The sequence below is a fragment of the Dermacentor albipictus genome, chromosome 2, assembly GCF_038994185.2.
Source record: "Dermacentor albipictus isolate Rhodes 1998 colony chromosome 2, USDA_Dalb.pri_finalv2, whole genome shotgun sequence".
Classification (NCBI taxonomy): domain Eukaryota; kingdom Metazoa; phylum Arthropoda; class Arachnida; order Ixodida; family Ixodidae; genus Dermacentor; species Dermacentor albipictus.
In genome coordinates, this window is record NC_091822.1 from 58,709,980 (window position 1) to 58,854,158 (window position 144,179).

The 144,179-nt window shown below is 45.3% G+C and overlaps 1 protein-coding gene and 1 pseudogene across 4 annotated transcripts; both read right to left on the minus strand.

Moving 5' to 3' along the window:
• Positions 1-13,045: 13,045 nt before the first annotated feature.
• Positions 13,046-76,480, minus strand: LOC139055939 (chymotrypsinogen A-like). Of its 4 annotated transcripts, XM_070533610.1 has the most exons (9): positions 76,034-76,461; positions 51,262-51,448; positions 50,488-50,623; positions 49,465-49,609; positions 28,667-28,865; positions 19,826-19,955; positions 17,681-17,819; positions 15,929-16,068; positions 13,046-13,682 (listed from the first exon to the last, which is right to left on the minus strand). In XM_070533610.1, the coding sequence occupies exons 1-9, from the start codon at positions 76,170-76,172 to the stop codon at positions 13,473-13,475; spliced, it is 1,425 nt and encodes a 474-aa protein (XP_070389711.1). In that variant the 5' UTR covers positions 76,173-76,461; the 3' UTR covers positions 13,046-13,472. The 4 variants fall into 4 exon arrangements, with proteins under 4 accessions (XP_070389711.1, XP_070389712.1, XP_070389714.1 ...); XM_070533611.1 differs by lacking the exons at positions 13,046-13,682; positions 15,929-16,068; positions 17,681-17,819; positions 19,826-19,955; positions 28,667-28,865 and adding exons at positions 38,041-42,342; positions 45,103-45,242 and having other exon boundaries at positions 76,034-76,480; XM_070533613.1 differs by lacking the exons at positions 13,046-13,682; positions 15,929-16,068; positions 17,681-17,819; positions 19,826-19,955; positions 28,667-28,865 and adding exons at positions 38,041-42,342; positions 45,103-45,236 and having other exon boundaries at positions 76,034-76,479.
• On the minus strand, positions 27,699-27,877 carry LOC139056476 (U2 spliceosomal RNA; annotated as a pseudogene).
• Positions 76,481-144,179: the final 67,699 nt, after the last annotated feature.

The following is a 144,179-nucleotide window of genomic DNA, read 5'->3' on the forward strand; positions in this document are numbered from 1 at the left end:
AACAAGATCATGCACACGATACTTATACTCGGAAGTTATTGTGATAGGAACCAACAGACAACCACAAGGGAAGCAGGACCTTCCAGGTTTTAACGAAATGCGTAGAAAATTTCCTTCAAATATGGAACGCTAGATAATGAATTGATTTGATCTTGATTGGGTTACCGCATAGTCATATATTTAAAGATACTCGGCGTAAAAGTTAGACAAGTAAATCGGTAAATTAGGACAAGTAACATTAAAATAAAAAGAAAGTTATGCGAATAACTTCAATGGAAGACTTGAAGCTCTCCCTTTCAGCAGCCCGTGACCGATTCCTCAAATGCAAGAAGTTCGCGTGCTAATTGTTAAGTAATCGATGTTTTCCCAGCTTATAAAATGTGAACAACAGAGTAAACACGTCACTGGTTGCACTGAACGCCAGCGATTATGGCAATAAGTGCAGGTTCCGAAGCTTCGTCCATGGCTTTACAAATCGGAGTGATGGGCTCATCAATCCTGGAAATGCTTAGCATGATGTGCTGGCTGCATGATATTCAGTTCGGTCATCTCCCCAACACCACACCCAACGTCACGTGCTTACACCATCACCTGGTTTCCTGCACCGATCACCAGCGTGGTTCTCTGACGAGTTTGCCGTGGAGACATTAAAGGCGACAGTGGCTGCGGCTCACCTTCACTTAGCAGCAGTGGTTACGCCAGTATGGGCGGGAGCCTAATGATCGTCCTTGGCTTTACAGGCAACGTATTCTGTAAGAGTACACCTAGTGAACATGCCCATTTCCTCTGCTGTTGAAGTTCTGATTGGCTAGGCTGAACTGAGCGTACGCCCAGCGACAGCCAATCAGCACTTCAGCAGCAGACGGAATTAACATCTCTACTAGGTGGAATCGTAGAATACTTGCCCAGGTCCGTGACTCATTACCTTCACTGTGGATGGATTTGTCCTTACATCTGTTGCTAATGACGCACTGTTCATTGCTTGTATCTTTCCCTAAGGATGTCTACGGTGGCGGAGCTTTCTAAACAACTTGCGGAGCTCGAAGCCTGCTCGGAGAACACGATTGCTGAAATTGCAAACCAGCTTTTCGAAAGGTGCCGAACGGAGCTGAATGAAGACTGAGGTCGATAGCTTCGTTGCGGGCCTGAACGGGCTTAACGCTTTTGTAGAAGTGGTCAGGGGTAAAAAGTCACTCTGGTCAATGCGAAGAAGGTGCTCACAAAGCCAAACGATGTTCTAACAGAGCACGTACAGGACGGATGGCAGTACTCGCGTATGAGCAACGTTGAACTGTATGGTAGCGAACTGGACTCAGTCTGGTTAACCTCTCTGCCTTTCCTTCTTCCCTTCTCTCTCTGAGGGCTATCCCGCGCGCAGAAGGCGAAGTTTGTAACAATGCTGCGTGTTGAGAGCATGGCTATCTTAGCTTGGATAACGTAACATAGCACAACGTTCCTTCCAGCGATCAAAATCACCAGTACAACATATCTAAGAGCATAGGTTTCGATAATGAACAGGCTCAAAATAAGTATCCGAACCATCAATATTGCATACCCACCTGGGAAGTACACTACCGGCCGAGGATGCTCGCCAAGCGAGAAGCGATGTGCTACGTCGTAAGCGGCGGCAGCAAGGCGTTCGACCGCGAGTGCTGCTTTCCCCTGTTGAGAGTATGCAGCATGAAGACAAAGAGAAGCGTCGTTGGTGCGATTCTTACAATTTTATACGAGCGCGCGAAGACTCAGCTAAACATCGAAAACGAGCAGAAGAAGCCGAGCTGCCAAAGCAGCAACGCGACAATGCGAGGCGGCAGCTTAGAGAGGAGGCAGAAGCTCGCAGAACAACGGCTTGCCCCACATGTACTTCACACGGCGACTAGTTATGTATAGCAAGAAGTCTGACCCCCTCCGATTGTATAACTTTATGCATTACCAAGTGTGCAGACGGCTTTCGTCTTCGCGTGTTACAGCAGGGTAACATTCTGGCGAACTTTTCTCCAATTTTGTATCACTTGACAACAGCGGTCTTCTTTAACTGAAGATTACAGATCAGTATCCAAATATCTGCTGTTTCCAATATGATGTGGCAAATGAGGTTCGCTCTTTAAAAAAAAAAACGGCACTTAAGAAAGAGGTGTTCGCTGACTCGCTCACTTGGAATGCTCCTCCATAACAAATAAAACAGATGATAAGGGCGCATTTGACACTTTACAACATTAGCTGTAACACACGTAACTAATTGGCAAAACAAGGTGAAATTAAGTATTACGAGTTTCAAATAGGTTATACAGGCATCATATTTAAACAGCAATGGAAAATATTCATTTCTTTTCTAAACAGATTCACTAATAAGACGTACATTGCTGGACTAAGCTATTGCGGCGCTCTGCTCACTAAACCATGAGATATCGCGAATGAATTCAATAAGTTATTCTGTAATAATACTGTTGTCATTATGCCACACTTCAAAGAACTTTCCAGCGTTGCTCACAGCCGTTTTATCTTTTTCCTACAGGGCGAAAAAATGTTTCTTACATTATGTATCTCTTGAGTTAGCCAGTGTAGGTGCTGATGAAATTCATCTCACTAGCATCAAACTAATAACACTCCGAGAGTCGTGTTTAGATGAATGAGACAGTAGCGCATCTCGTTTCCAAGCGCATTTGGCAAAAGTGACGCGGCGCCATTTACATGTGGCGTATTAACTCTCGCGAGAATGTGGTGCCACTTGCGTGAGTCGACTCGCGTCCGTAAATCTATACAGTTGTGGGGCGCGTTAATGCGATGGGCTTTCCAAGCGCGTTACCGCTGTTTACATGAATGTAATGCGCTAAAATAATGTTGCGCCATTGTGTTATTCATCTAAACGGCGCTGCTATTATGTACAGCTATTCCAAGCTTTTCTATTCTATTTCTGCAATCAGCCGACCCCGACTGGCAAAACGTTTTTCGGGCCTTTCCCACTTCGCCTGTCTGTCGCGCGACAGAATGTAAACGGCGAAAAACCCCCTTCTCATATTATGTGTACAAACTGATTATGTATGATTAGACGGAACAAAAGAAAGAAAAAAAACATTATTTCCAATGCTACAGTTTCTTCGCCGGTAGCCCACCGCTATTCTTTAACGTTTTTTCAGGCTGCACCCACTTCACCTGTCTTTTACAGGGCGTCACAAGAGCGGGAACTCACAAAGTCAAAATGACGTGCATGCTTTGAGCATGCTATAATATACGGAATGAAACGGACTTTTTTTCCAGAATAGCCGTAGAGTAACCACCCTGTATCGAAATGAATAGAAGATTGCCTTGCGCCGATTGATATGGCAGTGGGTATACTCGAAGCTGCCGGGGAGAACATATTTATTTATTTATAATATAAATATTTGCGGGCCAGTACAACGTTGTCGAGCTGTTTCGGCCACGTGCACGATATCGCCCTGCCGTCATCTTTGCTCAGTATTCGTTTTAGCCGCATTTTAAAATTGAGTTTCACGCGGCCATGATTTTTGACCTGCCGCCGAAAACAGAGCGAGGGAAATGAGACCAATCGCAGACGCTGACACCAAGCTCCTCATACAGTTATCTGCTTTCACTGCGTTAGCTCGGGCCCCATCAAAGCTCTCTCAACTTCTGCGTTCTTCTCGCAATTTGTTAACCAGTTACGTAAGAAAATAATTGATTGCTCTATCGTAATTGAGAGTACATGTAAGCATGAAATGTCTACCAGCGAAGCAGATTGGTTGGAGATGATACGATCCACAATCTCGGTATTAGTCACCACATCACAACGTACCACGTGTACTCTGCGCTGGTCCGTATGCACGAAATAGTTCCCTGTCCAACACAGAACCTTACTGCAAGTATCGTCTCGGTGAAACAGCCATTCGTGGCACGCCGGACGCTACCAACTAAGACGCTGCCGGTGAGCACCGCGGACAGCTGGCGTTGAAAAGAGCATAGACAACTCTGTCTCAGCGCCAAAAGATGACAATCAAGTATACAGTGCCATGTATTTGCCTTTTGAACGTCGTCATTGGAAATGACAAATAAGACTTCATCCTACTAGAAGTTACAGCTTGAGCGATAGTATGAAAAGACAGTTTGAAATCTCGGAAGTCATATTGTTGTACCTTGTTTGGAAAGTAACTAGCGTACGTAATGCGGTCTTGACTGGTTGCGCCGATGATCAGGTTTAGTTCTCGCAACTTGCCCTGATTTTCTCATTTGAGTGCCCGAGTAGCGGTTCTGGATTTTATCTCAAGGTCACGTGAAGGTCGCCGACAACGGGAACGTGAAGCACTTCATGCTTAAAACAAGTCAAGGTAGACAGAGCTATTTGCTTTTAAAGCGAATAGATAGGACCTCCTATAAACGAGGAGAGCGTTTGATCAGACTGTCCAGACAACGTTGCGGGTCACCGCACGATACTTGCGTCGGCGGTTAGGTAAATTTCACATTAGGTGATCAGAATAACTTGAGGTTATAGGGCCCCTAATATTTGTTCATATTTCGCACATCAATATTTCATATTCGACAGGAACATTCCCACAACAGCTATAAAAGGCAAAGGCAATCCTAAAAACTTAAATACAGGGACGGAATGTGTGGTTCTAACTATCGACTTGCACTACCTTTTTATCAGGGAGGGAATAAAACCAAAAGGGTGCGATATTGGTTAACCATGACCATATAAAGCCAAGAGTCAGTGAAGCCACGGAAATCATAGAGGTGGTTAGCTTTAATTGAAAGTGCAACATAGAACTTAATGAACGAAAGGAAAACGAAAGTGAACTTGCCCCTAGAAGCCAACAAACACTGTCACCAAGGGCAACATAGGCGAAATTACTTGTGCTTAATGAATGAAATAAAGAAACGATAAATTAATGGAAGTGAAAATGGATGAATAAACAACTTGCCGCCGGTGGGGAACGATCCCACAACCTTCGCATTTCGCGTGCGATGCTCTACGAATTGAGCTACCGCGACGCCGTATCCCCGTCCACTTTCTTGGGTATTCATGTTTCCTAGTAGAAACCTGGGAGTGTTAGCCACTCCCAGGGTCCTACTAGGGAGTGGCTAACACTGCCAGGGTTCTATCGTTCCCCACCTGCGGCAAGTTGTTTTTTCATCCACTTTCATTTTCATTAATTTATCGTTTTTTTATTTCATTTATTAAGCACAAGTGATTTCCCCTATCTAGTCCTTAGTGTCACTGTTTGTTGGCTTCTTGTGGTATGACAAATAAAAATCAAGCCCCTCGGGGAACCCCCTTTTCCTACCTTGAAATTTGTAATTTTGCCCTAATAGTCCTGGATACATTGCGGTAGTCACCATTAAACCTTAATTCACCCATGCAGCCTACCGGGGTTGCTTCCTCGGAGTCACACTCAATATCCGCCGTCTATTCGCCCCTCATGTCCTTAACTTCATGTGTAAGACAGCGCATGGAATAAGGATACTCCTCCAAACACGGCATTATTTGAATACTTCTACCTTCCTGATGCTATATTTCGCATTTAATTTTACACACTTTACTTGCGGCATTGAGACATGGTGTACAACTTATCATGCACGTATAAACACTTTGCAACACGGGTAAAATCGGGGAAATATAATTGTCACAATAAGTAGATTTCGTAGCAGCGCAATTGCGTGACTTCGCAATTACCGCATATTAACATTAGACAAGTGCACAATTTCAATCTTTCCATCATCATGTGCAAGTCGCCTAATGCGCTCATACAATGTAATATATTACGCAGAGTTGCACTTCTAAACAATAACAGGAAATGATTTCCATTAAATCATAGTTTGCTTTTATCTTTAATACGCAACAATTCATGGAGATAGGCCACCTACCTTTGAAGCATGAAATTTTGAAATGATCCCTCGGCACATATTGTCACGTAGCAGTAATGGTGAATAATGCCGCAAGGAAATTGTGAAAGACGAAACGAACTTTTTATGGAGCGAACATGTTACACACAAAACACCCCGTAAGCAGCGAAGACGATCGCAGTTGTCGAAACCCGATCTGCGGGTCAACTGCGTCGGTTTTTATACATTGGTTATCGAAGGTACCAGAGTAATCGCTTGTGACCGCTTGTCTTTCAGAAATTACTACACCATATGCATCGCTCATGCAATCAGATTATACAAGCTTCGGTGACAACAGACAACGGATTGTACCATCGATAACATTCGTGAAAGTTCCGATACATGCAGGTGCGTCCTCACTGAGCGATAGCGTTATACATTTGTTATCTGGTAAAAAGCAGTGACCCGAAAAAAATAAACAAGTACACGTGTCAACACCCCCTCTGAAATAAGCACCGTCCCGATAATATAAACATAACAAGACAGCAAAAAACAAAAGCGCCCTTAATAAAGAAAAAGTAACAGAACTACAATGGAATACAGTGGGAAGTTGAGCTTTGCAAGGTCCCAAAGTTCATTAGCGCTGGAAGAACAGCTTAAGTCGCACAACATGGACTTCTTCTGGTCGTGAGTGGCACCGCAGTGACAGCGAAATGCCTTCTGGCACGACCTCATATTCGAGTGCGCCAATGAGTCGGATGATCTTGTAGGGTCCGAAATAGCGGCGTAAAAGCTCCTCGCTAAGTCCTCGTCGGCAACCCAAACACGGTCGCCGGGCTGGTACTCGACGTAGCACCGTCGAAGGTTGCAGTGTCGGCTGTCGATCCTCTACTGATTCTTGGTGCGCAGGCAGGCGAGCTGTCGGGCTTTTTCGGCGTGATACACGGCAACGTCGAGATTATCTTCGTCGGTGACGCGCGGCAGCATGGCGTCGACAGTCGTGGTCGGGTTCCTTCCCTAGACCATCTCGAACGACGACATTTGAGTTGCTTCTTGCACTGTCGTGTTGTAAGCGAAGGTTACGTACGGCAAGACGCCATTTCACGCCGTGTGCTCTACATTTACGTACATTGGTAACATGTAAGCGAGGATCTTGTTCAGCCTCTACAAGACCATTTGTCTGCTGGCCGACGGGTAGGCGGTGTGGCGGCGTCTGGCGATGGAATCGCGGTGTTTAGAGGTGGTGCGGATGGGGAATCTTGCGGCGTGGGACTGCGGCGTATGTCATCGGTTCCGGCTGGGACTGGCGCGAGAGCGGCTGCACTTCATTAACCTCAAGTGATCGCTGAACCTCTTATTTGACAATGTCGGCAATTGAAGCCACTTGAGTGTGCAACCTTGGAAAGAGCATTTTCAGTTCCTCGCGAATGACCGCTGTGATGGTATCTCGCATGCCATCACTGCCGAGTGCTTTAACGTCGGCGTATTTAAGGCGGTTATATAGCCTTGCCCACATATTGGGCGTCTTCTCAGCGGTTGTGGCGTCGGAAGCAAATTCAGCAGCGGTCTTGACCGGGTTGCGTGTAAGTACGACGAAGTGTTCTTGCTTGACACCCCTCATCAAGACAATAACTTTCTTCTCTTCTCGCATGTCGTAGTTGGCGTGTCTGAACAGGCGAGTCATCTCCTCCGTGATAATCCCTATGTTTTCGTTGGGTAATTGGGATTGTTCTCGTGAGGACGTCTAGCAGAGCTTCGGCCCTTTCCTTGTGCAGAACGCTCGTAAAGGTTCGCATGAAGCCGTTACGAAATAGGCCCCATGCTGTCAGGGCAACTTCCGGTTCTCAAACCACTTTCTGGCGGCGTCTTTTAAGGCGAAGCATACGTGGCGCGGCTTGTCCTTGGAGTTCTAATTGTTGAAAGTCGCGATTCGTTCGCAGGTCTCCAGCCAGGTTTCTGGCTCTTCAGCCGATGATACACGGAAGCCGTGTGGCTCCTTGGGCTTTTGAAGCACGTTGGAGGAGGCTGGGGCTTTAATTGGGGTTGTAGACTTGACCACGATCTTCTAGGTTGTCTCAGGTAGAAATACGTGTTGCGGGGGCAGACATTTTAACTTGCGGCTTGCTCCATGGTTCTGGATGACGTTGGTGTTTTCTTTGCGGTCTGGGCCTTGATCACGGCTAGACGGGGGCTTCCGGTACATGAACGCAAATCACCTCCACCAGACGTGACGTAGTAGTGACGGTGAATAATGCAGTAACAAAACTGTAAATGACAAAAGTAACTTTTTATAGGGCGTACTTGTGCCCCGAAAAGCAAGTCACCTTAAAAGAAGAGGGAAAGCAGCGATCTTCGAAATCTGATCTGCGGGTCAAGTGCGTTGGTTTTTATACATCGGTCATCAAAGGTTCCAGAGTAATCGCAGGTGCCCGGGTGTCTTCCAGAGACTACTGCACAATTCGCGTCGCTCATACTGATTAGACATGCTTCGGTGACAACAGACAACCGATAGAACCATCGATAACATCCGAGAAACTTCCGATACGTGCAGGTGCGTCCTGCGCTGAGCCATAACGTTTAACATTTGTTATCCGCTGAAACGTAATCCCGCGAAAACGATAAACAAGTACACGTGTCAATATTATTAAGGGGATGTTGCGAGTATAAAAAGACTACATTTACAATATACATATACAGGCTGAGTCAGGGTATTTACGATGGCTGACCACCAACAACACGTCGCAGCTATCTTCGTCCTCTCTCTTCTTTCATCCTTCCGTAACAGGACCCCCTGGTGGCGAACCGCCGTCTCAGCTCATGGTAGGCGAATAATTGCGAGCGAAGTATGGCTTCAGCCGCGAAACGTGCACGACGTAAACAGGCGTCTGAATTGAGGATGCATCAAAGTGTAGCGGCGAAATCTCGTAATTTACGCCGTTAGCTTGGCGTAGGACTCGATAAGGCCTTGTGTAGCTAGAGAGAAGCTTCTGGGAGAGGCCAACCCGACGTCATGGTGACCTGAGGACAATCCTTTTCATTACGTATCGTTAAAAGAAAAGTATTGTTTTCTTTATTAAATCGGTAACAGTGTTTCGCACGTATGCCAAACAATTCCTATTTCATCTCGCGAAATATGGTTGCAAGATTCTTGGGTGTGCTAGAATATATTTTGCCAGATGGTACCATATTGTGTATAACTATAATATCTTATGGTTTTTTGGACGACTGGCTAGATTATTCTTTAGGATTATGTATGCTGTGTTGGTATTATATTGTACTATTTTCACATTGAAGGTTTTTTTTTGTATTCACTATTTCATGAATTAGTGTTTGTGGTGTTTGACATTCCTATCTGTTGCTTAATAATATTCTTTCTTTTTTCTGCTATCTGACTGGAAGTTTCTTTAGGCCCTTGTGCTCTGGGACATCCTTTTATATCTTCGAGTATGTATTACAATTTATTACTTCAATAAAACATGATTACGGTTGAAGTTTTTATTCTGGCGTGCAGAGCGTTGAATAACTGGGCCCGTGTTCACAAAAAAAAGTTCTTACGCAAAAAGTGTTAACAAAAATGCCTAGCCACAAAAAATGTGCTAGCCAATCCTGATGCTGGACATAGGAAGGTGGCTGGCGAATCGCGAACATCACTTATGAGCCACAAACTTTGTTAATTAGATCACTGAACTTAATTTTCCTGAGCAGAGGCACGAATGCAATTTGTACCATGAAAGCAGGACAAGTGCATAAAGAAAGGGAAGAAAAAGAAAACGAGGCTTATGAGTGCAATCTGTAGAAAACATCCCACCGTACATGTGCTTTATTTCGTGATAAGAAATCGCACTCCCCTATTCACAAGAAGAGCGAGGCCGCGCTTATGTACTTGTTACACTGTTTCAAAATTTGTTGCGCTTCTATATAATGTTTTCGAAATTGTCCAGTTTCCATGAGCAGTTAGACGCGCTTTATCACAGAGAGCGCCCAACATATCCACCAAAATGCACCCTGACATGCCACTAGCGCGCTTGTCTTTAATATGCCTGTATTCTCAGGCACGCTTCTTTAGGTACTGCCGTGTTTTGCCAGCATACTCACGCTTGCACGAAAACCAAATGCAGTAAACTACACCGTTACCACACAGCACAAAAGTGCACAATCTTCTCTGTATACTTAGCGAGGCATCTTTGTCTATAAGGACTTAGATAGCACGGACTTGACGGCAGACTTTTGAAGACTTTCTGAGATGCCGAAAACGAAGCTTTCCAGTCACTTCATCTGCGAAGGCGTGATTAATCCGATGCAGGTACGCGATAAAGCAAAACTTTTGCGTCTTGACCCCGTGCGGCCATACTGAAATCTGCACCTCGAGTGTGCACAAAGAAAGAAGCATAAAGACAAGTTTGTGCCGTGTCATAAAGGCATCGTGTATTTTGGAGCAATCGTACGACAGTTAGTGTTTAGGGCAAATCAGCGTATAGAGCAAATCTGGCTGCGCGTACACGAAAGTCTAGTTTAGAATGTCAACATGGGGTAGTAGAACTTATCTCCCACTGGAGATGAATCTGGGAACATATACGACAACTGAACTACGAAAGCGGGCAATCAGTGCCCTAATATATTGCCTGGAAGCGTCAAGAATTGCAAACCAGTACTAGGGCGCTTAAATACGTTTTACGTCACATATACAATACCAAAGCGCCCTTTCCCGCAGTTTAGAGTTTATGCGCAGTGTGCCTAAAATACTCTTGGTCTGGTTGCAACTTGTCATATAACATTATTGTATATATATATATTGTATCGCACACTGTGTTTACTTGAACTCGATTTGGACAGCAAGTGACTGCCAACCAGCCTATTTTTATTTCGTTTTGTAGGACATGGCAATTAGTCACTGTGCAGAGGATGCGTGTTGAAGCTTGCAAGGTACCACTTCGAACTATCTGTGAGCTATTCTTTAGTGCGCTCGCACTTTTCACACTTACATTGCTATACTTTTGTTTCTTTCAAGCTTACTTCATTGAATGAGCCTCTCTTTGTTATTTATTGTTCGCCTAATCGAGAAGGAGTAGCTGGCCTCACCCATGTTGTCACTCTTTTTTGCGCAGACACATTTATTAAAAAGGCTCATTTATGGTCTGAGATTCTAGCAGGGCTCCGCATGCAGGTGAGTGTACTCAGTGCATATACAGACCCATGGATATTTCCTTGCAAAAATGCTTGACGCCATCCTGATCACGCTGAAATGTAAACTTGCGTGGCATTGCAGGTCAAGCAGCTTCGCGAACACACCTATACTATGTATAATCAGGTTCTTAAGTTCGACCCACTGAGCATCACTAAAACAAAATTTGAGCCCCACAAAAAGTCGAAGTCTATTCGCAGGGTTCTTGTAACAGTGGTGAACGGCATATGAGGTAGGGCCTGCTGTAGTTTTGCTGTTTTCCTGTAGGCGCGTGCGCGCGTGTTAGCAATCGATACAATTGCTTTGTCGGCAAACCAAAGCCGCTGCCGCTGTTTATTCCGTAGAGGGAACGCGAGAAGTAGCAACGCTGTGTTGTCAGCTCTGGTTCCCTCAGAACGACAAAATGCCATGGACACTTGGAACTCGCAGAGCTTTTTGAGCGTGCCTACAGTTGGCCGCCGTGAAGTCTATATCTCTGAAGAAGATTCAGGTTGAAGAAGGAATCCTTCGCATGTGTCGGATAGCAGAGTTGGTGACCTACAGAGCGCGCAAGGAGGAGGCACAGAAGAAAAAAAATTGCACACGCACGCAACGCAGGTAGTGGTTAAAGAGTTCGCTAGAGTGTTGGCTTCAGCGAGTTCGTGGCGCTTGATCTACGTACAGCGCACACACAGATTCACCCAAGCCACCACTATAGCAAGCATTGTGTCCACTACCAGCGTCGCGTGCGCATGCCATTCTTGCTTCCGTGTCTCGTTTTCGCGCGCGCTTTACGCAGAAAAATACGCATCACGACCTCGCCCTAGCCGCCACTCTAGCAAGCCTAATAACTTCTGGCATCACTGTTTTCCCGTTAGACTATGGAGGATAATATTTGAAAAAGTGATAGCCAATATCATCGTCAGGTCTGTGGCTTCGTGTAACTTATTACTAAATAGTTATGGCAAAAATAACTGCATAATTCCACTTTTGTTAAGGTATATTCCGTTAGTGAACACTTTTGGAAGCTAAAGAATCACAATGAGTGGGGTCACCAGTTAAAAATAAAACTGATGTTCTTACGTGTAAACATCTGCCAGCCTGTAAACAGCAATAGGGGCATTTTTTCCTGTGTGGCAGCACGCGCACAATTTTTTTTTTCTCCTGTGACCAAAGACAACGGTGCTCGTATTGTCCCATTACACGGTCGCACTCAGTGTGCGCGATATGCACTGCCCTCCCTTATTATTATGGTGAAGGCATGTGGCAAAGTGAACGGTTAAATGACTCTTCAGTGGCTCTAAAACAAGTTAAACAAACTGAGACACTTCAAATTAGTTCATTTCGTAAATTGAGCAACTGTACACAAAATATTCCCTTATATCTTCAATATACTATCAATGAATGTAACAGAGTTGTATATTAATCGTACCTGCCTACTGTTCAGAAGTTCTTGTGACGTTTACAACACTCGGCATCTTCTGTGATTTTAGGAATGTTGCGCCATGTATAACGAAAAAAACGTTTATGAGAAAAATTTTAAGTGGAGCTAGATTGCAAGAAATGCATGCAGAAAGAAAATGAACTCTCATGATACTTGCGCCGGCTTCTGGAAGCAGTGGAAGAGGCCATATGCCAAGCGGGTAATTGCTTTGAGCCAATTTATTAAGTATAGTTCCTCGCGGAGGCGAACTCATCGTTAAAAAAGCACAGGCGTATGCCACACAACATGTGTGCTGGCAGATACGTTCTTATTTACACGTGTCATCCTTCCTCCATCGACGGCGGTATCTGTACAAGTTTTCGCGCTGATTGCTTGCCAGGTATAATTTGATTAGACTTGTTACATTGCTGCTCGATACGCGCCACTAACATTGTCATGCAACTACTGCCGCATTTTCCACAACTTCGTCGCCAAACATATTTAATGAATTTATTAACGCAGAATTAAATTTCGTTGATTAGAATACGCCACCGTAGTCCAGCAAAAATAATACCCTTCCCATTTTGTTAGTACAAGGATCACTCTGGAATAATAATTTGAGCGGGGTGACTTAGATATTGTAAGTAATATTTTGTTTTCGACAACGTTTTAGGGTGATTTAAAGGACCTCGACGGTAGTTTGTCAGGTTCAAAAAATTTCGTATTATGCCATGCGGAAAAGTTTGTGATGATGACATTTTTATTTCAGAAAGCAGCACATTTAGCTCGCTACACAAGCGCTCGGTGCCCAGTTGCTGACAGGGCGAAGTAAAACAAGATACGTGATTGCAGCTTTTAGGGAGCTTGGATCTACGCATTGGACACATGATGTTTCTGATGTGTCGACGGCAGCCGGGTGTTCATCTTAGGGTAACTGCTTCTAACACCTGACGGCCACGCTGTTGTCGCCAGCAGAAGCCTAGAGTTCACTGCTTGCAACACTCACGCCGAATGTTCGAGCGGACTACTTTCCATAATGTGGGAAACGCCAAATAAGTCAGCACGCACATTTCAACGTCGAGATGCGCATATCCTTTGAACCTGGGACGTGCTCATAGCGTCCATGTAAGGGTAAATGAACGTCTGGGTGTAATGCGAAACCTTGGTAGCGATGAGTGGCAAGTGTTCGAAGCCGTCACGTCGTGGTCCGTCGGACACGATTCCATAGATTACCCAGTGAGTCGGTGCACAATAGCCCACAACTGGACTACCTGTGTCGCCCTGGATGTAGACAAATGAAAACAATACGAAAATGAAACACAAGAAAAATGATAGCAATATGAACGCCATGTGTTTCAGGCTCCGTTATTGGCGCACTGGACTACTACCAGTAAGTAAACCGTAATTTTTTTTACAAAATATCAGAATGGGAGAAATCGGCAGCAAGTACAACAATCCAAGTCATCATCATCAGTCTATTTTCGTCCACTGCAGAACGAATGCCTCTCCCTGCGATTTCCAATTACGCATGTCCTGCGCCAAGCGATTTCTACTAGCGCCTGCGAATTTCCTAATTTCATCACCCCACCTCATCTTCTGTCGCCCTCGACTGCGGTTCCCTTTTCTTGGCACCCATTCTGTAACCCAAATGGTTCACCGGTCATCTAACCAACGCATTACGTAACCTGCCCAGCGCCACTTTTTCTGTTAATGCCAATTACAATATCAGCTATCCCCGTTTACTCACGAATCCACACCGCTCTCTTCCGGTCTCCTAACGTCACGCCTAGTGTTCTCCGTTTGATCACTCTTTGCGCAGTCCTTCGCTTGTTCTCGATCTTTGTCAGTCTTCAAGTTTCTGCTCCACATGTTGACACCGCTAGAACGAAGTGGATGTACACTTTCTTTTCATTGATACTGGTAAGCTTCCAGTCAGCATCAGCAAATGTCTATCGTATGCCCTCCAACTCATTTTTATTCTTCTGTAAATTTCGTTCTCATTATCAGGGTCCCCTGTGAGTAATTGACCTAGGTATACGTATTCCTTCACAGACGCTAGGGGCTTACTGGCAATCCTGAACTCTTGTTCCCTTGGCCGGCAAATGGTCATTATCTTTGTCTTCCACATATTAATCTTCAACTCACTCTTACACTCTCCCTGTTACGGTCCTAAATCATTCGTTGTAACTCGGCCCCAGTGTTGCTGAACAGGACAATGTCATCTGCAAACCGAAAGTTGTTGAGATATTCACTATTGATCCTTACCCCTAAGCCTTCCCAATTCAATAGCTTGAATATTTCTTAGAAGCATGCAGTGAATTGCATTAAAATAATTGCCTCTGTCTGACCCCTTTATTTATAGGTATCTTTCTACTGTCCTTGTGGAGGATTAAGGTAGCTGTGGAATCTCTGTTGTTACTTTCCAAGATATTTACGTAAGCCTCCTACACTCCTTGTTTACGTTATGCCTCTATGGCTACTGGTATGCCTACTGAATGAAATGCCTTTTTGTGATCAATGAAAACCATATAAAGAGGCTGATTGTACTCTGCAGATTTCTTGATTATCTGATTCATGACATCTATGATATTCATTGTGAAATATTCCATCCTGGGGCCAGCCTGTTCTCTTGCTTGGCTAAGGTCTAGTGTTGCCCTTATTCTATTGGAAATTATCTTGGTGAATATTTTATTCAATACTAGAAGTAAGCTAATGGGCCTATATTTTTCAATTTTTTAACGTGTCCCTTTTTGTGAATTAGTATAATGTTAGCATTCTTTCATTTCTCTGGGTGCCTTGAAGCCGTGCGACAGTTCGTATACAGGGCCGCGAGGTTTAGAAGCATCATGTCTCCTCCGTCTTTGATGAATCGACAGATATGCTATCTTCTCTTACCGCTTTTCTCCCTTTTCATGTCTTGTAACGTCCTGCTAACTTTGTCGCTAGTTACAGAAGTAGCCTCTGTCACCTGTTCATTATTACTTGGAATCGAAAATGATGAAAAACCAATGGAATACTAGAACAATGCAAAATAAAACAGGGCAAGTATACAAGGGGCAATATCTGAAAGTGGCTAATGGTGCAATAAAACATATTTTGTTTTTATTATTTCAGTGTCACGACAAAAAAAGCTCCATCAAGGCTGCACATAATAAGTGATAATGTTGTGATGTATCCCTTGTTTCGCATTAAAGAAAACAGTAACAAGCCAGAATAAATAGCAAAGTAACTTCTTGAAATCTGGCGGTGCAAGAACTATATATGCACAAACGAAAATTCTGCCAATGGTATTTATATCTTATTGTAGCTTCCTATTTAAAAATTTGTTGTCGTCTTAGCGATAGTCACTGATCCCGTTAAAATATGCCCAAAGATGATTGAGAATCTGTAGTAAAGTTAGCTGTAAAATTCTCACCCATTGTGCGTGTAACAATTACAGAAAACGGTTTCTGCTTCTTCGAGTCATCCTACATTTCTAGAGGAGTACAACCGAAGCAGGTTTAGATAGGAATAGACGAATGACTTACGAAAATAGATGGCACATTCTTCACGTAGGCGCACATTATGGACGGGTCCGCCGTCTTGTTGAAGTAATCCAAGCACCGGCGATTAGCGATAGAACTTGTAGTCATCTGCTTTAACGTTTTCGCCTGGGAGCAATTTTCACCTGCATTGATGCACATGGTAAAGTTTGACAGCTATTCTTTTGTGCCTATATCAAAAACACTTCGATCGATCCGACAGAAGGCACACTGAATTGAGTAACCGTTGTATAAGGAACTAAACTTTCGTGGGCAGTGCATAAAGTGAGGTGACATCCTTTGCTTTTGATTCATTTCAGCAACATATTCCACGAGTGTTCCAACCCACACCAACTTTTCTACGGTGATGCTATATACGATATTGTTATTTCAGCATGCATCGAATATTAGAAAACAACCATTGTCCAAGAAAAGATTAGGGTTGTAAGCAATGTCTAACAGACCGCACGCGGCCACAGATAGATTCTGCAGTTCAAGACCTGAATCAGTATTTCACGGGCTTGTTATAACAATATCCCCGTATCTACCGCACGGTGCCCTTTGATACACTACTGCCTGAAGCTACTCACGTATCTACAAAATGTTCCCGTGATGCTTCGCCTCGGTCACAAACGGCTGCTCACAGCTGGCGTTACCTTCTCTGCATTTTAACGACGCGTTACAATACCGCCTGAGAACCGTTCGCTTCTGACCAGTACTTTTAGTCTTTCTTTGGATGCCTCACCGCCCCGTCGTCATGTCTTGGAATCTTCTTTCTCGCTACTCTGTGCTTTACAAGCTTTCACACAAATTCACCAAGGTCACATACAAGATCGCCCCTCTTGGTCTGTAGCTCGCAATGTTCGGTGCGCTCTAATGACGTCGTCATTGTTTTTCTTCTGAACCCGTGAGTCTCCGTCACAGCACCTTCCCTTCTCTAAGCACCAAGTTGGCGCTCTGACCACCGGGAGTCATATGTTAGAGGCGATTGCCGCACTCTGGAGAAGGCGCTTAGCTAGACAACGAAAACGACAATGGGCAAGGCACGCGTTTGTGGTTGTTGTTCATCTGTCATCTTGGAAGTGGCTTCGATGTGTCTATATTTTGTAAATATAGCTTTGTCTACTATTTTTCCTAGTCGCCATGCATATGTGGCTAGAAATGGTACTAAAATTATTGACTAAATGGATGTTTTAGAACATTGTCACTTGAACTCTTGAGATATGTTGTAGCATATAGACAACTCGCCAGGATAATCACGTAACAGCAACACAAAATTTACTGTAGACACAAGATCATAGACTAAAAAACATTTCGCGTTTGCCAATTAACGGACATTATTTCAATTATTTGCAGCTTTGCTTCTGGACGTCTTTTACGTGCTCCTATCAGCAGAATATGCACATGCATCAACTACTGTAGTAATAAGATAAATCAAAACCCTTACTAATATATCTCAACATGATGACGTAAAGTAGTTGAAGGGACATTTTATTACTGAACATAAATGAGGCATGCGAAGTTATTTCGATATGCAGAGGAAGAACACTGAAGAAGGCAATATTTGCCGACGTAGAGGCCGAAACTTCAGGAGCAACTTTGTTACAACTTCTTACGCAGGAAATATAGAATGCAAAGGGATGCAGCTGTTTTGTTAAAACAACCCTTTTGTTTAAACTGAACTGCGTGGAAAAACTCTACATTTGATCAAACGTTACAGTTGTTATAACAATATAAAAAAAAGAATCAAGAACTCACATTCCTTCCCGCTTCCCCACCCAGCTGCATACAGCTGCGTGTTATCGGGTAGCTCCGCATGTGTTTCGGGCAAGCATATTGGTTGTACCGTGTGACTGAAGGTAGCAGCTTCCTTCAACTTGATCACAGCGATATCATACTGAAACATTCAGTGAAATGCACAAAAGTTGCGTCATGTGTCCATCACCCAAAGAGAAATTGCTTGTATGCATACCATCGTGTTCCACGTAGCCTCAGCTATTCTTTCAAAAAAAGGTGGTTTAAGTTATGTGACTCAGAGGATGTGCATGCGGGCGGTAGCTGTCTCTAGTTAACAGTTCTTGATGTCCGCGTACTTTGCTAATTGGGCAATTGAAGGTATGCTAACTTTTAAAATTTACTTTCTTGACATAAGTGTGATTGTGAATTTGCCGAGTGTGTTAATGCAGCCAAAATAAAGTTGTTTCCACGACGATATATTTTTTCGTGCCTCCTTTCTCTATACTGTATTTCGTAAGTTATAAAGAAAGCCCTGAAATATAAAAAAAACTAATTCAGAGGTGATTTAACGGCATAACGCGTCTCGTTAAATTTTGGGATATTCCGCGCATGCGCACTAATTACGCGAAAAAATGCTGCGATTTCTTTTGCAGTTTCGCTGAAATCAACTAACACTTTGAAAATATTGAATACGGCATTTCATCGCTTTTGTGTACGTTTGTTGTACATAATAGTACATTTGCTGTACTACCTTGTTTATAACGCTTTACCCCTCTTATTCTATTCCTGAACTAATGCTTTGCAATTTTTTGTGTATACCATGTGATGAGAAATATCTCGTGTGATTTTTATCTACTCCAGCCTCAATGCTGATGTGGCTTTTATTGCGATATGGTGTAATCATTGCCTGCCTTTAATTTGAGACACCATGCACTGTAAATATATTTTCATTCGATCTGTACTCACAATATATCTGAGAGTATTGTTTGCTTCAATAAATAATTTCTCATTTTGTTAGCGTTAAATGTATATTTTCATACCTGTGTTTGCCAATTCGTGCCATCTTTACCGCGCCGTGGTCCTTGTCAAGCCCACGTAGCAGCATTTTGACCACGGCCCTCAAACTCCCGAATGTTGGAGTGAAGGTTCATGTGAAGATTCTAAGTACGAGATAAATGCCTTGGCATTTGGTGGCACATTTTCCTGGTCCAGGATCCACGATTCAAGCTGCGTTAACTGCTTGCAAAGTGCGGGAGCTCAAACGACAAGTATCCTGGTTCAAGGAGTGAAGTGAATGTGGTGTTAATACACGATTGTGTCAGAGACCAGTATACCTAATAGGTGCTAAGTGGGGGTGTTTTTGAAAAGAACTAATTGTAACTGAACAGACATACGAGGCCTACTTGATATTTTTGAATGTATTTTCGAATGTCCATTTCCGAATAATACTCTTGTATAGTTAACGCAAAATGTTGCTTGGGTCAATGATCAACGTAAGTAGTTACCGTCTGTCGGGCGCTTGTCGTACGTACACTTCAATGATGTTTTGCTTGAAATGTGCAGGAATTTATTCTTGTGGCATTCAAGACGAAACAAGGACGCTACACAGTAAGGCAGCACAGAAATAAATAATGTTTGGTTCTTTTCATGTCTGTAGTGTCCTAAAGTTGCCTCAATTTGAGATCACTGACAAATTTACCGTAGTTAATGAGAACAATTGAAATAATATGTAGTGTTCTTGTTGCACGTAACTGGAAACTGCGTCAACGCTATTCCTACATTAGTTGCATTCAGTTTCTCTGCAATCTGGCTGCTATTCAAAGCTTTCCGATCCAACTAAACTCTTGCTTAATTGTCGTTCTTGCTGCACGGGTGACAGAACTGTCACCTGCAAAATTCATTTCGATAAGGGGAGAGAAAAGCACAAGTCTGCATCGAGCACCCTTCTAATCTCTCCTATATTTAACTTATGTTCTACGATGTGCAACCAATGCCATTTATCGAAGTTTTTGCGATATGCGAAGATCTACAGCTAAAGTGTCAGCTCACACAGGTCCCTGATATTGGTACTATTTGACTAATAAAAAGAAAGAAATATCTAATGCACTTGCTCCGTGCTCATGCGGACTTATCTGATAGTTTCACAGAAACATTTTCAGCGTGCACCATTTCCTGTCCACTGCGGAAGCGCTTGTGAACGCATATCTCCTCTGCCTCGATGACCTGCTCTCCGGGCAGCCTGAGGTTTGTGAAATGGGAACCGAGATGGACACGGACTTCGCTCGAAAGCTTGGAGCTGCAAGAGAAATGCCATTGGAATCTTAACTCGACAATATCACGTAGACATGCATTTAGTTTCTAAAGAAGTTAAATATAACAACGCTGTCATGCGAAAACCATTACGGGAGCGATGTTATCACTCGCAAGAATGCTAGCGCCAACATTATTTTCCATGATGGACTTTACTGTTAGCAGAGCAAAGCTTTCTTTGCCTCTTACCACAGCTTTTAGGGTACTGACTGGTGGCACCTTCCTGTTGGCCGCCGTCTTGCACAATTTGACAATGCCGATTATAATGCAAACAAGCACGGGATTTAGTGTCAGCCGAGGTGGCCTGGTGCGGGGCAGGTGATGCGCGTATGCGTGGAGGTAAGCTTCAACACATGTCTGCCGTCGTCGACATGTAGTCTCGTAAATTCAACGTAGTATTTTTATATCATTATAACGTTTATCGTTATATGATTGTTGCCATGGTGTCTTCATAGCTCTGCTTTCTTTACTTCGTCGTCCTCATGACGCCGCTGTCCTCACGTCAATGCTATCCTCATTTGGTCTCTAATTCGCCATCATGCCATCGGCCTTACAACACCGTAATGATACAACTGTCATCATAAGGTGGTCATCATGCCCTCGTAATCATGCCATCGTGGTCATTTGCTCGTCGTTATGCATCCGCCCGTCTGCATTTGATGTCAGCCGTCTTCTAGATGCCCTTGTGTTCGTTTGATAGCTGTCACTTCGTCGTTTTCTGGTCCGCTTCATCATCTCATTGTTGCCATGATGTCACCATGCCGCCGTCGTTATAATACCGTAGTCAGCATTGCTTCATCGGCATGCGCGAAATAAATTTGCTCGAGTGAGAGAGAGAGAGAGAGGGGGGGCAAAGGAAAGACAGGGAGGTTAACCAGAGATTATCTCCGGTTGGCTACCCTGTACTGGGTGAGGGGCAGGGCGATGCAATAGGTGAAAGAAAGAAGGATAAAGAAAGGAAAAAAACGAAGCACACACACGCACGTACGCACGAACTATTTCTGTGGGCACTGTCACGCAGCCCGCAAAGCCGAGAAGTTTACATTAAGCAAGGCGTTCCCACTGAACATGCGCTCGACTTACTCGTGTGTTCTGTACTTGAATATGGCCGCTAAACAAGAATCGGGTTTTCGCCCCCAAAAAATTAAAGCATCATCATCATTTCACAGTAGGAAGGATTGTCAAACACGGATATATAAGATGAAAGGAGGAGGGAAAGTGAGGGGTTCGATTTTGTTGATCATGACTGCATAAAAGCAGTCAAAAAGTATTTAAATTTTGTGGGTTAACGTAACATAACCATGATCTGGTTATGAGGCACACCGTAGTGGGGGACTCCCGAAATTTGGACCACCTAGAGCTCTTTGTCATGCACCTAAATCCAAGTACACAGGTGTTTTCTCATTTCGACCCCATCGAAAAACAACCAACAGACAATAAAGCCAAGGAAAGCATCAAGGAAATTAGTTATGAATCATGTTTATATATCTATATATGAGTGTGTGTGTGTGTGTGTGTGTGTGTGTGTGTGTGTGTGTGTGTGTGTGTGTGTGTGTGTGTGTGTGTGTGCGCCTGTGTGTGTGTGTGCGTGCGTGCGTGCGTGCGTGCGTGTGTAAATGAAGGGGTCAGGACAATTAGTGAAAATCGGCGCCGGGCTTGGTTTTGATGTCCGACGCACAACACGATTAAGACATCTCGCATACTCGGGCGGAAGATTGCCGTCATCGGGAATAAGGGTGGGCGGAGTGGTGTGAATGATCAAGGACCCCAGTTAAAGGCGCCCAGATAGATTCGGATGTTTAGCTGTACAAATATATATATATATATATATATATATATATATATATATATATATATATATATATATATATATATATATATATACACTTAGGCTCCGCCATGTCTCGTTCTATCTGACGGGCGGGTTGCTTTTTCAACCAACCGATTGATTTCTCCGATTGGACCACCTTCAAGTGGCAGTTTCGACAAGTATTTGAAAACGCTGGTGGTTCGCTCCGCCCTTGCGAAGAAAACTCTTGATGCCCACAAACAACACTCCACTGAGACCTACACATCGTACTTTGAGGATGTGCTTGCACACTGTCACCGTGTCAGTGATGCTATGACTGAATAGGAGAGGGTACGTCATGTTCTTAAAGGCATTGGTACTGTGGCCTTCAACGCGCTATCCGTGAGGAAGCCGCCTACAGTCACTGACATCGTCTTGACGTGCCAGCACCTCGACGAGTTTGAGTCCGTACGCGTGCAGCCGGACTGCGAACACTGTCCTACGGCGGACCCTGACGTGCGTGTAATGATTCGAATGATTAGCCGCGAGAAACTTCAAGCACTTGGCTTCTCATCTCCGTTGGTCCTTCCTCCTCAGCGTTCTGGTGCAGCGTTGCGGGACGTGCGAGAGAAAAGTGCGAGATTGTAGCTGGCGCCACATCACCTGCTCTAATTTAGTGAGGGATTTGTGAGGCGGAGGATAGTGGAGTCGTTGCTCTCTAGTGGATAGTGGAGTCGTTGCTCGTTGTCCACAGTGCAATGTCCTCGGCATGGAAGGAGTGCGAGAGATTAGGTACTACGTTTAACGCCTTCGTCATGGGAATGAGTGTTATGTTGAAGAGCAGCGGCAAGAGGACTGACCCTTGCGGGATGCCTCTGCTGCCGAGTGCGAAGGTTGGGGAGGAAAAAACCCGAAGCTGATTTCTGCTGCTGTGCGGTGTCTTAGGAAGGCTGAAATGTATTTGAAGGTGTGCGGGCTGGTTCCTAGTGCCCAGATCGCTTCTAGGATGGTGGAATGGTTGACGTTGTCAAAGGCTTTGGTTAGGTCCAAAGCTAGTATTGCTCGCGTGCGTTTTGTATTTCGGGGGTGGAGGGCCTCTTCCGAAATCTGAAGCATAATGTCCTGTGTGGATAGCTGACTGCGGAAGCCAATCATCGTGTGGGGGAGTCACTCGTGATCAAGAAGGACCTCGCGTGCATGACTTGCTCGGCGCATGTTGATACTCCTGCTCATTGCCCCTTACCAACATAACCCCAGGTTGCTACCGCGCCTCCAACAGGCGTCCATTCAACGTCGTCTCTACCCACATACGCGCAGGTTGGTGTCGCTCCTCCGGCCAATGTCCCCTCGATACCACTTGAGCCTTCATCATACCACCTGACCGCACTATCTCCCAGCGTATCGAGCGGCCCCTACTACCCACCTTGGCGACCATCTCATTCTATATGCTATTACTGTGGTTATCACGGCCACATATAACTTTTTTGCCGAAAGCGCCAACAAGGTGAGCGTCGCGGGTACGACATGACTGAACGTGAAAGTGTGGGGCCAATTTTCAAAACCGGTGTTACGCGTCCCCTCCGCGCCGTTCGACATCTCCGCCCGCAACAACCAATCACATCGAATGGTTACCGCAGCACCAGACGCCGCTCACTTCCAACCGCTCCTCGTCACCACTCCAGCCTGAGTAAGGTAGTTTTCGGAGGAAAAACTGCATTTACCGACAGGACTATAGTTCCTCCAGCGCGCCCTTGTGATATGACGTCTGTGTTCGTTGAGGGTCTGCAAGTTGAACCTTTGATGGACTCTGGAGCCACTTTGTCTGTTATGCATGCTGATTGGTGTAAGCGTCTCAGGGAACTTACAATGCCTAACGATGGATCACTGTGGGTTGCAGCTCAAGGGGACTCTATCCGCCCTTCCGCGTTTTGTACTGTGCGTGTAGTAACCGACGGCATTATCCAACAAATACAGTTTTCTGTGCTGTCGCCATTCTCCCACCAGCTCATCTTAGGATGGTATTTCCTTGGCTCTGCTTCTGCTGCTATATGTTGTGGGCAATGTGTCGTACGTATTACCGACACTGATTATTCGCTTGGCGATGAAAAGTACAAGCCACTTCGGCTGCTCGTTGCAGAAGATAGCGTGCTACCTCAGGCTGTCAGCAAATTCTGACCATCACGTCCGACGTCATCGACCATGGATATGCGTTTGTATTACCTTCTGCGCGTTGTTACAAGAAGGGGATAGCCATTGTATCAGGTCTAGTTCGATTTGACAATGGATCAGCGCTTCTCGCCACAAGAAACGCAACACCCGAGAAAAGTCTCATTCCTAAAGGCGCCGCTTTGGCTAGCGTTGTTGATTCCGAGCCTCTCTGTGTCGTTCCCCTAAAGGCGACTCTCCCGGAAACGACTTATGCTGGACATTCTCCCTCTACTTCTGCTCTTGCAGCCGCAATCAGCCCCGACTTGACCCCTTCGCAGACGCAACAGTTACTTAGTTTGTTGAAGAGGCATGAAACTTCATTCGACGCCCAGCCTTCGACATTTGCTCAGACTTCCGTCACAACGCATAGCATTCAGACTGACGGCAGATCCATCGCTCGTCGGCGGCATTATCGGGTGTGTTTAGCCGGGTGCAAAATTATTGACGGAAACGTCACTGACATGCTTCAATGTCAGATCATCCGCCCCTCTGCTAGCCCTGGCTTGTCTCCCATCATTTTGGCCCGAAAGAAAGATGGCTCCGTGCGATTTTGTGTCGATTACCGAGCGCTCAACAAGATTACTCACATGGATGTATACCCTGTGTCTCGCATTGACGATGCCCTCGATTCTCTGCGAGGTACCGAGTAGTTCTCCAGCCTGGATCTGCGTTCAAGTTACTGGCAAATTCCGATGCGCGAAGACGACAAAGACAGCGTTTGCAACAGCAGATGGTCTTTACGAGTTCAACGTCATGCCCTTCGGCCTCTGCAAGGCTGCTGCAACACTTCAGCGCATGATTGACTCTGTTCTGCGCGGGCTCAAGTGAAAAACATGCTTGTGCTATATAGACGATATCGTTATTTTCTCACCGACATTCACCCAGCACCTGTACCTACCTAACCCAGAAGAGTCAACTCTTCTGTCCCATCTGGAGGAGCTTCTCACATGCCTCGCTAACGCTGCTCTTCAGCTTAACATCAAAAAGTACCGTTTTGCAAGCAAGACGATCAAGCTGTTAGGTCACATTGTGAGCAAGGATGGCATTCGACCTGATCCTGACGAAAGTTCGGCGGTGCTTTGCTTTCCTCGACCAGAAAAGACGAAATAACTGCACAGTTTCCTTGGCATCGCTTCCTATTTTCGCCGACTTATACGCGACTTCGCCTTCATAGCTGCTCTTTTACTCAACCTACTTCGTTCTGGTGCTCCCTTCGTGTGGTCACCAAAATGTCAATTTGCCTTTGACAAGCTGAAGGGCGCCCTCACATCTGAACCGGTCCTTTGTCATTTTGATGGGACTGCACCCACTATCTTGCGCACGTATGGTAGCGGCCATGGAATTCGTGCTGTTGTCCTCCAGGGAGACACCTCTTTGTGTGAGAGAGTCATTGAAAGTGCAAGCCGCGTACTCACACCTGCTGAGAAGAACTATACCATCACCGAGCAGGAATGCCTAGCTGTCGTTTGGTCCGTCTAGAAGTTTAGCCCTTGTCCCCGCATCCGCCATTTAACCATCGTGACACACCATCGCGCCTTATGTGGGCTCTCCGCAGTCAAGAACATGTCAGGATCTCTTGGTCGCTGGATTTTTCGTCTGCAAGAATATCACTTTGAGATCATCTACAAGTATGGTACAAAGCACCATGACGAAGACGCTCTTTCTCACTGCCCGCTTTCTACAGCCGCACTCATCAATGACACCGCAACCACCTCCAGGGACGCAATCCCTGACGTCACTCCTACGGCAACTTTGTCCTTCGCAACTCTTGACCATCTCACTTCTGAAGACCATGAATCATTGTCGTCTCAACAACTTGCCCATTCGTACTGTCGACATATTATAGACCACCTTCGTGGAGCTTCGCGCTCGCCTTGCACCATGCTCCGTCACCAGCTGACACAATTCAAGTTACAAAACTCCGTGCTGTACCACCATATCCATCATGCTGACGGACAACGCTGCGTGCCCGTACCGCCTCGCTGCCTTCGTGCTCGTGTCGTTCAGGCCTCTCATGACAATTTGACTGCTGGCCACATTGGCATCCTGAAAACATACGAGCGCATAAGAAATCGTTTCTACTGGCTTGGCCTGTCTACCAATGTGGCAACATACGTCTCTTCCTGCGCATTTCTCAGCCTCGAAAGCGGCGAACGTCAGCTCTTGCAGGGCAGCTACTACTGGTCTCGTGTTCTGCGGAACCGTTCAAGATTGTTGGCATTGATCTCTATGGGCCACTTCCGATGACTCCAGCTGATAGTCAATGGAAAGTTACAGCCGTCGACCACCTCATGCGCTATGCCGAAACAACTTGTGTCAATTCTGCATCTGCTTTGTAAGTCGCTACCTTCATTCTTCAACCCATATTCCTACGTCACAGTGCCCCTCGTGTCCTTCTTAGCGACCGGGGAAAGACATTTCTTTCAGAACTGGTAGGCGAAGTGCTGAAAGCCTCTGGTACAACTCACAAGGCTACTTCAGCTCACCATCCTCAGAACAACGGCCTGACTGAGCCGGTTTTATCGCAAGCTCTCTGACATGATAGCAGCCTATATTCAACCACATCGCCGAAATTGGGGCGCAATTTTGCCATTCGTCACCTTCGCGTATAACACCGCCGTCCAACGCATAACCGGTTACTCGCCCTTCTACCTTGTTTGTGGCCGTTCGCCCAGTTCCTTTATGACCGTTTCTTTCTTTTCTGCCCCTGTCAGTCCATCTCCATCTTCCTGCAAAGAATATGTTTCCCGCCTTGGCCATTGTCGCCAGCGTGCCCGCTTCAACACCGAAGCTAGACAACAGGACCGCAAGGATCATTATGACGCATTTATTCGCGTAGTTTCCTACCAGCCCCGCGATAAAGTGTTGCTATGGGCAACAGTTCACAGTGCTGGGTTGTGTGGGAAGTTTCAATATCGCTTTATTGGCCCATACATAGAGCTGGAAATGACTTCTCCCGGTAATTTTCGTGTGGCCCCTGTTGTTCCCTCACCTGACTGCAGTTGCCGCTCTACCGAAGTGGTCCACGTTTTTCGTATGAAGCCCTTCACGTGCATTCCCCGTACCTTTAGGCTGAGGCCAGGATGGCCGCTCTCACGCAGGGAAAATTACTGTAAGCATTTATTGTGCACCTTTTCATTATCCGTATATTATCATCATCATGTGTGTGCCCTTCTGCTGCATCGTGCGGGTGGTGGCAACATTCTAATATATCACGTCTGCGGAAGTTGGCACAAGGTTGTTCGCTGCGTTCCTCGCAGTCATGATGCCCACCTTTTATTACAGGCGGAAGGAGTTAAAGGCATTGCATAGAGTAGCTGAACAAGGGGAAACGAGAATACCCGCCTGTTTAAACGCGTAAATAATCTCTTACGCATTTGACACCAATCACACGTCACTGTGACGCGTCATCACGCGTCGCTGGCACAATGCAACAATTGATGCCGCTCTACTGTGCTGTTTATTTAAGGTCTAACACTCATGGTCCAATGATTGCGCAGCCATAACGTTGGCGGAGTGACGCATAGAACACTGACGAAGCGCTAAAAGAAAATTAAATAGGGAATTTGTTATTCAAGTCCAGATTTCTCTTGTTGCATCCAGTTATGTACAACCCGTTTTTAGACCGCCGTACATCATTTTGTATATTACTTCTGTACATTAGAAGTAACAACTTCACACGTTTTTACAGCGAAGCTGTATATGGTAGTTTCCAGCGGATCGATGTCCGCAAAACCATCGCCCGATCCCGAAAATAATGCAATACTTGGCCAACTTGCGACCGAGGTGAAGCAAGCTTCAAGCATTCCGCCAACTTGGACAATAAGTTTGTTGTCTTGGGTCCCTATACAACCCATATCCAGTATTAGCCTGATAAGAACAGATACTACACTTTAACCCGTGTCGGCCAAGCCTATGTTCGCACCGCCGTCTCTTGGTCGGCGTTCCAAGCGCTTCTGTATCTGCTTTCCTTCCGCATTCCCGTGGTGGCGGTCCCGTTGAAACATCACGCGTTTCTAGTTCCCTCCGGCTCCTCGGGACGGTGGTCTCTTGGTGCACGCGAGTGTATATAGCAGTCAAGGTAAATGAGTCTGTACCTATATTCAAAATTCTGCGTCACCTCGCTGTCGTATATGCTAAGCAGCTTCGCTGGCCATCCACCTTCACAGAGTGGAATGGCTCATGATTTTCTAAACTTTATCCTAGACCTTCGAATTGGGGTATGGGCACATTTTGCAGCGTCATGAGGCACCAAGTGGTGGTGCCCCAATATTTACTCGGAAAAATGCACCCAGCAGCTTTGACTGCGACTCAGGCGAGTGTAGGCCTACATTTATCTTCTGCGTGTTGTACCAATACGTCGAGCACTTCTCTCTGTGCCAAGACTAGTTAAAGCTTAATTATGTGAGCACGTACCATTCAATGGGCTAAAACTAATGAATTCTATAGTTTCCCGGGGCACATTTATCTCAACCCAGGGCTGTTTCTAGCTTTGAGCACAAGTGCGCTTTCTCAGCGTAGCACGCGCTGCTTATTGCATCACTATTGTATCGTTTAGAAAAAGGGTGGAAAAACGCTGCCGAATTCGCCATATAAAGAAGCATTGTCAAGAACGGCAACGGACATAAAGTGGAAAGATGAATACGACTGCTATGATGAAAATTATGGCCCCAAAGACGTTCGTTCTTGAGCTTTCTTACTCTATGCAGTGCGCGGCCGTCAATACGTGGTTGTCGCCGATGAGGACACCGTCGCAGAAGTGGCTTTGCGTCGGTGACGGCGCGTTCAAGTGCAGCGCGACCATCCAGGGCCACACGCCGTGGTCCGCATCTTCTGGCACCGCGTTTACTCGGACCCTTGGGGGCTCAGAGATGACGACGGGTCTACCGCACTCGCTGGCTGCAATAACGTGCCAGAAAACAAAGTTCCCTCTTAACGTTCTACCTTTTTCATAATGTGTCAGCGCGGCAGGTTGATGGAGTCCAGCGTAACACCTAAGACATCACTTATCACTTAGATATGGTTGGTTATTACTGCGGACAGTTTTCAGACACCTGAAGCTTTATGAACGGGCACAAAACTCTATTTACAGTGGCGTTTCACGCGTCTGCCTTATTAGCAATGTGACCAGCATGGCTGAGAGGGGCTCATTAGAACTTTATCTGGGCCATAAAATCGTTGAAGCCATTAAGAGGTGTTTACTACAGTGTCGTATCTTTATAACAATTTCGATGTGTCACGAAAAGACGTTGCTGGGGTTTAGACAATCCGCATTTACCATTACTCATGAACGAAGAATTTTACATACCGGTGATGTAACAAAATATAAAACCTTTCTGAATGCGCCTGAACAATGAAGATTGTGGGTCGTTTTCTCAGGGCGTTACTACACGACAAATGCTGCTTTTGTATAGGTACGATCGTGTGCAATTGAAAACAGTAAGAGATGATAACTTCAGGGAAGGTTAGTTAGTGAAGTTGCAGCGCCAGCAGCATTCACGAAGACTCGACATAGCTGGGCCGTTGATATCTCCAAGGCACACGTGCTGGCGCCTCTTATGTTGGTTAATATAATGGACACCTGCCATAAAAGCTGAGGCGTCCCTGACTGCTTTCATGAAAACATGCGAAAATCTACACGTCCGCTTTTCCGCTCACGCCACAAACTAGCATTAACCTATAAAACCAATTTATTCAACACTAAAGTAAATCATCCAAAGCTGTTTTCAAGGTAACGAATTCTATTCAGACACTATCTGTACATAAAAAGACAAGGACCACTCTTAATAGCTCAAAAGCAATAACACATATATGGGTAGAGAAAAAAAGTGACTGCCAAATAGAGACAAAGTTTTCATGATCACCTGCATAAAATAGCGCCAGTGATTGTCCACTGATAGTACTCAGTGAGCCACAAGAAACATTTTTTTTTGTTTCCAAGCTGCAAGGAAATTCTTGGTCGAGGAACGAGTGCAAGAACTTGGTACCAGAGAGCAGAATTATGCAGTGAAAATATGGTTTCATCTGTCCTAAACCTGAAGCTTCCTCGCGGGAATTTTTTAGGAACATTCAATTACATTGTAAAAGTATACACTTACGCCCCAAATTTTTCTCCAACATTGGGTTTGTATAGTCATCGTAATTTGTCATTTTTTTTCGAAATGTGCTGAACGCAATATGCCAGCCTTCGTCTGAAATCCTATTCTTCATTGCATTTTTATTTACAGCGGATGCATTCCTATAGAAACTGTACAAGGCTCCCTAAATGGGTGCGAATTAGATTCTCATACTAATTAGGCTGTGGATATTTCTTTCTTTTTTTTCGACGCGTACAAGTGAATGTAAAATGAAATAGATAATTCTTTTGTGCGAGCTACACACAGAAAACGATGTTAACTTTCGCTCCTGTACCCGAATACCGAATACCTTTCCTGAAGCCTCTTGGCTCACCAGCCTTTGAGTGCTGCCCTCGATTCATGAGGTTGTGAATACCCTTGGCATTCTGAGGCGTATTGCTCATATTCATTAAAACAGCTCTATTTAGGTCTCCCTGAAACGACTACATGCTGCTGCTGCAAGCTTTACCGACATTGCCAATAACCAGCCGCAATGGCGCAGTGAGGGCTATGCTAGCATATGTACAGGTCGCGAATACAAAATGCATAAATACGCACTGCTTGTAATGCGTTGTATCAGTTTCCATGATACATGAAGGAGGCATTCCTGCTCTGATAATATGACAATCTAGTGAACGATTGCGAGCCTGAATTGCTACCTAGGTGATCAGAGATACGTAAGATATGAGTTTGCGGAAAAATTCATTATGCAGCCACAAATCTAGGCTTACATTGGGCACGAACTGGCGTGGGGATACATTTTTGTCTCCTCCTAGCCAGACTGGGATGGCAGAGGTTAACATGTCTTTTGGAGGCTCTCGTTTTTTACCAGCAAAACCACCAGAAGGATTAACATGGTGCACCTCTCCGTTGGGGCAGCTGCAAAAGGCTACAATATTTATAAACCAGGAATGGGTCACGTCGGTTTTGCTACACCCTAAAAAATGTTCATTAGTTTCAAACAAGCGAGATAAAATGAGTGAAACTTGAAGCAGCCCGTTAGGAGATGAAGACACCAATCGAAAACACACACGACAGGACGAGCGCTGCACTGCCAAGTGCAAACTTTTTGAAAGATCACACAGCTTTTATAACACGTCAAAAAACACCAACAGCCAAAATGTTGAAACGCATGTGTACTGCCTACAAGTATAGGTGCTTCCTTAATATTTTTAAAATTTTTTATAAGCACTTATAGTTGTAGGCAGTACGCATGCGTTTAACCTTTCGGTTATCGGTGTTTTTTGACATGGTATACAAGCTGTGTGATCTTTCAATAATTTTTCCATCTTGTAGTACAGCGATCGTCCTGTTGTGTGCGTTTTCGATTCTTGTCTTCATCTCCTTCGCGCCGCTTCAAGTTTTACTCAACATGAAACAACTCGCTCACATCAAGTTGTTACTACTAAATGTAAAATGATAATACACACGGCGATATGTGCATTGAGATGTTGCAATAGGATAGCAAGGTATTTCATGTAGCAAGTGATTAAATTACATCGGTCACTTCGTTAGCTTAAAGCTTTTGTATGTCCCGATGTCGTGTTAGAAGTCTATGAATCCCTCTAGGGTTCAGCGAATAGCGCCTGTAGAGTACAAAAAAAAAACTTCAAGGCATCATGATAGGTTTCTTGTGATCAGCGTAGTGAACATAGAGAGCTAAGTGTATCCCACAAGCTTCTCAGTAGCGCCACAAGAGGTATAGGAAGATAGGCCTAAGCTGCTGAATTGATGAGTTGAACTGTGATGAGTTGGTCATGAGATGACGAGTTTGACTGGTGGTCTTGTTCATAGCATTCCTAGTGGACAGAATGGAACGCTTTCACGTATCTATATTTAGGTATGCGTTGATGAATTGCTGGTTGTAACCTATTCTGAAATCGTGAGGTTTGCGACGACAGACGACGTTGGTGAATCTACTGAGGTCGATGCACCCGCGTAGCACTTGGGTCATTGTCTTTGGTGTGCTAATTATGCGCTGTCACGCAGGTGTTTTTCATTTTTATGAGAGGTGGGTGAGCATCCACTTATCCGAATACGAACCTAAATGAGTAGCAAGTGTCGAATATCGAATCGCATATTCAAATGCAGACGCAGGAAAATTTTTTTGCGGTATAATCAGGTAATGGATTCCTGCTCACAGTAAAAAATACAGAGTGAACTATCACGGACAACTATGATCTGCTTTAAACGTAGCATCACTATAAGCGCCATAAAAGAACTGCGCGAATAGCGGCTCGACAACTTTAGAGCCTGATTGCAAACATGTTTTCCAAGCATGACAGGCTACTGTATGGCTAGCTTTCTAAAACCGCTAATAAATTGTTAAGAAATATCAGAAGTTGTGGACGAAGAAGGCGAAAAAGCTGGTGATGAATTGGGTAGTCGTAGGCACAATAAAGTACCCGTTACAAAAATAAAACATCGCTGGTGTAGCTGCTAAAGGCTGCTAAACATCGCTGTAGCTGATAAAACTGCACATGAAGAACTGCAAGAAAGACTAATTGACAGAGAAGATGCTGGGATGGCCAGTTAATAATTGGGCAAGAAGTACAACCAAGGGGCCTGAGTTTTCTTATTCGCAACCATATAAAGACAAAACATTAGGAAGGAAAGAAAAGCACAGAGCAAATTATTGGGATATTTTGACTGAAGTGTAAAACTTAAAAGCTAAAGGGAAATAACAGAGGAGGACGAAACTACATGCTACCAATGGGAGCCGAAACCACAATCTCCGCAATACGCGCGCTTTGCATTACCGATTGTGCAACGGCGAGGGCTGTTACCAGGTCCAAAGTGTACGGTATTTACACATATAAAAAAGACCAACCCCAACGTGTGTCAGTCAGCGCGATGCCTCCGCCGCGCAACCGAAAACAAAGCTTGTATTACCGAGCTTTCTCTGCAGTGCTCCGAAACTAACACGTTCTTTTGCCTGTGATCATTTGCGATACTTTGTTCAGCAGTCGGGGAAGCGCAACCCAATCTTAACGGTTGGCGTTTGCAAAGTATCTGGTCACTTTCAGTATTCGAAAACACCGAATAGTTCACTTTCGAACAGGAATCCAATACTACAGAGAGTCTATTTGCGTTCCAATAGAACGCTTTTATTATTCGCCCACCCCTAATTTCAACATCTACTGTGTTTAGGAGGTGGTTCTTGCCTATAAAGGCGCCGGCTGCTCTCCTTCCATTACGTGATATTTGCGCTCCATGCATTCGTTACAAAAGCAGGCAAGTATCATTTCAAAAGACCTGCACAAGATATAATTGTTCTTGGGGAAGCACAATAGGGGTGTCCTTTCAGTGACAATTTACAAGTGCGACACTACCGAACACGGCAACAAAAGCCACGGAAACATGAAAACAATTATACTAGCGCTTCTTTTTAGCTATTCGGTGAAGAATATTGACTTTTCAGTCATTAAATAACAAGCCTGTCAGTTGCCGCTCTTATAATGAGTGGTCCGGCAGAGCCAGCATTTAGGCAGTATAAACGACCAAACATCCACTCCGAAGAGTGTTGAAACGTGCGGTTGCTGCAAAAAGGAAGACTCAGTCACCCTTCATCTCGTCACGAACCTCTCGCAGGCTACTCAAAAGAGCAATAGCGCTTACCCGTTCCTTGACAGTCTACACCCCTGATGTCGACGAAGGTAATCAGAAACAACGTTATCTGTGGCAGTAAACAATTGGGACGCATGACGTCGTCGCTAAAACTACTACGACGGGCGCCAACAACTGAACAAATGGCGGGTTTCCGACAGCGTCCGAAAAAGAAGGAAGTTTCAAGTGTTTCCGGTCGTTCACGGTAGGTGGCGCTCGTCTTCCGGTGCGTTGCCTCATTGCTTGCCATATCTGTAGAAGGATAATCGCGTTCCTGGAAGAAAACTGAATCCGGCGCTAAGGCTCTGACGAAAGAGCTCTGAAACCGGACACCGCAAGTGGCTGGACGTGATGAGATTGTGGCAGCAATCAGGGATATCTCGCTTCTTTTGCTGCGTCTCTTGGTACATGCGTTGGAGGCCTGCCGAAGGGAGCGTGCCAGTCGGGCTTCTAGCTTCACGAAAGCGAGAGTAAAAGTGTGGAGACACATAACGGAGAGTTCTTTGCTCCACATGGAATGAGTCAGCTCCTCGACTGTGCTTATACATATAGGACCCAGTCAAGAACGCGAAGCTTACCGACCGCATAGCATTTGTGTGGGTACATCTTGACACTGAAAGCATGCTGGAAACTCATCAGCTTGCAGCTATCACAAAAGCAGTTGTTACGTGTCTGTCCATTTGCAAGTGCGATTTTCGAATCCTGTTCAATGGGCTTAGCGTCACGCCTCAAAGGGCGCGGCAATATTTCTCCTCACACGCATCAATGCATCTATGCGATGACAAATATACTTGACGAAACTCCTAGACCGGTCCCTAAGAAGCAGAACGAAGCTTGGGATAGCGGATGATAATTCAAATGAACCTCAGGTGGGCCGAATTCTAGCAGCTTCTTGCGAAAGGTGACCAGCCACAATCGATAATCATAGAGTCCACTCATAGCAGGCGCACATAAGCACGCTTTCGTTTTCATATAGGTATACAAAAGACAAATATTTTTTTGTGGAATTTTTCACCACTATGGTGTTTCGTTCTCGAGGTCTCCCACAGACTTCTGCATGCAACAGAAATTACGTCAATGCCTTACAAAGTGGCAACAAGCGCGAGCGTCTACAAAATTATACGGCGATTGTCGAAAATTATCGGCTACGTAGGAGACTGGTGCCACCTCCGAGTAAAATTCTAAACAATAGCGAAGCAGTCGCATGGCGGCGCCTGCAAGCTGGGAACTTCGTAAACCTGGTCTGAGCATACCATTTTATACATGATACAGAAAATGGTAAGTGCAAACAGTGTGGGGCGAGAGGAACCCTCGACCACATAATCTGGGTGTGCGCTTGCTCCCCAGGGGCTAAAGCAAACATAAATTGTAGAGAGGCAAAAAAAAAGAACACGACGAAACACGTTGCGCGGCTACAAATTGGCGCATACACCACGATTCGGTTGGAGAGAAATCACCGCCTTTTGAGCGGGAAGCGGACTCGCCATTTCTTTATAATTCCTCGCTTCGGGAAGGGTATGCAAGCCCATGTGCTCCTTCTTGTTCGCACAACAGCGTTTGGATGCGTCGAATCTGTTTTGCTGCAGCAGCAGTTTTTCTCCAGGTCTTCCGCACACATTCGTGTCACAGAAGCTACGTCATCGCCCGACATAGCTCAGCACAGGACAGCACATGCATCTCGAGCCAGTGTGCACGTCGAGCCGGTGCTACATTTGCCGGCAATCGGTGTTGTTATCCACATAATTAAGCAAGGAAACAAGAAATGCTGCCTCAGACTCCTCATCTCAAGAAATATACGCCGCCAAGCGCATCAGTGCTTATTACACGTAATTGATGTTTTCGACTCTTTTTCTCGTTTTGAAGCGACTGCATTTCTTTTGTATTATTTCACGTTATTGTACTCAGAAGTTATGCTCTGTAGTCTAGAGCGTGCCGATCGACGGTTGCACTGATGGCGGTCTTGCTAAGCGCACTCCGTAAGGCACACATCCTTCCATCGTTGTTGTATGTGTCGTTTCTCGTGCGTTTCTGTTGTGTTGGCGCTTTCGTAGTGAAATAATCTTCGCCACTTGCATGTATGCGGTTAATGAACCTCCAAAGCCTTTCGAATAACTATTGTTGTTTGGTGGGATGCTCAAATGCCTACAAAGGCTTGCCAGTGACACGGTTCTACTGATCCCCGTGAGACTTCGTGAGCCTGAACGCCTGCAGCAATGGATCGCGGCCGTTCGGCGGGTAGCTTCTTGTTCTGTCGCTTTCTTTCTGTCAATGCGGCGTTTGTCAGCTCATCATTAGCTATGCACCATGTATCATGGATAAGCAACGACGTTGATCAAGGCGTAGACATGTTTCGGTTAAGTTTTTCTGTAGTGCTGTATGCTGATTAAAGGCATTTTGCTTAGGACTTCAGTGCTGTGGGGCCATTTTACCCTTTGCCGCTTCTTTGGCGTGTTCCTCCAGTCATGGTGCACGAGGGCATCGCGATGTGCGTAAAGGCTGCTCAGGGTTGCCAGCGCTGATTTTGCTATTTCTTGCGGCCCGTTAAGTTGTTGCACCAACGGTCGCGCAGCTCATGCCTTTGGACCTAATTTTCGCATGGCTTCTCGCATGTTTAACAGTTGCTGGTTACTTCATGCAGAACTGTTGATTTTTAGGCACGTGGTTTTCACCTTGCCTGGTTTGTAAAGGGGATAAATAATTCTTTGTCATGTTAACTTGTACAGGTAAGTGCTCCTTTAACAGAATGATTATTTTCATTCGAGAAAATTTTTGATATTGTGGTTCTCTGGAGAGCTTCTTAGAAAAACGTACAATAGTGCGGGGATTGCTGTTAGCTGCGGTATGTAGTATTGCCGCTCAATTGTTGCCAAAAAATTCGCGTCATGTTTGCAGTCGCAACAGCTTACTGCTGTCTCAGTAGCCTTGCCACGGACAGTGCTTTGGGGGGGGGGGGGGGGTAGGGATGGGGGCATCACAGCTGTGTGCCCTTTGGGTGGGTATATTGTACTCATATAATATTTTAATATACATTGTGGTGCAGGAGTGCAGTGTCTACGTCACAAAAAGCTAAATTTGACATTGCCATCGCCAGTGCTCCCCTTTACATTATGCCCTGCGGCTTCTCTGTTCCTGAACATTGGAAAGATTATGCTTAAAAGCTGGTTAAACATGAGCTTTGTACGAAAACGGAGCTTCGAAAACTACATTGGAAAGGGCGGTTATTCGCCGTACGAAGCCGAACTACACCGACGCTCCGCTGCTAGTTTGTGCTTTTATTCTGTCGTCGGTCGCTTTAGCGACTTCATTGAGGAAGGTACGCATCGCCATCGACAATTTCACAATTGCTCTTCTTGAGACGACTTCGAAGACGCGTATTTCGCTATGTCGCGTGTATTCCGTGGTAGCGAGGTGATTACAATGTGTGCTCGCATCGCGGAGTGAACAGTTTTACAGATTTAAGACCGTAGCAACGACGTGTACTCATTACTGATGCACAAAAATAGTAGTGTGACAATAGCAGAATTTAAAACAAAATATCGAGACATCTCATTAGCCCACAATACGTAACCGCTACTGCACGGCAATTGCACGGAAATCTGGCAATTGCACGGGCTGAGTTAAGCCAAACTCCGCTGTCATCGTGCGCCTGTCCCCTCTGACGGAGGCCCACGCCGTCCCTGCAGCTTTCACCACAGAAATAGCGGTCTGACATTCGAACAAAGGGGGAATCGCAGTCACGAACTTCAGCCATCCTTGCTGCAAAGAAGTGCTGTCTGCTATTGCGACCCAAGTGTAGTTTCGAAAGCGCACATGAGATGGCCATTACTTGTGCCTCTACAGGTGTCGGGTACGCGCCCATGCGCACTCAAGTTGCGGAGCGTCTTCTTTGCCGAACGTCAACTACCTCCTTGAGGCACAACGCTTGTCGCGTGCGATTTTGATTCGACCAATAGGAAATCTAATCAATCCATCCAGGATATCCATAAGCGTGAATATCCTGATTTTCAACATTTCAATGGCATATAAAGATTTTGATACTGTTTTCGGTGGTAGCGCTGTTTAGCGTTTCTACGCCGCCTCATCGGGTGCCTGCCGGCCATGTTTGCTGCCGAAATCTGCAGCACGTCACTTGTCACGAATCACCGGAATGTACTTTTCTTTCATGGATAATACACATATTTATGCCGTACAATTACAAGCATGTTTATGATACTTTCACTATTAGTACGGCATTCCGCGGCCGCCGCTTCCCCTGTACCCAATTGTGGTTCCAGTATGAAAACTTTCTAAATTACATTTTATCGTTGAGTCATTGTATCACCGAAGGCCAAAGGAAAAACAGTCTGAGAATAGTGGTTGGTAAGGATGATTTATTTCTGAATGAATACAGCCGAAATTTTATGATATGTGACATGGTGACAAGTGTGATGAAGTATATACAGGGCGTGTCGAATTACTTGTACCAGGCGCCAACGAAATCGGCGGTGAACGTGAGCAACACTTTTGCTGCACTGTAATAATTTACTGTAACTGTGGTCGCAGCATATCTCGGATCAAATGCACAAACCTTTTCGTTTGTAAGTGTTTGTTCTCATTCGCAGAGAACATTCGCCAATTATAAGTCCAGCACAAGGATTGGCACAAATTTTCTCTGAGGAACAGTTCTAACGTAATACATGGGCCCTATAACGCAAAAATATTCCGATATATGTTTATTCCAATCTCCTGACGTCAAATTTGCGTAACCGCTGACGCAAGCATCGGGCACCAATCAAACGCTCTTCTCATCTTTAGGAGGTCACTTTTGTTTGCTTTAAAAACGACTAACATTGCCGACACTGTGGGGATTGTCTTATCTAATTGGTGGACAAGAAGCGAGGAGTACGATCAAGTGGAGACGGATTCCATGGGGCCGAGCTAGCACACTGAAAATCGAAAATCGGATGAAAAGGGTGGTGCCGCATCTGCGATTGCTCCACTTTCCGTTGCATAGCTTGCGGTGGCTGGCCGAAAATCGCGGCGGCATGCAATGGAAGGTTAAGAATGCTGCTGAAACGGATCCTCAGCAAAGAGGAGTTGTAAGAACGATGTCTGAAATGTGCAGAATGTGCTCAAAAACATTACACGGCCACGCAAAAAGTTTCGTTGTACGCAAATAAACCCATGCTTTCCTACAGGCGCGAGTAGGCAGCGCCTGAGCGATCAGCAGCAGCCATCTTTTGTTCCTTTTCGAACGAGGCAGTCTGCGGCTGTTCAAAAAAAGAATTCAGTTTTGTTCAGCATCAATGTTTCGTTCACCCTCAATGCATTTTTAACGCCTACACGTCTCATTGACGCGATGAGTTTTTGCGGTTTTGTGACGTCACGTGACAGACAGGTCAAGTGGGTGCAGGCCTAGAACTTTGGCCAATAGCCGAGGTCTATTGGCGAAAAGGCGTCGAATCAGAAATAACTATTTTTCTTTTGTTCGGTGCAATCATGCATAATTAGCGCGTACATGTCATATTAGATAGGGAGCTATGTGGTTTTGTGACGTCGCATGACAGACAGGCGAAGTGGGGGCCGTTCAAAAATGTTTCTGACCAATCGCGGAGGGCGGATTGCAGAATTGGAAGAGAAAAATTTGCAATAGCTGTACGTTATAGCGCCCATGTTTGTGAATATGAGCCCTAACCGCAAGTGATTATCTAAACAAGCGTGCAACACTGCTAAGTTTTCTTATTAGAAAACTTGTCAATTATCATCGCAGCTGTACATGATACAGTATCTAATTAGGTTCATCTTACCCAAGTCTTTACTTAATGATTTAGGGCCAAAGTAGTGCACTGATTATGGGCCTGTATTTGCAAAAAACAAAAAACACTAACTCTAGAACTTTTCATAGGAGCAGCTGCCTGCCAATCATTATATTTAGTGCATCTGCTGCCAAAGAGACAGACCAAAAGCTAACCGCTGTTGTGAATAAATGTTTCGTGAATTAGTACCCCGCTCTACATCTTTCCTGCCCCGCTTCGCCGCTTCGAAATGCACCTCTGCCTACGTTATGGTAGGGTAAACGTGCCGTGAGAATTGATTATGAAAAAAATATATATATAACCGAACAGCAAACGCATGGCATTGCGGCTGCACTAAATAGGTCATTTTGGAGGATAATTTTCTTGAATAAATACTTTCGTCGTTTTGGAACTTTTCCAGTTTTATTTTCGTTCTGATCCCTTTCATACAACGAGATCACTATTATTACAGAATCTGCCGTCAGTTGGTCTTCTGCGTCAAATATTTAGAGTGCACTCCCGTGATGTTGCTACTCAGCACAGCAACTGAAAAATGTTTGGCCTCAGAGCGACTGGTAATGCCAATATACGCTGAAGGAAACACTACCTCCTAAATTTTGTCCCAGTTAATTTTAGCTGTCAAGCTGGCGTATACTGCCGGCTATGGCGAAGACTCATTCTGAGAAATGAGGATAATTTTACTGTGAAGTAATTGAACGGTTCCGGCATCGACACCCGTTTTCTGTAAACACAGCCGATCTCTGGCGGGAACACCAACGTTTTTCCGAGGCATTACACGCCCCATTTTAGGATTTCAGGTCTTCATCGTACCCTGAGAGTGAACCAGCGCACTAACCAGAATAAAGGCAGAGATGCACCAGGTTACACGAAACTTATGACCCCCCCCCCCTTTGTCCTGTTCACTACGGTGCCTCACCTACACGGTATGATGATTAACAACCAACTCGCCTAACTACCGTATTACTGAAGTTGGGCCTTCTTCAAATGGGCCTGCACTGCGGAACTTCTTGACTCCACCTAGTTTTGTACAGCGCAGGTCCTATACATAACTACCTCTCCTGTGCGTTGCTTGCTACAGATAGCATTGGAATGCTGGCTACCAAATAGCGCTAGAAGCATGCCTTAGAGCAGAAGCTGCAATTTCTTACTTAGGATTTCTTGTTTTTTATTGCAACTGCCCCTCTTACTTGCGCGCGAGACGAACTCAGTACATTCTGACTGACACATAGTAACCATTACAGTCGAACGCAGCACTGCCCTCTAATATACAGCGCAGGGTAGATTAACATTGCTGATATCGCAGCCATTCATTATGTACTACACATTGTAAGATAAACAAAAACTTAGATGCGGAATAAAGATAATGAGCTGAGGGACTTCTACCACGACGGATATCAAGTTGCATGTTCGAAATATGAACTCCTTCGGTAAGTTTTGCGGCACATCATTCTACTTGCCACAATGACTGCGATGAAAAACAAGGAAACTGCAGAGACAGGCAACCGTCAAGGGGTTTACCGTGGGAAAGCCACCCTGGGGTTATGAGATGCGCCACAGTGGGGGGATCCGATTTAGTATGGATCTCGCGGGGTTTTGTCACTAGCAACTAAATCCCTGCACACAAGTGTTTTTACAATTGTCTCTCCTTGTAACCTGACAATCACTAACGGGAGTCTAGCCCTCCATATCGTGCTCAGCAGAAGAACGCAGCACTCATTGATCCGCCAAGCCGGATCCTGAAGACACCGGGTGTGTTGACTTGCTGGCTACTCGTTTACATTTCTGCGACAAATTTCAGCATGACCATGCGATTTTGATTTGACCAATAGGAAATCTAATCAATCCATCCAGGATATCCACAAGCATGAATCACCTGATTTTTCAGCATTTCAATGCCTAATATAAAGCATAAAGGAAAGAGCTTACTTCTATTTCTCCGAAATGCGAAGCAAATCAACTTTTCTTAGTTTCCTGAGCGCGTTGCGAAATCAAACAAAAGGAATAATTTATTGATTTCAAGCTAAGCCATGTCGGCTGAGTTCTCTTTGTTTAATTTACAACTCCGAAAACAACAAAATTACTCCGGGAAAAACAAGCTGATTTATTTTTTTGGGATGACAGGGGGCGACCAGATGATCTACCTAACAATATGCAGGGTCTTGCATTCTGAAGGCGAGAGCCGCTGCAGCATTCAAGAGATCATACCAACTTTAATTCGATTTGGATCTCAAAAAAATAGGGTTCCATAAAAATACAGCCGGAGAAGGAATCATATCACAAAATAAAGATAAATGTGTGTTACACGCGGCTTCGCACTACCGACATGTTTCCTTGTGTGGCACGATTTTTATACATAATCGATTGTCTTAATGACGGCGTAATATATGGCTCAGAGTATCTGCCATTTCAGCGTGTAGAGTTCTGCTACATCATAGTTTCGAGTCTGGTGCAATGATTACAATTGCACCGCACTAATTTGCTTTCAGAATAAGATTACCTCTGCTTGTATTAGGCACTCACCAACAACACTGCGGCAGTACAATACTATTGCAGCCCCTGTCTTTCTTATTTGACGCCTGGTGCGAGTAACGCGAAGAACTCTGCGTATTCACAAGACCTGTATGGAGCACCAGCCGGTCATTGCCGTCTAGCTCATAGAAAGTTGCATATTTTCCTTAATGTCTTTCGACTCGTCTTAGCGTCCACGTAGACATCGATGAAGTTGCGCACGTAGTGTGACACCTTGGCGAAGTAGAGCGGCTCGTCCTCTTCGCCGCACTCCTGGGGACCGCCCACGACGATACCATGCAGCTTCCAGGTGCCGTTGCTTCTGTGCACCACAGGACCTCCACTGTCTCCCTGAGAACATGATTCATCATTACTCATCTTCTTCAAGGACTTCGCAGTTAGAATGTGTTAGAAAGTACTCGACCAATAGCTTTTCGGGAAGCCAAAGTTTAGTTTTTAGCTTGGCTGTTTAGTGCTCAAACTACGTCATGTAGATCCATGTCACTTTAGGTTAAATAACAGGCCAATATATAGGGGAGGGTCGAGAGAAACATGACGTGATCAAAACCTATAGATCTGAACGACGAGATATGTACGCTATACACTGCTCATGATAAATAATCCAAAAAACATTTATAAATAAACATATTTGCAGCAGAAGCAGCTGCTTAATCTACAAAGTTGTTGCAGTGCGACTTAGTAGACAACTTAACAAATAATTCACAGAAATGCTCTCTGTTGCCGCATACAAAACAGCCGAAAGCAAAAATGTAAACTCATCATAGTCAATGCCCAGTGTTTAAGGTCTAGTTTCGTCGTCTACTCAAGTTCGGAAGCTTAATCACGTTTGAACAGATGAACCTATTTATATAGTTACCGCAGCGTTTCCTTCGGAAACGCTGCGGTAAGGTTTTCTTCGCACGGAATTTAGACTTTGTTCGAAACACTGGAATATTACTGTGCCTTAGTTGCTTTCATCTATGTGTATGTTGTAGCTAGCATTACTTTTTGAGTGAATAAATACGAGAAGATAGCCGTCTTTAGATATGGCTATAGAAATCTTTAGAACACTACTGAATAAATAAAAAGATAAGAAAACCAAGTACAAAGCCACAACAAATATTATAGTCACTTTATGTGTCCACGTTTCAAGTGATAAAACGTTGTAGGTAATGAGCAATTTTTAGGTATAATGTTGTTACCCTTCTTTAAGAATAGTTCTGCATGATACTGCACATATGACGCACGTGTTACAGGCATCTGCATGTTCTGAAAGGAAAAGATAATTCGCAGCAGTGACAGCGGGGAAGCTAGGGAGAGAAATATGAACTGTAAGTATTAGGATATATTTAGGGCAATAGTTTAGGCAGCTTCGCATGTGGTGGTTTATCAGCTACAACAGTACGGTACATTGCACACCGCCTCTCGTTCGCACGTTACAAACCCAGCAGTGTGGTTTGTTGTGCCGCGAAGTTTCATTGCCGCATCGTAAAGAAAGTAAACATTCAAACCGATAAATGAAGAGCAATCAGTTTTCCTGACTGCTTTCACTGTAACTGAAGAAAGCATCTGACCGGCTGTATGTCTCTGCTCTTTCGGTTGAAATTGCGATCATCAAACCAGGTAGGCCCTTGCATTATTAAATAGTGTAACGTCCTATGGTTGCACTATGAAGAACAAGAAACAAGCAACACAGAACAATAACTTGAGAGAGGAAGGAGGGAAACGAGGAGGATGTTCAAGTGCACAAGCACGAGGTTCATGTGAACACAAATATTGAAGCGAGATGATTGATAAGCTGCAATACGAATGGGGAAGACAATGCTCATCTTACACGTAAGGACGCTTCTAACTTCCGGCACAACAAAGTCGAACGTAGTAGGCAAAGTCGCATGCTGGCACTACCCCTCCTACAATTCAACCAAAGGTCATTTTCCCCGCACACTACTATGAAAACTAACCCAGAAAACTGCGTTACATGACCACTACAGGGCTACCTTCACGCGATCTCGTGTCCATTAAAGAATTAACTTTAGAGTTTTTATGGTTCTTTGTGCTGGTAGTATGCGTAGCGGCGTTACTATCCACAGCAGGCAAAAAAAGCAAGAGTGACGCAGAACTCTCAAGCCTGGAACACAAGTTAGTGGGCGGCCTAGGAGAAGTGGTACGCCCGCCCGGCTTCCATTGCCGATGCTTGCCTAAGAAAGGTGACTACGGTGGCCTTTAGAGCTGCCCCCTAGAGTGTGGATACATGCCGCTCCACCGGCCTTCTGTCGTAAAAAGAGTTGGAGTTGGAGTTGAGCTTTCGGGAGACCTAATTTTCGACATATCTTACGATTGTTGAAGCACTTTTAAAAAGGCAACAATACATAGTATCGCAAAGCCTCCCATTCATATATTCTGCAATATTGGCAAATTCTTGGCCCATATGAACAGTTTATTACGCTTGCTGATAGCTGATAAAAAGTTTCAATTATTGCATTTAATTTAGGAAGTGATAAGGTGCTACCATAAGTGTTCTATGATTTCCCAATGTCAGTTACCAGTTCCTGCCTTGTAGAGGTTCTCTTTTATTTTTTTTCAGGTGTGCGCTGCGTCATAAGTTTAAAAAAATTTTGCGACTTTACGTTAAATTTGACGCTACGTGACGCTGCTAATGTAGCATAAAGCCAAGGAATATCCAAGAAATGCACGGGAATTCATATTATTATCAACTATACCGTTAAAGGGTTTTCACTGTGATGTCCAATGCAGTCGTTAGCTGCACTGTCCACAATTATTCTGCTGTGATTCAAATGTTCGATGAAACAACTGAGCAGTTCAATTTACTACAAACGGCCATAGAATGGTTTGTGACATTCGTATTTAGATTCTTCCAGTGGCAAGCCTCGGAATAATGTTTTATTACAAGAAGCGGCCATTTGACAAGTTCATAACTTCACTGTCGATAGGTGACATATCTTACTGGTGCATCTATGCTAATTGGTTCGAAGAACAGACCGTGTCGTCGAAATATTTCTGACTGTGTTTTTTAACGAGGAATACATATATCAGCCAACAAAAATGCAGTCAAGGAACAGGTACTATGAAGTTGTCCCAAGCACTACTTACATCACACGACGAACCGTAGTCGTGACCGCCACAGAGTATTGTTGGTGGAACGTTGCGACCACTGTGGTCCCGGCAAGCTTCCGTGCTCATGGACTTCGTCAACGTCTGCTTCAATTCTGCAGCCTCGCTTTTGCCTACTCCTCGAAAACAAAAACAAAAGAATAGCTTAAAATTCATGTCTGAACCCGAATGTTCACGTAACGCACAAGCTCAATCTATGCTAGCAGTCTAGTCTTAATTCTGGGCTGGACGCTTGGCGTCCTTCGAGCTAGTTTAGGGAATTTAGGGCGCGAGTTTTTGTTTTGTACGTCTTTGTAGCAAGGCATTACAACTTCAAAAAATACAAATAATTGGGACTTTCCCAAAATAATGAGCCTTTTTGGCGTTAATATGTTGCTTTACATGCCTGTGTAAATGGTGGATGCGTGAAGAATGTTTTAATACATCGAAGTAGAGTTCGCTTTATAACTGAGGAAAGCATTGGTTTCGGCTACTTGCATGGCAATCGGAAACACTTGGCTGTTTATCGCATAATGCGACTGATGGCAGAACAGTGAATGACAGGCACTAGCGCTAACTTCCGACTGATGTTTAATGCCCAGACACATTCAATCGGCGGGCACCGGAACAAAGAAACAGAATAAAATCAGGGGGGAAACCAACGAAACCACACCAAGCATTCTCTGTGCGTCTGCAATTTGTCATCTGCCTTATTCTGTTCTAAAACATACTTCTCTCCCCCCCCCCCCCCCCCCGCCATTTAGAAATGCGCCTTAACTTGAAGCCCATGCTTCGCTTGATCTAGAGGACGCCTTACTTACACGCCCCGTAACAAACGCAATGCGCGTCTTGGGCACGTTCCAGCCAAAAATCATCTATGTCAAACCCAGCATTGGCTTCAATGAAAGATGTATTTCTGAATACGGAGGCAAATGTTCAAGTTCAGTTTTTCTTGCTGAAAGGAAGCCATTCGTACCATATGTTGGTTACTGCAACGTGACGTATGATGCAGCTATAAGAATAACATGGATATGGCCTCCTGTTAGATTGCTAAGCCCAGATATATTTACAAAATCTTGTTCTGGCATCATTTGCAAAGTTAGAGCCAACTCAGTTCGGTAAGCGATAACTGTGCGCCACTGCAAATGTAAAATTCTAGAAATGGAGGAGGACAAGGTGCAGTTTTTGTCCTCCTGTGTTCTTTTTCTATGCAAGCAATAAACTACAACGTTCATAGTTGCTTCCGTTGGGATGCGCCCAAAAGTAGAGGGACATTCTTGGAAAATTGAAAAATACATCTGGAAACAAGATCGCGCTGTAGGCGGTGAGATGTAATTAATGGAATGTATCTTCAGCGGAAACGTACCGCATTCTTACTTAGAATACTTTCTAATGATAAAATCAGCAGTGTTTGTCTAGATAATTAGGTTACAAAGACGCATTAAGTTCTACTAACTACGAGCACTTTTATGTATAATGCCTTTTAGTGAAGGAAATTTGGTAAGCATAGGATAAACAAGCACATAGAGCTCCGATGGAGGGGCACGGCATTAAAAAAGTCGCAGTTTATTCCGAAAGGCGAAGCGTCGATTGTTATAGCAAATTAGTAGACAACTATGCGAAACGAGGAGAGTAGTTTTATTGGCCCTATAAACTTCTAAACATTCGCTTACTAATCACATCGACAAGCACAGTGTCAAGTACGCGCAAACAAACATGAACACATTTGACTCGATGACCGCGCACACGGGCTGTCAAATGTCATAACGCTGGAGTGAAAAAGCGTGACGGCAGGAGTGACCGAATTTACCTTCGTGCTGCATTTCGCTTCAACGCGAACTAAGCACTGATACCACAGTACAGACGAAGTTATCAGCCCTCGGCGCACTCTGTCCCCATAACAGATCGCTTACAAGATAGGATCCGCGCGCGGTCGCTCCATACAAAGCCGCCGCTTACGTAGGAAGGTTTCCCCCCCCCCCAACTCCTCTAGCCTTGCACGCGATGAAAGAAGACGGCGCGCTGCCTCACCACTTTCATCTCTTGCGCACGCGAGATTTAGCCTTCATCGTCGGCTGCCCTTCGCACGCTATCACTCGCACATGTAGCATTACAGCATACGGCGCGTGTCCACGATGTTATTCCTCTTGGACTTTATACAGACAACCATCGCGACGCCAACGACGGTGGAAATGCGTCGGTAATGCCGGTAATCGGTAATCGGTAGTCGGTAATCTAAATACATGGGTTTGGGGGTGAAGCCGGTGTAGTGGTTCAAGAGCGAAAGCTCCGCGAGAAACCCCGCGATGCGATCCCAGAGTGGCAAGGAGCACAGCTTCAGGCGTGTGATGGGTCGACGCTGGACTGTGGGATATTTTGTGTTCATTCTAAGAAAAAAGGAACCCTACATAGCTAAAGTGTACACATATGAGTGAAAGTACACGGACGACTGGCTCGTTAAAAAAATTCACTGACGATTACGATGCTCACTAATGCGAGTTTTGAGCGAAGTAGCCTAGGTGTTCCAAATTCGCGATATATCGCGGCATCGAATTTGCTACTGAACAAAAAGGCCCTCTCGGTGGTGGCGGTGAGCCAGACGATAATAGTATCATGTAGTGAAGAATATGCGACGACACATTGGCAAGTAGAATTAATGGTTCATCACCGGGGTCAGGAGGGTTGTAATATGTCCCAAGAACGATGTTGCTTCCCTGAGAAAATCGAATGCGGCGCCACAGTGATTCAGCTCCCTTATCAAAAACAACTTCTTGGCCAGGAAGGCTACTTGAGATTAAAAGACACACGCCAACCATGACGATTTCTATCTTTGCGGTGTACTGTAAATACTGGCGGAAATAGTTCTACATCAGATACTGCGTCATCGCGCCATGACTCAGTACCAATGGCAATTTGTGCTTTCACCGTTACAACTAGAATTCTAAATTCACCAACTTAATTTTTTCCTTAACACTAACCACGAACAGAACTGGCGTAAGCGAATACTTGATAGTGTCTTTTGCGTTCCTTGGTGAGCTAGAACCTTCAAGACGTCATTCGCTCTGATGTAACTGACCATGCCCCCGAAGAGGAACAGGCTGACGCATGTCAGAATATCAGGCAATTGCTTGCCCATTGATTTTAAGCTTGTCGTAGTGCTGATGCACTCGAAATACTAAGACATTTGTAGTCACCACTGTCATTCTTTGTACAGGCTTTATATTGTATATATCCTGGTGGTCAAGTAGATTTTTCGTATTACAGAGTGATCATATTTCATGCGTAAACTACGGTGATCTGTTCGCAGGCGATGTGCTCCCGCTCCCGAAGGTAGGAGCAGGGACCTCTGTCAGACAGGCCATGGTTTTTGTCTCTGACTTCACTCGAAATTTAGGGGACTCTATTCAAGGTAAATGATAATTTTATTCACCACATTTTAGTTCGCATTCATAGTCGAGAAAAGAAAGTCGGATTTGTCGTGGAATACTTGGTTCACATACTTTTGTTGACGATGTGCATATGCCTTCACTAAAACCGACGCCTCCAGATGGAGCGCCGGAGCATTGCGTCGCTCGACAAATATTGACGGCCGCCGCCAGCAACCATGCTCGCGCGTATCGGCAATGGCAGAGAGGCAACAGTATCGCCACCTGGTGCGAAGCGCAACGAACTGCCACGCATGATCGCTTTCTGGCCTGTCATTGCCAGTGAAGCCATTGAATCTGCAATCTGTAGTCAACTTTCATTCCTCCATTCCGACAGATGAATATATTGGAAACTGTATCATTACGAGGCGAACTCACGCAAATGAAATGAATAAGTATTACACCTATACCGGAACGACTTACTCATTAAATAAAAGCGATGAATACCATTTAGCGACGGGCAGCAACGGAACCAGAGGGCACTTGTCGGCTGATATTACGTTCTTCCTTCGTGTTAAGAGACATCTAATCAGGTCCCGAGAACGTCAGCCATGTTGCCACAGACGTCGGGGCATTCGTGTCAACGCCTCGTAAACAAGAGAACTTTGTCTTCTTCAGGGGTAGCCTTGTGCGCGTCTGCTTTCAACGGCGGTGTCACATGGCGTCGGTCAGTGTGTGTTCCGTCCTCATTTCATTACTGGGGCACTAGACCAAGGCTAAAGGAACCCTTTCTCTTTGAGCACACGCTTGAAAATGACATCAGACGATGTGTCACTGGATAGGAAAGCAGATAAGACATTTGAGAAGTCGAGTTCCCGTGAGATCACTAGAGATTAGTGTAGACAACAGCAGCTAACACAGGGCAAGCTGAAGCTGGTTTGAATTGACTACGCACTGCTGAATTAAATTGCTTTAGAGAACGCCGCTGCATACTTACGGCCGGTATGTCCCCAACCGGTGACGTATAAGTGTGAACCGTCGCCGAGTTCTTCGTAGCTGACTGGAAGGCACACTGGGTGCACTACGCTCGTGAAGTTTATCTTGTTTTTCAGCTTTAGAATGGCGATGTCCCCGCGCAAACTCTGCACAGAACGGTACAGTATCCGAACAGTGTCGCACCAGCAAACTTAACTACGAAAACAGAAATAAAAAGAAATCTGCGGATCCCACGCACTGTGTAAAGTAATATTACAAGAAAACAAAAACAATTTTCAAAAGAAGAAATACGCCAGCACCTGTTGAAAGTTATTAAGAAGGTACATGAGGGGTGGATGCTGCGAGACAGAAGGAGGAAATAGCAGAGGTGAAAATGCAGGGGGAAGGCGCCACCATGAGCACTAAGACAGCGTTCCTAATCGACTGGGTCTCGCTCATTACAATTATTTGCACCGAAAAATATGAACCACCACTCTGGAGGAAAGAAGTAAAAAAACCTGCGAAACATCTTTTTCATATATAACGGATAACAAATGAAAGAGAAAGCCAAACTTTGTGAGCCAAAGCAGATGACTACAGCTAACACAAATAAAAAGGTAAATGAACTACATGAATATAGTATCTGCTGGACATCGTAGGTGCATGGTATTTAAAAAAAATTCTTTGACTCAAGACTGCCTAAAACAAAGCTTGTTCTTAATAAAAAATCTTAAGTATCGTAACAAATAAGTTCCTAGGTATTCTAATATTTACTCGCGTGGTCGAGCAGATCATATCAGTCTCTTTTCCGAGATAGGTAGAACTAAATATACATATACGGGTGACAAATAATTATTGCTTAGGCTAGTTGGTTCCCATTTCGCTACTAAGATTAGTGAGCGCATTTTCGGGGATGAGCGCTTTGGTAGAATATAAAGCTTTCTCTTTGCACGTTACAATCTCTATCCTCCTCTTGAAGTTCACAGGCTGTGACCTTCAAAAACAACGTAGTTAGTACCACCACGTGGCCCTGCAAAGTACTTACTGTTTTCCTGGGGTGCTTGAAGCTGGTATGGGCGCATATCTCCTCCACCTCTTCCCATATTTCGTTTCCCTGACGCATGTCCCTATGATGGCCACCAAGGTGCACCTTGATGTACTGCTCGCCGGGCTGGTGAGTCCTGGGAGAGAGTGGGTCGAATCAATAATCCTCAAGTATTTTGATGCACGAAGCCACGCGAGAACACCAATCATGTTTACAGTAGGATAGTGTCTCTAAATCAGCTTATTCGCACTGGTGGTATGGCGAAGCGCGGTTACTCCAGCGTAACTAAGTTCAAAAAGGACTAGATGAAGCCGCTATGACATAAGACCGCATCAAATGGTGAGCTTTACAAACACAGCGTGACCGCACCTTGCCCTAGCTGTATTGCTAATGTTGCGTTACGTTTGTTATTTTGTTCACTGGCAAACATTTTATGTCATGTCACTAAAGACTACCGAGACCATGTTTTGTCACTGGCTGAGATTGGTAGTTACGAAATGTTACTTGTGGAATATAAACAATGACTTTGACAAAATCCTCATAGCTGGACTGCGGATTTATTGCAACTACCTCGGACTCTTTACGGTTTGCACAGATGCATTCGCAACTTCGGGTGGTCGTTGCAACACGTATCTGTTCAAGTCAAAGTCAGGGCTTCTTCATACCTATATAAAGACAAACCTCTATAGGTTTGTCTGAATTTCGCACCAGTGCAAGTGCGCCGGAACCTGCCGCTTTTGGGACGGACATGGATGCTGGTCGAGACGCTCTCACCAGACGCAATGCGCTGCCGTGATGACGTGACGGTCCGTAATGAGCGCCCCGCCGCAAGCATGGCCTGTCGCGTGCTTGTGGAGCGCGGCATGCCAAGGCCACGAACCGGGCACCGCCGGCTGTCCACCAACAATACGGTCCTCAAGCTCCAGCTGGGGCTCAACCGAGGGCTGGCCGCAAGCAGCATCTGCGACGAGAGCCGAGAATGACTACTTTTAACAGGTTGTGTAAGGATATAAGATAAGACAAGGTGTTTCCCTGCATGCATATTAAAGCATGAGGCGTAATGTATTGACCGTGTTGTTTCAGCTGTGTTCTCCGGCGTGTTACGGCATCTTCATGAGCTCTTAACTTGGAAGTGATACGCATAAAATGTATTTGTATTTAGTAAAATTAAATGTGTACCCATGTGCGTGAACTTGCGCATAAGCATATTTTCATGTTTATAAATATGAATATGAACAGATGAAAATATGAACCCGGGAACAATAAATGGCAAACTCTAATACTCCTCTAGTACTACTCTCTAGGACACTCTAGTATGTATATATATATATATATATATATATATATATATATATATATATATATATATATATATATATACACATATATATGTTGTGCATTCCTGTGTCTCTAGAGCTGTACACCTTTCCGAACTCTTATGGGTGATGCAAGAACAATGCCAACTTATTAAGGTCAGCGGCGCTTGCATTAGGCAATATGTTTGTACAGGTACACATGAATCATTTAAATGGGTGGCCTAATTACCTTTTATAGTGCAAGCACGGCACGTTTGTTACCCTCTCCGCTACCGTGAAATCTTTCTCAAGATCTCGTAGGAAAGCACATGTGTTCTTCTATGCCTGTTGCTGCACCTGTTTAGTACCTGCTTTACCTTTCTTTTTCTTTCAGCTTTCCTTCCCTTTTTCCTATCTCCCCTTTCTATGTTTCTGTCTCCTCCCTTCTGAAGAGCAGGCAGGCGTTGTGCCCTTCCGGTAACAGTTTGCAGCCTTCTGCTTGCTTTGCCTTTCCTGCCATGTGTATATATGTTTTCGAAACAAATAGAAATATGACACTGTGGCATAGAGTTATATGGAACATACACTTACTACGCCCGCACCTAGTGGTATTACAGCCTGAGGTATAACTGTAGCAGCCCCCCCCCCATGTCTTGCTAGTTCTTCCAACACATTCCAGATGAACCCAGTGCACAAAACTAAACAACATTTTCTTGCACCAAACTTCAACAAGCGTTGAAGTAATCCCTTCCAAGGAGCCCTTTTTCCAGCCCCCATGGGAAGCAAGGCTGCAGTTTTACGTTTTACGCTTCATATAGATGCCCAAATAACTAAATCACTAACGTTCAAAATTTAAAAAAAATACATCAGCGCTGTTTGCTACAAATCCTTATGAGGTCATCTGGAGTGAGGTATTTATATTATTTCTTTATTTGATACTGTCAACCCCGTTCTTGGGGTAATTAGAGGGAGGGCAATGTGACAAGAATACATGATACATAGTTTCATTACATGTGATGTAGAAATTCAGTGACGCTATTGGTAATTGACAACAGAAAAACAAGCAAGAAAGAAGAGTGGCTATAGAAAGCAAAGTAAACTAATAAATAAATGCTCGCAGGAATATTTAGTACACGTGATCGCAAAACAAAGTATTTAACACATTTTCAAAATAGGCCGACCCCTCGTTGCTCACAACTGGGTCAGGCAAACTGTTCCACGCTTCAATTGTGTCCGGAAAAACATAAGAAACGAAAAGCGCCAGTACGCGTTAAATAAGGTTGGTTAGCTCTGGTATTGTTTAGACGATCGCATCTTCTTCATGGAGGTTGTACTTAAAAATTCTCGTTTATTTTTGTTCGCCCACTCATAATGTTGAAAACCTATTGAAGCCTATGTTTACGTTTGTGTTCCTCCAGAGACTCTAGGTCGCACGATTTTAACAAAGCGGTAATGGACTCCATGCATCGGCATTTACCGCATATAAAACGGGCCGCCAGTCTTTCTATTCTTCTTATTTTGCCTTCTGGACTTTCTTATGAGGGGACCATACAACTCAAGCGTACGCCAAGACTGGTCGCACAAATGTTTTGTGGGTTTAGCAGGGAAGAAGTTTGGGCGTGTTGGTTGCTAATTTTACAACACGTGTGGCACATTCCAGCTTTTTCTTTGAAAAGTATAGTTTTTGGCTTGCCTTGGAACACATATTATACATATGTGAGTGCCATTGCAATGTGAGCATGATACTTACTCCTAAGTATTTGAAACAAGCTGCATTATTTAAAGGATGGTTTCCGATGTGGTACATGATAGCAATTTTGCTCTTACTTGAGCAAAAATGCGTAGATGTTTTCTTGCTATAGCTTTTCTCTATGTCTCATTTTAAACACCCCCCATTAATTGCCTGTAAGCGCCTGTTCAGATTAATTTGGTCACCTTCGCAGGCTATTGGGGAATGAATCAAAAGGTTTCATTTAGCAAAAAAAGTTTAATTTTAACAGGCGGTTCAACTAGTGCACTGATATCATTAACAAACAACAAAAACAGTAGTGATCTTAAAACAGAACCTTGGGGAACCCCCGAGTACATACGCAATGGACTTGAAGTGCAATTCTCAATCCTTACAGACTGTTGACACATAGATACATACGCCTCTATCCATTTCCATACCTTTTGCGTATTCCTGTTCTATCAAGCTTATAAAGCAGAGTGAAGAACCTTGTCGAAAACTTTCCTAAGATCAACACTAATTACCTCTGTTTGCAGGTGTGCATCCATGTTCAAGTAGAAATCGTGGAGTGTTTCTGTTATCTGTATCACTGTATAAAGACTGCGCCTAAATCCTTGTTGCTTTGTGCAAAGTAACTGGTTAGTGTTAAGAAAACTAAAACCAAGTTTAACACTAACGTTGTTCTAGGACATTACAGTAAACAGACGTCAAAGATATGGGGCGGTAATTGTTTACTTGCGTAGGGTTGCCATTTTTTTTTTAATGGGCATCACTATTGTATTGTGTCAGTCTTGTAGAAGTGAATGCTTTCCAAGTGAGTCCGCAAATATTACCTCTAAGTAAAAGGAAACCCATTCAGCATACCGCTTTGGAAATTCAGTTGATAGATCATCCGGTCCGCTTCCCTTCGCGTCTAATTCAAGCAACAATTGTAAAACACCTTCACGGCTTATAATAAGTGGTTCCAGTGTGTTCCTCATATCGCCGTTGATGAATTCGCCCATATTATCGCCTTTGTCCATTCTATAAACAGACTGAAAGAAGCAATTGAAAGTGTCAGCTAAGTCTTTAACTCGTGTAAGGAGTTTTCCTTTATGTTCGATCTGTTTAGTTTTTTCCCTTTTTTTCACTGAAGTAACGCCAGAATTTGCATGGTGAACTTTTAAGAACGTTGTTAAGTGTTTGATCAAAAAATGTTTTTTTAATTCACCAAGAGCATCTTTCACCTCAATTTTTATAGCCGCATCTTTCGTCACTCTTCCTTTTTATTTTCGTAATCTTTTATTTTTTTTCATATGGATAATGCTGCGTGCTATCCAGGGGTTTTCTTTGCGAGTTTTCTTAGTACGAGAAGGAACAAAGTGCTCAACGCAAGTTGTGATGCTGCTCTGAAATCTTTGCCACAGCTGCTCCACAGACTCGCACTGTGATGCCTGCTCGAGGTCATTAAACTGTAATTCTAAAAAAAATATGATGGAAATGTCATCGGCCGTTTTAAAGTCTCTACCGGAAAGAACGGTCTCTCCACACTGCACACACTGTGCTATTGTAGCGTGTTTCCTACTGTCAACTTTGATAATAATTTTTTCTGAGAACTTTATTGAGATTTGAAGCACGAAAGGAAGGGAATGGGCTGACGCAGCTTTCTAGAGTCGAAACTCGTGTGCCGCACCAAAAAACCTGCAATTATTTCGCTTTGTGTCGCAGAAAGTAAAGCATAAGCGAACACACAAAGGCATAGCAGAAGCACAGCAGATGTGCGGCGTTCTTCAAAAACCTTCAAGCTGCAGTTGTGCTACTATGTATTAGTCACTTCTTTCCTTCGTTATTGTCTGTTTCATTCTGTGCTTGTGACCCTTAAGCCCAAATCCACGCCCACTCCAGCGAGCCCATGGAGTTGTTTCAACTGCAAGAATACTAAAGAAAATTATTGTGTGCAATGTGCCAGGGCAGCCTATATAGCGTCAGTGTCACATAGTCAGCATACATTTTTGTACTATTGCTTTCTGTTCATACACTGAACGGTTTCATTCTATTACGCATAGTTTCGAGTTCGCAAAGTGCCATGTATCGCAAGGCTAAATTGAGTAGTGACGCACTGGTGATCGGTTTCGTAAACGTAACATCTGCAATGCCAATAATAATAAAGCACAGAAGCTGGCAGGAGAAAACGTCTTCAATATTTGATAGTTCTCACTGGTAGTGCCGCACTATGCTAAAGAACGTCTCGCAAGCTCAGTATTGAAAAGCGAATGGTAAAAATTGTGTTTCCAGCAAACATATAGATGACTATAATGGACTTATCATACGTAAGGTATTGTAAACCTGGACATACGGTCACATCAGAGTGGCACCTCGCAATTTGCGAGATGGAATCACTTACCTTCCGGCGTCATAATAAGCGCTCGTTAATGTACACAGGTTGTTCAACGTTAAACCAACAATATTCTTACACGCGTGTGGCATTTGCCTGTTTGAACGAGGGGCGTGGACGCCATCACCCGAGAAAAGCGAAGGAAGAACGAACTGGGCTCGCGTGGTGAATCGAACCGGTCGGCGCTGCAACCGCTTTTGTAAATTTAACCCGTAAATAGTTGCTCGTCTTATTGACTCGTCCTTCGCGTAACATTCTGGTGGAGGTGGAACGTTCCCCCTCCTCGCCAGGGAGCTCCAAAGCGGCCGCACCCTCGTCTTCGCAGCCATGACTTCCGATAGAACCATCCCGTCGCCACCTACACATACGGTGCCAACCACAACGTACGTTATGTTTCCTAGTCTCCGTAATCATGGGACGTTCTGCACCCAAAATGGCGTTGACGCCGAAGACTGGCTCAGCATGTATGAGCGTGTTAGCCAAAGCCACCACTGCGACCCTACCATCATGCTTGCCAATGTGAGTTTTATCTGGACGGGACACCGCGTGTCTGGTGTCACACCCATGAGGTCGAGTTCTCCAGCTAGGACATCTTCAAAGAGAAACTTCGCGACTTATTTGGCAACCCGTCAGGTAGCCAACAGGCTGCGCGAAAAGAGATTGCCACCCGTGTCCAGTCGTCAACAGAATCGTATGTCACCTACATACAGGAAGTGCTTGCACTTTGCCGGAAATTCGACGTGCACATTACCGAGGTTGACAAGGTGGGCCACATCCTAAAAGGCATCGCGGACGACGCTTTCAATTTGCTGGTCTATAACGACGTTCCTACCGTCGACGCCATCGTCAAAGAATGCCGCCGTTTCGAGGTAGCCAAAAGCCGCCGCGTCGTCCCACAGTTGTACCGGCTCCCAAACACCCCTGCCACGTCCTCTAAATCTGTTCTTACCGCCACACAACCAGTTGAAGAGAACGTCACACGTATCGTTCGCCGTGAGATTGAAGCGGCGAGTCCAGCCCCCCTTCATCTACGACCCCTTGACGGTACCTTCGAGCAAGTGGTCCCCATTGTTTCCGGTATTAAAGCAGTTGTGCGGCAAGAAATTGCAAAGCTTAGCATCCCTACCGCCTGCTTTGTCTCCCAACTTGATTGAGTACCCCTTCCCATGTCAACAACCTGTGATGACGATTATTTCGCTCCCAGACCACGCAATCCTGCTGAATGCTGTTTTTTATTGTTTAAAAAAATGATTTTAACGGCGGTAAATGCTGCGCGGTTGGCAGCATCAATAAATGCATTTACCTGAGGGACCTCCGCAAGTGTAGCAGTGAATTAATATATCTATGCCGAATTGGTATAAATTTCATGTTCGGCCTTGAAGAAGAGCAGGCGAATGAGACAGGTCGACTGTGCAAAAAGGCCTAGGTATTGGAGCGGCTGAGCTCGTTCGCGTGAGTTGGAACGAATCACTTTACGATTTTCAAGTCAATGATTCTTCCCGACAGATTTCAGGCAGAACATCAACAGAAGCAATGTATTTGACCCGCAAAATGCTCGGGTAATCGTCATCGCTAGTTAAGAGCCTGCGTCGAACAATGAAAAAAATTTGTTCTCCGGTAGCGAACAAAGAGAATAAGAAAAAAAGAGGGATGATATAGACTTAGTGCCTTTTCGTGCAAGGAAAACTTTCCTATTTCTTTTTCATTTGAATCGTGATGCATTTGCAACAAAAAACCTGAACATAAACGCAGCATTTCAGCTGTCATCATCCGTCATGCAAATATATTAGTAAGATATACCAATACGGGTTTAGGAAATGCGGTTCTACATATATTCAGTTAGTTGAAAGAGTTCATAATTTCGCAGTAACACATAATGGCAACCAAACTCACACAATTTTTATGGATTTCAGAAAAGCATTCAACAATGTTTCCAACAAAAAGTTGCTTTACAAATTAAATAAAGTCCTCAAATATCTATAATTGATAACGTTCCTGTCAGCCTATCTTGGAAACCAGCAGCAATACGTTAATTATTAAGAAGCCTCCTTAGAACGACTGTGTAGGCTCTGGCGTCCCACAGGGGATCCATGCGTCGGCTATTTTTATTCCCCGTATTCATTATTGGCATAGCAATACATATTTCAGTTAAAAATAAATTCTACCTGATGATTGTGTTATTTACTCGATCAAAAGTGGTTCTGAGCAACACGAGGTGTAACAGGACCTCGAGGTCATTGCTGATCGGGCTCAATTACTGCAAATGAAAACCAATTTTGAAAATACCGTTTATATTGTTACGGTGAAGTGAAGGAAGACGTTGAGATGGACTAGAGAAAGACGAAGTCTGGCGGTTGCCTGAACGCCATATCCATCATTTGTAAATATAAGTTATTTTACACTCGTGGGCCTGCTTTCTTCCCGCAACATTTTGGTGGAGGTGCGGGGTACCACCACGGAACTTCGCAGCGGACGTCATCTACCTGCTGCCACAATGGCAAATCAACCGACACAAGCGACAACGCCTCGGCAGCCCGTGCCCACGGTCATCCTCACTCACCCACGGGACCCGGGAACATTTTGTGGCACGGACAACGTCGACGTCGAGGACTGGCTTACGATGTACGAGCGAGTGCGACAACAACAGGTGGGATCCTACAATGATGCTTGCAAACGTAATATTTTATCTGAAGGGAACTGCGAAGCAATGGTATGACACACATGAAGCTGACCTAACGAGCTGGGATGTTTGCAAAGAAAAAATGCGAGACCTGTTCGGCAGACCTGTCGGTCGTCAGCTGGCAGCTAAAAAAGAACTTGCGTGCCGCGCTCAGACGTCCACAGAATCCTATGTCGTGTACATACAGGATGTGCTGGCCCTCTGTCGCAAGGCTGATGACAACATGACCGAGGCAGACAAGATTGGCCATATATTGAAAGGTATTGCAGACGATGCCTTCAATCTCTTGATGTGTAAGGATTGTGCCACTGTGGATGCAATTATTAAGGAGTGCCGGCGCTTCGAACAAGCGAAGGGCCGCCGCGTCACTCAAACTTTCGACCGGTTGCCCAATACCGCCGCGACATCTTCTTGCGAAGACCCGCCGCGGTTCGTTCAGCCCGCAGGACCGGAAGAAATAACGCGCATCGTTCGCCGTGAGCTTGAGGCCATGGCCCCGGCTCCCGTTCGTTCAGACTGTCGGGAAAGCGTACCCGCTATCTCCCTTATACAAGCGGTCGTTCGGGAGGAAATAGCAAGTTTGGGCATTCCATCTCTCTGCTCAGTCCGCCATACCAACACCTACCAAATTTCTCCGACCGCTCGCTCCCGGACGCAAAGCTTTCCACCACTCCGCCGCAACCCAGCTGAATGGCGCACAGCGGATGATAAACCCATCTGTTTTAATTGTTCCGGTATTGGACACATCGCCCGTCATTGCCGCAACCACTGGTCGTCGCCTCCTCGGTGGTCGTCTCCGAGTCACTACAGCCAAGTACCCGACAATCGCACTTTCTCGCCCTATACGCCGACTAGGAACATCAACGCCGACAGTGCTCCACCAAGATCCAGCCGATCCCCGTCTCCGCAAGGTCGTAGGTCCCGTTCGCCTCTCGTTCACCGCTCTTCGTCCCCTTCTGCAACCGGTCGCTTCGCTTCGGGAAACTAGGCGGTGCAGCTCCCGGAGGTGAAGCTGCAACTCCGACCCGGCCCACAAATCCTCTATTGACCCTGCCTACATGTGGAAACCTGCTGGACATTGAAGTTGATGGCGTTCCTGTTAGATCTCTCGTTGATACAGGAGCGCAGCTTTCAGTTATGAGCGCTGCTCTCCGCCGCCGGCTCAAAAAGGTTCTGACCCCCGCCGTACCGTGCACCGTGCGAGTCGCCGATGGGAGTACGTCACCTGTCCTTGGAATGTGCACAGCACGTGTGACCATTGGGGGCCATTATACCGTTGTTCTATTTATCGTCCTTGAACACTGCCCACACGACCTAATTCTCGGCCTCGACTTCCTTTCGAAACACTCTGCCCAAATTGACTGCTCCGCAGGTGTTGTACAGTTGGACCTGCCGCTTCCTGCCGACGCAACCACTTGTGCTCCACACCGCTTATGTGCTGCTGAATTTGCAAGGCTGTCTCCACAGGCTGCTACAAATGTCCTGCTGACGCCCTGTCCTCCCGTACCTGATGGCGAGTACGTCCTGTCGCCGCTTACTGACGTGGTTTTGTCGCGTAATATTGCCCTACCGAGCACCTTAATTCGGATCCGCGAAAACTGCGCTCGCGTGCCCATCCTCAATTTTGGGTTCTCGTCACATGTTTTGCCACACGGTATCGCCATAGCGCATATCACTCCTTTGGAAGAATTTCAGATTTCTTTTTTGACCTCTGAATCCTTCCTCAGTACGAACGGACCTTTGTCATCCACTCCTTCGTACTCGACGCCTGCGGACGATGTTTCTAAGATGATCGCCCCCGACCTTCCTTCCGAGCAAACAACAGCTCTTCGTCATCTCCTGTCATCTTATCGGGACATCTTTGATTTGGACGACCGTCCACTTGGCCAGACATCTGTTGTCACGCATCGCATCAACACCGGTGACGCCAGCCCCATTCATAGGCGGCCATATCGTGTCTCGGCAACAGAAAGGGCCATCATACAGAAAGAAGTAGACAGGATGATGGACAAGGACATCATTGAACCCTCCAGTAGCCCGTGGGCATCACCGGTTGTCTTAGTAAAGAAAAAAGATAACTCGTGGCGCTTCTGCGTTGACTACCGTCACCTCAACCGGATAACAAAGAAGGATGTTTATCCCTTGCCTGCATAAAGACGCTGACTGCCTGTCCCGCAATCCCGTGGATCAACCGGACGATACCGATGCAGACTCGGACATCAGTATTCTGTCCCTCTCCGGCTTCCTCCACATTGGCGACGAGCAGCGCAAGGATCCTGTTCTTCGAACACTTATGGACCGCCTAAGCTCCTCGCCCAATGACCCGTCCCTTCGGATGTTCACCTTGCGCGATGGAACTTTATACCGTCGTAGCGTTCGTCCTGACGGCCCGGAGCTCCTCCTAGTCGTCCCCAAGCACCTTCGACTCACCGTGCTCCAGCAACTTCATGACGCTCCTACTGCTGGACATCTGGGCGTCACTCGTACTTACGACCACCTGCGGCGCCGCTTCTTCTGGCCTGGCATTTATCGCTCTGTGCGCCGTTATGTCGCTTCTTGCGACCTGTGTCAGCGCCGGAAGACGCCTGCTATGCCTCCCGCTGGTTTGCTTCAACCCATTGATATACCTACAGAGCCCTTCTTCCGTGTGGGCCTCGACCTCCTTGGTCCGTTTCCAATTTCCATCAAAGGAAACAAATGGATTGCTGTAGCAACCGATTATGCCACTAGATATGCCATCGCACGAGCCCTGCCAACCAGCTGCGCTACAGATGTCGCCGACTTCTTACTAAAAGACGTCATCCTGCACCACGGCGCCCCTCGCCAGTTGCTGACGGATCGCGGCCGCTACTTTCTATCGAAGGTCGTTGATGATCTGCTCCGCTCCTGTTCTACAGAACATCGGATTGCTACCGCGTACCACCCTCAAACGAACGGCCTCACCGAGCGACTCAACCGCACACTCACTGAAATGCTCGCCATGTACGTCTCCAACGATCACCGCGACTGGGACGTCGCTTTACCATACGTCACTTTCGCATACAACTCGTCCCGTCACGACACTGCCGGATTTTCACCATTTTTCCTTTTGTACGGCCGCGACCCCACCTTGCCTTTTGACACGTTGCTACCTTCCGCAGTACAGTCACCCAGCACTGCTTACGCTCGCGAGGCTATTGACTTAGCCGCCCAGGCCCGAGATGTCGCCCGTCATCGCCTCACAGTCTCGCAAGCTTCTCAAAAGCGACGCTACGACCTTCGGCACCGAGACCACCATTTTTCACCTGGTTCCCTTGTCCTTCTCTGGACACCTTCACGTCGTGTCGGCTTGTCGGAAAAATTACTGTCCCGTTTTTCTGGTCCGTACCAGATCTTACGCCAACTGTCCGACGTGACCTACGAGATCGCCCCACTCGGTCAGCCTTCCGTGCCTCCCAACTTAACCAGTGATGTTGTTCACGTCACCAGGCTCAAGCCCTATGTCCCCCCAATAAGTGAGGCTGTTTAACTTGCACCGGGACGGAGCTCCCCCACCGGGAGGGTGATGTTACGGTGAAGTGAAGGAAGACGTTGAGATGGACTAGAGAAAGACGAAGTCTGGCGGTTGCCTGAACGCCATATCCATCATTTGTAAATATAAGTTATTTTACACTCGTGGGCCTGCTTTCTTCCCGCAACAATATGACTAGTACTCTAAAACGAAACCATTTAAAATTTTGGTACTCGGGAAATAATCTGCTTCTTGCTGAAACCGCTCACTCCAAGCACACCGGACGTTTAATCAATGACACCCTTCATCAGTAAAAGCACATTGATGATATAACCGCTAACCCAAACCGGAAACAGTTACGCCTCCAGAGATGGTGCAGGACTGATCGTGGTCGTCGAAGCGCGGCGCGAGCACAGATATCTAAAGGCCAAACTAGACGCAATCCGGGGCACAGCGCTCCCATTTTGATTGGGGCGAAATGCGAAAACACCCGTAGTAGATAGATTTAGGTGCACGGTGAAGAACCCCAGCTGGTCCAAAATTTCCGGAGTCCCCGATCCACGTCCACGATGAAATGATGGTTTTCACACGTAAACCCCCACCATTGAATCAATTAAACTACATACAAGCGTGCTTGTATTTTAAGTACAAGCTCGCGCCCACGCGCTTCACGCGTGCGCAGATGGTGGAGAGCAGATCGTAAGCGTCGAAACGCGCACGAGCACAGATATCAAAATATTGACGCACGCTAAGACGTACCGTCGTCCAACATGGCTGCACACATGGCTCCCGCTTCACCGTGAATTCTCGTGATAGGTCAGTTCTCACTCGAGTTGATCGTAATTAACTATGGAAACGAGCTTTCGCTTTCTCTACGCTTACCTGAATATTTATTGTGGAACACATAGCGCGTCCAATTTGGGGGATCATTCTGTGATTCCGGGGCCCGTAGACCTAACAAGACGCGTCCGCATAGCAACAACAGGACTATGGTAGCTGTAGGTATATGTGTGCCGACCGACCCATCTGGAGCGCAGTTCGCCACTTCTACGCTTCATGACGCAAAAGTGGCGCTGCGCCTAGAACAACAATTCTCAGCGGCGCATATTTTCTGGTACTTGTGGCAGATGGCACGCAACAAATAAAGCACGCAGAGTGAAACACTGTCATCTGTAGCCGTCAGTTTCTGCAATAGGGAAATGCAGGTCTCTGTTATGCAATTGCGTGCTTGCAAGTTGCTAAGATATTAATAAAGACAGAACAAGACATCCACACAATCGTAGCAGTTGCTACAAAGGAAACCCATATGGCTTCCTCGAAAGAAAAGCCTGGCAGTTGAAGAAAAATTCGTCCTGATCCGGGACTCGAACCCGGGACCATTGCCATTACAGGGCAGCCGCTCTACCATCTGAATTAACCTAGCGGCTAGCAAATTGTAGGGCGAAGTCGACTTCATCAACAGCTAGAAGCTTCTGTTCAAACTTCTACATGGTTCTACATGGGCTACATGGGTTCTACAGTTCTACATGGGCATGGTTAGCGGATGCTCAATTCCAATGGCGAATAAGCGGAGTCCGCACCAAATAGACACGGTATTTCTGCATCAGACAACATCGACAAGCGCGCTTATTTCTTCGCTATGCGCTATAAATCACGGGTAACTAAAGCATCATTTTTCACAGCACTGGCAAGATCAGCAGTGGACACCTCATGCCAGCAAAGGAAGCTTTTAGTAACAATTATTCAAGCGCGATTTCATCCATCTTGCAGTCTAGTAAATGTTTCCCAAAGGAACAGTAATATGGTGCTTTCCCTCATGTCCGAGAAAGTAAGAGAGCACATTTCTTGGGACTGTGATCAGACTACGCGATTATGACCGCCAAATCCGGAGAGGTCGCAGCAACAAGCTGCGAATAAACCCTGCGCAAATTACGATACCGAGATTTCTGTGCCGGCGCTTCCGGAGCTTGTGATCGCGTACGTGTAGCATCATGCTCGGTCACTGGATCCGGAAGTGGAAGGTTCCATGGCTGTTCCATTTTCTCTCTTAATTTTAGAGCGTAGCTCTTTCGTGCCCGTTCCCGCGTTTCGCGTTGACATCGGTCTCGCCGTTGTGCCTCACCGTAATCAGCTCCGTAGCCGGGGCCAGCACGCTGCTCTAGCTGGGCGCGCTCATGGCGCCATCTCTCGCGCACGGCGCGAGCCTTGCTCTCTTCTCTCCTCCTGCAAAGTCGGATCACGTGTTCTCGCCTATCCTCTCTCCCCCTTCCTCTGTGCAGCGCCGTTGCGGTGACTCTCGCCGCAAACATCCACTCCGCCCTCGCGGTCCCTTCTTCCGCTGTCGCGGCACTGCCGCGGTGCCGACGGCAGCCGCTCTTTGCCACCACGCGCGTAATCCACGACTCTCCACTCCTCCGTATCCGCGTCAGGTGGCTGTACGGCTCTCAGCCGTGGCTCTCGCTTCAGGGTGTGAAATCGGGCTAGCTGATATTCCATGCTGAAGTGACTAGAACAAGAGTAGACACGGGTCACAAATAGGCGACAAGGACAAGCGCAATGCGTGTTCTCTCGCTTCCCCGTTTGCGCGGCGCGTTCTTCTGCGGGATTTGTCGCCTCTGGAAGTGTTTGCACCTGAATGTCCTTCTCCAGGCTCCACTCTTGCCCTATACCTTCCCTTACCTGGCGCAGTGCCGATTCGATCACTCGAAAGACAGTTGTAGCGTTTTGTTCTCTTACTTCTACTTCCCACCACAACCGTGTGCGGCCACATTGAGGCTTGTCTGTGAATGAATGAGTGGGTGGCCTCTACTCAATACCTCTGTTCTCCATCCGTTTCCTCATGCCACTTCAGAAGAAACATGAAATAGTAATTCCTAATCCCCCCCCTCTCTGCGGCAGTGACCGACTACAACATGGCGCGTCACCGTAGTGCCGTCTCGATAGCGGCAGATCGCAGTGTGTGCTGCCCAAGACGGAACGCAGAACTGCCTCCGTTCAGCACTGTGTGTTTTCTGTATGGTTGCCTGTTGTTTAAGTAAGACAGCAGCTGCGCTCCAAGATCACAATGCCAGAAGCGTAATCGTCGGCCAATTTTTTTTCACAACAGCATCATCATCAGCCTGGTTACGCCCACTGCAGGGCAAAGGCCTCTCCCATACTTCTCCAACTACCCCGGTTATGTACTAATTGTGGCCATGTTGTCCCTGCAAACTTCTTAATCTCATCCGCCCACCTAACTTTCTGCCGCCCCCTGCTATGCTTCCCTTCCCTTGGAATCCAGTCCGTAACTGTTAATGACCATCGGTTATCTTCCCTCCTCATTACATGTCCTGCCCATGCCCATTTCTTTTTCTTGATTTCAACTAAGATGTCATTAACTCGCGTTTGTTCACTCACCCAATCTGCTCTTTTCTTTTTCCTTAACGTTCCCTCTTTTCCCTTCCCTTTTCCCTTTCTTTTCCCTTAGCCCCGTACGTGAGTACTGGTAAGACACAGCTGTTATACACTTTTCTCTTGAGGGATAACGGCAACCTACTGTTAATGATCTGAGAATGCCTGCCAAACGCACCCCAGCCCATTCTTATTCTTCTGATTATTTCAGTCTCATGATCCAGATCAGCGGTCACTACCTGGCCTAAGTAGCTGTATTCCCTTACCAGTTCCAGTGCCTCGATGCCCATCGTAAACTGCTCTCTTCCCCCGAGACTGTTAAACATTACATTGGTTTTCTGCAGATAAATTTTTCGACCCACCCTGTGAGGAGTTTTTTCATGCACTACCTCGACGTCCACCTCTCACTCAATGGGACAACTAAATGACGGACACCAGCTGCTACACTGCAAGAAGCTGCTACAAAATTGACGTACACATGACTAAGCCAGGCAAGGTTTCCCACCATTTCACACATCTTCAAAGGCATCTTCGATGACGCCTTCAAATTGCTCATCGTCAGCATCGTGGCGTCAGCGCACAGAGTTATCAAAGAGCGCCGCCGCCTCGAACTCACAAAAGCCGACATATGTTTATATATGATGTGTTATCTTGTCAACTGACCTTTGGTTAGGAAAATAGCTTATATTTGGATTTTGGCGTATTAAACGTCTGTTACACGACTTTGTTGATGGGTGTGTATTTGTGTGACTTAGCGTGCACAAAACGAATATACAGCTCGCTAACCGGTTTAATGGAATACAGTTGTCGCACGACTCATCCCAGAAACGCCAGTCTCTTGGATATACCCGCCGCACACACACACACACACACACACACACACACACACACACACATATATATATATATATATATATATATATATTGGTTGGGTTTGGAACACTGGTAAGGCCCCAGCCCCCCCACCACTCCGCCCGGGTAATTCAATGTGTTTCCCTATGCTGGCAGGCACATCTGTTTTGATCATATAACGCCCGTTTCTTTTCAACGTCGTCTGCACGCAGTGTCTCTAATTTCTCCCTTGCTATATACGTTCGATACATGACGGCATCGAGGTTTTCCAGCGTGAGTTTCATTCTTTTATAGACAATGAGAAAACGACGAAGTCAATGTTTTCCATACGAACCATAAATTCTAGCTGCTGTCGAATAGTTTTTCGGTCCTGCTATCGTTTGTACCGATTGAGACTTCTGCTTTCTATTTGCTCTGATATTTACTCGTTGTGCAAACAGTTTCCACGCGCACAGCAAATTACTTCTTGCATCCTCGATTAAGTTCTCATTTTTTTTGTCTAGTACATCACCCACAAGCCAGTCGTTATATAAAACTGTTCTATTAAATTTCGAAGGGTTCCTTCGCAATTAAATAGAACAATTACCAAAACCAAAAGTACGTGTCCCCAGACCGTGTTCACTGACCTGTACCGGTTTCAGAGCAAGTGTATAAAAATCTGTCGACGCGAATATTCTGTGCAGTGTGACGTGGCTCTTGCGCTGAAAATTTGTGTACTGAGGCTGTGACCACTATCATAAAAATGTGCCAATACCATCAAGACTGTTGTCATGTAACGTATTTAGCACTTCAGCACTTCTGTCACCTACCGGGAGGCCATCATCTCGATCCCAAGAGGAACATATGCAGTTAAAATCACAGGCGTGTATTATAATTTTGCCATACTATAGATAACAACTAAGTTTTCCAAAAAATCACTCATCTACTAATGTTAAGGTCCATCTTAAACAACCCATAGTGGTGAAAACTCAAACACCGTGTCTGCCTCATAATCATACTCGTATCTTGTTCTTCTGCCAAGTAAAACTCTGGCATTTATTTATTTAAAACAAGGATGTTGTGCCCATGTGCACTTTTGCAGGGGTTTAAAAAAATGAAATTATTTCTGAGTCAGAGTTTCCCAAAACAATCAACGCCCAAGCACTCCGTACACATGGTTAACCAGCGAAGATGAAACGTGCGGCCTAGGTATGTATGACTGGGTTAATCCCAACGGTTCGGTAAACGACGGCTTAGTAGGCTGTCGGATCCCCGGTACGCAGTTGCTGCTTGCGCTCGGCTGTACGGGCTTGTTCTCGTGCCCGGACTGCAGCATCGGCATAGCGTAGACGAGCTCGTTCCCGATTCTGCTCATGGCGTTGCTGCTGGAAAGCTGCCTGCTCCTAAGGAGTACGCATGACACGTGGCTTACCCAATTCGGAGACGCAGACAAACTGCTGCGCGCGTTCGACTGCGGTGGAGAGCAACGGCGACGCCACTGGCGCAGCTAAACCAACACCACCTTGAAAGCACAAGGCCTGTTCCCTCCTATCCATGACGTTGTGTTACCTGGACCGACTGCCATAGAATATAATGAGGATGCTCCCGATTAGGCAACAGTGGTTTTGACGTCACCACTTTCATCACGCCAGCCGATTGTCAATGAAAGTTTTGTGCCAGATAGCTTGACGTCGTTGATCGGAGTAAACAGGCCTTGTACTATCTAGGTGGTGTTGGCTAACCGCGCGCCTCTCTGTCTTCTGATTTTTTTTCTGTTTCTTTCTGTTTCTTTTCTCTTTCTCACCTGTCACCTGTCGTTGTACAGGTGACTGGCGGACGGACGGACGGACGGGCCAATCGTCTAGCCATGTAATAATAATAATAACAATAATAATAATAATATTAATCATTATCAGCCTGGTTACGGGGACGACGTTGTATAGATTGCAAAGAAAAATAATTTATTTTTCCGAATACGATGACACCCTGCAGTCTGCGGTTGTCGCACTCGGTGAACTTCGAAGCCAAAGGAACCGCTGAAGTATGCATATTTTTAATAGTAGGGCCCAGCGTTTTGGCGCCTTTCGGAACAATGTGCAACATTGTTTGTGGCTTTCGCAATGTACGTACCTATCTGTGGCTATAAATGTATGTATACCTTAAAGCATAACAAGGGTAAGAAATCACGCTACGGCGGCTAAAATATTTCGACACGAAAACGAGAATCTTCACCCACCGCATGAAAGCCTTCTTCACAAACTGCCTGAACAGGTGCTTGCATTTTGCCTAAATTGCCGATGTTTAACGTGACAGAGTTGCACTGCAGGCTATGAGTGATGCCGTAGTCTGGTGTGCGAAACACAAAGTTGGCAAATAAAAAATTCCCGCAACGTGCGGCGCTCCTGGAGGCTACGTCAAGTAACTTCTAAGGAAACATGCTGATCCAACCCAATGCTGGAATGATAATGACGCGAAGCTTGTTTCAGTAAGCCAGGTTGCCATTAGCGAACAACGAGTGCAACGTCTCACCCTGTAGCCATCAGCTATATGATACGCGATAACGAAGGCGACGTATGACTCGGGCCGAGGGAGAACGTTGATGAGAAGTACAACATTTATTTAAATATATTCATACCTTGATACTATTAATATGTATGGCCGCACATGTGCAGGTCACATATGCCAGGTGTCTCCAGTTGAGTGTCATCTGTGCGGCTTAACCGAGCTCAGATTTGTCCACCTTGACTGATCAAAGAAGGCACCACTGTAGGTTAAATGAGGCGTACAACTCCTGCGGTGGCGGTAGAGTATCCGCCTCGCGTGCAAGAGGACCGTGGTTCGAATCCCGGTGCCGCGCAATTTTCCACTGGAAAAAAACCGTGTGTTCAGAAAACTGCATAAACAGGCCTGGAGTTCGGCCTGATCCCCGTGACCAGAAGCGGTGAAGCCCTCTCTCACCAGAGCAGGATTGGCCACCCTGGTGCAGTACTTGGCCACAACCTCATATATAAATACAACAATCAAACCCCGACCCTCAGTCCCCAGCAGCCGCGAAGCAACTGACCACGCTGGCGGTCAGATCTGTGAAGCAGCAGAGGGTGCTAAGAATCCTTGGCTCCAGACAGGCCGCCATTGCAATCTGAACCTGGCAACGTTTAACGTTAGAACATTATCTAGTGAGGCAAGTCTAGCAGTGTTATTGGAGGAAGTAGAGGGTAGTAAATAGGATATAATAGGGCTCAGTGAGGTTAGGACGACAAAAGAAGCATATAGAGTGCTAAAAAGCGGGAACGTACTGTGCTACCGGGTCCTGACGGAGAGACGAGAACTAAGAGTCGGATTCCTGATTAATAAGGATATAGCTCGTAACATACAGGAATTCTAAAGCATTAACGAAAGGGTGGCAGGTCTCATCGTGCAACCTAATAAGAGGTACAAATTGAAGGTAATACAGGTATACGCCCCTACATCCAGTCATGATGACCAGAAAGTCAAAAGCTTTTATGAAAACGTGGAATCGGCGATGGGTAAAGTCAAAACTAAATACACTATACTGATGGGCGACTACAATGCCAAGGTAGTCAAGAAGCAGGCTGGCGACAAGTCAGTGGGGGAACATGGCATAGGCTCTAGGAATAGCAGGGGAGAGTTAGTAGTAGAATTTCCAGAACCAAATAGCATGCGGATAATGAATACCTTCTTCCGCAAGTGGGTTAGCCGAAAGTGGACGTGGAGGAGCCCAAATGGGGAGACTAGAAATGAAAAAGACTTCATACTTTGTGCTTACCCTGGCATCATACAAAATGTGGACGTGCTCAGCAAGGTGTGCTACAGTGACCATAGGATGGTAAGAACTCGAATTAGCCTAGACTTGAGGAGGAAACGGAAGAAACTGGTACATAAGAAGCCAATCAAAGAGTTAGCGGTAAGGGGGAAACTAGAGGAATTTCGGATCAAGCAACAGAACAGGTATTCGCCTTTAACTCAGGAAGAGGACCTTAGCGTTGAAGCAATGAACGGCAACCTTATGGGCATCATTAAGGAGGGTGCAATAGAAGTCGGTGGTAACTCCGTTAGACAGGATACCAGTAAGCTATCGCTGCAGAGGAAAGATCTGATCAAGAAACGCCAATGTATGAAAGCCTCTAACCCTACAGCTAGTATAGAACTGGCAGAACTTTCGAAGGTAATCAACAAGCGTAAGACAGCTGACATAAGGAAGTATAATATGAATAGAATTGAACATGCACTCAGGAACGGAGGAAGCCAAAAGCAGTTAAGAAGAAACTAAAAATAGGGAAGAATCAGATGTATGCGTTAAGAGACAAAGCCTGCAATACCGTTACTAATATGGATGAGATAGTTCAAGTGGCTGAGGAGTACTATAGAGATTTATACAATAACAGTAGCACCCACGATGATACTGTGAGGGACAATAGTCTAGAGGAATTTGAAATCCCACAAGTAATGCTGGAAGAAGTAAAGAACGCCTTGAGAGCTATGCAAAGGCGGAAGGCAGCTGGGGAGGATCAGGTAACAGCAGATTTTTTGAAGGATGGTGGGAACATTGTTCTAGAAAGTCTGGCCACCATATATACACAATGCCTCATGACCTAGAGCGTACCGGAATCTTGAAAGAACGCTAACATAATCCTCATTCATAAGAAAGGGGACGCCAAAGTCTTGAAAAATTATACACCGATCAGCTTACTGCCCGTTTCCTACAAAGTATTTACTAAGCTAATCGCAAATAGAAACAGGAACACCTTAGACTTCTGTCCACCAAAGGACCAGGCAGGATTCCGTAAAAGCTCTCAACACTAGACCATATTCACACTATCAATCAGGTGATAGAGAAATGTGCCTAATATAACGAACCCTTATATATAGCTTTCATTAATTACGAACAAGTGTTTGATTCAGTCGAAACATCAGCAGTCATGGACGCTTAAGGGAATCAGGGTGTAGATGAGCCATATGTAAATATACTGAAAAATATATACAGTGGCCCACAGCCACCGTAGTCCTCCATAAAGAAAACAACAAAATCCGAATAAAGAAAGGCGTTAGACAGGGATATGCGATCTCTCCAATGCTATTCACAGCGTGTTTACAGGAGGTATTCAGAGACTTGGAGTGGGAAGAATTGGGGATAAAGTTGATGGAGAATACCTTAGCAACTTGCGATTTGCTGATGATATTGCCTTGCTTAGTAACTCAGGGGACCAATTGCAATCCATGCTCACGGACCCTTACAGGCAAAGCAGAAGGGTGGGTCTAAAAATTAATCTGTAGAAAACTAAAGTAATGTTTAACAGTCTCGGAAGAGAATAGCAGTTTACGATAGGTAGCGAGGCACTGGAAGTGGTAAGGGAATACATCTACTTTGGGCAGCTAGTGACCACAGATCCGCATCATGAGCTGAAATGACCAGAAGAATAAGAATGGGCTTGGGTGCGTTTGGCAGGCATTCTCAAATCATAAACAGAAGGTTTCCACTATCCCTCAAGAGAAAAGTGTATAACAGCTGTGTCTTACCAGTACTCCCGTATGGGGCAGAAACCTGGAGGCTGAAGAAAAGGGTTCGGTTTAAATTGAGAACGACGCAACGAGCTATGGAAACAAGAATGATGGGTGTAACGTTAGGGATCAGAAAAGAGCAGATTGGGTGAGGGAACAAACGCGGTTTAATGACATCTTAGTTGAAATCAAGAAAAATAAATGGACATGGGCAGGACATGTAATGAGGAGGGAAGCTAACCGATGGTCATGAAGGGCTGCGGACTGGATTCCAAGGGAAGAGAAGCGTAGCAGGGGACGGCAGAAATTTAGGTGGGCGGATGAGATTAGGAAGTTTGTAGGGACAACAGGGCCACAATTAGTAAATGACCGGGGTAGTTGGAGAAGTATGGGAGAGGCATTTCCCTGCAGTGGGCGTAACCAGGCTGATGATGATGATGGTGCCTTGATATACCTTGTGTCACAGAGCCACATCCTTTTTGGGGCATCGACCAAGATTGCGCACCTATCAACTTGCATATGCTCAGTGCCGAATTTGTCGGTTTGGGTGAACACTCAGTGGCTCCCATAAATGATCCAAATTTTCTACAGGGTCAAGTAGCGGCCGCCATAGAGTTGTCTTTCGGGCATGAGTTCAATGACGCAAGTTTTTACTCGGCAAGACCATGCATAGCCAGTGTCCCAAATTTACTGCATGCATTCACAAGAATATCCAGCGAGAAAACGGCTACGGAAGTCAAGCTCTTAAAAAAAAAAAGCAGAGAAAGCCTCTCTTTAAGGTCCGCCAACACAAAGACACGTTAGGATAATGTGATGGCTGTTGTGGGTCGTGCATTTTAATTCTGGTTGATAGGCTTCCTCTGGTGGCTGAAAAGTACGCTTTGAGCAAGGTACGTGCTATACTGGGCTCATAATTTTCCGGACAACAAACACTATTTATAGAACAGAGGTTTCAGATATCAGGAAGATTCGATGTTTTGTTTAATTCTGTAGGTGTGGAGGCAGTATCCATGCCTATATATTCAAGTGCTATGCAAAAAACCTTGGTAGCCTGTAGTTCTGTTATGCATCTCTTGACGCTAGGCTGGGCACAGCACTATCGTATTTTTGGCTCGATTAATATTTGCTCAGACTGCTGCACGCTTCAGGCATCAGAATATTTATTGCCCCATTTTATCAATATCTATAACTGTCTATTGGTTCCTGGGTACTGTTAATCCCAGAGGGGAATTCTTACATATGATAATTTACGTATTAGCATTATTTGGTGAGAAAGAATGCCGCTTACTCTTAAACATTGAATAATGTGAACCATTTCAAGATTACCGTCAAAGGGTTCTACCGGGTTGTAGTGACGAAGACCACACAACCATCTAATACTTGTCTGCTTACACATGTTTTACCTAATTCTTTCACCAATGGCATTAACGCTATATGTGCAGCAATGGAGGGCCGAGATTATTGCAGAAATACCGATAACGTGTTATGGACAACGTCTCCTCTGGGCTATTCATATTTTTTCACAGTGCAATAGTTTATCTCTCCCATATTTCGGGATCATCACGTGCACGCAGTTGATAAGTAGCGCTGGCGATATCGTTTATCACAGTTGTCTCCAACAATGCATTGTGTAATAGAAGCGCAACAAAAGACTCAAACAAGTGCCTGTCCCTGATCTCTCCTGCGCTCGTATTATGCAATCATTCGGCACTAAATGGCACATTCCGAGCCTCAAAGTGTACGGGGGAACAAGCAAGTCGGTAGAGCGAAGAGACAGTGATCTTCCGTCCGAAAATATTTACATTTCATGGTTCACGAGAATAGACTTTAGGGACAGTCGCCCTTCCCCGGCCGGCGCAACCACGAATGCACATGCTGTGTGAAATATTTATCTATCTTCCTTTGTTTTGTTTTTTTGTTTTTTTTTAGAGCAGGGCACCGCTTCGAGTTAGATAGTCAGCTTCTCGGAAGAGCAGAAAAATAATCGGGATCCCCATCCAACTGGACTGTGTCATGCAATAAGAGGACACCTGTTTCCTCAGGACAGGGTAATTGCACCGCAGCGAGATTTAAGTCCGTGTAATTGGACACACGTGTATCAAAGCCAGATGTTGATTTTGGTTTCCGTTGGGAAAACAAAATTAATTCCGGCATTTTACGTGCCAAAGCCACAATCTGATCGGAGGCCCGCTGTAGTGGAGTACTCCTGAATAATTGGGAGCACCTGGGGTTCTTTAATGGGCACCTATATCTAAGCTCAAAAGCATTTTTGCCCCCTACTGGAAGTGCAGCCACCATGGCCGAGATTGAACTCTCGACCATTCGAGCTGAACAGTGCAACCTAAAATTGTCACTAAGCTATCGCGGCTGGTGTTGGTTTTTGCATCATTAACAGCATCTCTGGGGCCTACTTGAGGCTATCTCACATGGAGCGCCGGCTTTTTTTTTAGAAACACTCACAGAGCTGTGTTTATTGCATGTAGAGAAGTGTTCAACGGAAGTAAACGGGGGAACAGCCTACGTAACCGAATTGGGCGGACATCGAGTAATGGCAGTGGTTGTGGATGCTGCTCCGACCAAATGCAAGTTGTGTTATCGGCTAGTTTCTTTTCGCCTTCGTCTTATAAAAGAAACATGAAGCTCATGGCAAACACACGCAGCATTTGTAATTTGATGTACTAAGAAAAAAAAATACCGCTATACTTCACTTGCCGTATAGTCGGCTTGTATTATAGGGTTCTTAATAAAAAATCAAGCCTCTCCTTTAGCTTGTTTTCTCTTACTCACGCGTAAAAGCGAAAACTTTATCTTTGCCGCACACCTGAACAAGTGCGGTACGCTGAGCGCGACAGCCCTGTTCAGCGCGTGTCAGACAACAGCGACGCTGAGTAGACCAGGCCTCTTAATACATGCGACGGCAAAACACCTTGTAGTTAATGTCAAGTGCCGCTCAGCAGCAACGTGCAAACTCGGTGTAATCTGAGACGCGCATTAACAAGATATTCACCGTTCCAAAGCAACATTGATAAATTTATCGGCGTGTCACTGTTTACGGACGCAGGCTTGTATTTATAACGAAATACCTAGTAGTCTAATTCGCAAGATCCTTCTGTTACGTTGGAAACATTTCTTTTCTTTTATCACTATGTTGAAGGTTATCTGCTATTTATAGTTATAATTTATTTGCGTATTCCTTAAGATTTTTGTATATTTGTTTTCTTACTTCCCTGGTTATGTTGTGATAGAGTTCCTTGTTTGGGTTGAGTTTGTTGCGTTTCGTTGTTGCGGTTGGCATGTACTTGTCTGCAACCCCACACTATAGCAGTTATATGAAATAATGCACCCGATCAGTATTGCGTTGTTCTAATACGCATGCCATACCGACAAATAAGAAAAGTTTCGTAAGCGTGCTACACTCCCGTAGAACATGAAGGAGAAAGCCGGCTGCACACGTGGCAATGCATCAAGTTATGCTATCGCAGAGGTCAGATTTCTTGCAAGACACAACCACACATACGAGCATCTAATGCCGCGAATGCCACGAAAGGCACCTAGAGGTTATTTCATTCTTTCGTTCATTCTCTCTCTCTTTCCGTCTTTCTTTCGCTATTTCTTCTTTATTTCGTTCTTTGTTTCGTTTATTCATGTTCAGTCATTACAGCTTTGCTTGCTTATGTGGCTATGAGCCATTCGTGGTCAGGATCTTTTTTGCTTCACTGATTTTTTGCATCACCAGACTAGCCGCCGCTTATCCCGGGTATGAGCCATTGCAACGAGTTTTCGCCCTAATAAATAACAAACTGATTACGGAAAATGCGGCGCACAACAATCCTTGTGTAAACTTGAAATACACAGCAATAACACTATCACATAGCATATAACCACAAAAATGGTTCCCGACACTTTTTTTGTGTGTAATAACGAAGCACCGGTACATTTTGCGTCGGCATGCGGCACGCGAATCAATTTAGAAGCCTTAACTCAGATAGAAAATGTCACATTGATTACCAGTTCTCCACATAGGGATAGAAAATTTGCAAGTAGCCCTGCCCCGTAATATCTTTTTGAATACTCGGTATTATATGGTTATTCCCGCACTGATGCGGGTAATATCCTACCCATGCCCTGCGAAGCACGTGCTCTAAACGACAGTTACAGCTGTTCCAAGCCAGCAGCGCGCGTACGCGTGCGCATGCATTGAAGCGCGAGTTCCGTGCTTCTTGCCGGCATCACTCACCGGTCGTCGACGCCGGCCGAGCCCGCACAGCAGCAGCCAGGACTTGCCCAGTTGAACTTGCGCCGAGAACGACAAGCACGAGCGATGCAGGCAGGAATGCTTTCATTGACACCATTTCCCTGAGGGCGCCCATATTCATAAGCGCCTCAAATTAACGAGGCGGGTACACCGAATCAACCGAAGTTCGCGCGATGTACAGCGACCTTACACAGACAGACGCCGCTAAAGAGTGCAGGGTCTCGCAGTTATGAAAGAATGACGTAAGAGCAGATTCTAGTTGACGACCTCGGGGACGTAAGAACGACAGCCTTGTTCGGTGCCTATTACTCGCTGTGTCCGCTTTCCGGCGCCCTACAGACGCTCTGTTAGGAGCTGTGCGGAATCACACCGGACGCAAGCCTTATGTCGCTTCCCCTACTAAGGTCGCGCGCGATACCGACCCGGTCCTCTTCGTTCGCAGACGAACGAGCGCTGTGGGCGAGATAAGTTAAATCGCCAGCGCTTTGGCGCCTTCCCGTATTTTGAAACCGGCGCCGGGCGGTCACCGTTCGGGTCCTATCGGCTCCGAAGAGCAGAGGGGGCTGAACACAAGCACGCTGTCTGGCACGTGAGGGTAAAAAGAAAGAAAAAAAAAGGAACAAAGCACCCACTCTGTGTTTCTTTTTGTCTGGATATCTTCCTTTTGTCACAATTTAGTTTTGTCTCAAAGGCGTCCACACTGTGCAGCTATTATGAGAAATGGACCTATTTTCCTGCGTTTGTGCAATGTCAGAGGCGGAACTGGCTCGCACAGGAAACTGCAATCAAGTTCGCTTGACGAGAATTCGAGTCCGTTCAAGAGGACTCTGGGGCCGGAACACGATTGGCATGATATATTAGCGGCCGAACGTTACTGCAGGCAAAAACGAACGGGCACCTAGAAAAGATGTCTAAAGACAAACGGATGCTCGTAATAAACGTAATAGATCACTGGTACAATGAAAAAAGGGAATGAAAAGTATCTGTAGTAAAACAACAATATTCAAAGACTGCGCTTAACCATTGCATCCCGTAACCTTTCACTCACAGAGGATTAAATTTCAGCGTGGCACAACGGTCGACCGCATGTGCAAAAACTTGAAAGCACTGATACAGAAACTCAACTTTGAAAAATTACAACAAATAGAAAAAAAAAGAAAGTCGGCTTCATTTGCAGCTGTATGTTCAAGGTGTACATTTTGTGCGTACATAGCATTTAAGAAAACAACAAGTAGAGTATGCAGTAACATTGGCTTTCACAGCACAGTAGTGAGAATTCGGTTTTCCAGTTCCCATCTCACCATGAGCTGTATGTGCAAGTTACCGTTGTCAGTGTTGCCAGGTGCTGAAATGATTAATAAGGGCTTTCCAGGTATTGCTTATACATCAGACCAAGAGACGAGAATTGAATATATTTATTCCGAAACTAAATTGGAGCGGTATCTGATGTTATAAACGCATCTTATGAAAGTTTAATGGTATTATTATTATTATTATTATTATTATTATTATTATTATTATTATTATTATTATTATTATTATTATTATTATTATTATTATTATTATTATTACCTGAAAATACATATATGGTACTCCAACATTGAAAAAATCCAGCACTCATGATTTTAGGGTTGTTCCTGGGAACGTTAAGTAAACGTGATTGATGAGTAATTAAGTATCGTTATTATTTACCAACCTTTATCTATCTTCCGTGCTACGGCGAATTTTCACGAATCTCTATTGCGTTCCCTGCGTTGTGTAAAAGCTAAGAATATTTTAACAGACGGCGAGCATGATTTTGTAACAGCCTGCTCCACTGCAACAAACATAGTCACATTTATGACCCATGCCTCCAGCGTGGCACATAGTAGGGGCTCCAATTGGGCACCCTTTACTTAAACTTAAGTAAAGCATTTGGTGTCCTTTACAATGAGCTTCTCATCACGAAGGTGACGCCAGTTGACATTCCTTCTTCCTTCACTGCTTTGGTGCCTAATTGCCTAAGAAATAGAATGTGCTTCATTGGCAACAATGAACAGCACTTTTCCGTTCTTAGTAGCCAAGCTCCTCATGTGTGCTTTCTTGGCCATCGTCTTTTGTTACTGTTAATATGACATTTCCCCGTCAATACAACGGTTTTTATTCCTTGTATATGCTGACGACTAAGCTGTTTATACCTGAAGAAAGTGTTCAGGACTGTATTGACTTCCAGCAAGACATTATTTTTATAGAACTGGTGTACAGCTACTTTTACATGCTTCCAAAGCTCTGGTATTACGTTACACGCGTAAAACACACCAGGTGCAATTGTCATACAAAATCTGGGATATTCCATTTAACAGGGTCAATGAAATCTTGGTGTGTACTTCGACAAAACGCTACCCTTCTATTCAAACGTTAAATATGTGAAACAACCTACCCTTCACGCTCTTCGAATTGTTTGTCGCATATTGTGTGGCTTCCACTCCCCTGTTGCCTTTTCGAAATTGTATTCTACCACGAGCCTTCCACTACTAGACTATACCTCTGTAGTTTGGGGCAGTCCGTCGAAACCTAATTCTCGCCTTATTGAACGCTCGCAGAATAAAGTGAAATTTATATTTAAGCATCATTTTGGCCATTCTTGGGAACATAGTCAAGCGCTCTAAAATATGCCTCAACTCATACCTCTAATATCAAGATTTGTAACATTAGACCTTCTTGTTCCTCTATAAAGTGGTTCATTGTATTATACCTTGACTAAACCTTCTTATTCAAGTGCAGTTTACCGTGCCACAAAAGTACAGCACGCAGCATTCTGCATTTTGTGCCAGGCCTTGCTGCATTAGAGATTCTTTTGTGGCTAAACTAAAAAAAATATGTCATAGGTATTCTGCCTGCGCCGAGATATTTCAAAGTCCAGTTCTTTTGTTTTGTATAAAGGTAGGTAATCATGCATGATTAAATACGATTTATACCAGTCTCTTCGTTTTCTGTTTCGCTATTTGTTTCGCCTTCTCGCTTTGTTTTGGTCTGCCACATATTCTTATTTGTACATTTTGTTTTTCTACGAAGTTTCTGTAGTTGATCCCGGACAGTATAATAAATATTTTGTGATTATTATTATAGATATTAATAATGACAGTATAATACTTATCAATAAGTTATTCAAATCCATCATGCCCATTTACCGTGCCGAGGAACAACCATAAGGTTTAAGCGCTGGCACACGTACATATTGCAATCCAAAAACAAAAAAAGAGAAACACGGCAGGGTAATATAATGAAGAAAAAGCAATGACTAAATGCAACAATTGCGAAAAAAAACAGAGATCGAACAAAGGGCAATGTTAGTACAAAAGGAAAAGGAGGAGAGGAGCAATTTAATAAAGCATAAAGCTATGACAAAAAAGGCAAAGCTCAGAAAGGAAGGATGACAGCAAGTAATGAAAAATATCAAGATCATGAAGACAGGCATAAAATAGAAACTGTATTCAGTGGAGGGTTGCGTGTTGTTGGTGACGTGAAGCATGATGCAACTGAGGAGTTCGGAACAGATGAGGATACCGTAAAGGAGTTTAAAGAGAAAGAGAAGGTCAGCACGATTTCGTACGTAGCAAAGTAAGGGTAATTAGAATAATCCAACAGGGCTAGAAGAAGGTCCAATGTCAGTGATTGCAAAGTGCTGATGGTGTATGCTTAGACACTTTTTCTGAGCCCGATCTATAAGATCACTTTTCGGTCTGGAATAGCCATACCAGACGACCGACGGATATTCAAGTACAGGATGACAGATAGTTGTGAACAACTTGCGGAATGGTGTAGGAGACTTGAAAAACCCTCGGTAGTCTTCAAGCAGCCAAGACAGCGTATTCCCCGTATAGCAACGCGTTTAGTGTGGCCATAGTAAGGTTGAATCAAAAAGTACACCAAGAACAATGATCGCACATATCTTACACAATGGTACAGAATCTACAGAATAAGAAAAGTAAATGCATGCTGTTTTGCGTGCGAAAGTTACGACTTTGGTCTCAGCCGCATTCAAGGAGGTGTTATTATCTTTGCACCATTTAGAAAAGGAAAGCAGGCCCGACTGCAGAGTGCGCCACTCATCAACAGTGTAAATTTTCTTTAAAATTTTGATGTCATCGGCATACAGAAGGAAAGAAGATATCTTGATAACTGAATGAACGTCATTAATAAAAATTTAAAAGAAGAGTGGTCCTAAGACTGATCCTTGACGGACGGCGGTAGTGGCCATGTAAGAAAGAGACGTTTCCCCATTAACGTTAACATAAGATGATCTATCAAGAAGATAGCCCAGCAGGAGATCGACAACTGACGAGTTAACATTACAGTGCATAAGCTTGATCAGCACCAGTGAGTGGCAGACTGCACCAAAGGCTTTGCTCAGGCCGCAGTAAACACTGTCAACTTGCCCCCTTTGAAGTACCGGCGTAGAGATCTGTGGCTTGAAACTCGCGAGAGTTATGATAGTGGAGTGGCAGGCGAGAAAACTCTGGTAATTAATAATGAGTGAGTTCTTGACAGGAAAAGCTAATATGTTGTAAAGAGCAAGTTCAAAAATCTTAGATGAAGCACAGAAAAGGAAAATCAGGTGATAATTTGACACACCGGTTTTACAGCCAATCTTAAATGCAGGAAAAAACACAATCTGTTTTCCACATGTGAAGGAAAGTGGAAGTAGTCAGAGTTGTTAAATACATACGTCAATAGCGGAAGAAATATACTGCCGCAATCCTTTAGATTTGTGTAGGGGATGCCACCGGATTCACATGGTAGAGAAGGCTTCAACTGCTTGAGGCATTCGTGGATGAACTTTTCGTCAAACAACACCGCTCCAGTTGTAGGAACCGTCACGTGCTGCTCACTGACTCCAACGTTAAGACTTGTAGCTTTATATAATGATGAGAAATGGGCAGAAAAATGATCCCCGGCTGCTTGGACTTCTGCTTCTCTAAGTCAAGTGGGCGAAAACACACTCCATGTTTATTAGAGCGCTTACAGATGTACCTCCGAAATTCCGCCGGCTGGTCGGATGCGCTCATCTCCGAAAATGCAATACATGAGTCTTGATCCCAGTTATAGAGGCGTTTGCAGAGAGCACGAAAAGGAAAACGAAATTCTTCCCTCCGCTCTTTAGGCACAGGAATTCAAGATTTTCGGTGCGCGGGATCTCTATGTATTAGGGCAATTATGAGTGCTGACGAGAAAAATGGGGATATTTAGAGTGTTTAGGCCTCTAATTGGGAATGTATTTGCGCATACTGCTCAAAACAAGCTCCGTAAACTGATCTCCTTGGTCAACATTGGTTTTGTCAGTAATCAATGACCAATGTATGGTGGACAAGAATCACCAGGCATGAAAGGAAAGCTAGAGGATTCATTAATGCCAGGCAGGAGCTTTGCCTCAGAGCTCACATAGAGGCAGTCATCTTAAGTGACGGATATGGACGCACAAGGACATGTCAGAACGACAGACATTGAAAATTTGAGCATTCTAGATGGCAAGGTCTAAAACGCTGCCAGATGATTTCGCGATGAAGTTATGCTGCTGAAGGGAACAGAAGGACAGAAAGCCCAAAAACAGGCTGAATTTATTCTCTATGCAGTTATTGTAGTAAGAATATCTAAGCGAGTTCCAATCAATTCAAGGTGTATTGTATAAAACCAGAAAGAAAGAATACTCTGTGCTGCTGAAGGGAACAGAAGGACAGAAAGCCCAAAAACAGGCTGAATTTATTCTCTATGCAGTTATTGTAGTAAGAATATCTAAGCGAGTTCCAATCAATTCAAGGTGTATTGTATAAAACCAGAAAGAAAGAATACTCTGTGCTTACTGTGGGAAGATATTACTCTTGCCATAGAAGAGATGACCTCATTAGTCAAAAGAGGAGAAATATTCAACTGAGCACAGAAAGATCCCTTTGACAATTTTTCACAGCGCGCCAGACTCACTTCTAGCCAAATCGACTCCTGTACACTTTCACTGTCGTTGCGCCGAACACATCTTAGAGAGTTGTGTGCAGCTATCAGCACCTCTTTTTCTTGAGATCCACCGAAGTATCGGTCACTATGGAAGGCGTTGTAGTACGATGGAAAGAAGTCTGAAGAGAAAATCTCACTACAGAGCCAAGTTTCGGAAATACCAAAAATAGGAAAAGAAGAAACGACACTGCATGAAAATTCACACGCTTTTGGGGGGAAGTCCACGAGCGTTTCAGTAAAAGACGTCCAAATCACATGCCACTTTGATCCTTACGGGTTATCTCGAAAGCATGAAGCATGTCATCATCCCCACGGGATAGCTTGAACAGACATCCCGTTATTAACATTGCTGGGCCGTTCAGGCTCTTAAGGGGTTCATCATCGACAGCTACATGAATAGAAGAATACGACTAACATCTTGTTCTACGACGCCAGCAGGAGAGGAGAGAAATGTCAAAGGCCTTGATGTGCTTCCTCAGGTTGGAAGATGTTGTTTCTGGGCCCAATTTTGAAACAAACGTAGGCTTAAGTAGTTGCGGCGGTTTAGCTACAGACGATATGGAAATGTTTAGGGCTCCAACTGAGGTAGGACTCTTGTTTTTTTGTTTGGTCTCGGGGGCATTTTAAGTGGTAGAAGCGAAATCATACGGGGAAATGGCGGCTCATTGTTCAGCAGTACGCAGAAACACAGGCAGATCATGTCGAATCGAAGCAGAAGTAGCAGAAGTAGACCTTCCGGAGTCGACAAGCGACTTCCCAGGCGTGGCAGTTGCGCGACGCAAGAGCTCGTCGCACAGGCAACTAACTTCCGCTCGTAGGGAGGCGAACACTCGGGTGTGTTGCTCCATTCCACGGGAGCGCTCCTTACGAAGGACAAATTCTGCGACTGAGGAGCGCGCATATTATTAGGAACACTGTTGCGTATCACCCTCCACGAATTCCATGAGCGTCTACAACAAATTAAGAATATCGTGAGTTACCACTCTATGCATAATCAATACAAGAATGCTCGATCAATTTAAACTTGTTTAGCCTTTCTATATTGTGCCTCTTCATGGATTAGAATCAAATCGTGGATTGGGACCCATTCAGTTTTCTGTTCTTATGGCAAGCAAGTATGATAAAATTTGGGACAGACAGCACGATATCATTATAGTAATAAACTTTATTAAAGCTATCGCGGTCACTACCTTGTGTCATATATTTTGCTGCATACCACGTGGTCAGAAATATTACAGTTTTCAACAACGATTTGTCTCATCGCAGGTGTATTTTCAGCTGGCATTCGTGTGGTATGTGTTTTCACACTCATTAGGGCAAGTGTTGGAAATTGGTCAAGCCTGTTCTCTTTGAGGACGCAATAATTAGCACTGCACTAGAAGCCTACTACCAGAGCCTACTTAGGCCACATGTTGGAAGCTGTCACATCTGTACCACGGAAATGGTGTTTGTTCACGCATTGTTAAAGAAATGGAAATAATAAAGTCGCGGTAGTGCGTGATTCAAGCAAATGCGAAATAGCGTTGTCTTAGCCACTTGATCGACTTCCGCAAAAGATTCAAGCTTGTGCGAAAATTTCGTAATGGGCCTGGAAACAGGTTAGTTGACGTAGGCGGGGCACAGAAAGAGCGCCAAATTTGCGGCCCATGCTTCCAAACAGTGGCCGTCTCCTTCGGTCGTAACGTCACTTCGGCTGTACCCTCCTAGGAGGGTACAGCCGAAGTGACGAAGTGAGTTACTACTTACTCTGGATATGGCAAGTAGGTCATATTCACCACGCGAAAATATGCGGACCCAAGATGTGGCAAACCATATTGACGTCTTCCAACGCTACGTTAGAGCCCTCCAAGCAGCTACATTAGAAGTTACACACTTTGGTAGATGGGCCGGAACACTTCAGTGGAAGATCGTTTTATTGCATTGCACATGATATCTGGGAATATTGGGAGCAGTGGTCGAGTAAAAGATGCCTCTGATCCATCTTCCTGTGAACATCTCTCTTGCGCTGGACATAACATGTATTAAGTTGCAAAATACCTGGCAAAAGCGTCCAACACACTAAAGTGAAACGAGTCTAGCAGTATGGCACCGAGAAAGCATTAAACGATTCTACGTGTATTTAGGTAAAATTATTGTGAGGCCGTATAAGCTGTATAAGTCGGGTCGATTCTTCTAATTAGCCGAAGAAGGTGGCTTCGTTGCTTATGAAAATGACAAGCGATGATGAACCAGATAGCAAGGTAAGTCTGCACGGTAAGTTTTTGGCTCGTTTCGGTCTGGCACAAGCGACAAAACAGTATATTTGGAGATTGCCCAGCTACTCTTCTTTTTAATATGGGAAACCTTTGTAAGTGAAATACACGCGGCAGTCGCACAGTGGAGCTATGTTTTCATCATTCCTTTGATTTCTTCCAGCTTGAATGTTGCCTTTTACAAGGTATCGCTGGGAAGTTCAAGAGAATTCGACCATACTCCCGCTGGAACCACGCGTCCATTCCCATTTCAAATATTAGTGCATTACACTACTTATTTGGCGCAATCTTCTTTTCTCTACGATGTTTTTCCAATATGTGTGTAGCATTCCTCGCGTGTAGGCGGTATTTTCCTATAATCATATTGTTAAGCAAGATTTTTTTCTTCTGGTAAATGCGTAGGCAATGGGCCGCGCAGGAATACGGACCACTCGACATAATTCCAAGTCGTTGTTCCATTGCAAAACGTTTATGAATATAAGCAAATAACCTTTATTGAGTCTTGTCTGAAGGCAAATGTTGGCGTACTAGCTCGGTGAGCGGATAAGTGAATAGCAGTTTACAAAAGGTAGCATAAAAAGATAACGTGGGTCTAGTACGCTGGAAAGATTGCGAAACCCGGCTTTGTCTTGTCAGTATAGCTTTATGCAACGCCACTCAGCCCTTCATTTATTGAACAAAACCACTATAAATGTAGCTCTGATGCACGTTAACGCAAGATTCTCGTGTGAATAAAATTAACATTCGCTTTGATATGATTATTTGATATCAATCACTTCAACCAATACGAGTTTCAAACGTAAACTTATTGCCAGCTTAAAGACAGACTAGTGGTTGCTTATTTTACCATAGTCAAAGCATTCATGCGCGGATGGATGTCCGCGTTTCGTTGATTTTTTCAGTTTCAGTTTGCCGCATCAGAAGAAACCATGAACGCATATATTAGCGTAATGGACAGCTAAGCGTGATAACCACTCAAACGTGTAATAAAACTGAGATAATCAGTATAAAAGGTAGCCATTGTATTTTATTGTACCTTCTTCCTCTTCTTTCTAAGTCCTTCCGGTCCTTCTACTTACACTCCCCCTCTTATGTCTCACCCCTCCTGGAGTGATAAGGAAGGACGTTGCTCACAGCTGCAACCTCTAATTGTCCACTGTTCATATACCCAACAGACTTGAAAATGCCTTGCTGCACACACGTTTTCACGACCTCCAAGGGACCAAAAATTTTACATCAGTTCCTGGCAGTCCCTTTCGTACATGCACAAAGTCGTTTAACGTGATATCTGGTTTTTGGATCCATGAAGCCTCTTGTCGAAATGGCGTTTTATCGCTTCACGATATTTTTAAAAGTTTTTGGTCGTTCCGTTAGCTGAAGTTTGCATAAAATTCCAAGCTGCTGGTCGGCACATAGTTTTGGCACTTCATCATACGCGGCGAAGTGCGGGCTAATGTTTGTGGTATGTGCCCTGTTATGGTGTGCAAGGGCTACTTATAGGCAGCATTTCTGTCCTGTTCTGAAGTGAGGGTACATTGGCATCAGCTGCTTTATCTCACAGATAACTCTCTCCACCAATCCAGTGGTTTGGTGACGTTACGGGGAGCAGCGCCCCAGTACAACCCCGTGACTGTCTGCCTACTGCTGAAACTCGTTGGTCATGAATGCATGTCCATCGTCAAAGACTACGCCCTTCAACCTCGAAAACATAGCTCGGTCAAGAAGGGTAGCAACACTATCTGTATCTTTTTTGCAGAGCGTGCACCTACCTTTCTTGTGCATTCCTTGATAGTCACTAGAAATGACTGTGTTGGGCAGACACCTGCGTTTTTTTTTTATCTCGGCGAAGTCCACATACGCTACTTTGAAAAGTACGTCCGTATGAAGCGGTAATACAAGCTCGTCCGGTCGTGTGCTGTATTTGTATTTATTTACCTGACACAAGTGACATTATCGGAGATAATTGCCTACATCTGCCTTCATATTCTTCCACGTGAACCTCTGTAGCAGCAAAATAGGTTCGTCAGAAATCATCATGACCGCCAGAGTCGGGAGTGTCATGGTACATGTGCAGTACTTTTGAACTAATGTTTCCGGCACAACGAAGCTTCAACTGGCAAACTGTACACCTTCGCGTCCTTACCATAGTTTCGTGATGTTTAACAATGCATGTGTAACTTTGACCACCAGCCTAGATAACATATGTGCATCCATCAACCCTTTGCCTGCCAGGTGAATATTATGAGATTGTGCTGCTGTAGTTCGTTTATCCAGCGCCAGCTATCATTTTGGCTCCGACTTCCTGAGGAGGTTGGTCTGAGCCTGATGGTCAGTACACAGTTTGAATACTCTCCCATCCGTGCACAATCGAAAGCATCGCACTGTCATGAGGACCACTAGAGCCTCTTTCTCCATTGTGGAGTAGTTGAGCTGAGAAGAGTTAAATATGTATAGTAACATACGACTCCAAGCTGTCCATTTAAAGAACTGCAGTCTCGCTTATACAGCACTGACCCTGTATCATAATGTGATGCATCTGTGCACATCTCAAACGGCAAGGTGAAGTCAGGTAGACTTAGTACTGGGCCACACGAGAAGCAGCGCACTACTTTTGATAGACCACTTAACAATCACTAGAATAAATGAAAGGAACATCCTTTTTTCTCAAATCGATCAGGCACTTTGTCATCTTTCCAAAATACTTAATGAAAGCCCTGAAGTGGCCTTCTAGTGCAAGAAAACTCGAAGCGAATGAAAGTCTTGCGGCTTCGTAAGTGTGGAAATCCGATGTACAGACTCCTGTTTCGTACTTTGGTAGCACCGTCAAACGCACTGCCGAAAAGAATTACTTTCGCCTGAAATAAATCACTGTTTCTTTTTTTTTATTTATCTCCAGATAGGCATTGCTGAGTGCTTGTAAGACATTCGTTAGCTGTTCGGTGTGCTCCTGCTCAGACTTCAAATAGAAAATGTTGCCATCATTGTAAACGTTGCCAAAATTCCAGTCTATTGTTTTGGAACATTGTTAATAATATTCTGAAACCATGCGGGAAACCATGGCAGTGAAAGGTAATATGGACACAAATGGAAATCTGTGTGGACCAGCTGCAGGAAAATCTATGCAAGGGAAAATGATAGCTCTGATGCTGTGCAAATATCGGAAGAACGGGACCTTTGTAAGATTACGTCTGCTGTTTCTGACGTTACTGGAAATACTCGGTAGAAACTGCCGTGGAATACCACTATTTCATCTCACCGCATCGTTCACAGTTGAAGCGTTTTCATTCTGCACATGAATGCCCGACATGTAGCCAATAAAGAAGAACTGGTTAGTAATTTGTTTAATCTGTATCTTTCAAGTTCGATATAAATATGGTAACTGAAACACATTATAATGAAATGACAGTAGCGCTCAGCTGTACCTTGATGGCTATAGTGGTTGTGTTTTACATCGAACTGATAGACGACGAGAGGGTGTAGCAATCTATGCGTCGGTATCGAGATACGAAGAACTATCAGAATCTTGTAAAATAACATACGATACTATAAAAACATTGCTCCGATATAATTTTGGTCGTATATCACCCGCCAAATGGAAATTTTTTTCTTTCTGATTTTTTAAAATATTTACTGTAATCTCAAAGGGTTAATGAATTTCGGCTTGTCTTCGGGGAGACACTAGCATTAGTTTTCTTGAAAATATTGCTGCCACGCTGGATTTTACTAATTGGCTCAGCTGTGCTAGATTTTTCAACCTAATTATTACACCAACTCATACTACGTTGTCTTAGTCTACATGTCCTGACATCCTTATATGTCCTGACATCCTTCTGAACACGCTTCTGACATCTGTACATCAACAAACCACTGTGCCAACTGTGAAGGAGACCACCCCGCTTACTCGCGATCGTGCCCTACTTGGAAAAAAGAGAAACAAATCATAGAACTGAAAATAAAACTCAACCTATCATTTCCAGAAGCCCGTAAGCGTTTCTCACTCCAAAATCAGTCCAGTGCTTCCTACACCGATGTGGCACGCCGGGGGCATCGCTACATCTTCAGGCGGCCGCGCAAGTCACGCGGAGTGTGACGGCGGTTACGCCATCAGCCCCCCTGGCGAGAGCAGCCACGGCTCTTCCACCCCGTACCACGAAGGGCCAGCAGACCTCCGAGCCTGTCAGTCCCAGGGCCACTGCTCGTGCAGACAGGCCCGAAAAACCCCCGCGCGAGCCCGCTGAGCAGGCGCCATCCAGCGCCTCTGACGAGGCGATGGATGTAACAAAAACCTCTCCGGCGTCTCAGACGCCGAAGGAACGGCGTTGCTCCCTGGAGCGCGCCAACAAAAAAGAAATACCCCGCATCAAGCGGCCTGGAAAGGTCCCTTGAGCCAACCTAAGTGATATCTCTTGACACACACCATAAAATCTTCCAATATGGCCACACAGGTAATGCATTGGAATTTGAGAGGTCTAGCACAATCTTGATGACATTAAGGAACTCCTTCGCTAGTTTAATCCAAGAGTGCTGTGTGTTAAGAAGACACAAATCTACGCAAACAAACTTTCTTAGGCAATACGCTATTTTCCGGAAGGACCGAGATGATGCCGTTTCCTCGTCCGGCGGGGTAGCAATAATGGTACACAGAGGCGTTGCTTGTCGGCAACTGCAACTCCGAACTCCTCTTGAGGCAGTTGCTATCTAAGCAGTGCCATTCAATAAACTAGTTACTATGACATCCGTATACATCACCCCAAGTTATCAACTCTCTAGCACAAGATTGCAAAGCTTTATTGATGAGCTGCATCACCCTTACATAGTCGTCGGTGATCTTAACGCGCATAGCCCACTGTGGGGCGGATCTCGCTCTGACGTGAGAGGACGGCTTGTAGAAAACATTCTATTCTCTTAAAGTTTCTGCTTGCTGAACAAGAATCCAACATTTTATAGCCCTACACACAAAACATTTTCTTCGATAGATCTAAGCATAGCGTCCAGTACAATTGTGCCACATCTGGAGTGGGATGTCATTATTAACCCTTATGAAAGTGATCACTTCCCCATCGTTCTAAACCTTAAAAAAACAAAGTGAGGGCCATGCACATCTTCTTCGATGGAAAATTGATTCAGCCTACTGGACAATGTTTCGCGAACTAACACAGCTGCCCTGGAATGATATCTCTGAACTTAGCTTAGACGACGCAGTAGCATACATAACAGCGTTCAATATTGAGGCTCCAACAGTGTGCATTCCCCAAACAAATGGGTCGCCCTCGGAACGACGTATTCCATGGTGAAATGAGGAGTGTAGGGAAGTCAGGAAAAAGCAAAACAAGGCTTGGAACCTCCTCCGTAACTCCCCAACCACAGAGAATCTGATTAATTTCAAGGCGATCAAGTCACAAGGTAGAAGAACGCGCCACCGCGCTAAACGAGACAGTTGGAAAAACTACACAAGCAGCATCAATTCATATACAGACGAACGAAAAGCCTGGAAAAGTGTGAACAAAATAAAAGGCCGCGAAACTCATCGCTTACCTTTATTAAACACACAAGGAGACACTCTTGAGGATGAGGCAGATTGTCTAGGATCACATTTTGAGCACATTTCCAGTACATCTCATTACACAGATACATTTCTAAAATACCAGCGACTTGCAGAACAGATGAATTTCGGTCGGAACAGCTCATCCAATGAAGTATACAGTCGTCCATTTGGAATGGCTGAGTTCCAGGCCTCACTGAACTGTTGCGACAAGTCCGCCCCAGGAAGTGACAGAATAATGTATGAGATGATCAGACACCTACACCCCGAAACCCAAGAAACACTACTGTCACTCTTCAATTCTATGTTCTCCGCAGGCTACATTCCGTTTGTCTGGAACGAAGAAATCGTAATCCCCATTCTCAAAGAGGGCAAGGACCCTTTCTCACTCGACAGTTATAGGCCTGTAGCTCTGACAAGTTGTTTATGCAAATTATTTGAGATGATGATTAACCGTCGCCTCATCGATTTTGTGGAAAGCAAAAAGATGCTCGATCCTTTACAGTGCGGTTTTAGGGAGGGTACATCTACAACAGATCACCTTCTCATCATCGAGACAAATATCCGTGATGCCTTTGTCCATAAACAGTTTTTCCTGTCAGTATTTTTAGATATGGAAAAGGCATACGACACAACCTGGCGCTTTGGAATCCTCCGTGACCTGGCTGAAATGGGAGTTCGAGGCAACTTCTTGAACGTCATTCAGATTTACCTCGCCAATCGGACGTTCCGTGTTAGAGTTGGTAATGTTCTGTCTCGTCCATTTACGCAAGAGGCTGGTGGTCCACAAGGTGGTGTGCTGAGCTGCACTCTTTTTATTGTCAAAAACGAACTTGATGCAGACTGCCATACCACATATTATGTTTGATTCTGTATATGTGGATGACATCCAGATAGGTTTGAAATCATGTAACCTAAGTATCTGCGAGCGACAAGTACAGGTTTGCATAAATAAATTATCTAAGTGGGCAGACCAAAGCGGTTTCAAGCTAAACCCACAAAAAAGTACATGCGTCCTGTTTTTGAACAAGAGAGGCACACTGGCAGACCTTGCAATAGATCTAAATGGAGAACGGCTATCTGCGAGCCATGAACACAAATTTCTAGGAATATTTTGAGACAGTAAGCTGACTTGTACCACACCTGAAGTATCTAAAATCAAAGTGCCTCAAGTCTATGGACCTGCTGAAGCTCTTGTCACGTACATCTTGGGGAAGCGAGAGGCGGTGCCTTTTAAAGCTGTACAAAAGTCCAATTTAACACGCCTTGACTACAGAGCAATAATCTACAATTCTGCCGGACCTAGTGCTCTGAAAATGCTAGATTCTATTCACCACATTGGTATCCGCCTTGCTACAGGCGCCTTTAAGACAAGCCCTGTGCAAAGCCTCTACGTCGAATCAAACGAATGGTCATTGCACTACCAAAGGACATACTTCACTTTTTCCTATGCCCTGAAAGTTAACTCAGATTTTAAACATCCTTGTCATTCTACTATATGCGACTTGTCCACCGCTAGGCTGTTTCGTAACCGCCCACCCACTAGGCCTCCTCTGTCCCTCTGGTTGGAAGCACTCTCAGAAAAAACAGGGGTTCCTCTTTACACAATGTCCTAATGGCTCCTACACGGCTTCCACCGCCTTGAGAGTGGCAGACTATCCATTGTGACATCTCTTCTTTAGAAATATCGAAACTAGCCCCGGAGGCACACATATATTAGCATTTTCCGGATTTCAAGGAGAAGTACTCATGTGATGAATTTTACACAAATGCTTCGAAGTCTCCAGCTGGTGTTGCTTACTCAGATCTGGGACCCTCACTTTCAACATCTGGACCCCTAAACCCACACACCAGTATCTTTACAGCGGAAGCATACGCCATTCTTAAGTCCATTCAACACATACACTCATACACTCATTAAGTGTAGTGAGAGACCTAATTAGCTTACGAAAGCATAAGAATTCTGTTTTTAATGAGCTGTATAGCTTGTTATGCTCCGCATATATGTGCAACCAAGCGATTATCCTATGCTGGGTACCTGGCCATAAAGGTTTAAAGGCAACGTAGCTGCTCAGGAAAACGCTACGTCTGTGAGTTTTAGCGACACAGATGGAAATATCCCCATTCCTGCCGCAGACGTAAAGCCCTTTCTCCGCCGTAAATTGAGCAATCATTGGCAAGCAGAGTGGGATACACAAACATTGAATAAGTTACATATTATAAAACCAAGATTGCGGAATTGGATAAGTGACAAAAGAGCACGGTACAAGAAAGTACTTCTCTGCCGAATAAGAATAGGACACACTTACAGTACCCACTCCCACCTCTTGACTGGCGGGGATCCTCTTACTTGTTGTAGGTGTGGCGATAGCCTGACAGTCCTCCTTATCCGGTGCCCTGCAATCGAAACAGAGAGGGAAATCGCATATCAGGAAAATATACCTTTCTATCCTGCATTCTTTCTTAGTGACGAACCATTTTGTAAACTGCAAATAGTCTTGGGTTTTTTAACCGAAACCGACACCCTGAAAATCATTTGGCCAGGCAATTTTTAGCACATGACTAACATCCCTACATTCAATGACTCTCTTGAAACTCTGGTGTCAGTGTTGTTTTATTGCATATTGTTTTAACGAAAGTCCATTGCCATAGCCCACATCACTGCCTAGTCACCGTCATTATTTTAGCAACTATATATTCTACGCCACTTACAGCTACAGGTTTTAGGCCCTTTTACAGCCATGTGACATCTGACATGAGGAATTAATTGTGCACGCCATCCATAATACATCGTCAACATTACCACTTGTTATGGCACTCTTTGGCCAAACCTGGCCCTTGCGCCATAAAACACCACACATTATCAAAAAGTTAGGGTCACATTCACAAAAGTCCCAAAGTTACTGGCATGTTTCAACTTGTTCCGATTTTCGGTCGTGCGTAAACGCTTTGGACACAACCATCGCGTGCACTTTCCGCATGTGCAAACTATTCTTAAAATATACCGAACCGCACTTTTTAGAATGTTGGCTCTCTGTGCCATAAACGACAACCAATTGACAGTCATAGTTGAGAAGATGACACTCACAAGCGTCACACTATCATTGGTGATCGTCGTTAATGGCCGTAGAAGGCGGGTTTCATCGCTGGACGCTTTACGCTCTTCTAAAAAAGCCTTGTGCCACCGGTAAAATTGATTTTCCGACAAACATTTATCACTGCAGGTAGTTTTCAGGATAAAAAAATGTCTAGTTCAGTATCTGCCGATTTTCACGTTAAACTTAATAGCAATCCTTTGTTCCAACGAGCGCTTCATTCAAAACAAGATTCACCGAAAAGCTGGTCTTTACTGCCCGGCGGGTCGCAGATCACCGATCGACCGCGCATGCCTAAGCTAACTTCCCTCTCCATCAATCCCAACCGGTCCGAGAGCACTGCGACGTACATTCGCTTCACAATATCATCACTGTCATTAATCTTCCGACTAACCCTGCAAACAATGACGAGGTTGGAAGAACTAAAAAAAAGGAATTGCATTAACCCGCCGCTGCTACGAAAGCAGGTACAAATTTGAAGCGTCTGCATTTCAATACCACCTAATACATCTTTCTATTTAATTACTTTTTCACGCATTCTGTGAAGATTTAGTTGCAGTACCAATTTTCACCCTACGTTTCCTTTGCACATCTTCTTGAGTTTTGCAGAGCAGATGGGTCAAGAAGAGAGTCGTCTTGCTTACTCGGCTTAGCTTACACTGTGTCGTAAAGGACATTATCCAAATTATAAGCAATTCTGCCCTGATTTTTCAAGTAATAGGCGGAGATTCGCTGGTAACTATTGCTTGACATCAGCTCTAGGAACAAAGACATCAACTTTGCATAAAGGGTGGACTAACCCTTAAGTCGCTCCGTTTTCTCAGCTCGTGTTTTTAGGTCAACCCATGAGGATGATACAAGATGGCATCCGCTATCTTGGACAAAATCGCACGAGAATAATTTGCATAATTCGTGGGAAATAGACACCTTACGCCTACAGAAGGAAGACGAGAAAAAAAAAGGGCATACCCATTTCTTGTATTTTTTTCGTGACTGTGGCTCGTCTATTTCACAAAAGTCATTGCGCATAAACCTAACCATCAGCAAGCTTTGCTAAATTATGCATATTCCGATAATGGGATCATATGCTATACACGAGATATATTTGAGCGATTAGTGATCTTTATTTATAGTGAAGGGCACACAATTCATCTTATTGCAAGTCTTGCTCCCAAAGTTAAATGTGTAAAGATTTTTCGGAAGTGCATTCATTTCTTGTGCATTTTTCCGTAATGGCATAATAGTAGTGTGCAATGACACTAATCATGTTTTCAATTAGGCAGGTAAATCAATTACTTGTGCCGCGATCTTTAGCAGAAACCTTTGGAAGTCGCTTTGAAACTTGTCCATTTCAACGCTCGGCTCGCTTTACGGTGAGCACATTTTTGCTTACGCCACGAGCATTGGATCATATTACATACACGTTTTCTTGCCAGACGTTGCGGCCTTTATCATGACAGATGGATGGGTTCAATTTCGTCACCTACCAGCCGCGCATTTCTTGTGCCCATTTTGTGTCCCCGCTAGTGTGCACACTTTGCGCGATATCAGTACGTGTGAACTAATCCGCCTGTGACGCAAGCTCCAGATGTGCGCAGCAACAAGAGAACTGAAACATGTGTTCCGGGAACGTCTGGCAACGCGCCTGTGGGCTCATCCCGCGTGATCTTTTGTGAGCGCTGTCAACACATCAACTTTATCCAGACCCCTTCATAATGACTTTAGCACCACGCACTGGAATGATAGCCTGAACCGCAGATTGCACTTGCGGCAGTAGACCTGTAGCGTGGACGTTGTTGCACGACCAACAACACACATAGGCAAGAAGGACGTAAATCGAGCTGTGAGATAACTCGCCAAGATTTCTAATTTGCTCAGATAAGTCACTCACTCGCGTCAACGCATAATGAAGCCATGAAAATTATTGTGAATATCACGCCATGTTTGCGGAGAAGACTTGACCGTTTGAGTGTTGTCCAGCGCCTCTCAAGGGCCATGGCGGCGAATGTAGCCAACTGTTTTGCCCACAGGCGCTCGCAGTACGCTAACTCTCGCAGAACGCAGATGGCCATACGCAGACCTAATTCTTGATACTATAGCTACAAACTGTTCGTAGAAATCTTCAACTGTGGTCGGTGGAGATGCCGTATTACAAAACAATTATCTCCTCAGCGATTGCCACGTCATGAATACCTGTTGCTCTGCCTGAAAGATAGCCGCATTGCGAAATGTATGTCTCGTTGGCGCCAATCTTCATTGCTTAATTTACAGCGTAATCATAACCAAGTTTACTCTGACCAATTTTCGTTTTAACAAATTTACTTTATAACCGGAATAAGTGTTGCACATTAAACGTTATAAATGTTTACGCGGTATAAGCTGCTGCTTATACGAGCACATAGCTTTTGTTCTGTATCTGTGATTCCGTTTCTGTGTATATCTAAAATTGCTTCTTTGGCTTCCTGCATTTTGCTTGTCTTCTATAGTGAGCATAATTTTTTCTGTATCCTAATTTTCACATTCACTCTCACTCCTGTCATTAGCCTAGTGAATGGTGGGCGGTATTTTGAAATAAAGAATTAGAAAACGCAAATAAGGCTCCCGATTTAGTCATGTAATTCTTGCCAACCGATGTTCGCAGCAGTGAACGACATCAAAACTTAGATTGCGATTTCAATTGAAGGTAATATTTCATGTTTTTAATAATTCCTTAATTCATTACTTTAGCAGTTAATAGCGGCTAACGTGATCCTGCAGTTGTGCAAATCATTGCTCAAAGCATAACCACAATATACAATTTTCGCGATAGTATTACTTTTTGACTTGACCACTCCCGAATTCGAAGCCACCATGCGGTAGACCTCTACCGATTTGTTTCCCTCTTAGCTTCGTTGCCGTTTGCCTTAAAACAGTAACCCGAATATAAGGGTTTTGAAAATGAGTAACTTGAGGCAAGGGGCAGATTAGGTATTCATGTCATGGACACATTCGTCAAGGACTGACTGACTTCAATAGTGCGCTTGAAACGTCAGCCCTAAAGTAATATTACTATAATTCTGAAATAAAATTTGCCACTACAACTGTAACATTTTCGATCATCGCGGCCGTTTTGATGCCTCCTACTGCGCAATTGTCATCGTGCAAGGACTATCAATTTGCCACGCATACCCGTTGCTAAGTTTTTGAAAACAGTCGTTCCTCAAGCATATGGTAGAGCTCACGTCGGAGATAAGCGTATGCTTATCTTCGCCTAAATGTTAGAGCAGCGCGTGTGTTTTAGGCACCGCATAGCGTAGATAATTCAGTTTCCAGAAAGCAAATTGAGTTGTCCTTCGGGAAGGAATATTTCAATCTCACCTCGTTGACATCGCTGCATTTTTTACACTGACAACGGCTAGGCAATTAGGGACGGTTGAAATGATCGTTACCTTCTGAAGGCCAATTAAATAATAAAAGTCATGGTTCTCAAGAGTTCTTGTGTATGAGGCAGAGATCATATCCTGGGATATTCGTTCCTTCCGTAAAAAAGTACAACTCTTTATGGAAGCAATACATGAGTTAAAAACGTATTAGTATTTCATTTGCGGCACTGGCAAAAATAGCATTACTAAACATAAAAAGACATCGAAGCTTAAATCTAAAGCTGCGAATGAGCAACGAACAGCGCTTATCCAAACATTCCGTTGTAAACATTCATAGTACACATTGCGTTGGCGGGCTAGTTGGTGCGAATCCATGAATACTTTGTTTAGCGCAAAACGACAGAGACAAGAAAGACGACAGGACAAGGCGCTACTCTCAACTGACATCATTTTATTGCGTCACTCCTTTATAGACCGCTCAAACTAGAGGAACATGCGCAGTGAGCACCATGTGGTGGAGCCACCAACATCCGATCAGCGCTGTACAAGGTTAATTCAGCGCTGTACAAGGTTAAGGAAGGCACACTAATGCACTGTGACCCCAATGACTGAATGAAAAATGCTTCCGATAACTCTCGGGCGGTGGTGTCACGGCTCATCTTCAAAATCGTGGTATCACGAAACAGGGGTTTGCACTTGCATGTTTTACAATGCAGAGCCAAGTTGGAACCTGTGCCTGTTGGTATGGAACGAGCGCCTTAGAGAACATGAGCGATCCATACCAACAGGCACAGATTCCAATTTGGCTCTGCATTGTAAAACATGCAAGTGCAAACCCCTGTTTCGTGATACCACGATTTTGAAGATGAGCCGTGACACCACCGCCCGAGAGTTATCGAAAGCATTTTTCATTCAGTCATTGGGGTCACAGTGCATTAGTGTGCCTTCCTTAACCTTGTACAGCGCTGAATTTGGTTTTTTGGATTCTGTCGCATGAGTGCGCTCTTGGGATCGGATGTTGGTGGCTCCACCACATGGTGCTCACTGCGCATGTTCCTCTAGTTTGAGCGGTCTATAAAGGAGTGACGCAATAAAATGATGTCAGTTGAGAGTAGCGCCTTGTCCTGTCGTCTTTCTTGTCTCTGTCGTTTTGCGCTAAACAAAGTAATCATAGTACACATCTTCTCACGTTACAGTGCGTACTGTGATAAATAAAAGCATGTCCAGCTCTGAAAGAGGAGTTTTATCCCTTATGACAGCTGAAAGTGACAACACCGATAATATTGGAGTTTGCAGAATGAAGTTCTAGCTTGATATGTTTGCATGAATAAAATTATATTCAGGTAGCAGAAGGGTCTATGGATAGCAAAGCAGTGAATAGCAGGAACGTACTGAATCTTACTGTAATATTGCGAACAACAGAATCAGCTAAGTAGGGTAACTTCTTTAGCGGGCGCATAGTAGCCTGTAAAAAATGTCAATACGAGTTGTTGGAAGTAGTGAATGAGCACATCAATAAACTAGCCGTATGTCTTATTTCCTTCTAATCCAGTTAAACGCCATCGCCCCGCATGTGGTATAGAGTAAAGGATGCAGTGGGGTAAATCTATATTCCTGAGCAAGATGCATATATTTGTTTAAATATCCTCCACCAAAACTGGAAGGATTGAGGAGAATAACGTAGGAGCAGTCATGACATGAACTTGGTCTTAATGATATTGGCAAAAGTACATTCTTCTAGTACCACTATGTGCATGTACTGAACACAATATCACAAAGACTTCGAAGCCCCGATTTACTGACTGTGGTCAGCATTTGCAAAGCGGTGTATCATTTCCTTTGACGTACCGACCTCAGCCACAGGGCCGGAGGATTTCTTGGTCAAACAATGCTCATTCTTGATCTTGCGCTTTACCGCCACTGTACGTCGCCCAGAAATTGTGGTCGATTTGCCCCTCTGCAATCAAGTGGCCAAATTCATGCGCCAAACGGCGGTTCAGGTTCTCGCTGGCATGATAAAATTTGCAGTTCACTAAGCAATCAGCTAACAATAGAAGTCATAGCAGTGACTGCGACCATCCCACCTCTTCTTCGGCGGCCGTCAGCCTCAGAAACACGAAAGAACACAGTAAATCTCGCTGACCACAGAATTGGGTGATGCTCTATTGCTTTATTTGCTTAATGGCTCTTGTCTCCACAACAATGTCAATATATTTTTTGTTTGAAGCGATAATTTTGGGTACAATTCTATTTCCTCAATACGTGATTGTATACTTCTTGATGCTACTTTTGTATTGTATATTGCTGCGCTAAAACCGTTTTGTCCAGAGGGACGATAAAGTAGTAACGAAACTTTTCCTTCCTTGAGAGCAAGCTGCGCAGTGCGAACTAGGAATGTTAATTTGAACTAGTGGTGACTGGATGCTGCGTAAAATTTATTTCGTGCTTCAGTGTGGTTGCCGAAGGGTTCGAGCATGCTGTTGCCGAGGTACCCCCACGCCTAACTAATAGCTGCTTCTTGCCATGAAATTCACATAGGCTGTGCACATAGATCATATCAGAATCACTCACCATGTTTGCTCAGACATATCGTAATTTTCCTGCTTAGCAACTCCGTAACATTTCCGCTACATTTAAGCAAGTGGTTGACACTGTGCGTAAAGTTCGCCTAAAGTGAAAAACTTGTTCATTCTACACAGAATAAATTGCTATATTCTGACATTTCAGTGATAGTGAATAACCAGGCAGTGCCAAAGCTGTGCTTTACTAATTGGCTACACTTCTGCACGCAAAAGGGGGTAACACTGAGACCAACAATAGCCGTGCTCACAGTCGTCACTAATGGAGTCTGATTTGATAGGTCAAGTCCGTTCGCTGCACATGCATGCGATTGCGCTATACTGGAGAATAATCGCTCATCTTCGCCTACACTGCGGAATGTAAAACAGCGTTCTCGACGCGCTCAATCAGACTACACACTTGCAGCGAAATCTGGGAGAACGCGAATTTTCGGAAACAATAGCCGGCGTTCTGCGCCGAGTGACAATGGATAAGAGTGACAATTCAGTGAGAAACTACCAGCTCCCTGCAGAAGAGTAATACGCTCGTTATATTATTATGCCCCACTGTCCTTCAGCACATTCAGCGCCCAACTTGTTGGCACGCCTCTTTCAGCTGGAATTCACTCGAATAAAAAAAAAAGGGCCACTTAGAAAAACGAGTAATGGACTCGGTGACCTTTCACCTCGCACAAAATAAGGTCGCGTTCTCTCTAAATCCGACAATGTTACCTCCATTCTCCACTTTCCAAGCAATGCCCAGTGTGCCAAGCAGATTCGTAGCGTTCTCAGACTGGTGGACTATTCGCCAACTGATACGCAATTTAGCCACCATGGCGGCGCCGCTCCATGGACTTCTTCATTTTGGAGTACCCTCGGTGAGTTTGGACAAACGCGAAGCTGTTTGTGACGCCCTAACCTTCCGCAACATCTTGTCGAAGCTGTGTCATGTCGCTTTGTAAGCGCACTTTGTTCTTTTGCTAGAAACAAAGCTTTTACGTGTTTCCTCTTGCGACCAGTCATTGCTCCATGGAGTGGCAATACGTTCGGGTCGGGAGCGCTTCCCGTGGTCCCAATTTGCAGCGGGCTCTTTATCCTTGTAATGCTAAGCAGAGCGCAGTAGGAACCACGCAAAAGTACCACTACAATGTCTTACGACATCTGAAGAACGCGTGGCCGCATAAGCAACTCTCACGCAGGCAGTGGGCAAGGCGAACAATATGATCGCTGAGTAATAGCGCCTCACCGTTGGTTGGTCCAAAGAAAAAAATTTTGACCTTATGTCCCAGAACACCACTGTATACTCGTTAGTGGCCGTGAAGACGTCGTGAAGGATGTGCACTCTAAAAAAACAAGGAATATTTAGGGCTATATATATTCTGAAGCAATGTAGATAACTGGAGAAGCTGAGGCTAGCAACCACTGCAAGAACAGTCGATGTCACAACATGTTTGTGCGAGTACGATGTGTTTGGCGATATCATCAGTCTAAGCGATTAGCACGGTGAAATTGTTCCTACTTTCGAAGAACTTGCGCCGTACTCTTCTTCAGGTCATTACCGAAATCGGCCCATTGCACACTTTGTTTTTTCCGCAGCGTTTTCCCACGACAGACTCATGGCGTGTTGTCGGGAAACTACGTGCCTCTATGCGGCTTAGAAATGAGAAATTGGAACAGAAACCGTAAAGTTCCTGTATGCTACTGATCCGGACAGACCCTGAAGGGTAGGGTGGATACCAAGGCTGCGTTTATGGTAATAGAAACTTCCGGTTTGAGAAGTTTCCTGCTGCGTTCGTGGCTTTGTGAACGGGAAATAACGTTTTAGTCATACCGAAACGCGAGCTTCTGCAAGCAGACGAGTGCTGAAGGGGTCAAAATTGTTCATGCCACCTGCATGCGTTTCATGTCCGCATTTTGCAAGCGGTCAGACTTCGGGTATAGCCGGTACATATGTATAACGTAGACGCCAGAGCGAAATTATTTCGTTCGATTGCGTCGACGTGTTCGTGCGCTTGTGTACGTTGAATAATGTTTCAAATGTCTCAAGGCGTGAGCTACGACGCACAAAGTGCATGCACTCCCTTAGGCCAAGCCAATCAAAGCCAGTGAAACCGCGAGCCCGCGTGCTATTACCATTACCGACACCTTCATACTCCGATAATGAGTCTGTCAAAGACTACCGAGCCATTGCCTTACTTTTGCTGCTGACGTGATGTGAAGGGCATAAAAGTCTGTAAAATTGTTTGCTTCCAGAGAAAAATGCAAGTGAGGCAGAAATACTTAATCTTTTGGCTTCAAGGTCATTCTTTTAGCGTCGCTCACCCTTGTGGCCATACTGTCGCATTTTCGTCGTCCTTCTTCCCTCGTACAGCAACCGACAGGGACGGCCTTCCGTAGAATATATCAGCTATCACCAGTCCATCATTCGTCATTGACGTTGTCACAACGTTTTGTACGCCATGGTCATCCTCTTAATATATCTTTGGTTACTCCCACCCCTTATGTAACGCCCCAATGGGGCCCTTAAAGGGGCAACTCCGGCGATTTTGCGGTGTCAATGGATGTCGATGAAATTCGCTGGGTACGTTTCTCTGCCCACTCCCGTCATGTCCTCAAAAATCAGGCCTGAGAGGCGCACTGATGTTTTACAAATGAATTTCGTAAATTGCCTCGAACACCCTACCTTACCGTCCCCTCAGTTACAGGCAACATTGTGTATGACGTCAGGGTCATCGCGCTGAGAGCATGCGGGACCATGCAGAGGACAGCGACAACAGCGCGTAGGTGTCGACGATCGTGAGCTAGTGCATCGCGTGAGAATTTGCTGTCACGAGATTTTACGGTCCCTGTGGGCGGGCAAGTGATGGAGAGAGGAAATTGGTGTTGTGTTGTTTTCTGCACGAACTTCAGCCCTCTCCATGCGCGACAGTTTGAGCCGATGCCGATCGCGCTGAGCCGGGGCTAAGCCTATATGTCAGAGTCGCGTATAGTTCATGCGACTGCTGCTGGAGGACCTGAGTGACTGACCTGAAGCTAGTAAACAATCCGGATGAAGAAAGCTACTTCTGGGGTTCAGTTTTACCCATACGGATTTGAAATAAACCATTCCTGGTTTCGTACAGTCCACACGCAAAAAGCGAGAAGCGACGACATGGAGCAGTATCGACGTCGGTACGTTGCCATTTGCGACGGAAAGCTGCCCGCCGCACTCACCGGCACTTCCCTAATTTAAATGCGACTACGAAGATGGGTGTATTTTTACGTAGTGTCATGCGGATTCATTATTTAGCTTCCGAGGTGTATTGCTTGCCTCGTATCCCAAATGGGCAGCAAGCGTAGGCCCCTTCGATAAAGCAGCGTAAACAGTACAGCGATGCCAGTATATATAGACACCGTTGGCAGCTGAACGAGGCAGCTGCCAACGGTGTCTATACTGGCATCGGCGTTTCCGCGAGAAAAGTATGCGTTCTCTAAATGAACGATCACATGCGCAAAGTCCTCATCTATGCCCACTTTGCGGAACATATTGTGTGCATTAGGAGAATACGACGAATGATAAAGAGGCAGCATAATGCTTCCGTGCTATAGTCTGCCGCTCGCTGTCGCCGAAGGTGCGTGGTCGTTCATATCAGCATGATTTGGAGTTATGAAACTGTGCTTACATGTGCAAAATCTGCCTGTTTTGTTATGTTCTGACATTATTTGATGTCAACGATGAGCGGCTAGTGTTATAACTCAAGCGAACGATGAGTGGTCGCTGCACTTGCCGATCGACGTAAACAAATGCACTGTTCGGTGCTCTCGACTGCCAGCGGCGTTTGTGCGAGATACAAACGCGGAAACTCGTGCTCCACATATTAGATTGAGCGTGCGAAGCGTTTCCCTGAGAAGTGGTAAAACACCTAAAATAGCAAGCAGCACGTATAAAATCAACGCTTTGAGCTACCCAACCAGTGGTTTGTGCTAGCCTTACTTTTCATGTTGCAGCCCAATATGTAGCGCATGGGCGATGGCTCTCGTGATGGCGGGTCGAATGTGAACGGTGATTTGTGGCTATCAAATTCATTAGAATCATACCTGTCAATATTTTACAGATTAGAAGAGCGGGTGCAGCTGACATTATCACCCGAAGATACGGCGCGGTCACGATTGAGCAGAGCGTCTACTCTTCGCTGCCAGCGGGCGACACCAGCATGCCTTGCACGCCTTTCCCAGTGGAGACACCTGTGACGTCAAACGAAGAGGGCCGCTCGGCTGCTTAGTCAGATTTCGCTTTCCTTTTCTGTGCTTTTTGGCCTATTTAAAATTATTTTGGATTTTTCGAGACAATTCTACTCCCAGACGCGTGGCAGGAGGGCCTGGTAAACCTAACTATTCTATTACTTAAAACAAGAAAGGGGCTGGCAGATGGAATGGCACACTGTGGTATAAACTTTTTTAAAACAGGGTTGAAGTGCCTCAGACAGGCTGGCCAACGTTTCGATAGGTGGACCTATCTTCGTCAAAGGCGGCCTCGTCATCCTCGGCGTGTTAGTTTTAAAGGGTTAGTGCAGTGACGTCACGTGCGGGTGTTGTCGCTGGCGGCTGGTTTTAAAGAGAGAGATTACAAGAGGGAACAGGCGTTGTCGTCCGACGTCTGTGAGCCTCATTCTCAAGACGAAGGGACAAGAGCGTGAGAGTGGGCACGCGGGGAGGAAAGAAAAGAAATAGAAGCAGAAAAAAGGGGGAAAAAAGGGGGAAAAAAGCAGGGGGGAGCCAGGGCCGTACCAAGACACAACAAAGGGGGGGGGGTGAAAGAAAAAGAAAGAGAAAAATGAAATCTTTAAGAAATATGGGGGCTTGGGAGCGTGTTGGGGATGCGAAAGGTTAGGAGGTATTCAGGGGAGTCGTTGGCGGCATGTTTTTGAGGCATTAGAACGGCCGGTCAAGCAATAGGTCGAGTAATTTTGAAATAGTTAAGGTGGCGACGACGAGTCTGCGGTGCAATGTGTGGGGTGACTGAAAGGCAGCGGCATGGTCTTTCAAGGGGCACTGCCCCACGCGCTTAACGTAGGTGTCGTTACGGCGGCATCCAGAAGGCGATACTCCGGGTTGAGGCGCCGAAAAAGGCATATTGACTTCGGAATGTGTTGTCGAGGGGGTTTCAAAAAAAAGACTAAAAAAGGGGGCAGGGGGAAGGGGGGGGGGGCGAAATCGATATAGCAAACAGGAGGGAGACGCGTGCAGAAGCGGGCGCGGGCAAGTGTACATGGAAGAAGGGGATCGTACACTTGGTGTAGACGTAAAATCCTGAAAGAGTACATTAAATTGAGTAGTAGGCAGGAAATTTTTTCCCTTCCCTTTCCTTTTCCTCCGAAAGGAAAGAGTAGGTGAGGTTAAGAATTAAAGTTGGCTGGTGGCCTAATGTGTTTTGTGTATTGGTTGGTGATATGAGAGTTTCAGATTTAAGTTACAGCTTTTAAAGATTCTAAGTTGCCGCGTGCCAAATTAATTCCTGTCGGGTGTAGGCAATTAAACTTGTGTATGAGGTATGATTCCGTGTACTTCCTTTCGCGAGGGGAACGGAAATTTGTTTGTAGTATATAGAGCCTTGCTTTGTCAAACATATGTCCATGTTCATTAAAGTGGCTGGCTACTGCTTTGGTTAAATTGTGTTTTGTGTCCGCGCGGTGACCATTGAGTCTTGTATTGATTTGTTGTCCGGTCTCACCTATGTATTGTTTGCTACAAGCGGCGCATTCTAGACAGTAGACTACATTGCTTGATGTGCAGGTGAAAGCCGAAGTTACCTTGTGTGTGTAATTCGACGCTGTACTTTTTACTGTAGTAGTGGATTGAATGTGTTTGCATGTAGAGCACCTGGGGCGACCACAGGGATTGGTTCCCAACTTCTTCTTTTTCTGTAGTTTGGCGTGCACAAGAACATCTTTAAAATTAGTGTTGCGTCTGTAGGCTACTCTGGGAGGGTCGGGAAAAATCTTCTTAAGTTTCTGGTTGCTGGTGAGAATCAGGTAGTATTTACTTAGGATGTTATTCACGTTTGGGAGTGCGTTTGAGAATTTAGTAGTAAGAAGAGGCGTTGTTGTTCTTGTGATCTTCGGGCGGGGCTTGAGGACCTCGGCTCGATCAAGTTTGGTTGCAGCGATGTAAGCTGTTTGAAGGTCACTGTTTGGGTGGTTCCTGTTTGATAGCGTTTCTTTAAGGTGATCGAGTCTATCTATGTAGTCTTGGTTTTCAACGCAAATGCGACGTAGTCGTGTGGCTTGGCCTTTAAAGATGCCTTGTTTGCAATGTCTGGGATGGTGGCTGGTATATTCTAGGTACTGTTGTTTGTCGAAAGGTTTCCTATACAGCGTTGTCTTTAGTTCACCATTGTCAATGTATATTGTTGTGTCCAGAAAGTTTATGCGCTCAGTTGAGGATTCTGATGTGAATTTTATTGTTGGGTGAACAGAATTTAGAAAGGATACATATTTATCTAGACTGTCTTGGCCATGTCCCCAGATTATGAGTATGTCGTCTATGTATCGTAGGTATGTGTGGGGCTTGGTAGTGCAGCGCGATAGGAAATCTGTTTCTAGAATCCCCATAAATATGTTCGCGTAGGTTGGTGAAAAAGGCGTACCCATGCTTGTACCATGTATCTGTAGGTAGTAACTCTCTTCAAATTCTTTGGCATGGTAAAAAAATCGATGGAATTGCACTTTAAGGAAATAAAGTGAAAGTGAAACAGGGAGGCTTGGCACGTGCAGTTTCTGTGAAAAACAAGTCGGCAGTTGACTTCGAAAAGCAATATACCAGAACTGATCTCACGATAACTGTCGACGGTAATGCGAATAGTAGTCGAGAAATGTAGCGAGCGGTCTTAACTCCGAAGCTAATTTTACATGTGTATGGTTGTAATTATCAGACTTTCGTTGATTCGGCTGTATGCCACGTACTGCAATATCGTCTAATTTTCCTGTGACATTACTTGCCATGGTCTTCCATGAGCGTGGAGGCATGACGAATACTATAGGACGCCGACGCAGTGACGATGGAAGGATGTATGAGAAATGATATCGATGGAACGACAAAGGCGTGTAATGACGATGGTAAGAAGCAATCAGGCGTCAATTCTTAAATTATAACGATAATATAACGAGGACAACATGACGAGAACGACATGAATACAATGAGTTCATGACGACAGTATGGCGACAAACATGGAAAAGCGGAAATGACGACGATTGCACAACCAAGAAGGCATGACGAGGAGGTCACGACAAAGGATGCGACAACAGCGTCTGTGCGACGACGGCGCAATAACGACGATGGCATGGCGACAGCGGTATAATCACGATTTAATGAAGACAGCATGAGTACGATAGATGCACGAACAAGGAATGATGTTGAGGGATCGGCTAAGGTGGTCGATCCTAACAACATGACGGAAAGGGGATGACAATACCAAAGACATGACGATGGTGAAAGGGCAGCGTGGCGACAATGGAGTGATGATAATGAAGTCATGATGTTGGTGAAACGTCAGCGTGACGCCGAGGGCATGACTATTGACTAGGATGTCCAAGTTACAAAGATAACGATCGAATGACCATCATATGAAAACGACGAAATTATGAAAACGAATGCATGACGCCAAATGTGTAAAGATGATGCGCTGATGATGATGGCATGACAACAGCATGTGGACAACGAGATGACCACGGCGTGATGAATGGTGGGACGATGAAAATCACAAAACTGGTATGACGACGACGGCATGATGAGTTGGATGACTTAGCTAGAATGACGATGATAGTATGACCACGATGGTATAATGACAACAGTCTGACACTGGAGGCACGTTGGCGACGGACTGCGACGGTATAAGGGCGATATAATCAGCATTGAATGAAGAGAGTGTGATTATCATACAATGACAAAGAAAGGCTGACGTCGATGGAATGGCGACGGCACGACGACATGGCATGAGGCTACTGAAGTGATGACAACGGTAAAACGACAGCGTGACGACGGCAGGCAAAAACCTAGCGACCCAGGCTACTTGACAACATTGGTCATGTCGGAACAGAACGCGAGATCACGACAACCTGGAAGTCAGACCGCGAAGCTGGAATGATGAAGATTGAACGGGCACAGTACCATCGCCATGGCGGTGTGACAACGAATGCATTACGACTGTATGACGACGATGGCGTGACGACGGCAGCCTGAGGGATTTCGGATGAAAAAGCTGGAACAACGGCGATACAACGACCACAACGGCATCGTAATCACGAGCCGAAACCTACTGGCCTAAGCAATGGAATAACCGGGACACTATCCTGACGATGGTATGAAGATGAGTGCATGACGACAAATGTATAACGATGATGCACTGATGATGGCGCCTAGTGGCACCAATCATCATCATCATCATCAGCCTGGTTACGCCCACTGCAGGGCAAAGACCTCTCCCATACATCTCCAACAACCCCGGTCATGGTGGCACCAATGCACCCGCCTTAATACTAAAGCGCGTCAGAATGACCCCAAAAATAGCTATGATGCGTCTCATCACGTCCTTTCGTTTTATCGTGGCAACGTTGTGTTCTTAAGGACTCCTGTTCGAGGAGGAGCAGGAAGACGGGACTAGATAAAACCCCTTAAACTTGGTAAAGTAGCGACACTCTCTTCCTGCACCTTCACTCCTCCTTGTTTCTCCTCTCTTTCACGCTCCCTCTTCGACCGTGGTGCCACCTACACTGCTCGAGCGCAGCAACCGCGCTAACGTGCGCTCCTTCCCACTCCGTAGACGCTTCTCGATCAAAAATGGCACTAATGCACAGCGCGAGGCCCACGTGATGCTTTCGGCAAATAGCGAAGCGGTGTCGGCCAGAGCGCGCGATGAGGATGCGGCATTCTTCAAAGTGTGGCACTACTTTACGAAGTTTAAGGGGCTTTAGGACTAGATGTAGTAGTCTTGCAAAGATTACTGCTCCAACCAAACGTTTCCCTTCGAAGCTACTGGACAATGTGAAAACTTGCGTGGTTGGGTCAGGGTGAAGGCATGAAGACGACGGCATGACGAGATGACGTCACGAAATTGGAATGACCACAACTGAAGGAACGCAACGGCATCACAATCAGGAACATACCCAGTGGTCCAAGCGGGTACGCGACTCGGTCCAATGGGTTGGCGTGAAAGGCTACACAGACAGACAGACAGACAGACAGACAGACAGACAGACAGACAGACAGACAGACAGACAGACAGACAGACAGACAGACAGACAGACAGACAGACAGACAGACAGACAGACGACGGACGGACGGACGGACGGACGGACGGACGGACGGACGGACGGACAGACAGACAGACAGACAGACAGACAGACAGACAGACAGACAGACAGACAGACAGACAGACAGACAGACAGACAGACAGACAGACAGACAGACAGACAGACGGACGGACGGACGGACGGACGGACGGACAGACAGACAGACAGACAGGTAGACAGACAGACAGACGGACGGACAGACTAGCATTAAAACACCTGTTGTGTTAAATGACGTCTTTGGACGTCTGGGTCATTGAATCTCATCGACAGGAATCACCTAAGAAACATCGGAGTACGTGAACGCTTTGTCGTTCTGCGATTTCATAGTATTCAAATATTCACTGCTCGCAATTATCCAGGAGCCCATCCCACATATGCAACTTCCGCAGTTGTCTCAGTGTCGGTTGCCGACGAGGCTCCTTTTCACCGTTCGCCAACCTAGTATGTTTTCACTTTGCCTACGCAGTGATTTGTTAGGCTACTCCATTAGGAAGTGACTAAGCCATTAACCCTGTTTTCCGAAGGTGTCGCTCCGTTTGAAACTCAATGCAATTTTAGTGGCATATTTAGATACTCAGCGAATCTGTGTTCTGTTAAAGGGGAGACAGTATGGCTCCCGTCTTTCGTACACACTCAGCACCCAGATAATGGAGGCCTTTCTCCGCACGCCAGATCAGCTTCCAGAAGCCGTGTGACCTCATCCGCAGTTCCTTCCTTTGTCCTAGCATTGCCACCAGCTTCACCAACTATGTGACTTCTTTTGCACTATTCAGCAACGCAAACGACAGAATTCACCTGCGGCTGGGCTAATTGTACATGTTCGCATGCACTGACCTGAAACTGCTTTTGCAGTCATTTGTGTTGTCCGGTACCGACCATGACTCACATCTATTGGAAGTAATCGGTAGGTATTGCGTGCAGTGGACCACTTGACATGCAACTTCTTCCCTACCCTTGGGTACCGTGATGGAGGTTACTGCCTTTTTCATGGAAATCACATTTTTAGGCAATTGACCCGCGCGAATCCGCTTGAGCAACCGTGTCAAGTGCATTCCTTCGGACCGTCTATTCAGTGTTTTTCCTTGTGTCTTCCCCGATCCGTAAGGTGGTTTCTAGCTATGCCGCTCAGAATAATGGCCTCAGGGAGCGCTTTCATGCCACATTGCTGGACATGACACCAACGTATCTAAACCAGACCACACCTGGCCTGTCACTCTTCTATTCGTGCGTCAGCGTACAAATTGCTCTCCAATAAACTACAGTTTCCTCACCATTGTTGTTCATTTCTGGCCGTCAGCAGACGTTTCTCCTCGGTTGCCTTTCTTTCGGCGCTCCAGCGCCCTCATCGACAACAGTGTGCGACAGCTTTTTCTGTCTGCTGTCCGCAACTATTGCATCAACGCCTTTGCGCGTCGCCTAGGGGCGCCACTGTAGCCGCCTTAACACTAAATCTGGTAAGAATGACTCCAAAATTATCTATGATGTGCCCCATCATGTCCTTTCGCTTTATCCTGGCAATGTTATGTTCTTATGGAAGCCTGTTCGAGGAGGAGCAGGAAGATGCTGCTAGATATGGTAGTCTTTCAAAGGAAACTGCTCCACCCAAACGTTTCCTTTCAAAACTACTGTGCTATGTGAACATTTTCAATTCTGTTTTATGTTACACTGTCCAGAAACAAAATGTGATAATAATTTATTATGTCACACAAGCTCTTGCCCCTTCTGACACACTACCACCGTAGAATGATTGTCCATGTTTATCATTTAATGGCCTTGATCACGTGTTTTTCTACGCTACAGGCAATGGATAGGCGGTCACTTCAACGCGTGGGGGAAATAGTATTTCCGTTAAATTCACTTTTATCGTCTTTCTCTATACATACTGATTATTATAGCCAGCGTCTTCGTCATCAGCCGTTTATCCTTGCGAATCAATCGACATTAAACACAGCCGTCACTCCGACAAAGACACAGGCGGAAGAGGTAAGAAAGAATTTTGACTCTGCTTCCATGTTGCTAGCGTATTTTTTAAAATTTTGTATTCTATGGCACATGAAAAAATATTGATACAAATTTGGTCACAAGCCTTCGATATACCAGCCGTACTGCTGACTTTTCCAATAGTTGCTTCGCATCTTCAACATAGCTGCAGCTTCTACCGCCTCCTGCAAAATCCAGGGGCACCGCAACCGTCCTATCAAAGTGATAAGTACAGTTGAAGGCCCTAAAGTCTGATGGCAAACCCTCCGCGGCAGCGTCCTACACCACCGGTGTGTAGAATTTCACTTGAAACAGGAGCCAAAATAAGGCTCGACGTATACAAACATTCTTGCTGTTGGGATTCTTGTGCTTATTCGCGATGGCGTGACTTCTGGATAACGTGTGGAGGCACTCTTATAAATGCACCCAGCTCCATGTTCCCCGCTCCGCTTACGTATCCCGGTCATTCCCTTCCCAAATGCTTCGAGTGTTCTGGCTCGTCGTACTGCTGCAGAGTTGCGGCGTACGGCTCGTCCTTTCGGAAGCGGACTGCCAGAAGTTTCAATTAGGCACCCGTACAATTTTCTTCAATTGTGGAGGCTTCACGAGCGCGTCCGAGCTGGCAGCTAAAATTCCTCGTCCGGAGCACAACAGGCACGGCTTCCTGCTTTACAACAGTCGTCTCGAGCACCTTCCCGTCGACGCATTTCGGGGCTTATCCGCCATTAACGGCACCTTCAGCAGCGTCCGCATCGAAAACTTTGAGGATTCGCACCCCAATGCGTTTGAAAGACTCAACGGCACCCTGGAGGGTGTAGGCTTTTTGGGACGCTCTACTTTGCCGAAGTCGTGGGGCGTGCTGAAGGAAGTTCTCTCGCTGACGTCACTGCGCTTGGAAAGGCAGACGGTGTCCATCGACCGAGACTGGAACAACCTGCCGCGCAGCCTCCGCAGCATATTCATCAAGAATTGTAATGTGACTGGCATGGAAGCAGGTTCCATGGATGCGCTGAAGGGTTTGGAGCAGTTTTCCATCACCGAGAATAGGCTGAGAAATTTTTCTTGGGCTGTGTTGCCGAGTCCTGCACCATCCTTGCACACAATACTGCTAGGGTAAGCCTGTAACCGCACATAGATTGGGTAAAGTACGTGCAATTGAATGAATCTGTAAATATAAAATAGTGTACACCTATTATACGCTTTCATACGAGAATTTCGCGTGCTTGTGTTCTCCATCTGCCTGGCCTTAATTCTGGTTTTGGTCGCAATATAGTGGATGTTTCTGCGAGTATTTGAAGCAATATTTAAGAATCACCTCTGGCAGATAGCATGATTGTGGTACTTGAGCGGCCTGCTTCAACAGGCACGCATTATTCTTGCGAGAAATGAAAATGTATAGTATGGTAATTACCAAAACGCACAAATTAAGTTTTTTAACATCTTCCGTTACGGAAAATCACGCAGCTTAGAAATTGTAGCCGAGGAGCTCGCAAGTCAGATCCACGTGGACTAAATTCTCAGCATCATACCTGCTTAGAGATACTCTTTCCAGGATTTCAAGAAAAAAAACATTGGTGCTCCAAAAGCGTGGCAGTTTGGGCGAGTTGGTATGTCATGAATGTTTAGGCTTGTAGCGCAGCTCGGAAGAGCAAAAAAGGAATAGGGTAGCGTAATCAAAGGGAACGGGAAACAGAGTGAGCGCTAACTTCCAACTGACAGTTTATTTCGTGACACGAGACTACTTATACACTCGGCAAACCATATGACATCAGGAGATAACAAAAACATGAAGCAACAAAACCGATAGTAACCAAGTGGTAACATTCAGACAGCCTGTGGCTGCAGTCGGAGATACGCCAATTCATTGTTTGATAATGATAATGAAGGTGAGCTTACACATGCATGGCCCAGACCAATGATAGCCTTTGCTTCGATGATTTCTCTTGTGAGCTGATTACGACTGCGACCAAGAATGACGCATTCCTCTAAGACAGGTTCGCAACCACACATTTTGCAGTGCTGCGCAAGAAACCCCCCACCTGTAATACAATTCTTGGCATTGTAACGATGCTCGCGCAGCCTGTCATTCAGACATCGGCCAGTCTGACCAACGTAACGTTTTCCGCACTTGAGTGGGAAACAATAAACGACACAATGTGTGCAATTAACAAACTTATTTTTCTGTTTCTTATCACAGGAAAGAGGAACTACCTTATTGGGATTAGTGAGTTTGCAAATCCTCATTAGCTTGTTAGGGGCAGAAAACACTGCACGAACATTCGCTCGCTGGGCGATTTTCTTAAGATTATGCGAGACGGTGTGAATATAAGGGATGACGCTAGTCCTACCCCTAGTAGTTACAGGATTATCTGCGTGCTGGTTGTCTTTTCTACGCTCTCTTAGAATTCGTTCTGCTATTGATACTTGTAGGGACACGGGATAACCAACCTGCGAAAGCCGATCGCACTGAGAGGCAAAACTAGACGAAACAGTATGGTGGCACGACTTTCTTAAAGCATTATTAAGGCAAAGGTTAGCAATGCCTCTCTTGATCAACTTGGAATGGGCAGAATGAAATCGAAGAAGTGGTTTGTTAGCACGCGGTTCATAGGACCAACACGTATGAATATCCGAACAGGCTAAGCGCAAATCCAAAAACCGGATCTCATGATCCTGTGGGAGCTCGTAGGTAACGTCAAGGGGCGCTAGGCATTCTTGGACTATTGGCACTACCAAGGCGACCTCAGTCTCAAGGTCAGCCGGAGAACACTGAACACAAAACAAAAAATCGTCCACGTAACGAAATATTTTAAAAATGTTAGTCTGACAAAGGTTGACTGACATGGCGACGTCTAGGCGAGCTAAAAACAAATCACTGAGGAGCGGGGCAATGCACGAACCAATGCACACTCCGTTTTTTTGCAAATAGATGGTGTCATTCCATGTAATGGACGTAGATGACAAATAAAAGCTCAAAAGTTCTAAAAAGTGATCACTAGACATCCCAGCATTATTTTGAAAACGGGTGACGCCAAATTCATCAATTGTCTGCGATATAGCTGACAGCAGGTCATTGTGAGGAATAGAATAGTAGAGGTCCTTCACATCGACGGAGAAGAGTTGAAAGCATCGATCAGAGTTGTCCTTTAAAAATTCAATTACTTCATCGAAGTTGCGTATTAACAACGGGTCATTCACAGGTAAAATGGCTAGCTTGGCCTGCAGAAACAGTGCGACAGACTTCTGCGACGTGTCTTTTTCTGAAACAATAACCCTCAACGGGACGTCAGGTTTGTGCGTTTTCGCGCTAAAGAACACCTCTAGGTGATCTCGCTTGCTGCTGGCAATATTCCTTAACACTTTGTCCAAGTTGCATTCCCTGCACAGTTTCTTAGCCTTAGATTTTACCTTACTTAAGGACACTGTATCCTAACGCTTAAAAACGGCGGAAATTGCCAGACCAGCTTTTGCGTGAAAATTCCCTTCCGAGAATACACAGAACCCGCCTTCTTTATCTGCCGGTAACACGCAAATCGAATTGTCACGCAGATAGTTAGCTACACGTCTCAACGACATCTTCGGAAGTGCCTGTCTAGAGCGGGATATGGCCCCTACACCTTCGGAAATAACGCGCGAAACATCCTCTTCCGCCGCTAACTTGGAAATCTGCCTCACCATTGAGAGCATTTCTTCCGGTGGTTTACTAGACTCCACCGCGAACTTAGGTCCCAACGCCAAAACGTTGTGGATGTGTTCTAATAGGTCCAAGTTTTCCGGCGAGTGAACAGTGTTTCCAGGAGTCGGTCTTCTCCCGGAACAACGGCCACGAAGATCACGCAACTGGCACTGCCACAAGCACTCGGTTTTCTGGTCAGCGAAGCGTAGAAATTTCCGCAGTGTCAGACCCAGCGAGGAAGGTCCCGTAGAAACTTTTAGCGCCCCTTGACGTTACCTACGAGCTCCCACAGGATCATGAGATTCGGTTTTTGGATTTGCGCTTAGCCTGTTCGGATATTCATACGTGTTGGTCCTATGAACCGCGTGCTAACAAACCACTTCTTCGATTTCATTCTGCCCATTCCAAGTTGATCAAGAGAGGCATTGCTAACCTTTGCCTTAATAATGCTTTAAGAAAGTCGTGCCACCATACTGTTTCGTCTAGTTTTGCCTCTCAGTGCGATCGGCTTTCGCAGGCTGGTTATCCCGTGTCCCTACAAGTATCAATAGCAGAACGAATTCTAAGAGAGCGTAGAAAAGACAACCAGCACGCAGATAATCCTGTAACTACTAGGGGTAGGACTAGCGTCATCCCTTATATTCACACCGTCTCGCATAATCTTAAGAAAATCGCCCAGCGAGCGAATGTTCGTGCAGTGTTTTCTGCCCCTAACAAGCTAATGAGGATTTGCAAACTCACTAATCCCAATAAGGTAGTTCCTCTTTCCTGTGATAAGAACCAGAAAAATAAGTTTGTTAATTGCACACATTGTGTCGTTTATTGTTTCCCACTCAAGTGCGGAAAACGTTACGTTGGTCAGACTGGCCGATGTCTGAATGACAGGCTGCGCGAGCATCGTTACAATGCCAAGAATTGTATTACAGGTGGGGGGTTTCTTGCGCAGCACTGCAAAATGTGTGGTTGCGAACCTGTCTTAGAGGAATGCGTCATTCTTGGTCGCAGTCGTAATCAGCTCACAAGAGAAATCATCGAAGCAAAGGCTATCATTGGTCTGGGCCATGCATGTGTAAGCTCACCTTCATTATCATTATCAAACAATGAATTGGCGTATCTCCGACTGCAGCCACAGGCTGTCTGAATGTTACCACTTGGTTACTATCGGTTTTGTTGCTTCATGTTTTTGTTATCTCCTGATGTCATATGGTTTGCCGAGTGTATAAGTAGTCTCGTGTCACGAAATAAACTGTCAGTTGGAAGTTAGCGCTCACTCTGTTTCCCGTTCCCTTTGATTACCCCTACCCTATTCCTTTTTTGCTCTTCCGAGCTGCGCTACAAGCCTAAACAGTCATTGGTGCTCCAGTTAGTTTTCTGATTCAATGTAGAAAATGCCGTTTTGTTCAACAAGTAAGTGGAATGACACTGCATTTTTACTGCAAGTTTATTACGAATACCTGAATAATGGTGTCGCCCATAAAAGTAATTCTAACTTTAGGTGCCTTGCAGTCTTATCGCATACAATTTGTAAATTGCGATATGTGCCACAAGGTAATCATTACACACCTAATCAGTACTTTTTTTAAATTAGACTAATGTGAATTTTGACTTCTCGTGCAATTTCCCCCTACTCGAATAGACCAGATCTCCGACTGTAATGTGCTCTCTGCAACAGGTGACTTGTTCAGATTTTTTAAAGTCTTCGCAGAAACACATAGTGTAGGTAGACTGTCAACACAGTGGCAGTGATAAAAATAGCGTGAAATTACATCGCAGTACGAATTACGTCATATTGCTCTAAAAATTAAATTAAATTATGGGGTTTTACGTGCCAAAACCACTTTCTGATTATGAGGCACGCCGTAGTGGGGGACTCCGGAAATTTTGACCACCTGAGGATCTTTAACGTGCACCTAAATCTAAGTACACGGGTGTTTTCGCATTTCGCCCCCATCGAAATGCGGCCGCCGTGGCCGGGATTCGATCCCGCGACCTCGTGCTCAGCAGCCTAACACCACATATTGCTCTAACATATACCACACTCTTGACCTGGAAAAAAGCTTGCTTCTTTGTACATCTTACCCCATAGATATTTTAAAATATACAAACCTGTCCCGGGTAGTTGTGTCAACACTTTGTAATGCAATCGGCGTTAAAGAGGCAAATTAAAGTGGGCACTTTCCTCAAAAGGATCTAAAATGAACCAAATTAGCAGGCCTCGTCTTTCACAATTCTGCACGTTCTTCCTCTTTATGAGCTTTAAAATGTGGCAAGCACGGCGAAGAAAGTGCACTATATCACAAAAACGGAAACAACAACAAAAATATTGTCACATAACGAAATCACCTGTTGCAAAGTGTATACATTTATGTCATTCATTTCGTTTTTTTTGTCCTTATTCAGAAAGTTGTATTCGATTCTGTCTTCCTCTTCTTTTTTTTCCTGCAGGGAAAATGAACTCACCGAAATTCCCAGAGGGTTTAGCGCACAACAGTTTCCGGCCTTAACGATTCTTCACCTAAAGTTCAACGAAATCACCTCCTGGGATGCGGATTGAATTGACGCCTTTCGCCGGCACCCTAATAATCCGAACCTATACCTTGGTAAGTTATGGCCACGTCGTATCCTTTATTCCACGCAAAGAGCAGCAGCAACTTTCCGCAAAAAAAAAAAAAATACGAGTGTGCATGTTCGCGAAGGATTCCTTCTTGCTTCCGCCAAACCTAAGCCTAATGCATGTCACGTAGCAATACATAACTGCTATACTATATAATATTTCGCGCAATTATTAAGGTCTTGCTAAATAATATTAGCCAAATAGTTATAAATATATTGGTACAAAATTTGATTATGATACGCACGGTGCTTAGTCAGTGGTCCTCTTCCGCCATCAAGATAATCCTTGCGTACTAATGGCCTCGCTAGTTAGATGAGATTATTTTAACGCCTTTCTCATTTTTTTTAAATAAGTGCATGACTTTTTCATGAAAAAGGCGTTTCTGCGTCCTAAAACAACCCACTCAGTTTGTTTCAAGAGCGCTTGAAATGCTGAAATGATGAATATGAAAACGATTGAATGGAATGCTTCAGAAAAAAATATCAGTTTTTTTTATTTCGTATCACTAATTTCTTACAAAAATAAGAAAGTCCGATCATTATTTGATGCAATAAGACATCTAATCACTATGCGAAAATCGCACTAGCTGTGCTAGATTGCCTAGTGCACCGTATTTCTTTAATAGCTTGGCTAGAGTTAACTGGGACACTCAGTATAGTACAGCCCGTTGTGAATACACAATGTTAATAATTAAGAGCATAAAAAATCTTGCGCGGATTTTCCGAGCGTGGCACATGCCTGACTGGAAAGAAGCCATAGGCACTAAGTAAAAGCAAATACCCAGCTGTCGAATCTTTAATTCGCTAAATTAAGATCTGCTAGGAAAGGGTCGGCAAAAGAATCTGCCGAGGTTTCTTTGCATGTGAACTGTAAATTCATTTTTATGTATTGCGCATATTACCAAGGCACTCCCTGTGTTATAATATTACATTCTTTAAGCAAACCTTTAGCCTACCGAATCACAGGTGATAAAAATCATTCCGAATGCTATTTCACGATATGACGATCTCTCATACACCCAGTGTTAATTGGGATGTTAAAAATTGAGAATCTATCAATTTATTAGTCAAGCCTTTAGCTTAAGATCTAGTAGAACTTTCGCTACTCGAAGGTTCATGATTCCGTTAAAGGAGCAACATTATACTCAGATTCCACGAAACATTCCAGAATTTCTTAAGCTCGGGCCGCGTCCTGGGCCCTCGCAGTCAGCCGTAGCTGACCCTCGAGGTCGGAGCTCACCAAGGCGCTCTCCCGAAGCTCGTTGGTGTGGTAAGGGTTCGGAGGATTTATTGGTGCCCCTCTGCAACCACCTACTATGTGGCTGAGTACCCGGGCTCTGCGCAGAAGCGGCATTGTGGAGAGAGAGAGAGAGCAAATGATAAAGGAAAGGTAGGGAGGTTAACCAGGACTGAGCCCGGTTGGCTACCCTCGACAGGGGAAAGGGAAAAGAGGACGAAAGATTAAAAGAAGAAGACAAAGTCTACTGGGTATATCGTGCGGCATTGCGGAGAGAATTGTGTAGAGACTATGAGGTGGTTTCTGGTTGGGTGGGGGAATGTGTTGGTGAACTCAGCACTGCCCAAAATGATGTAAGTCCCGAACACGCCAAGCCGCAAGATAGTAGAAGTAAATCGAGCTTTCTGTAGGCTATGCTCAGTCAGCGTCACATCCGAGAGCACCGAATCATTTATATCCAAGCAGGTTTGGCCACTTCGCCAAGTATAGTTCCCAATGACCATGGCATTATCGTCAGTGTCGTACACGCTAACTTATGGTGGTGTGCGTACGCTAAAAGTTCGCTCAATTTGAGAAAACAATTGCACAACTTTAGTACGCATCGTTAGGCGCGTGTGATCACACTGTCCAGAATAAGGTACAATACATTTTTTGTTCCTTTTCTGCCGGTGGTCAACTTTAGTGCGACGCAAGCAAGCGTGCAGTGGAACCTCAGCATGCAGAATACTGATCAAATCAGTGTTGTTCCGTAGTTCATGCTCATGATGGTGTGCCTGAAGGGATCGAGAACTAGAAAAAATTGCACAGGTATTTGTTGAAGAGCTTTCATTACGATAGTGGTTAAACGGATGCTCGAGGCGTGCTTGCACTATCGTCGATGGAGCCAGGTGAGCTATCCCGCTATCAACCACATCTGCGCCTCTAGCCCGCGGAGTGTTGAAAATTCGTGGCGCCACAGCATTCATATTGGGACGGATGACCAGCGAAGGTGTTTAGGCTGCATACGTGTGCTGCATACTTTATGAAATCATGAACTGTTTTTAATACGGGACCCTACTACGCCGACACAAGCGCCGTCGCGGTCACCGCTCCTCCCATGCATATGCCGCAGTCGCTGTTGGAGCCGCCCCGGCACATCCGATGCGCATAACGTTGTAACCGCTGAACAGCAGGACACGTGCGCAAGCTCCGTCGCCAAACTCTATCCCCTCTCATTATTCGACAAACACGATTTAAACAAATAAAACGCATTGTAGCCAACTTGCTACACAAAACGCACTTTCTTACAGATATATAACAAAGTGCAATTTAGTGTAGCAAGTTGGCCATCATGCGCTCATGCCATGTGCGTATATATATAATCATTTCTATTACAACACCGAATTTATGGGGTTCTATCTGGACCCATGCTATCAAGCTCACTTTTGGAAGTTGGCGGAGTGGTTGTAAGCTGTTTCACTTCTCCCGCGGGTAAGCCCGGTATCGCACTATCTCACATATTCATGTCCACTCTCCGTCATACGCACGTAAGCGGGCCAGGGTACCCTCCCTGGGGAACGCATGTTTGGGATCCATACAGGGGCTAGAGGTAAAATCTTCGCTGTTAATGGTCCTCAATGAAATGGGGTGCGTTTGCCTCCAAAAAGCAAGAAACTTCGGCAGCATGTTACTTCTCCTGTAATACGTCAAAGCAAAATCCTGCTGTACACGGGATAATGCATTAAGTTATAGCATCGGAGATGTCAGACTTGCAAGACATAACGAGGCACAGTGTCAAGTAAACGCATGGCGCTGTAGGTCGACGTCCTCCACAACACATGCGAGCACATAATGCACGGCCTAAAGCTTCTTTCGTTCTGTCTCTTTCTTTCCCTTTTTCTTTCTTGCGTTATTTCTCTTGTCCTTTCTTTCATTGTTCTTTCGTTCCTTCTTTCGTTCTTTCTTTCCTCCTTTATTTGATTCGGTCTTTCCTTTCTTTCATCATACATATTCAGCCATTCCAGGGTTGCTCTCTCACTGTGGTGTGAGCCAACCCTGATCATTATTTTTGCTTCACTGGGCTAGACACCGTTCTATTTGGGTGGGGGGGGGGGGAGGTATGAGCCATTTCAACGAGCCCGTTCAGGCTCTCGCCTTGAAGAACGACAAAGCCAAGCGGACACAATCAAGGATCCCTTCAATCGGCTCTGTGGTGGAGCCGTGTAAGCATTCTGCCATGAGCGTTGTTCGCACGCAGATCACCAGCACACTAGCGGTCCTGCTTAGCGGCTGGGCGAATGTACTGCAGGGATATTCAGCCGCTGCTGATGTGCTGATTAGATGAAGCTGTGCGAGCGAGGAGGAAATGACTGACCCCAGCCAATCTGCGGCGATTGAAATGGTCAGTCCACTAGGTGGACTCTTACAGAATACCCCCCTAGTCTTAGCCAAATTCAAAATAAAAGTACAGCTAATTTTACATATTATGTCAACGGTTGCTGACTGTAACACCAACGGCTCTCCGTCGGTCTCGCCTAGTGCGCTATGGAGATGTGACGCAGCGTTGTGAGGCGCTCTTTTATGGCTGCCACAAGGCGGCTAATGAAGTTACTTTATGTGCTCTGCCACCCAATAATGCCGCACTGTCGTATACATGGAAAACTCTGCAAGTAGCTAGAGCTAAACGCTAAAGCTTGGTGTCGCTGTCAATGCTTTACCTTCGAGCAACACTACCAATTTTTTGTAGGCATCAGTAAAAGTATCCGGTTGATGCCACCTCCTCCGCGACACCCACTCTCTTTTTATTTCGTTCACGTAGTCTCTCGCATACGGGATAGTAGTGACGAGGATATTCTCGCTGCAGTATTTATTTTAATATTTAACGCATCAAGAACACTACATTAGACTCCTAAAATCATCCTACAACTTTGTAATTTCGCCATCCTGTATTTCATTGCACAGATACCCGAAGCCTAGAATTGATTAGCACGATAGTTCTACAGCCGTGGCGCATCGCTCAATACAGCGATCGGGGATGTACCAAATTATATGATAATGAAGCAAATTTAAAATTAATAAGGCTGATACAAATATCTCATATCTGTGCTTACAAGTACGCCTCTGTGGCCAGATAGGTACTTCTGCGCAAAGTAAAAAGGAAATAAATATTACTGCACTTTAGGTGCATGATGCTGAATTCCCTCGTCCGTCCGTCTGTCCCGTCTGTCCGCCCTTTATGTTACGCTATGCGACCATTGCCGTTATCGAGGACACAAAACAGTTATTTCTTTTTTGCTAACAGACCACCTCGTCATCCCCATCTTTCAAACCTACTATGTCCCGAAGCAATTCGCATTTGTGCGCCGACCGTGCTAACCACTCAGCTATTCTATTTGCTACAGGGAAGCAAAATCTTAGCACGTACAATGAACGCATCGCAAGTCAATATGTGCCAAATTGAACGAAAGTCAAAGAAGTTAAGCCAGTCAACATAGTAACTCTAACGTTTATATATCCCGCGTATTTGAATTACTTGTTCCTTAGAGGCGCTCTTTGCTGCACGGGAGGCTCAGCATTTCCATATAGCATTCTTGCCCTCCAGAGACTATGCAACACAACCAGAAAGATGCGTTCGTATGGCAACGTTCCATCAATTCTAACATCAAGGTATCTGATAGTGATAGGTTAGATCTTTCTTAGACGTTCGCTGCAGAACAACCCCAAAAGATGCTGCATTACCACGATAAAGGAAGCAATATTTAAAAGGCTCTGATCTTTCTGCACAATCAAGCTCCAATTTGTGTCTCAGGGAGCAAATAATTCCTTAGTCTTCTACCATGTGTTTACAGTAAACGTCCAGGTATGAAGTTTAATAGAGAAAGTATGGGGTGCCAGTCTTAAGTGTTTTCTATCTGAGTTTTGAAAGAATATAATTGACGCTACTTTATTTTTGCTAATGAGATTTTCAGCTGCCTATTTATTTAGCTCAAGAAGTAAGACATTGGTTAGGGATATTATTGATGTGTGCTTTGCCATGCCAGTCTACCGTACTACGTTTGGTATCGTCAACTGCCCTATGCATGGAATCTCGTTAAGGAAACATAGCTATCGTACAACTGTAAAGCTGCGCAGTTAGTGGAAAAGTTGCTGCTCCACACCGACTCGGAGAATCGCGCGAGATATCTGTGCGTGTATTTTGGAGGCCTGAACAAGCTCTAGCGTAGTGGACGAGAACTACATTAGGAGCAATGCGCATAATGTAATCTTGACAGTTTTCACTTCGCGGCATGTCCAAGAATACATGAAGGAGTTTGACAGCGTCCAGAATGCCACGTTCGGGCGGCCGGCCATACTTTGCGCTGCTTCTCTAAATTTCGTGTCAACGGTCATTCGCGCCTTCTGTGCACTTCAATACGAGCACGAATGGCAACAATATCTCGCTTGTCGTTCACGCAGCTGTCAGATACAATTACGCGCTCGTTGTTTGCGTTTGTCTCGTTAATGTGTTTGTGAGCTCTTTCAGGATTATTACCAGGTTTGCGGTACATCGCACACACTGGTGTACATAATAAAACCACAAAGATAAAACGTATTTCCCGTGCACCAAAGACAATGTTACGTTCGCGTTATTGTTAGGTTATGTTGCGTTATTGTTACGTTACGCGTTTACGTTCAGAGAGAACAAAAGCAGAACACTGCTTGGCGCTTCCACTAAATTGAAGCCCTTATGTTTGCTCTCAGTAGCAAGCAGAAATACTGCGCACTTAAGCGTTCAGGGTAGGAACAGCACCAGCGCATAACATGAGATGACGTCAGCAGCCAAAGCCTGTATAATGCTACATAAATGTGCAGTGTACGTTTAAGGCCTCCTGTTTCTTCCCCTGCAGGTAACATCCCTTGCGACTGTGGCATTTGCCCGCTGCTGCAGATTCCCGATGAGCGAATTTTCGCAACGTGCTCTTCGCCGGAGAGCTGGAAACACCGCAGAATTCACCGCATTCCTTTCGAAGAGCTACATTGCTAAATGGTCGGCCACCGCCACTGGTTCTGCAAACGACGGAAATAAAAAAAGTTCACACAGAAACTCCTCTGGTAGTTGTCCAAGTATGCATGATCAGTGTGCAACTTGCTCATCTCCATACAGCCCGGCATCATTATCAATGTTGTGGAACTTGGTCCGACCAGTATGAAGCCTTATCAACCCAGATTGGTCGTTCGTTCACCATGTTCTAAAGTGAATATGATAAGGCAGGTTTAATTAAGATAGAGATCATTACGGCACTTGGACCCACGAGCACTGCTGTTAATTATGATAAAATTAGGTAGCTACAGACAATTAAGATATAGTTAATTAAGACACTCGAACATTCTACGTTTGGTGTTAAGGTGAATTTAGTTTAATTTAGGGAAGTTGTTTCAAAACCACCGCTACATTTTCTTAGGGGGGTATGCAGTGCTTTGTTGTTATTGTTGTTATTATTCTGAATGTGAAGACGTCTGTCCAGCGGTCGATTTAGGCACCACTGGTCTCCTTAAAGCCCTTGGATTCTAGAAGAGTTGACTGTTGGGCTAGTTGGTCGTCCATATTTGATGTAGTAGCTAAGCGCGGATAAAACCACGGACGCAAGGAAGACGGACAAGGACAAGCGCCTTGTCTGTCTTCCTTGTGTCCGTGGTTTCATTCGCGCTTAGCCACAACTTCAAGTAAACCCCTTGGGTTCAGCGAGAGCAGTGGAAAAGCGAAGATGTCCACAATAGAGGTGAGTAAGAGGCAATTGGAAGATTGGGGGACGAAAAACAGAGAAACGACAAAAAAACGAGGACGTAAAAAAGTGAAGTTTGCAATGGGGGATCAGAAAATTTGTTTGTGGAAGTTCATATTGTTTTTGTTTATTATTTTTATTTTTTTAACCTAGGAAGGAGATTAGGCAGTGTAGTAGCAAGAGCTTGGTAGCGCAACCGACCGCCCCATTCCAAAGGGGAGGTTCATAGCATCCATCGATTCCAAAAGGCATTCCCTTTGAAACGGGACGGTGAAAAACAGTCGCCTAGCCTGCTTGAATTAATCACATATGGCAAACATGATTTTCTTTGCATCAATATTTATACATCTCCATAATATTTTCCTTCCTCGCGACTTGTCTATATACCATGCACCGCTATCTGTGTGGATGGATGGATGGATGGATGGATGGATGGATGGATGGATGGATGGATGGATGGATGGATGGATGGATGGATGGATGGATGGATGGATGGATGGATGGATGGATGGATGGATGGATGGATGGATGGATGGATGGATGGATGGATGGATGGATGTTATGAGCATCCCCTTTGGAACGGGGCGGTGGGTTGCGCCACCAAGCTCTTGTTATTATACTGTCCAATGTCCTACATAGGTTAAACAATAAGAAATAAAAAACAAGCACTATAAACTCCCACACCCTAATTTTCTGATCGCCTATTGCTAACTGTGCTTTTGTACTTCTCCGTTTTTTGTAGTTTCCCTACTTTTCGTCCACCAATCCTCAAATTGCCTATTACTAATGCCTATTGCGGACATGTGTACTTTTCCACTGCTCCCGCTGAACCAAAGGGCTTCAAGAAGGCCAGTGGTGCCTAAATCACCTTCTGGGTAGACGTCTTCACATTCTAATGAAACGTGCACCATAGTTTCCCTAGCTTTACCGCAGCAAGCACATGCTTCTTGTTCCTTCTTATATTTCGCTTTATAGGTGCATGTTCTAAGGTAGCCCGATCTCACTTCGGAAAGTAATGAGCTTCCCTTTGAGTTATAAATTGTTTCTTTCCTGATTTCGTTTTTTCCTCTTAAGTAGTTACTAAAGGCAGGTTTCCTTTCCATTGCCGCCACCCATGATATTATTTCAGCCTCTCTGACTTTCCGCTTGTCCGTCCTTGTTGCTGTGTATGACCCCACAATTTGACCCTAAATTTGACCCTACAGGCTAAATTCGACAAAGTTTGTTCCATTTGAAAGAAAAGCTTAAAATCTAGCGACTGTTGGTTTCGAATTTTTGGTTCAGGTCATAAGTATTTGATAAAGAATTGGCAAAGATCACGAATTTTCAGAATACGAAACTATCAAGCTTAAAACTATTACTCAGCATTGACAAACGATATCACATTTCTGTGAATTGCATCTAAGAGTAAATCTAAAGCGGACAAAATTGATATGTTATGCGTGAGTCTAAAAAAAGTCGTTATTATTACAATACAGCTTTTCGAGAACCATTAGGGCCACTGCCATCTTATAGTTATGGTGATGGTGTGTTGATGGCCTCCGTCACCGCCTACACCACCAGTGTTTGGCATCCGTAGAAGCTGTCACCGGTAATGAGAAAGGGAGACCAAGTTCCAGCCGAGATCTAACCCGAGCTCGCTGTGTGGGAGTCAGCAACGAATTCTCTTTTTTTGTCTATATATATAGGAGCACGCGAGCTAAAGCTTCCTCTTAAACTCATAATCAATCAGTATTTAAAGTATGTGTTATGAATTTCTTGTTTGAAAAACGAACGAACATGGATATAAGAAGAGGAAAGGCGAAATACGATATGCCCTACCCTCAGGTGTAAATTCCAAAGTGTCTTGAATTATTACGATTCCTTCTATTTTCATTCGTTTAAAGGTGACCCAAGCAACTTAGGCTTGCAGTTTGTAAGCGCGAGACCATAATGTGATTAGGTAATAAGTAGTGAGCGTTGAGCAGTTCACTGATTATTGAATTATTTTTAGAGAAATGGAAGAATGGCCAATATATTATTAGAGGGCTCTGTGACCTTGACGCTGTAACTAATTGGCGCAACGGATGACTCATCAAAATAAACGCTAAACATTGAAAAATTATGCATGTGTTACGGATTACTTAAAACGTATTCTTTAGTCATGCATGAACCACAGTGCCATTAAGGCATTATTGCGTGCGGCAAACATCAACATTGTTGCGGTACACCACATCCGCAGCAAGTGAATTCCAAGCAGCAATAGTTCTAAGAAAGAACATACAAGGTAATCAGACCTGGAAATATACAGTCTAAGTTTAAGTGAAAGAACTTTATGCTAGGAAACATAATGTGCATTCTTCTGATCAGCATACTTCCGTATGATTATGGAAGGTAGAATAAAGCAGTTTTAGTCGTAACCTGCTTTGTGGTTAAACAAAAAGGATAACACTAAGTTCATGTTTCATTGCTGTTACACTTACAAAGCAGCCGTATCTCCCCAGGACATAACTTGCCACGACGGATTGTATTTTGCTACTGCATTAGTATGCCCACCACGAAACTGATCCCACCCAGGGCAAGCATACTACAACACCAGTAAAACACACGTTTTACACGCTGCTTCTCATGCTCAGGAATTCTGGACCAATTCTGGGGTCCTTCAAAGCAATACAAAAGCGCAAATAAATGGGCAAAATTAAAAAATCCATAAATATTTCAAAATATTGGCCTAGGACCAAGTCTAGCCCCAGAGGGTAGCCCCTTGTAAAACCATATGCGTTTGTGGCACTTAGTCGGAATATTGCTCGTGCGCTAAAGCAGTGTTTTGGTCAGGGATAGGCGGTGAAGTCGCACTTCGCTTCAGGAGCATGTGGTTTTCCACTCCCCAGGCAGAGGGAAAATTAGGGCTTTTTTTTTACATTCGTGCACACTCGTGTAGACGAGTGTATTGATGGGCAGAGATCATGACGGCGTGTGCTGCGCTTGGCTGCCTGGGCTGTAGCCAATCACAGCAGACTATGCGTCGTATTCTGCAACAGCAGAAAAAAATCGTCTGACTTCGCACTTACCGGCTGCGTATTTCACTATTAGCGGTGACAACACCCAAGGCAGCGTCGCATCGAGCCCTGCTCGTAGCCACTCGCCATCGCCTCTTGCAGGGGCAGTGATCCCCGCCACACACGCTGGTATCACGGACTCACGACGCCGCGGACGAGTGTGGCACTATGCACCTCGCGATACCCTGAAACTAAACATCAATGTACGAGTTTCCTTTCCTCAGCAAATCTACACCAACTGAAGCTATAAATACACCGCAGATGCGTAGTGTACGAACACAGCACGGAGTCCAAAACAGTCCACACTATCCGTGAGCAAGGTGATTTTACCTTCTTGGGATTTTAGCTCACCGCCTTCTGTGACACATGGTCACGGAAGCACTTCGCTACCGTCTTTGCGGCGAATATTCACTATCGTCGCAGTATTATTGCCAACAGTATCGGACAAAATGGCGCCACTTTTTGCAATGCCAGCCTGCCTGTTTGACGTCTGCTGCTTTCACTCATCGAAACTGCATTGTAGGAAGTGTACTTTTCATGCTACCCTACAGGGTAACTATAACGTAAGACTATTCCAATTCTGCAATCAGCCCTCCGCGATTGGTCAAAAGTTTTTTTGGACTACCCCCACTTCGCCTGCCAGCCACGTGACGTCACGAAAACCGCCATAACTCCCTGTCTGACATGAAGTGAACACACTGATTATGCATAATTCGACCGAACAAACGAAATATATTTACTCCTCATGCGATGCCTTTTCCGCATTAGCCCTCAACTATTGGTCAAGTTTTTGGGCTGCCCCCACTTCACCTGCCTACCACGCGACGTCACAAAACCACAAAAGTTCACTGCGTCATAGTGACGTGTACGCGTTGAAGCTGCATTAATATGCCGAATGAAACTGAATTTTATTCTGAATAGCCGCAGTGAGTGCCATTCCGAAGGGAATAAAAGATGGCGGTCGCCGATCGCTCAAGCATTGGCTACTAGCACCTGCTGGAGAGCATGGGTTTGTTTGCGGATAATAGAGACTTTTAGCTTGTACGCTATTCCGCTAAACGGGAGCGGTTTGGGCGAATTACCAGATGGTCGGGGCGTAAACGTGAGCAGCCGGAGCGATGAAGCCGCCTGGTGTTGTAGAGCTCAACCAGACAAACGCACAGCTAAAACTGCAGTAACTCACCATATCCTGCTTCGCCACTCGTGCAAATTTTTGGCAGCGGCGTAATTGTGAACACGATTACGCCACTGTCGAAAGTTTACGCCAGTAGCTAAGCAGAATATAGTAATTAGCTCTGTGTTGTTGTGGTTGAGCTTTGTGCCACCAGCTGGCGCCACCAATCTGGCCGCTCAGGTTGACGCCCCCGCTAAACCGGAAAACCGACCGCGCTTGCCCGAATACCGGACACGCTAAAAGTCTCTAATAAAACTTTCTGCGTAGACGTGGCACGTTTACAACCTCGCTCTGCCAACTATTGTCTGCTGAGGATCCATTTTGGCGGCATTCATAACCTTTCGTTGCATGCCGCCACTATCTTAAGTGACGGAGAGCGGACCAATCGCCGACGCCGGCACCACCCTCCTCCTCCGGTTATCAATTTTCAGCGCAGTGGCTTGGCCCCATCGAATTGCTCTCCACTTGAGTGTGCTCCTCGCCTCTTGTCAGCCAATTAGATAAGCCGCTCAGTGTAGGCAATGTTATGCGTTTTTCAAGAAAACAAAAGTTACCTCGTATGAACGACGAGAATGTTTCATTGGTTCTGTCCAGACAACCCTGTGGGTGGCCGCCCGATGCTTGCGTCAGTGGTTACGCAAATTTGACGTCAGGAGAATGAAAAAAAAAACACGTTGGAATAGCTTTACGTTATAGGGCTCCAGCTATAAAAATGGCTTCGTGTAGGTAAGGGGAGGTAAACTTTTCTACGCCAAGTAAAAAAAAAAGTGGTGACTTCCTGCACTAACTACGCTCCTGTAGCCAGAGTAGATAAAAATAGCCCTATTGACTTCTAGAAGCACCACATTTCAACCATAAGGGGATTTATTATAGCTGGCGTTGGAATGGTAATTGCAGGACGAGTGTGATTCACTCTGTTTGCACGAGCAGGGTATTGAGAGGCAGCAGTGAGGGAGAGGGAGTGTATATGCGTGTGCACGTCTTGAATGTTCGCGCGTAATTCTTGAGTTTGCGTGCGCACGCGTGCTTGTGTCTCCGTATTTGAATCTGCGTGCACACGAGCGCATTTATGCTTCGGCGAGTAAGCGCTCGTTTTTGTATACGTCCATTTCCGCGTGCGTACGTGCGCGCGTAGGTCTTTATGCGTGTGTACACATGCACGGAGAAGAACGTGTGCGTTGTCTGTGCGTCTGTATGCGTGAGAGAGACAGAGAGTGGTGTGTTTCTGTTTCTGTGTATATGTGTGTGTAAGCGAGCGAGCATTTCCTTGCTTCTATCTACTCTCGCAGGCAAATGAAATATAGACTTTAAAATTATTGGGTTTTACGTGTCGAAATTACAAGCTCATTATGAGCGACGCCATAGAGGGGGACTTCGGAATAATTTCGACCATTTGGGGCTCTTTAACTTGCCCCTAAATCTAAGTACACGGATGTTTTTGCGTTCCGCCCCCTTCGAAATGCAGCCGCAGTAGCCGGGATTGGATACCGCGACCTCGTGCTTAGGAGCCCAACACCACGGCCACTAAGCAACCACGGCGTGAACATACAGTTGAATGGAGCCCTTATTTATACCCACAGAGACAAGAACAAATGACACTGCCTGAATGGCTTTTTGAAGGCGAAACCAACGCAAAAAGAAAAAAAAGTAAGAGCTATTCCACTCTCTGAAGGTGGTTGAACAGCTAAGCTGCAGCACATCACACAGGATTAGACACGACGACGAGTATTTGTTTTCATCGTTTGGGAATGGTAGTGACGATAGCATTGTGATTACTGTGATATATACGCATTGGTCCAGTTACAACTTTAGACAGAATTCTGGCCAATGTTTAATGTGTACCTGACCTTTGTTGCTTTGTTGAGGGACTTGGAACGGTGTGGCACTTCAAACCATATTCCTCTTGCCAAACTAAGTGCACAATTTCTTGTCTGGTTTAGAAATGACCGCATTGAAGACTCCAATGGTGATCACAGGCGCTAGTGTCATCGCGGCTAATCCACGCGAAATGCGTGGTCATGAACTTCTAGATATTAGACTTGGATGTGCCTGGATATATATAGCTAGCGGATATTGTAATCATATCTTTCGTTTGTACGGCACAGGCATCCCCCCAGTCGGTGCCCTGCCCTCTTGCGAGTCAAGTTTGTGAGGTTGTACACACATTTACCCTCTGCGTACATGGAAATGCCTTGTGCTCGTGAGCCCATGTGCTGTTCACAAACGATTCACACACACTTTTCACACACACTGGTGAAAGCAAGCAGTGTCGGCGGCACACTGCTCAAATAGAACAAAACAACAGCTGATACCAAGTTCTTTTCTCTGAATTGGGCTCACATAGGCATGATTTATTTATTACGTATCCCCTGTTTTCGTGCCTCGCCTCCATGTGCTGGAGCAGATGACGCTGGGCTGGCCGCGCTAAGCAGCCAAAGGTTATCCCGTACATTGCGGTGCGAGACGCATGCTGGCCGTGCCTTGCAAGCTTGCATTGCTGTGAAAGCTATCGCTAGGCTGTGCAAAACAAGTTTAAACTACCATCACTTGCATCATCCGTGTTTGTTGGGGCGGTCTAACCTAACGATCTTTGAAAACACAATCAAATTGCATTTCATAATTTACCGGTATTTTATCAGTGTCGACATTTTAGCGATTTCGACGCTAGATTTAGTCGTGTTGTTTGCCTGTTTATGGCACAGTTAGCTGTTTAGCAATCAGTCACTTTCTTTAGAGACACTTATGAACGGTCGGAGACGGTTTACTGATTGTAAGTTAGAAAAATTGCTTGGAAAATGGCCTTCACGAACTCGCTTTGATATACAAAAGCCACATGCAAGTGACCGAAACTCGCTGTACAATGCATAGGCTCCGTGACCATGATGAACCAACAGTTTCCTTCCCATTGGTAGCCTTGACATTGTGATTGTCGTTCACAGCACAGTTGTCATCATAGCCCTGACATTGTGGTCACAAAATTGAAGTTTCTTTAATAATTAGAAAACTTATTCGAATGCGTTTAATGGCTGCGCGGTCAGCGCTGTCACTAAATCTATTCGTTTGGTAGAGGCTTGGCTAGTGTGTCACAGAAATAATTGACCGAAACCAAGTGGTATAAATTATCTTTTCAGATTTAGAACACAGGAGACGAATAAGGCATATGGAAAACGTAAATATCGCAACGGCTTAGCTCGTTCACGCACGACTGAAAAAATCGCTTCCTTTCCTGACACCTTTCGGACCAATCAGTACTTCACGGCGGTTTTCACGTGGATCAAGGTGAAAATGTGGCATTTAACCAGTACAAAGCTCGGGTAATTGCCATTGCAATGTTAACATGCGTCCAAGCGCGTTCCACAGAATCTAGTTCTGCTACCACGAATGTCGGGGAGCACAAGAAATTTAGGGATAATATGCAAACTAAATGCATTTTCATGCTAGGAAAACTACATTCCTTGTGTTCTTTTGAATCGTGCTGAATTTGCAACCTTTCAATCTGATGATAATGAAACATTTAAGCTGTCATAATCCAGTACGTAAATATTAGATTTAGGCAATCGATTATTGGCTTTTTCAAATACGAATCGAATAGAATAGTAGGTATCGAATCTCGAATAGACAAACGCAGATGCGCTTAATTACAGCAGAAATATTTGTTTCAGTAAAATTAGGAACATGCTTGCACTGAAGAGGCAGTCAACTATCTTCATTTAAAACACGATCATTTTAAACACAAGGTCACAACAGTCATGAAAAGAACTACACTAACTGTCGCTTGACACCTGTAAACGTAGACATAGTTTCCAAGAATGACAGGCATTTGTAACGGACGAACTTTTCAAAAACGTATACTAAATAGTTCGTGAAAAAATATCGAAAGTTGTGGAAAAGGAAAATAAAACGCTAAGGAGGTGTTTGTGTGCCCTAGACAGAATACAAAGTCTTCTACAAGAAAAAAAAAACATCGCTGGTTGTAAGGTAAGACGGAAAACTCCTACATGACTGGGCTGCAAGAAAGACTAATTCGCAGGCCATAAGCACAATATAGCCGATTGTGATGTATTCGACGAAAAGAAGGAAAACCAAGGGGCCCGGTTTTGTAAAGGCATCTTTTTTGTAGGAACGCTCGCACGTATTTGTTAGTAAGAATAATATGAAACCAACGGATAATGAAGAAACGGAAAGCATAGGATAAATTATTTGTAGTTTCTACTTGAAGGGCAAAAATGAGAATCTAATGGGAAATGGAGGAAAACTCAGCTTGCTGATGGTTAGAGCCAAACCCACAGCCTCTGCGTCACACGCGCGTTCCACTACAAATTGTGCTACGGTGATGGCAGTTCTGACGTCCATGCATTCTTGGGTATTTATGTACGTGTTTAAGATGTAACCCAAGCAATGTTAACCACTACCACAATTCCATCGTAGAACCGAAAACAAAAATTGCACTACCAATTTTTTTCCTAATTTACTTCGAAAACACCGTCGCTGTTTTACTTCTGATAATTATAATTTGCGATACATTGTTAAGCAGGTGGAGAACAGTAACCCGATTTGAACAGTCGGTTGTTGCGAAATATCTGGTTAGTTTTGATGTTCAGAAATTCCGGATAGCATATTTTCCAACACGAATAATATATTACAAACCAACAATTCCCATTCGAAACTTCCATCTTTGCCTATGCTGTAGTACATATACTACTAAAGCTAAAACCTTCTATACTCTGTTGGTAAATTCAGCGTTCTCCTTGAGCTGCACGAACATTAGACCAATATGACACGTCTAGGTAAATTATTTACTTTAAAATAGCTTAGAGTGTTTAAAAACACCTACATTCTTAATATCCACTTAACAATTATAGCGAGAGCTTCAGTGATTTTTTGTCTCACTTCAGTGACACGTTTCCTCAAATGTTGGCAACACTATACTGCAAGTGTTCATAATGCACGATTGAAAACCATACAGATCTGTCGATGACAAAGACATCTTTCGCTGACGATTTCCAGCCTCTTTTATTGCAGTGGCAATCAAGTAATCCGCAAGGAAGGCAAGATAGAGAGAGAGAGAGCAAATGATAACTGAAAGGTACTTTACAGTGTACGTGCCACCTGGGCCCGCTCTGAGTATGCATTCTCCGCCCAGTCGTAAACGTGAACTTCTGTGTAACCTCCAATGAAGATTTTCCAACAAATCAACATGTCATTCACACATTAGAAAAAACGAACATGTCATCGTTTATTGGTATGTGGCCCCTAAAGAGTAATCTACTTAACTTCCATCCAAACCGCGCTGGGCACCGGCTCGCTCCGCTCCCCTTGAAAGGAGCCCTCCGTGTCCGGCTATACGGTAAAGCATACGAAAAACGAACGTGTACAGCACAGAAGTCAAAGGGGAAATTATATGCAGGGGTACAGTAGCGCAGCTGCCATTGCTGCCGTGGCGTCAATGCGATGAGAGTAGAGGCGGCAGAGCGGTCCCAGGTGGCACGTACTGCAAAGATGAATTTCCAATCACACACACAGACACCCATATATATATATATATATATATATATATATACATACCTATATAGACGAGAAGCAAGGGGTTTAACCGAGGGGCCCCATTAGTCATATAAGATGCCAACAAACATTGACACCAAGGAGAACATGGGAGAAATTACTTGCGCTTGCTCAATGCAATAAAGAAACGACATATTATCAGAAACGAATGTGGATGAAAAAACAACTTGCCGCTGGTAAGCAACCATCCCTCAACCTTGGCATATATAGGGTTGCGGACTGGATCTAATCTCTAACTGGACCTAACGCTCAGAAATCTAATCTGGGAGCCTAGACAATGTTACACCACATCCCATCGGGTCAAGAAAACCTGTACAAGCATTCGCAACTGCTTTATCAGAAGCCTACTGAAGCTTCAATAAAGAGGCAGTATTCATTACCGGAACCAAATTTTAAGAAACATACCAATGTAAATCTTGCTTACATAATTGTTATTCCATTGTTCCATTGGTGACCTCCGGATACGGAGCAAGTTAAGCACTTGTGTGCGTAATTCACGAATCTATCTTAACTTTAAACAACTGATCTAGGGTCGCTAAAGAAAATCAGTTGTTAGGAGCTCGTCTTCAAGATTGTGCAGCTGAGCGAATATGTGTTTATTAAACATGCTCCTTTAAGAGCTAAAAATAAATGTTTTGCAATTAGACGCTCTGTGAAAGCGTAACTGACCTGCAAGAGGACTGTGGGTAACATCGACCTGACCGTTTCCAGCTTTTTGAGGTATTCTCATCAATTGTACGGCTCCGCGAGGATATTCCTTGCCGCCAGACGACTGTCGATATTTATTTACATTGCTTTTTCTGAAGGCAAGCCCTTTAAACTTGAAATGTCAATGTAGCGGCGAACGTGTCCTGCCGAAAGCTCGCTTGGTTGCAGAAATGATACACGATGCAAAGATGGTGCAGATTTAGTGCATCAATGCCCTCATGACATAGCGCTTCCTCCGACGCAAGCTAGGTAACGAAGGTGAACCACTTAGCTGCTTCTTGGGGCGCCGCTCCGGTCAAGGGCGCCAATGCTGACATCAACAGCGCTTTCTTTCTTTCTTTTTTTGTCGGTTTCGTTTTCAGAAAGAGATAATGCTACAAATGCAATGTCGTTCGTTCCTCTTTCGTAGATTTAAATATGGGTTGTAATGATGTCCACGTTGCGTTTGTTTCCAAGAGTACATGTAAGTAGTAAAATGTTCGCTCACACCCACAAACGCACTCACACAGCCTAGGACACACACGCATTCTCTCCTTCGCATGCGCACACACAAACACACTACGCACACACAGTTATCCATGCGGACACAAACACGCACACATTTCTCCCAAGGCATGCATGTTGAAACATGAACACGCGCGCTCGCACACGTACATGTTTACATGCCTCCATGGGTGCACTGCAAGCGCGCAAGCGCACACCCACATGCACTGACACGGGCACGCACGCGCAAATGAAGCAATGTAAACATGCCGCGAACGCTCACATACGCGCACAAGCGCGCATGAAAATGCAAACATGGACGCTTGCTCACACTATCTCTTTCCCTCGCGCGCACACATGCATGCACACACACGCTCTCCCTCGCACGTAAACACTCTGTCCCTCACACACCCACTCTTGCTCTCTCGCACGTACACACACACACACACACACACACACACACACACACACACACACACACACACACTCTGTCTCCCTCGCACACAAACCTACACTCTGTCTCTCTCTCGCGCGCGCAGCCCCCCCTACAACAAACACACGCACGCACACACACAATACGCAGGCACAGGCATCCATGCGCACACACAAACACGCATGCATTTGTTCACACGGGTTTATGTTGAAACACGAACATTCACGTTGGCACACGGACGCACCGCGTGCGACCGAACACGTGCACTAACACGCGTACACGCGAACTCACATGCATGCACGCCGCGAACGCTCACATACTCATACACGCACACGCTCGCGTGCAAACGCAAATATGGAGGCACACGCACGTATACGCATACACAATTCGCACACGCACATACAACCGTACACATGCACGCTTAAGACGTGCGCACGCATAATCACTCTCTACCACCTCGGCTGCCTCTCATAAAGCTGCATGTGCAGGTAGACTGCATAATACTCCATTTACTATCACCATTTCAATGCCAACTATAATAAATTTCTTTACGGTTTAAATGTGGTGCTTCTTCTAGTCAATTTGCCCTGGGGAAAACGATTTTCTCCTGTTTTGGGACTTCGCCTTCCTTCACTGACCTTGTTTAACGGCTTTAACGCACCACCAATGTTCGGATGAACTGACGAATTGAATATGTTATTAGAAGGGACTACTACCATCTTGTTGTAGTCAGTCGACACTTTTCGACCCTCAGCTGATATTCTGAAATAAAATTTGAAAAATGGTTTTCCCATTGAGTTACAATTGTGCATTGCCGTGAAGTTCCGAAGGAGAATGTTCAGAATGAAAATGTTCAATCACGTTTACATTGATAAACCGAAAGCAAGTTTGGCATTTTTCACTGTCTAGCTGTCCCCTTTTTTTCATACTTATACAAGCACAGTACATGGTATGCAGGTAGCATACAAAGGAATCGTGATAGAGTATCACAAAGTAATGCTTTCCAAAATATTATGGGGTTTAATGGGCCAAAACCACTTTCTGATTATGAGGAACACCTCAGTGGAGGACTCCGCTAATTTCGATCACCTGGGGTTCTTTAACATGCACCTAAATCTAAGTACACGGGCGTTTTCGCATTTCGACCCCATCGAAATGCGGCCGCTATGGCCGGGATTCGATGTCGCGACCTCGTGCTCAGCAGCCCAACACCATAGCCACTGAGTAACTACGGCGGGTAAAATCACTTTTGTTGATATGTTTTCTTATGAGCCTAGGGCTCTTAGGGCAATACCTAATACTAAAAACTCGTTACCTTGGATTATAGTTCGCACGAAATTTAATGTAGTTCATGATAGCATGAAACGACAACACATTACCTCCTTTGTTGGAAGCGTTAACATGCTGGTTGTGCGAGAAAGTGCAAAGTGATTTGTAGAGGCTGTAAATTCATCATTGTATCTAATAGCATCAGGCATTTCTGAGCATCTACATTGACTAGCAACTGAGAAGTTACTACACATAAAAACTGTATTCGAGTAATGGTTCATGCTGAATAATTGCAAACCTAGCGAACGGTCAAGTGTGGCCGCCTAATCAGAGCGCCAAGAAAAAATTACCGACGATTACGTTACTTCCTAATGCGAAATTTGAGCGCAGCAAATGCGAGCCTTTGTTTGCGTTTGGCCTCGGCCTCGGCCGCGCGAACGGTAGAGTCTTCTCTGCGACGGCGATGAGCTTCTGCTTCAGCCTCGCTTACTGCTGGTTGCTCTCGACGGCGGCGATGAGCCTCCGCTTCGGCGGTGCGAACGGCAGGGTCTTCTCGGCGGCGGCGATGAGCTTCTGCTTCAGCCTCGCTTACTGCTGGTTGCTCTCGACGGCGGCGATGAGCCTCCGCTTCGGCGGCGCGAACTGCAGGGTCTTCTCGGCGGCGGCGATGAGCTTCTGCTTCAGCCTCGCTTACTGCTGGTTGCTCTCGACGGCGGCGATGAGCCTCCGCTTCGGCGGCGCGAACGGCAGGGTCTTCTCGGCGGCGGCGCTTAGCCTCTGCTTCGGCGACGCGTACTCCTGGATCATCTCGACGGCGGCGACGGTAAGCTTCTGCTTCGGCGGCACGCACCTCTGGATTCTGACGGCGACGGCGCTGGGCCTCTGCTCGGGCAGCTCGTTTAGCAGCAGCAGCAGCAGCAGCAGCAGCAGCACACGGAGGACATCCATCGGTCGTCTCGCTCATGGCTCAGAAAGAACTGGCAGATAATTTCGCAGTGGCGAACGGCAGCGGCAATTTCGGCTCGGGCGGTGCACATATACAGATCCGCCACCACCGATCTGGCTCTCTGATTGCCACCGCACAGGGCGAACGGCAGCGGCAATTTCGGCTCGGGCGGTGCACATATACAGATCCGCCGCCACCGATCTGGCTCTCTGATTGCCACCGCACAGGGGTTGCATTGGAGGAGGAGCGAAGAAAGGAATTAAGTTCGAGCCGGCGCTTTGACAACCGGAGACTCGCAGGAAGAGGGGGGAGGGGGGCGGCGTGTACACCCAGCGGCAAACGATGGGGGCAGAAGCGCGCGCAGCAAGCGGACAACACGATAAAGGGAGGAGGGAAGAGATAGCAGCGACTGACTGATGCCGCTGACGCCGATAGTGAGTCAACCCCAGCTACGGAGTTGGCTTCAGGGACAACGCCGCCGATGCCGACACAAACAATATGATACCCTCGCTTCCGCAGCGCTAAGAACCAGGTCTAGCCGTGGGAAGGTGGTCGCGTATTCGTCGACGTGCCGGGGCCTACGTGAAATAACCGGCGCGTCGGCAACTGAAGAGCACCCTATCCGCCACACAAGAACAGGGGGGGGGGGGGGGGGACCCTTTCCTCTTCTTTCTGCATGGCGGCGACGGTGTTCTATGCTGTCACGTTATCTTGACTCTCTAGCGGCGTCAGCGGCATCCAGCGGTATCAGTCGGTCGCTGCTAGCGCTGGGGGGATGAAAGGGGGGCGGAGCTGGTTACGAGGCCGACGACAACGCCGACGACGACGCGAAACCCAGGAACGGACGCCAAAGAGCTGCGCTCTAAAATAAGTTGCTAAATTCTGATAACACCTCGAATTGATATTGTCACGTAGTAGTGATGGTGAAGAAGGCAGCCAAGCTGTGATTATAGAAACTGGCGTTTTATTTGCATTGCAGTTGCGTTCTATTCCAGCAGGCGTCACTACATCTAGCAGTTGCATCGCATCCTGCTACATGTCAAGGGATGTGTCATGTGCACCGCCTAGTCTCGATACCTGTGTTTACTCTTCGGTACACGTTATGGCGCCTCCTTGCAAGCTACTAACCGCTGCTGAACAAGCGAATCGTAGAGGTACGGGCGCAGCTGCAATAACTAGGCTCGCCAGACCGCTGTGCAGAGGGCAGCACAAGCCGCAGCTCGCTGGCTTTGCCGGGCGGACAGTTCAGTTTGTTCTCCTGAAAACGGATCAAATAGACTTTGCCGCGAAGACTGTCTAGTGCGCGTTGCCGAAAATACAGTTTCTATGGTGCCGCTCCCCGAGCTCACGCTGTCGCTGTGCCGCGTGTGCCGTGCAGGCCGGGGACGTTTTTCAGGTAAATGCCTGGTACACGTACTGACGTGGCTATTTCACCTATAACGCTGCACTGCGGAGAAAAGCTCGTGTTTATGTTTACATGCAAGAGCAAAGCTGCCTGTGCAGTGAAGTGGCTCCTGAGTGGAGGTCCACCGAGGCTCGCTTTAATAACAGGATAGGAGACATTGGAATTCCCTTGCATTTGATAAGCTGCATTGAAACTATATTCTGACACAGTAAAGCGTGTGCCCACCTCCTCCAAAGTCATAGCCTCTCAGGAGGTGGGGTATTTCCTTTTCTGTCCTGGTTTCTATAATTTCTAGAGTCATTGTGATCGAGTGTCTTTTAGAGTTCATTACTGAATACATACCTATATATTGTTACGTATGGAAAGACACAGATTAAAGAGGCGATATACAGGCTATTTACACTGGAGCTAGATCGCCAGGCTGACACTCGCTCGCGCCAAGGGCACAGACCCACTCGTCGTCGTTCTCGCGGCGGCTCGTCCCTTGAGCATCGCTCGATGATATCGTAATACTACCCCCCGGCGGCAAAAGCGCCATCACGGTGCTGTTAAACATCCAAGGTGCGTGGAGAGCTGTAGGGTTTGAGTCGGGCGATGTGGACAATGTCACTGGTTGTCAAGGCAGAGGACGTAGTGGGCGTGGCTAGAGGGATTTCGTAGGTGACATCGGTTACTTGGGGAAGCACGCGACATGGGCCTGTGCAGCAGGAAAGCAGTTTTTCACAAAGGCCGACTTTACGCGATGGTGACCAAAGCAACACGAGGGTGCCGGGCACAAAATGGACATCACGGCGACGGAGGTCGAAGCGTTCCTTTTGTTTGCCTTGAGAGTCTTGTAGACGAGTGCGCGCAAGTTGGCAAGCATGGTCAGCATGAGCGATAGCGTCACGGGCATAAGCGCTAGTTGGAGCTGTGGTGGACGGAAGCACAGTGTCCAGTGGTTGCGTCAGTTCACGGCCATACAAGAGGTAAAAAAGGCGAAAAGCCAGCAGTTTCGAGACGGGAAGACTTATACGCAAATATAATGTAAGGTAGAACCTGGTCCCAGTCACGGTGGTCGTCTGAAACGTATTTGAATACCATGTGCTAAAAGGCATCGCCGACGATGCTTTCAATTTGCTTGTTTTCGGCCACGTCTCGACTATCGACGCCATCATCAAAGAATGCCGTCGCCTTGAACAAGCTAAGAGCCACCGTATCACACATCACATCACGCGGCTACCCAACACTGCAGCTACGTCGACATGTGAGGGTCGACCGAGTCAGACCACCCTCTGTGACGACGTAACTCGTATTGTTCGCCGGGAGCTCGAGGCCTCCTGTTTGCCAGCTTTCTCCGCAACGCCTCCCGATCCACCAGCAACCACTGTTGCGCTGAATGAGGCCGTCGTCAGACAGGAATTGGAGAACATGGGACTCAACTCCGTGTGTTCATCGTCTCCACCCACGGCTCCACAGTTCTATAGCAGGCCTCCTCGTCCCCGGCAGACCTTTTCTGGCACATCTCGCCGCAACCCGTCCGACTGACGTACTCCTGATGACAGGCCGATCTGCTTCCACTGCTGTCGCATCGGCCACGTCGCTCGTCACTGCCGCAACCGATGGCCACCACCTCCTCGGACATACACCACCGCTCATTCCCGCTCCTTTGGACCTTCTGTTTCGTATGCCACCTGCCATGAACCCTTTGCCGCTGATACTCGTACCCCGCACCTCCACCAGAATGTTACGTGTGAAAAGACACAGAATAAAGAGGCTATATACAGGTTATTTACACTGGAGCCAGATCGCCAGGCCGACACACGCTTACGCCAAGGGCACAGACCCACTTCGTCGTCGTTCTCGCAGAGGCTCGTCCCTTGAGCATCGCTCGATGATATCATAATAATATCATGACAAGGATTTTTATCTGGGTTTCACACCACCAGTGGATACAAGAATTCAATATTGCTCTGAACTAAGCCGCGAAACGAGAAAATTAGTTCCTTTTACGCTCCGAGGCTCTTATTTGGTTTTATTTTGTTACATTAATTTTCTCACTACCATCTAGAGTGCTCGCCCACATACTCCCGAATAAAATTCCACGAAATGTTTATATTTATCGACCTGTATATGGATTGAATCCTTCAGCAACTTGTCCTTCAGCCTACTGTCTCTTCAGCTCATTCTGCTAATGTGATATACCTGCCGCTTACAACCGCTCCAGATAGCCTTTCACCGATCAAATATTTCCCTATTTAAAGCAATCAATGTTTCATGCAGAGCCTCGATAAACCTTCAGTTTGTCGCAAAAGATATGCTAAATATATTACAGATTACAAGAATACCATTTTCGCTAATAACAAAATTAAAATACTTAAAAGTGATGTTATGGCAAGGTTCTATGATCACAATGTTCGAGACAATTGGTCTCTTTGTTAAAGATTATTACATTATCCAAAAACGTATTATTTCAGTCTCTAAAACTTTGTGGCTTATTGCTCGTCTAAAGCGATAATTAACTAAAACGTAGAGAAATAGAAAAACAAAGTAGAAATTCCAAGACGCATACGCGAGCAACTCTACGTACCCCCATTGCCTCGCAACATGCATCCCAACAGCATACGGGGAGGCGTAAAGCCAGGGCAAAACACATGAATAAAAATTACTCTAACGACAAGGAGGCGATCTTCACCGACGCAGCCCGCTATCGAGACAGGAAGAGTTTCGTGGCGGCAGATACTAACCACCGAGGCAACCACCTCACGAGCGTCAACGTTAACATGGCACATGCCGAAGCGGCAGCGGAAGCGGCCATAGCACTGGCCCTCACACAAACCAAATGTACATACGTGATCTGCGACTCGCAAACGGCAATTCGCAATTTTGCAAATGGGCGCATCTCGCAAGAGGCGTATCAGATACTCCAGCGACATCCCACACACCAGGGAGAGGCAGAGCTGATAACCGAAGGCATTAGCTATGGATCCCGGCACACACTGGAATGAGCAGCCCCAACGAAGCGGCTGATGGCGTTGCTGGAGGCCTGACTCACCGAGCAGCACCGGAGGAAGAGCCCCCGCGGGGTACTGCAAACGTCTGGGCATAGGAGGATCGTATGACCAGTTTTCACGACATCACGGCACACTACCAATTACAAAGACGCATATACCCATTCCCTCACGCTGGGTTAGACAGGACGCAAGCAGTACACTTCAGATAATTACAAACATACTCTTAGAGAAACCCCAGACTCATGCACGCCATGTATCCAGACATGTACCCTACAAACAGATGGACATCGTGTGGCCAGGTTGCCGCACTAAATCCTAGGTTATGGGAGTGTCGGGACTCAACAAACACTCGGGCAGTGCTGACCCCTCCGTCTCTTCCACCGCCAGCCTCCGGTAACGCTGGATGACCGCACTGCTCAGCTCTAACCTGACAGCACATCTCTGGGCCGTCCAGCGAGCCGAGGAAGCCGCTTCGAGACAAGGTCTCGGAACCGCGTCCGCGGCGGGTGCCCAGACCCACTAAAATGACCCCGGACTCAAACCTTGTTGATTTGAAAATAAAGGTTTACGCTCTCTCTCTCTCTAGAGGCCATTTCGCCTCGCAATATCGGGGCTGACATGTGAGGGCTTCTCTACCTATAAAAGTGTTGACCTTAAGTATAAACCTGCCATCGCGCTGGCAAAAGACATGTTTCACCGTTATACTTTGCCAACCCTATTCGAAGATCATCATGGTCATCGTCGTCGTCACCCTGATCAATAACCTATTTTTTTTGTGTCCACTGCCTGGACGTTGCCCTTCCAAGCTATTTATTCCGTTCTTACGTATAATTCCAACTAGTGCCCGCAAATTTTGTATTTTCCGAATTTCATAACCCCACCTCATTTTCTGCCGTCCTCGAATGCACTGCGCTTCTCTTGGAATATATTTTGTAACACTAACAGCCCATCCGTTATCTGCTCTCCGCAATACATGGCCTACCCAGCTCCGTTTCAACGAAATAGCATGAAGGGTCTACTGCTACAGAAAATGCGGCGTCGGCGTCGGCCGTTGCCGGAGTGAAATATCATTCCGAACCACGCATACGCAACCACGCAGGCCCTCCTGAATGGCAGACGCCTTTCTGAAATAACTGCTTTTCTAGCAAAAAAGATGTGTCAGAAAAATTGTAAAGTACAATTTAAATACAACCTACAAACATGAGAGCATCGAATTGTAATTTGAATGTCATTATTCTGATATGCAGAAACTCCGTCATTCATAGAGCGGCACGCTCGGTTCCTTGCAAAACCTCTCAGATGCCGCTTGTTTCTGCGGCCCTCGCAAGAGGCCGCGATTCTACCACACAGCTCGCCTTCATGCACTGGGTTCGCCGCCACCGCGTCCCAGTAAACATTGTGGTTACATAAGGTACATTTACCCGGAAACGTGAAAAACAAGCAGGGATCTTTGAATGATATCGTGTTCTGCTCTTAAAGGCAAAACTGAAGCGTCCTCCATTATTTTTTTTTTTGCTTTTGCTCTTCTTCGCAGCAGCAAGAAATAAATGGTAATTTCACCCTTCGCCTAATCTCACTTCATGCCGTGGAGAAAGTAATGAAAATGGTAACTTTCTTTAGCCACTTCAATGGATATTATTGGGAAAACATTAAGAGTACTGTGTTGCAGAAAATGCAGGGTCGGTGCCAGCGCCGGCGGAATTATCCGTAAGCTAAACTTTCCGTATATATATGGGTACTTGTATATACCACGTCTTCCCATATGAAATGCGGTATATGCGGGTTATAATGCCCCACCATTTTATCGCTGAAGTTGCTCCTACCTTGACTTACATTCTTGACAACGTTATTCTTCGGAATTTTCTTAAAGCCCACAGACACATGTCATGAAAAAAAAGCACCGAAAGCGCATGCCTTTTGTGTAAAATCTTCTCAGACATGTATATTAAAAGCGCGAAGCAATAACAGAAACTTCAAAATGATGACTTTTTTGGGCGCGGCTGGGCACAACTTCTGGGATCGGCTCACGCGACTTGCCGCGTTTCTACCAGAAAGCTCGAGTTCGTGCATAGCGTTGGCCGCTAGTGCTTGAGGAGAGCGTTACGGCTACATAAGCTGCAGTTGCCGGGAGGTGTGATAAGCAGCCACGGATATCTGAATGACATCACGTTCCCCTCTTAAAGGCGAAGCTAAAGCGTTGATTTCTTCGTTTATTTTCACTTCCTCTCTCCTCGCTCTCTTCCATTCTGTTAAGGTTACGCCTAACATATTACGTTCCATCAATTTTGCTCACTCTAACTTGTTCTCCAACTTTTTGTTAACCTCTAAGTTTCTGTCCCAAATGTTAGCACTGGTAGAATGCAATTATTGCGCACTTTTCTTCTCAATAGCCGTGTTGAGCTCCCAGCCAAGATTTTCTAATCTCTGCCGTGTGCACTTCAACCCATTTTTCTTTCTTCTGTAAATTTCCTTCTCATGATCAGGGTACCCTTTGTGTAATTGGCTTAGGCAAACATACTCCTGCACACACTCTAGATGTTGACTGGCGATCATGAATTTAAGTTTCCTAGCCAGTATATTGAGCATTACGTTTTTGTTTGGCATATTACTCTTCAACCCTACTCTCACACTTGCTCAATTATTGTGCTCAATGATTTGTTGCAGTTCACACCCAGTGTTTCCCAACCGGACAATGCCATCTCCGAAACGTAGGTTCCTAAAGCTTGCAAACCTAAACCTTCTCAATC

Excerpts from the sequence above, each read along its gene's own strand:
- LOC139055939 (XM_070533610.1), bottom strand. The coding sequence starts at position 76,172 with ATGAATATGGGCGCCCTCAGGGAAATGGTGTCAATGAAAGCATTCCTG. Across the intron at positions 49,610-50,487 it reads TCAAGCACCCCAGGAAAACA|AGTTTGCGCGGGGACATCGC; the intron begins GTAAGTACTTTG and ends CGTTCTGTGCAG. Across the intron at positions 17,820-19,825 it reads TCCGCAGTGGACAGGAAATG|TATGATATCGCTGTGATCAA; the intron begins GTGCACGCTGAA and ends TGAATGTTTCAG.